The sequence below is a fragment of the Taudactylus pleione genome, unplaced genomic scaffold (genome assembly GCF_031769625.1).
Source record: "Taudactylus pleione unplaced genomic scaffold, aTauple2 ptg000324l, whole genome shotgun sequence".
NCBI lineage: Eukaryota > Metazoa > Chordata > Amphibia > Anura > Myobatrachidae > Taudactylus > Taudactylus pleione.
The window spans coordinates 1,843,866-1,988,044 of NW_028284725.1; the positions used below are offsets into that span (position 1 = coordinate 1,843,866).

At 45.7% G+C, this 144,179-nt stretch overlaps 1 protein-coding gene across 1 annotated transcript; it reads left to right on the forward strand.

Moving 5' to 3' along the window:
• The first annotated feature begins 13,613 nt into the window (after positions 1–13,613).
• Positions 13,614–119,908, forward strand: LOC148509500 (neurotrophin-4-like). The gene is made up of 2 exons (XM_088443053.1): positions 13,614–14,119; positions 114,417–119,908. The coding sequence occupies exon 2, from the start codon at positions 114,438–114,440 to the stop codon at positions 115,143–115,145; it is 708 nt and encodes a 235-aa protein (XP_088299179.1). The 5' UTR covers positions 13,614–14,119; positions 114,417–114,437; the 3' UTR covers positions 115,146–119,908.
• The last annotated feature ends 24,271 nt before the right edge of the window (positions 119,909–144,179 follow it).

Sequence of the window (144,179 nt, forward strand, 5' to 3'; positions counted from 1 at the left end):
GCGTGGTCAGAGTGGTGCATTTTAATAAAGTACCTGGGTGTTGACGGCTTGAACATATTTCACTCTTTCCCTGGTACTCTAGCCTGTCAGCACTAATAGTTTGCGACTGCTTCCTTCTCAGGCAGCGAGGTAAGGGCTTCCTACCCCAGACACAAAAGGTGTTTAACAAGTTTGTTTTATTTTTTTAGTAACTATGGCCTGATTCAGAATTAAGCGCTAAGCAGTAGCAGCTGCAGCGGTTGTCGCAGCTGTTACTACAAAATTATACCAATGCATCAGGACACCTCCTGCTGGCCTCTGTGGTCCACTGCTGCATCATTAGTTTGCTGTAGGATGTACCCCTGACCAGCTAGTTGTAGACCAGAGGGTATTGCATGGTGCAGCAACATACTGTGGTAGCCCTTTTGGGGTGCCAGTCACTCTGTGAAAGTCGCCGACTCAAGGACACAGCCATTGGATCACTTGTGTGAACATTGGCCACCTGAGTAACCCTCGGGCAGTGTGTTTTCACTCTGTCAGGATAAGTGAAGCTGCATGGTAAGACACAGACACTGGCCTTGGCACACCCAGACAATAGGGGCAACATGTCCACATTTTCTGGGACACAGGTCCTCTTAGTCTGCCCCACCTTCTGAACAATGCACACTGCAGTTCCGGTGCATGCCCTTCAACCCGCCATCGGAGGTGTATGCAAACAATCCGGTCTGCGTACAACTCTGATTTAGGTCCAATGAATAGTAGTGTAGATCAAACTTTCAATTCATTATTTTAAATATATATAGGTGATACTACAATTTACCCAGTAAGAATTACTATGGGGCCTATTCATCATGAATTATGGGACTATTACACAAGCGGAAATGCTAGGTTATGTATGTTTTAAATAACAGGCCCATTCATTATTATTCTAATATTCAGCAAACTCTGAAAACTAAAAGTTTTCAGAGATTGCTTCAGATGGCATTGTTTCCAGTAGCCCTGCTTCTTGCTATGGAAAGAGGTCCTAGTGGATCGCTCTGCTGCCTCCTTACTGTGAGAAAGTCAGCTGTGCACATGCATGACCCCAAGGCCAGCGACGAGGGGTAAGTTATACCTCTTTTATACTAAAGTCCCGGGTCTGACCCAGAATTTGGAACAAGGTCCAAAGGTATGCAGTCGGGAAGCCAGCGGACCTAATCCCGACAGCCGGCTTCCGGACTGTCATATCCCGGCAAGGGTCTAAAGACAGGCGTCGATATGCCGATGCCTGTCATTAGACATATGCCGGGAGCCCGATGCCCGGCATCCCGACCGAAGGGACGGCCGGTACACACTCTGCATTAATGTGTAAACTGATTAGACTTATTTAACACTTACTACTACAAAGTGAAATTCTGTCACCTTTCAAAACAAATAGCTTTTTGTCCATTGTAAATATTATACAACTTCTGTCCCAACTCTAATGTTGTCATTAAAATGTCTTTGACACTGTAAAAGTCCTGATTCAGATATAGAGACAAATTACATTGCAGCTGCTATCTCTGACGGATCGCAATGGCTAAATTATGCAAATGACTCATTCGCTGTACAGAGATTACAAACGCAGGCTCTCACATTTGCAGCTCGCGCACAAATCCGGGAATCATGGAACGCAGATCAGGCGGCCATTAGCCTTCTGAGTAAGTCTAAGCTGCAGCATATATAGCGGGTTTCCAGACACGCAGAGGGCTCTCTTGTTGTGAGCGAGAAAGCAGTAGATAATATATGCACGCCCATAAAACCAGGTTTAAACGGTCAAACACACCTGCATTTCTCTTGCCACCCCCCGTTACGTCCCCCAAACACTGTCTACCTGTCACTCACCTGTCACGCAGATGATGCTTCAGCGGGTGGCTGCCCAGCTAGAGAGATCTGAGTTGCAGAGGCTAACAAAAAATGGCTGCCCCCATACCAGGCGACAAGAAGATGTCCGCTGTTGACCAATGGGGAGCCAAGTTTCCTTTCCCAGGAACCCTAGAGGCTGGAGAGTGGATAAAGGGGGCGGGGCTCATCGGGGAGAGTGTCAGGGAAGAGGAACTGAATTTTTTTTTATTTTTATGGCACATAGGGAGGAGGGGAGAGACAAAAAGGGCAGAGGTGAGGATTGCTCCAGAGTGTATGACAGCCTGCTTCCAGAAACACCAGGTAAGTGGAGGGTGTGTGTCTTTCTATCTTATATCTATCCAATATATATCTATACAGTATATCCAGACGCTCCAACCCATTCCATCAGGTACAAAATGCTCTGCTCCTGGACTTCCCACCTCATTTATGATTGTAGTCCCCTGTGGTGAAACACCCTTCTCATCAATTAGCTAGTTCAACACAGGTGACTGCAATCATAAATTAAGAGGGAAGTCCAGGAGCAGCGCATTGTGTACCTGATGGAGAGGGTCATGTTGGAGGGTCTCGTATATATCATTATCTATCTATCTATCTATCTATCTATCTATCTATCTATCTATCTATCTATCTATCTATCTATTGCTGGGCACACACTAGCCAATATATTGGCCTATCAATTGATCGGCTAATATATCTGCTCGCTGTCGGCCAATGTGTACAGACGATATGTCTGTTTACCGCGTCGTTCACAGACATATTACATTGGGTGTGTTGCACAGCTGATGGACAGATATATCTGCAGACCGCCCGTACACAAACAGCGGCAGCCACCGGGAGGGGGTTGCCCCCAACCTGCCTCCCTGCCAGCGGGATCTGCAGCTGGCGGATAGACGATGGCCGTTCAGTGTGTATGAATGACCATCATCTAAAGATATATCTGCAGATCACTCGATCTCTCAGGTGTGTACCCACCTTAACTCATCTATCTATCTATCTATCTATCTATCTATCTATCTATCTATCTATCTATCCCATATCTATCTATCTATCTATTGATGCGTATCCACTAGACGATTAAAATGAGCGATTGAACGATTACGACATCGTTATTGTTCAATCACTCATTAATCGTTCATAAATGATTCATAAATCGTGCATTAAAGTGTCAAAAATGGGCAGCGATGCGCGCTCCCGCTGGTCGTTTTCGACAGCTATCATCATCGCCTATAATGACAGGTTGTGCATGTTCGGGGATGAGGGAAGGTGCCTGCACTGAATGACATATCGTTCAGTGTAGGCACATTGGGTCTGATTCAGACCCACTCGCAAGCGCTATGCGCTTGCAAGCGGGTCAATGATGGGGCTGTGCAATGCTCGTGTGCGAGCCCCGGAGCGAGTGAGAAATTCACTCTCTCTGGGGCTCGCTACAAACGGAGCGGCTGACGATGTTGATCGACAGCTCGCCCCGTTTTGTAGGCGGGGAAGGGGGGTGGCTGGACAAACGGAGGTGTTCCTGAAGGAACGCCTGCCGTTTGTGGGCGGCCCTACTGACATCACCAGTGATATCAGTAGTGAGCTTCCGGCTCTTTTAGAGCCGGAAGCTCACTGGGGCTTGCGGCAGACGAGACCCTGCCACAAGGGTCTTGTCGCAAGCCCGATGGTCGCGACCATCGCGACCATCACCTGGCCGCTCGCAAAAGCTGTGGGTGGTCACCCACAGCTTAGCAAGCGGCCAGGAGGCCGGCATAAAAAAAATACAAAGCGGCCTCCCTCATTCAGAGCAAGCGCTCACTTTTTGCGAGCGACTCTGAAAGAGGTCCATTATCCACTGCACAGGATGAAGACCGATTGCATGATTACAATGTTGTAATCGTACAGTCGTTCCACTCTTGTGTAATGGATAAGCACCATAACTATCTATCCCAGTGATTTTCAACCTTTTCAAGTCGAGACACACTACACAAGATTTTAAAATTGCAATATGCAGCGTGCGTGACCAATGAAAAAACATACACATTGGCTCCCACATAAAATATACACACACATTGGCAGGGGCTGGCTGGCAACTTTTAGCCTGGGGGGCAAATGCATGCAGGCGGCCCTGGCAGAGGAGTAGCGTGTAGCCAGGGTGCCTGAAAGAATGTGCGTGCTACGGCGCCCCCCCCCTCAGGAGAGGACACTCTTATGCAGGCCTCGAGTAGTGCCCCCAGTAGTGGTAACCCTTATGCAGTGCCCCTTAAATAGTGGCCCCAGTTGTAGTCTTCCCCCTATGCAGTACCCCCACTATTGCCCTTTATATAGAGCCCCCAGCAGTGGTCCCTCGATGCAGTGCCCCCAGTGGTAGTCCCCTCCCGCCCTATGTAGTGCCCCTAGTAGTAGTCCCCTCCCCCCTATGCAATGCCCCTAGTAGTAGTCCCCTTGTAGTAGTCCCCCTCAGTAGTAGTACCCCCCTTGTAGTGCCCCCAGTAGTAGTCCCCCCCTTGTAGTGCCCCCAGTAGTAGTAGTCCCCCCCTTGTAGTGCCCCCAGTAGTAGTAGTCCCCCCCTTGTAGTGCCCCCAGTAGTAGTCCCCCCCTTGTAGTGCCCCCAGTAGTAGTAGTCCCCCCCCTTGTAGCGCCCCCAGTAGTAGTACTCCCCCCCTTTGTAGTGCCCCCAGTAGTGGTCTCCTCCTTATAGTGCCAGACCCCCCGCAGTAGACACACATAATATAAAAAAAAAAAAACAATTACCTGACACCTGCTCCTGCTCCTGGTCCCGCCGCCGAGATCAGCTCCTCCGTTCGCCGCTTTGCATTATGGGAGTGACGCGTCACTCCCATTACCCACTGCGGGAGCCGGAAGATGTCCGGCTCTGGCAGGGGGAGCAGCAGCCGATGAGAGTCTGTCTGACTCTCATCAGCTGCTAAAGCAAACACACAGCTGCCGGCTCCGGCGGCTGTGTGTTTGTGCTGTGTAGCGCTGACCGAACTCCGTCGGGTCAGCGCTACACACGCGGTGCAGTCTGTGTCACAGTGACGCTGCGGCCCGGGGGGCACATGGCACCCTGCCCCCCGGTCCAGCCCGCCACTGCACATTGGCCTCCACAGGCATAAAACACACTACATTGGCCTCAGGGATAAAACACACTACACTACAAGTGCGCTAAGCTGACCGCCGTGGCACACAAGACAACCGCTCGTGTGCCACTGCAAAGTGGTTGAAAAACGCTGATCTATCCAGTGCTTAAAGTGGTCCTAGAGAAGTGGTGAAACTCACCCCCACCCCCGGCGCTCTTTAATAAAGTGAAAAGGGGGCGTGGTCTCAAAAGAAAGGGGCGTGGTCACACAATAGTATTTCCAATTAAAATTACGCCACACAGTAGCACAATCTTATTCATATTACACCGCACATAGGAGCTCATTCAGACCTGCTCGCTAGATGCGTTTGCTCGCACCCTGCGTATGCAAATCCAGCGCACGCCCAGCAAGGCAGGCGATCGTACCGGCAAGGCATTAGCATGCCCACTATGTCTTGGCGTGCGATCACTTAGTGTATGCAGACGCCCACCAGCCCACCTGCGCACGTTATCTCCTGGAAGTGCATGAAAACATTGGTACATCGAGCACCATGGGATACGATCGCAGCGCTTGTGGTTGACTATACCCTGTTGCAAGCACTGCGTTCACTTCAGAGTGAAATCCCACCAAGTGACGTGTACTATGACGCTGCCTTTTAATTATGCACGCCTCTGAAATGGCGTTGAAACACTCAGACACACCTGCATTCGCACCTCCACTCCCCCGATTCCAGTGGCCAGCACCTGTCACCACCCACAACTGGCTTTTCCTGTCACTCACTCTGCAGGGCAGTCTATGCGCAGCGAGCGAACGCATCCCGATCTCTCGCACTGGTTCGCGCACGTGCATTGCATGCGCAGAAAGCGAATATCGTCCAGCTACGAGCGTTCGCATAGCAAGCAGGTCTGAATCAGCTCCACAGTGCCCCTGATTCACATTACACCACATAGTAGAGTTCCTTATTCATGTTATTCATGTTATGAGACACAGCAGTGCCCCTTATACACAATGCCCATGGCAGTAGTGCCCCTATTACACATACTGCCCACAGTAGTAGTGCCCCTTATACAATGCCCACAGAAGTAGTGCCCCTTACACATAATGCCCACAGCAGAAATTCCTCCTGTAGTAGTGCCCCCTGTAGTAGTGCTCCCTGTAGTAATGCCCCCTGTGGTAGTGCCCCCTGTAGTAGTCCCACGCGCACACACAAAAACCAAAACTACTTACCTTAAACCCCGCTCCTGCGTCCGCTGCCTTCCGTTCCGCCTGGCTGCTCCTCGGAACTATGGGGGAGACGTCATGACCCCGCTCCGCCTGCCTTAACTGCCCCCACCCTTCCTGCTGCACCGACCTGGCAAACCCTCCAGGAGGGTGCTGTCCAAATGTCGGTAAGTATGACCCAAAGGCAGGAGAAGAAAATGTATTAGTGATATTATCTTATATATATATAAAATTCATTGGTCTGTTTTTTTATTTGTCTGTCCAGTTATGCATTCAGGCACGGCTGCACCGATTAGAATGAAACCAATGCGAGGTGGTCCAGTTGGATCTTGGCCAGGTTTTAGGGGGGTTAGGGTCCCAGTGGGACCTCCTGTTGGTGTACGCTGGGCAGAACTTTGACCTGGTGAGCCTGTTCTGAGACTTCTACTGGATGGATTTGGACGAGAACTACAGAGTGGTAACATTGGATGCCAGAAGACATACTAGGGGGTTGAGGTCCTGGTCGGCCCTCCCATTGGTCAGCCCTCCCGATGTTGTACGCTGGGCAGAACTTTGAACCAGGTAAGCTGGCCAGAACTTTGACCTGGGGAACCTGTTCTGGGCCTCCTACTTGATGGATTTGGACGACATCACATAATTTGGTTTAAAACTTCAGAGTGGTAACATTGGATCCCAGAAGTCAAACTAGGGGGTTGAGGTCCTGGTCGGACCTCCTGTTGGTGTACGCTGGGAATAACTTTGACCCGGGGATGCTAGGCAGAACTTTGACCTGGGGAAACTGTTCTGGGCCTTCCAATGGATGGATTTAGATGAAAACTTCAGAGAAGGGTGGCAATTGGTCTGGGATGCCTAATTGAGTGGTTGGGGTCCCGGTCGGACCTCACGGCAGAGCGTTCCGGGTAGAACTTTCACCCATGGAGCCTGTTCTGTTCCTTCCACTGGGTGGATTTGAACAACTTCACATAATAAAACTTAATAACTTAATAACTTGAAGATTTAAACCCAGGCAACGCCAGGTACTTCAGCTAGTTATTGATAGATAATTAATCAATTTTGGAAAATCTAATAAGTATGAGAGAGAATCACATAGGCTCATACTGTTCTAACCTATTTTCGTATTTATGTGGCACTAAACGTTTATGTATAAAATAACTACAGATGTGTGCTGACCCTGTGTTTTGGTTTTGGATCTGAATTTATCTATGTATTTGGTTTTGCAAAACCACCCTCAAGTGGTATGGACCTGGATTTTTTAAAAAAAAAAGTTTTTTAAAAACAGCTAAACCAGGGATATCCTAAAAATCTTCACTATGGATCAAAAACTATGTTTGCGCCATCACAGGCTATTAGATAATTAAGAGATAATGGTTTATGTATCAAGCAGTAAAAAGTGGAGAAGTGGACCAGTGGTGAAGTTGCCCATAGCAACCAATCAGCCTCCGACCTAGTATTTTATAGACTGTACTTGATAAATGCTACTTCAAAGTTGACTGGTTGCTATAGGCAACTTCTCCACGCTTTTCACTGCTTGATACATAAACCCCAGTGGCACCAGTTAGTCAGAAAGGGAAATGACTGAGCTCCTACGCATGGACAGCTTTTGACACCTAGTAATGTAAAGCTGAGGAGCTGATGCTAAACCCATTTGTCCACAGTGACAGTGATGAAAAGCCCCATGTGCTAGATGGCTGCTGCCAGACCCGGCACAGAGACTTCACGTCAGCTTTGTATGACCTCTTGCAGGTCAACCTCTAGCTGCACATGAGCAACCAACAAAAATAAACCGCTCGCCGTTCAGGGAGATGCTGTATTATATTTATCATGACCAGATCTCTCGTCTAGATGATTTTACTGGAAAGAATAGCAGGGTGTGAGGTTTATCATCACGTTATTAACCTATGGCAAACCGACCCGTCACCTGCACACAGCTGAGCCAGTTATTTTGTGGGCTTAACCGGTACTAAGCCTGTCAATTAACTATAGACATGCCTCATTGTCTCTCAGTGATGATACTAGGGGCATATTTACTAAAGTGCGGCTTTATAGAAGTGGAGATGTTGCCCATAGCAACCAATCAGATCAGTGGCGTAACTAGGGCAGGGCGAGCGGGGTTCGTGCCCTGGGCGCCGTTGGACCGGCGGAGCAGGGGGGGCGCCGCCGGCCACGGTACCGGCCCGCCCGCCCTAGATAGCCAGTGTAGCGCCGACCGCAATGAGTGCGGTCAGCGCTACACATTTGCACAGGACCGGCGCTAGGCTTCCAGCGCCGGTCCTGTGCTGCACGCCTGAGCACGTTCCCTCCCCCTGAGCACTTGCCCAATAGCGCCAGGAGGCGGGCTCGGGTATCTGTGATATATATCGTGTGTACACAGCTATATATCGTTCGTCGGCTGTACAAACGATATATCATACAATGTGTACAGCACATTAAGGGTCTCGTTCAGACCCGCTCGCGAGCGCAGGACGCTTGCAAGCGTGTCGATGTTACCCCAATGCGCATGCGCACGACGTAGGGAGCTCCATCGTGCGCATGGGCGAGACCCGGATAGCGTCAGCCAAGCTGTCGCGCCGGGTCACGCACCAAAGGGGGCGTGCTGTCGATGGTGACTGACAGCACGCCCCCTTTGGTGGGCGTGCCGGGGGCATGGCTGCCAGACAGGCGTTCCCATGGGAACGCCTACCGTCTGGATCCGGCCCCACTGACATCACTAGTGATGTCAGTGGGAGTGATTTTGGCTCTGATAGAGCCAAAATCACTCCAGGGCTTGCGGCCACGAGACCCTACTGCAGGGTCTCATCGCAAGCCCGATGGTCGCGATGGTGTTGACCATCGCGACCATCATCATGGACGCTCGCATAGTTGTGGGTTACAGACGCTCGCATAAGCTGTGGGTGGTAACCCACAGCTATGCGAGCGTCCAAAAGGCCGCTCCACATTTAAATAGGACGGCCCTGATTCAGAGCAAGCGCTCTGGTCAGAGCGTCCGGCTCTGAATCAGGGCCTAAAGTCTCCACTTTGCCAGGTTTAACCTAACATCTTATAATGCTGAAACATTATCATAGATATGCATTTGGATAAGAGTAGGATTGACACCTTTTCTGGAAATATAGCCCTACCTATCTTTCTAATAAGTGAGAAAGTGTGTGTGTGTGTGTGTCTGTCTGTCTGTCCTTTATGCACGGCCAGAGTTTTGTACCTAGCTCCACCAAAGTTGGCATTGTGGCGTAGTTTGACCAGGATTAGGGTATTGGCTATGTCTGAAGTATGCCACGGCTATGGAGGACTACATAGTGTCTGCCAAATAGGCCATGGAGTCTCTGATTTGAAATGATGGTTTAAGAAAGTTCGCTCAGGATGTCTTCCAGTGTCTAAAACTGCACTGATCTGAAGGCACAGGCTGATATGCACCAGTAGTGGCAGGCAGAGCTCCAACAGAAGAGCAGTGAGTCGGAGGATCAACTGTCACACTGCTCCTGCACTGACAGTTACTAATGTACTCCCAAGCACATGTTCATATGCCATGCTCTCCAATGTTGGTCTGCAATGTAAAAATTAAGGCTGCAGATGTACTTCAAGGTCCATTCTTCAAACTGGGCAACGCAGCTAGTATACTACTATTGCCATATAACAATGGCCTGGTGTAAATTTTATTGCTTTGTTATTTGGCAGAAAAATTCCTCATGCTCAGGAAAATTTTAATTAAATGCTAATACAAATTATCGCACCTGTCAAGTGGTTTTTTTTTGTTTGTTTGTTTCAATGACATCCCAGATTTTGGTATGTTTTTTCAATCAACGCAAAGGTGGCAGTAACTGAATTGCGGAAACAGGTTTTTTTTTTACCTAAGGCAATAAAATAAATGCATTGTTATGTTTAAAAAAAAAGGCTGTGGAGCTCATTCAGACCCGCTTGCTAGATGCTTTCGCTTGCTCCCAGCGTATGCACATCTAACGCCCAATCAGCAAGGCAGGGGATCGTACGGCAAGGCATTAGCACGCCCACTATGTCTTGGCGAGCGATCACTTTGTGTATGCAGACGCCCACCAGCCATTCATAAGACGCGCACTTGTGCATGTCATCCCCTGGAAGTGCATGAAAACATTGGTACATCGAGCACCATCGGATGTGCTCTCAGCGCTTGAGGTTGACTATACCTTGCCGCAAGCACTGCAATCACTTCAGTGTGAAATACAACCAGGTGACGTGTACTATGACGCTGCCTGTTAATTACGCACGCCTCTGAAACGGTGTTGAAACACTCAAGTAAGCCTGCGTTCGTATCTCCACTCCCCCGTTTCTAGTTGCCTGCCCCTGTTACCACCCACAAATGGCCTCTCCTGTCACTCCTTCAACTGGACTGTCTATGCTGGGCGAGCGAGCGCTTCCCGATCTTTCGCAGTGGTTCGCGCCTGCGCATTGCGATACATACGCATGCACAGATTGCTAATATCGGCCAGCTACGAGCCATCGCATCCTAGTGAGCGGGTCTGAATCAGCACCTGTGTCCTTTGCATCATTGTTCTGTTAAAAAGTAGCAGGCTGTGTACTTTGCATGTGTTTTATACACCTTTCACACACAGGGCCTGATTCAGACCCGGTCGCAAGCGCTCAGCGCTTGCAACCGGGTCGATGTTTGCCCACTGGGAATGCGCACGACGGAGCCGGCCCCGTCGTGCGCATGTGCGCGACCCGGCTAGCAAACGGGTGCTCCGTCGCTCCGGGTCTCGCACCAAAGGGGGCGAGCTGTCGATGGTGAGTGACAGCTCGCCCTGTTTGGTGGGCCCGCCCAAACGCTTGCCGTTTGAGGGCGGCCCCACTGACATCACCAGTGATGTCAGTGGGAGAGCTTCCGGCTCTGTTAGAGCCGAAAGCTCTCTGGGGCTTGCGGCCACGAGACCCTACCACAAGGGTCTCGTCGCAAGCCCGATGGTCGCGATGGTCTTGACCATCGCGACCATCAACCTGGCCGCTCGCTGTAGCTGTGGGTGGTCACCCACAGCTATGCGAGCAGCCAGGAGGCCGCTTCAAAAAAAACAAAAACGCCCTGATTCAGAGCGAGCGCTCTTTCAGAGCGTCCGGCTCTGAATCAGGCCCACAGTGCAAAAACCCGGGTTTTCATATGTGAACATGCATCAACCCAGGGTTTGTTATGCGTGAACGAAAAATAACCCGGGTCGAATTCCTGGGTCCATGACACTGCTCTGTACCAGGGTCGGGGACTGAGACCTCGGAAATACACGGGTTGATAGACCTGTGTATATCCCGGGTCGTCGGTCTGAAAGGCATATTAGATGCAGTTTTGCAATGTCTTTAAACTCACAGAAAGACCAAAAATTGCTGCATTTTGATGGTGCTTCTACAAAGGAACATAAACTGGAAATGAAATGCTAATGAGTTTTTTTCCTTACAGCGTTCCTGCTGCCATAAGGGTGTGTGCATACGTCACCTGAGCCCTGTTCTATTTGAAGGCAGCTCAAGCAGAACGTTATAAAAGGACTCAATTATCCCTGTAATGATGACAAGAACCATTCACACCGCACCGGGCAAATAAATAGGCCTCTGCAATCATAGGGGTCAAGGATTCTTTTTTTCTTTTAATTGTTTTTTTGAGCTTCATTCTGTTATGTTACACGGCTGGGCAATGAAATACGGTTCCACCAGAGGGACGAGACCCATGTGCACCCACCTAGAAATATGCATTCTGCATAAGTGTCAGTCCATTTAGAATTCGATCTATGCCGCACAGTCAGTTTGATATTTGTGTGTTTTAGGCCAACTAATATCTGATTAAATACTCTTAAAAAATAAAAAACACAGAGATTTCAGGATGTCGTGATTATTTCTGATGGTTTAATACAATAGACTAGAGCAGTCTTTCCCAAACTCTGCCATTACAGTCCAGGTTTTAGGGATATCCATGCTTGAGCCCAGGTGGTTAAATCAAATTGACTGGAGTACTAAGTAAGTCACCTGGATATCCCTAAAACCTGGACTGTAATGGCGGAGTTTGGGAACCTCTGCTATAGGTGTTATAGGAAAATTATAAAATCCAGACATCTTATACAAGGCTCATTTTACTCCACCTGTGCTATAGGCGCGAGATGTTATTTATTAACAGTTATTTATATAGCACGTACATATATTACACACCACTTTAAACAGAACTGTTCCAGTGGAGCTTACAATCTACCACATTACATTATGCCGGCTGTATCTTTTTCATTATTATTTGCATCATTATTACCTATTTAGGAGCTGTTATTTAAAAAAAAAAAAAAAGATGTATGTCAAAGGGATTTAGAAACCATTTACTTTGTATATACAGTATAGAGTTCAGCCTCATGTCACTACCCAGAATCCCTCACTGCAGTGAAAGTACGTTGTGTGATTTTTGCAGGACCACTTTTTTTTGTTAAACCACTTGACCTTTACCACCAGTGTAACATATGCATATAACATTATGTCCACGGGAAAGTAGTGCCTTTTCATTATTAACATTTAAACGATATACTAGGATAGCACAGTGGTTAGCATTACTGCCTCACAGCACTGAGGTCCTGATTTCAGCTCTCAGTCATGGCGCATCTATGTGGAGTTTGTACGCTCTCCCCATATTTGCGTGATGGGCTTCAAAAATATGCTAAAGGGTTATTTGTCTTTTTACAAAAGAAAAGAACCCTAGTGATTGTTTGTCCATGTAATACGGACATAGGACTTGATGGTTTGCGTACATCTGTGATGATGGGAGGATTATGCATGCGCAGAATGTCTACTGCCCATGTGCAGGCCTCCAGTGTCTCCAAACCACAGGCCGATCGACATACTGCTGCCAATTGGGGACAGGAGGGGGTGGTGCCGGATTGTGTTCGTGGAAATGGGGGCGTCACCCCCGTTTTCTGGGAACGCTGAAAATGCTGAATGTGTGCACTGTATGATATCTGTTAATAAATACATTATATATGTATTGTGCATCCTGAGGAAGGGACGTGTAGTCCCGAAACGTTGATGCTTCTGCATTAAATCTTCATTTTTTGTCTGCGTCTTATGAAGTTCTCTGAGTGCCGCCTCTGTGCGATGCATGTATCGGGGATGCTGTTCCCTGTAAGGAGGGCACCCGAGCAGGTATATTGGACTCCACCACTGTGAGTGCCAGATCATTTCTGCATCAGAATATATATATACACATTTTAGTATTACCTGTTTTATTATTTTTATTATTACTATTCCGGATCCATCCTTTTACTGTAACTCAAAAATAATAATAATTGCAAGGAGAGCAGCAGACATGCATTCCAGCTGACAGTAGGAGGCACTTCATGAGTCTGAGGACCTAGTTAAGTAGGCTGATCCACCCAGGTATTTTGCCTAGTGGCCTGGGTGTTATTATCAGGGTGAAATTATCTAGAAAAAAGGGGAGTGGAAGATGAGACACGTCACCAGGGGAGAAAGAGAATTTGTCTATGAGTGAAGTGTATCTCGCCTCCTGCTGGGAATCTCACGGCAGCAAGGATCAGATTATAGTACATATGATAGGAGGCAGCAGCAGCAAGCAGGGAGGTCTCTGTTACTGAGCTGGCTTCTATATGGGAGGCAGGAAGGTGCCCACTGGCCATACCACCAGCACAAGGAGCAGGAGACCCAGCTGGGGCTAATCTACTGTACCTTGCAGATTTGCAGCCTGTTCCCGCATTGCTTTTCCTTCATACTCTCCAGTGGAAGGAGCCTGCAAGAATGATTTTTCTTTCCCTGATGTGGACACAGGTTCTCTCTGCAAGTCTTGGCAGCAAAGTGTCCTGAACAGAAAGAGAAGGGTGCACACGGGCAGTTGGGTGCCCTTTTAATTGCATTTAATACTCTGCTCTTTGATTTTTTTTTATTATTTGGAGTGACAGAAAAGAGGCACAAAAAAAAAAGAGGCAGCGTTCTCCCCTGATCACATGTGTGCCTGGGAGACTGCAGAAGTTACTCACTACTGGGGGACGGTAAGTTTTTCAACTTTACTAAAACTTTTGTCCTTTTTTTTTTTTTTTCCCAGCTTGGAAGTAATGTGTTTATCAGATACATTCCTGCTGGCTGAATCTCTTTCTCCATCTGGTGTATTTATGTCACTGACATATCCCTCCATGCTTGTACTGGTGCCTAAATCAGGCATATTGGAGAAAACTGGCATTTTTGCTGCAGTCTGCTTGGTCATTGTGCTTGTGTGGACCGCTGATTATTATATTGCAGCATTTGTGTGGATTGCAAGCTCTTTCGGCAAGGGATGGTGCATACTGCTATACGTACATGGTGAACTGTTTGAAATATATCTATGGGTTACAGCTGTAGGCAGAAACAGTTCTGCAATCAAAAGTTGCCAAAGCCTTTTTTTTTTTTCTTATTTAAATGATTTTCATCTATCACTACGTTAAATATTGATTGAAAAGAAGCTGAGATTTATATATAGAGAGTCAAAATATATATAAAATATAATTTTATGGCAAATATATAAATATTTTATGACAATATATATAACCAAATAAAATGTGTGTTAATACAAAAAAAAAAGTGCAAAACTTTAGAAAAAATAAAGTCCCAGCATTACAATGATAAGGCGTATTTGGAAAGCATACACTAAACATTGGCTCTATTTTAGCACCCTGTGAAAAATAGACTGTTGAGTATCCAATGATAGAATGCAGAAAAGTAACGAGATTTATTACTTGTGAGTTGGCTGATATATATAAATTATATATATATATATATATATATATATATTTTTTTTTGCTAGTAAAAGCCAGGACAAATGTCTTGACTGTGAAATGTAATCCTGCCTATTGCCTATATGAGTTGGTGTTACTGTGTTATGTAAACAGAGTTGTAAAGAGAGGTTACATGAGGCAATGCTGTACAGGCGTGCGACGCTAACAGTGAGTGCTGCAAGACTTCCACATGCAGCAGGCCACTATAAGTGTACATCTGTATTGTACGTGTGATAAGTAAAGGCGTGAAAAATGTTGACAGCTGAATGACCGAACAGCGGCTGTTTCCCATAGGTGTTAGCCCTGATGACGACAGGCAAAACCAAAGGAAGTATGTTGTTTGCAGACACAAGGCTGAAACATGAATTTGCCAAAATGCAAAGTCTCTAAACATGCTCCATAATGGCATTTATCTGCTTCTAGAATGCGACTTGTGTGCTCATTTTGAAAACCGGAATGTACTACGGAAGTCAATGTATTTTTTTGAATTTTTTTTATTTATTGTTTTTTTGGAATGCGGAGACGGTTGTAAATGTTATTTAATGGCGTGGTTCCAGTAGCACAAAATGGCTTTTACCCACAGCAACAAATAAGGTGTTTAATATTATTACTGGCCAAATAAGTGCATTCATTCATCCGGGCGAGTTGGACATATCTGGTGGTTTGAAGAACACCAGGTTGATTAGCAATATGCAGGCCCAAGCGGTGTGGTTGGCCAGTGACCGCAGACATGCGTCAATTCTGCTCATCAGCTGACCAAAAAAATCAAATCAATGAATCTGGTTTGCTGATTGTTTTGGATATGGTGCAGAGTTTCCCAAATTCCACCATTACAGTCCAGGTTTTAAGGATATCCAAGCTTGAGTCCAGATTGTTTCATCAAATTGACCGAGGTACTAATTAAGTCACCTCTGCTCCAGCATGGCTATCCTTTAAAACCTGGACTGTAATGGCAGAGTTTAGGAACCTCTGATATAGTGCATACATTCTTTGCTTTGGGGCAGCAAAGTAGCACAGTAGTTGCCATTTACTGTTTCATACTGCTGCAGTTATGGGGGTCAATTCTAACCGGAACTATATCTGTATGACGTTTATGTTCTCCACCTGTTTGTGTGATTTCCTCAAACTTCAAAGACATATTGGTAACTTAATTGGATTCTGACCCAGTAGCTATAGTGTGTTGGGGTAGGCAGGGGCTATTGCTAATTACTAAATATTGTCTGTAAATCGATTCTTCATAAGTGTGTAATATATAAATAACTTAATACATAAATTGCAGTCTGCAATTGAACCGCCCCTTTTGCAAAAGTGTAAATGACTAGTGGCTGAATATTACATTTATTTGGTTAGTTTTTACTGCAATACGGTACTTTTCAGGAGTTGCAAACTGCATTGGGCGTCAAAGTAATATTAGGACAATACAGTCAAAAGTGAGCCAATCGCTAGGAACATTTGTCCCATGTGTGGCAGCATAGTCTGATCAAAGACAATTTTTGACTTCTATAGATGACCTGAGATTTTTATTTATTTGAACTATGTTTATTAATTGCATCTTTTTCTCTTGTAGAAGTCGGGAATGGGTTAAATCACAAGGTTTGGTTTTATGCGATAAAAGTAGCCAGGTTGTGCTGTAAGTAATTTAAAGTAATCCAGTTTAGAATTGCTTTCAGCTTTGGTTATTTCATTCATAAAACCAGGCACACAATCAGACAGGGGTGTGTGATTAGTCTGCAGCTAAAAGTCCTTTAGAGTTTCCGTGCCAGCTGTTTTGCATTTTACAATCTTGGGAGTGATCGTGCAAGTTATGAGGCAGCCTGGTTAGGGACCTGTAACTGCACAAGGACTTGGAAAGTTGACACATTTTGCAATCTTGATCCCTATAGAAGACCTTGGACTAGTGAAACACTAATATATGTGGATTCTGTTTAGCATCAATACTGTCTGCAGTCTGACTTCCATTTTAAAAACCTCATAATACCCCCGAGTGTGTTTTATAATACTTTTTCGGTGACTGAAATTTATCAACCTGTGAAAATCATTACTTCTATATTTTTAGTTTGTGTTCGGTACACGGGGGAAAACGTGGTGCTTAACGTAATATAGATCTCACAGCTTTTGATAGTTTAGGACTTGTAAGACTTCTTTTAGAGGCGAACACATGGGAGATTCTGGTACATGTCTCCTTTGTACTCGGCCATCTGTTTTAGTTTGATTTCCCCCCCCCTCGTGTTTCCATAGATCAGTTATGTTTGCCTAGTGTTCGGGTTTTTTGATGGCCCATTTACCAGTGCGGTGACTAAACCGTTTTAATGCCAGAAAGCTTTCCAGTTATTGCTGCCCACCCTCTGTTGGCTGTTTTGGTTGAGTTACAGCTACATAAACTTGACGGTACAGTTTGCGTTTTTAAATGCAATATTAAAGTAAATACTAAATGACAGTGCTAACGATCTTTGTTGATATCAAATCCCTTCAAAGCCATAACTTCCTACTCACAAATCTTTTTCCACTCGTATTGAATAAGCGTTTCCAGGCAATTTTGGCAAACACAGTTCACTTGAAAGGCAAATGATTGTAGCTGTGCTGCAAGCAAACAGTGCTTGTATTCATATTATTTGTCCTTCATCCACTAGGGGACACTGGAGGGCTCATGACAGTGGGGTATAGACCAGTGTTGGCTAACCTTGACACTCCAGCTGTTGTGGAACTATATATCCCAGCATGCCCTGCCACAGTTTTAGCATGCCCTAATAGCAAAACTGTAGGAGTGCATGCTGGGTTATGTAGTTCCATAACAGCTGGAGTGTCAATGTTAGCCAACACTGGTATAGACGGTGCTAAGTGGGAGCTGGCACTTTAAATTTTAGAAGTGTGACTAGCTCCTCCTCCTCCTCTATACTCCCCTACAAGTCCTGTCTTAGATTGTGCCCGAGAGGAGCTGGTAGTGTTACCATATTCTCCAACGGGTTTCTAGAGTTTTGTAATAGTCCTGCTGCGCTGAAACTGACAAGGAATGACAGGCAGCATCTGCCCCTGCCTGTCTGCTCCGTTGGAGTTGCCGAGAGAGACCCACTCGCAACTGCTTGCAGTTCGCCTGGGGTCCCTGACTACAAAAGAGACCACTGTCTCTGGGGGTACTGCACGCAGTGTGTAGAGAGGTCCCCTGTTAGTCTGACAGCCGCCGACAGCCAGGCAGTCTGCAAGTATACACTGGCTACCTGGATTAGCGAGGTAGCCAAGTTAAACAGCTTCACAGGCGGTCCTTTTATAGCAGCGGTGGCTCCAATTAATGGAGCCAGACGGCATATATTATACAGTAGCGGCTATGAGGGGTCTCCCTCACACAGCGCCCTTTCTACACTGATGTGAGTGCCATAGCGGGGGGGGTGGAGGGGAGCCTGACTCAGGAGTCCTGTCCCTTCCTCCCAGCGGCCCCAGCGCTTCTCTGAAGAGTGCTGGCGGCCATTACACAGAGGACACTGTATGCTGCTGATGCTGCGCTGGGACTGAGAGCCAGCCCTGTCCTGTAAGTGCACATCTCATCTTGTCTGTCCCCTCGTCAGTAGATTGCGGCACGTCAGTGGTACATCATTGATCTCCACTACCAGGTCGCGCGACCCGCTCCGGGGAAAGTGGCTTGGGAGTCTGGAGTCTGACTGGGGCGGTACACCTGTCAAACCGTAACGCAGGTGTCCTAAGGCGAGCTCAGGGAGGACAGAAACCTCCCGTGGAGCAGAAGGGCATAAGGTTTAGGCTGGTTAGGAGAGCATTTAGACAAGACAGTAACTACCTTATTCTCTATTAGTTACTTGTTTAAAGTGCCTAGCGTTTTTAGCACTGCTGGAAGCGCTTTTGGGGGCAAGTTTGATATCCCTTTTCTGCCCTTCACTCCTGCCTCTGCATATCTCAGTCTTTACCTGTTAACCCTCTCCACTACACTTTACTGTTGTTTGTGTGGGTTTTGTATGTACCATGGCTGGAAGGGGCTCTAAGGCTTCTCAGAAGTCATTTACCTGCGCAAAGTGTGCAGAAAAGTATACACAGGGGCAGTCACCTAGCCCCACATTCTGTGACAAGTGTAATCCACAGATCACAAAAGCCATGGTGCAGTCCCGTGCCACGTCATCAGGACCCTCACCACAGGTCTGAAAAAAGAGACCGTTGCCTTCAGTTCTCCAGTCGGATGACTCGGAGAAAGAGTAAATGCCGGCTCTAGGGGAGGGCTAATATACTCAGGATTCGCCTGAGGAGCTCCAAGAGGAACCTGAGCCTGTGTCCCTAGGGATAGAAGGGTTAATTTCTGCAATTCGACAAGTATTGCAGATAGAAGATGAGGAAAAAGGGCCTGCACGGCAGTCTTTCTTTTTAACAAAAAAAAGGCAGGTTACTTCTTTTCCAATTTCAGAAGAACTAGATTCTATTCTGGTTTCAGCTTGGGAACATCTGGGTACAAAATTTCAGATGTCCTGGCTGCTGTTATCATCCTATCCTTTTCCTGCAGATAGTAGAAAATCTTGTGAGACTCCTCCTACAGCAGATCTTCGTTCTCTCGTCTATCTAAAAAGACTATTCTACCGGTCCCTGGAGCCAAATCTTTGAAAGAGACATCGGACAGTAGACTGGAGAATACTCTCATGTCCATTTATACAGCTGCTGGGGTGACTTTGCATCTTGCGATTGTAAACTGCTGGACTAACAAGGCTATTGAGTTTTGGGCAAATCTGTTAGCTGATGGGATGAGAGACCAGCTCCCGGTGGAGGAACTTATGCCTCTAGCAGAACACATAGTGGAAGCTGTAGCCTACCTTGGAGAGGCGTCCAAGGATGTTTGTAATCTCACCTCCAGAGCTTCAGCTCTGGTGGTTTCAGTGCGCAGGGTGATTTGGCTTTGTCAATGGATGGCAGATGCGGAAACGAAAAAAGCTGTGGAAGCTCTTCCCTTCAAGGGAAGTGTCCTATTTGGAGTGGAACTTGATAAGTGGATTTCTCAGGCTACTGGGGGTAAAGCCACTTATCTTCCATCGGCTGCTCCGCGTCCTAGAAGGCCCTACTTGGGACCCTCGTTGCGGTCTTTTCGTTCCCTGGGTCGTTTCCGTGGTCGCTCCAGAGGAGGACCTACTACATCCCGTGGGTGCAGAGGTCGTGGCAGATTTGCAGCAACATCTGTTCAACAGGAGAGTAAGTCCACTACCAAACCTAGTGCATGACTGGCTTCCCTCTCACCTGGGGGACCCCAGGGTGGGAGCACGTCTTCGGGACTTCAGAGAAGTTTGGACGGAATCTTGTACAGACGCTTGAGTTCGGGACCTCATCAGCCAGGGATACAAACTCGATTTTCAGTTTCAACCTCCCCCTCGGTTTTTCACAACAGGTTTGCCAATTTGCAATGACAGGAGTGTCGTATTAGAACAGGCGATAGACAAACTACTGTCCGCGAGGGTTTTGGTCCAAGTTCCCAGGCATCAGACCAGACAAGGTTTGTACTCCCAGTTTGTACTCCCAGGGATTGGACTCTCCTCACCACAGATGCGAGTCTGAGAGGGTGGGGGGCAGTGATTCAGGAACACCACTTCCAAGGCCACCGGACCTCACAAAAAGCGAATCTGCTGATAATCCTGGAATTACGGGCAGCGTCCTACACTCTTCAACCAGCACATCACCTTTTGCAGAGCAGTCAGAGTCCACTCAGACAACGCCATGGCAGTGGCGTACATAAACTGACAGCGCGGCGCCCGAAGTCTGGTGACAATGAAGGAAGTAAGCTGCATCTTACTCGGGACAGTAAAGTTTGCGGTGGCGATTTCAGCAATTTTCATTCCAGGTGTCGACAATTGCGTGGCAGACTACCTCAGGCGGCTGGACGTGCACCCAGGGGAATGGGCGCTCCATCCTTAGGTGTTTCGACAGCTTGTCCAATGGTGGGGTCTTCCACAGGTCGACCTCATCAACTGCCTCTGTACTGCTCTCGGACGAGAGACTCGGAGGCAGTGGCAGTGGACGCACTGTCAACACCATGGCTGTTCTGTTTTGTCTATCTGTTCCCTCCTTTTCCTCTTCTCCTTTGGATTCTACAACGCATTAGGAGGGAGAGGTCCAAGGTTCTCTTAGTGGCTCTGGATTGGCCTCGCAGAGCTTGGTATTCCAGGAACCTCTGCCTTCTGCTGATCGACGATCCGTGGCCCCTACCTCTAAGAGAAGATCTCTTACAACAGGGCCCTTTAGTCTATCCAGACTTAAGGTGGCTACTCTAGATATCAAGGACTAGATATCACTAGGTGACAGTAATGTTATTTGTCATATTTTGTAATAACATCTGGGTGACATTAATGCTATTTGGCGGCGTAGCTATTGAAAGGGCCTGATTACGATGAAGAGGAATCCCATCCAAGGTAATCCCTACTATGCTTCTAGCCTGGAAAGAAGTTACTTCGAAACATTGCTACCGTATTTGGAAGGCTTATGTTTCATGGTGTGAAAGTGAGAGTCACCTCCTACAGTTTTTAGTCTAGCCAGACTCCTGCTTTTTCTGCAAGCAGGCTTCTCAGCCGGACTCTGCCTGGGTTCCCTGAAAGTTAAATTTTCGGCACTGTCTGTATTTTTTAGAAGAAGCTGGCCTTAATTCCGGATGTTCAGACCTTTCTGCAAGGAGTTATCTGGTAACAACCACCCTTTGTGCCTCAGACGGCCCCATGGGATCTGGTCCTTTCCTTCTTACAAATTCCTCTGTTTGAACCTTTGGAGACTGTGGAGTTTAAATACCTTTCATGGAAGGTGGTACTTCTACTCACACTGGCCTCAGCCAGACTGGTGTCGGAGCTTGGGACCCTATCCTGGCGTCCTCCATACTTTGTATTTCACTCGGATAGGGTGGAACTCCGTACGAGAATGGAATTCCTTCCAAAGGTGGTTTCGGCTTTCCACATCGATCAACCTATTGTGGTATCTGTTCTTCCACAGGATTCACCAACTTCAAGATCCTTGGACGTCGTTAGAGCTCTTCAGATCTATGTGAAATGCACTGCAGCTACGTGAAACAGACACTTTGTTAGTCTTATATGATGCTGCTCATCCTGGTTGGCCAGCCTCCAAACAGACTCTTACCCGCTGGATTCCTCTGACCATCAGTCAGACAAATGTGGCTTCCTCCAAGAAGCCTCCTTTTTCTATTACTGCGCATTCCACTCGCTCATTGGGTTCCTCATGGGCGGCTGCTTGCGGCGTTTCCATGGCGTTGCTTTGCCAGACGGCCATTTGGTCGGGCAGGCATACCTTTTTCCGTTTTTACATATTTAACATGTTTGTGGCCTCTGCAGCGCAGTATGGCCGTGCTGTTTTGCAGGGTTCTCAGCGCTCTCCTGCCTGTAATGGGAGCTCTGGGACGTCCCCACTGTCATGAAGCCACAAGTGTCCCCTAGTGGATGAAGGACAAAACAGGATTTTGGTACTTACTGATTAAATCCCTTTCTCCGATTCCACAGGGGACACTGGACGCCCACCCTGCGCTGTTCCTTCTTGCCATGGTTATAGTCATTATAAGTTATGACTGGTTGATGGTTTTTCTTGTGTACTGTTATTTCAAACTTTCTACACGTTCCATGTTATGTGTACTTGCTCACCTCCTCTTACGTTTATTTGTTCCCGCTCTCCTCGGGCACAGTTTCCTAAGACTGGGCTTGTAGAGGGGGAGGAGCTAGTCACACTTCTAACATTTAAAGTGCCAGCTCCCACTTAGCACCGTCTATACCCCACAGTCATGAAGCCTCCAGTGTCCCCTATGGAATCGGAGAAAGGGATTTATCGGCAAGTACCAAAATCCTGTTTTTTCATTCAAAAAGGTCTAAATTAGTTTGTCTTCACCGGTGGTACTCCCTAGAGTAGGACTACCATTATTGCAGAGAATTTTGCTTTCATTTTGGTCATCACATAAATGCAAAGGCTCTGTGGGTAACTTACTGTCCGTTTCCACCTTGTTAGTAAATATTGTTGGTGTCACATTTTCTCACGGCATGTGGTTTGAATTTTTACTTGATGAAAATTTCGTAAAAAAAATGTCTCACTAAATTTATCAGGTGAGTTAAGAGCAGAGGGAGAGAGAAGCTGTATTGTTAGAGATTGGAGGTGACTGAAGACCAATGTTTATCAACTGAAATATCTGGCGTTGCCCATTGAAGCTTTGTACTACACTAGAGATTTGTAGTAGCATGATACTAAGCGCATGAGACAAATCATTTAATCCGTAACCAATGGATCTCTAGGATACTAACTAGATATTACACTTTTGAACTATGTAGCTCATATCGCAGGGATCCAGGAGCATTTAGAGGGTGGGGAGCAGGTACTAATTACACAACAGCAGACTCCTCTGGCTGTGCGTAGGGGTTGGGATCTCTTACACTGGTCACGCCCCCTCTCAAGATTTGGCCCTGGCTGAGGGGCACTCTCCCCTAATGAGGCATGGCCACACATACTTACATTAGGCCACGCCCCCTGAAATTACCAGGGACCGGCAAGGCTTTCTACAGCCCTGCAGGGATCAGTTGCTTACAGGTCAAGGGGGCAAATGTATGAAACCCTACAAAGAGGTGGAAGTTGCCCATAGTTAGCTTCAAGCAACTTCTCCACTTGTCCCCATCACCGTGGTTTAATGTGTCTCTAAGGAGACTAAAAAGCAATTCAATTGTTTTAGCGCACCGATCTCCCGTCTAAAGTGATGATATTCAATTTGTCGATCGCGCCTAAAGAGGTCTGGTTTAGCCGTGTAAAACAGCTACACCCGACCAAAGTCAACATATTACTGTAGACCTTATGGAGTAGAACTTTTGACTGTTGACCGTGTGAATGTCGCCCGCATATGTAGACAACATGCCTAACTGGTGAGACCAGGGGCGGGACGCATGACGTATCACACTTGGGATGCGATGCATTCCACCGGTCTTCACATGCAAGCCGTCATTGGTAACGCCGGTATGCATGACTATCACCGCAAAGGACTGCTCTGTCGCTCTATGACTCAGAAGCCCCTCTGGCATTCTTTAGCGCATGCGCAAAAGGAAGCATGCGCCCTGGGGGGTGCTGGGAGGGATCCGATTTGGATCCCTCTAATGGCACTCTGCGGAGAGAAGGCCATAGGCTTCTATGGGTAACGCCATCAGGAAGATGGCGTTACCCACCGAGAAATGCGGTGAAACCCGCATTTTGGGGGTCTGACCGCATCTCCTCCTTCCTGCATCTCTCCCCATATGACTGGTTTGAGAATCTCGCTTAATAATAGTCTTTTGGACAATAGCTAAACTATAGTCAAAGCACTAAAATACAAATCAATATGCATACAATCCAGTTATTAGAGTCATGCGGATTTTTGGGGGTGATTCAATTCAGAACAATGTTGAATTGTCCCGGGAAGTCCGACTAGAGCCACTTAAGTTGGAGAATTTACAGTTACCTCACCTTAGGCTGGGTGTTTGGTTGTGGTAACTGGCATTCTTCGACTAAAGTGGCTGCCGCGATGCTGTTAGCACCACGCTAAGCCAGAAAACTGCATCGCGGCTGGCACTTAAGTCGGACTTAACAAGCGCTGTCAATTAATAAGCTCCGGGTACTCTTTACCAGGGCTGTTCAGCATTGCACTAAATTGCATTGCCCCCATAGTTTGATAAAACATCACAGGTATGTTTTTATTCTGCTAACGAACAAATCAATATGATACAAAACGAAAAACCTCCCGCAGAAACCTGTAACAACTTATGGCAAGATTGAAAGATGGCCGTGATATTTACGCAGTTGAGAGATTATCGCTAAACTGCGCATGCGTCTGAGATGCACAACACATGCATCAAATTCCATTACTGTCGGCACAGTGAGGATTTATCCACAACGGGTGGTTGGCAACTCAAACGCAGGTGTGCCTTGACCGTTTTTGAGGCGTGTCTCAGCCTACGACTGAGATTCCGTATCGCTTAAGTCTCTTGGTATGTAGTCGCTTCAATTTGCGAAGCCGCAGTTGGGCGTCTCTAAACAATACCTGACGGCTGCAACATTCGCATTTTTTTTGCACAGCTGTTATGTACAAATTCGCAACAGTGGTAGCATTAGCCTACAACTCGCAAACGACACGATTATCGTCCCCATTTCCCTTCATCCCCAGAACTAACGATATAGTGAGCGCACACAGGGTCTCATGCAGACCCGCTCGCGAGCGCAGGACGCTCGCAAGCGGATTGATGGTACCCAAATGTGCATGCGCACGACGGAGGGAGCTCCGTCGTGCGCATGTGCGAGACCCGGATAGCTCCGGGTCTCGCACCAAAGGGGGTGTGCTGTCGATGGTGAGTGACAGCACGCCCCCTTTGGAGTGCGTGCTGGGGGCGTGGCTGCCAGACGGAGGCGTTCCCATGGGAACGCCTACCGTCTGGGTCCGGCCCCACTGACATCACTAGTGATGTCAGTGGGAGTGATTTTGGCTCTGATAGAGCCAAAATCACTCCAGGGCTTTTGGCAGCGAGACCCTACCACAGGGTCTCGTCGCAAGCCTGATGGTTGTGATGGTCTTGACCATCGCGACCATCATCATTGACGCTCGCATAAGCTGTGGGTGGTAACCCACAGCTATGTGAGCGTCCAAAAGGCCGCTCCAAATTTAACTAGGACGGCCCTGATTCAGAGCGAGCGCTCTGGTCAGCGCGTCCGGCTCTGAATCAGGGCCACTGTGCAATCCTTCAAACGACCGAGATTGTCGACTTGTAAAATATAGTGTTGACATATCGCCTGGTTGTCCAGCTGGGCATACACTCTACACAAAATCACTAAAGATATCTCCCCATCTGCCGTTCATGTACAGCAGATCAGAAGATGCGAGTAACAACGCACGGGAGCGTGCAATAGACACATTAGATGATGGGGACGATTTGTCGCTCCAATTCGGCTCAAAATGAAAGACAAAACTTCACATTTGTTTTTCCAAAATCAGACAAACCCCATACTGCATATCTGACTCTCCATTTTGCACTTGTATTCATATGACCATATCCTTTGTTAATTGATGGTAACATTAATTTAGTTGAAGTTATTACACTTAGAAAGTGGTAGGTATATACTGTAGAGTATATGCAACAGCAAGGGGGAAAAAAAACAGTGCTGGCCACTTGCACCAAATAAACAGGACATGCATGGTGCTATAAAACCTGATTATGCATAACCCTATCCAGATGGGTGGTCAGCAGTCACGGTTTGTCTGCCTTTTTTGCTCTCCCATTGAGCGCAACAGCTGAGTTTGCAATTCCCTTTCCTATAACCTTTCCAGCTATGGCTTTCACGTTCAGAGATATATTGGGGATTCGTATCAAACCTACTAAAGAGAACAAGTAGAGAAGTTACAAATATCAACCAATCGGCTTCTAGGTCAGGGCCGGATTAAGCCTTCGGGGTGCTCATGGCACTTAAGACAGGAAGACTCTCCGCCTCTTGTAAGCACCGCACTCGCGGCTGTACCCACTGTGTGTGCGCATCCGCACCTTCATGAGGCAGCAGGAGCAGCATAGGCAGACTCCAGAGCCTCTTCTCAGACAGGACAGATTCTGCTAGTCTACAGTCTAGGCCGCCAGCAGCAGCTCTGTGCAAGAGTCTGGCTTTTGTTACACCCAAACGCCCATTAGTTTGGATGGGTTTAGCTGCTTTGCATGACAACTGCGATAAATGGCGCCCAAGCCAATTGAATTGCTCTGTAGGGTGCTCATTAATTATTGGTGCCCCCCCCCCCAAAAAAAAAGAAAAAATAGAAATGACACCTTTAGATTTTGCTGTATGGAAATCCTTTCATCCATTTTTGTATGTGCAGTCTCTACGGCATGGTTATAGAAAGCGAAGGTTGCCTAAACATGAGTGAAATAAGAATCCTGGGGTTTTTGCTGATTGGCTGTCTTGACAGCCTTGTTACTAGGCAAATTAAGTGGGTTTAGGTGGTCAGGTGGTTGTTAGCTGACCAATGCTGTGAATTCTGGGTATGCCTGTGACTAGGGGTATAAAAGAGGTCGTGTGAATGTGATCTGCCTCTTTTCTGGAGCCCACCCTCCCGCCCAAAGCTTTGCTGTTTGTATTTTGTTGTGTTTATTTTTTCCTTATTCAGGGAAGGCGCAGCATGGCGGGAGAACGCTGCATCTCAGTGGCTTTATTGTGGCGCAAGAGAGCGTTGTGAGGGCGCTGGACCTCGATGTAACATGACGAGTCTGTCCTTCTCGTTCGAGGGGATCCGAACGCTTTTGTACGGATGCGCTCGGAGTAGACTGGCCCAGGAGGGAGGCGGGACCTTCACATCGTAAGTGCGTCTTTAGGAGGAGTGTTTCAGTCGTTCCCCCGTGTGCAGGGTTGGACTGGCCCACAGGGGTACAGGGGAATCCCCCGGTGGGCCCCACTGCCTGTGAGCCCACCCCCTCTTCTAGGGATCAGGTTCAAGACTGTGCACTTGAGCTATACATTATACATATGTTACATTATAGTTTATACTGCACAGGACTATGGTGTATTTTCTTCAATGCATTGCTGTTATTAATCTGGTACATTATCATGCATGCACTAGAAGTATTCACTATATATACATTTTTAAGGAGCCCAGTCCATGCACTCTCTGTGGAGGCTGGCCACACCCCCTTAGAACCTGGCCCCACCCCTAAATATGGGCCCCCTATCACTTCATTTTCCCGGTGGGCCCTTCATGCCCCAGTCTGACACTGCCCGTGTGTGTCTCCAGCTTGAAAGCTAGAACTGAGTATGTAGCGTCTCCTGGCCACCTTGGTTAGGTGAATTAATTAATTTGGAAATAAAAGCTGTGACCTTTTATCCAAGCTGTTATGGTGTCCGTCTCTTTATTTAATAGATAAGTTAAGGATGTTTAAGGTATTTAATTAGCAATAAGCCAATGGAGATCTTATGGCGGCAAACTGATTGCAGAATGGAGTAGAGGTGAGCATCCACTAGTTTCCCATTGATGGCGAAACCAGCAGGAAAACAATAATGATTTACACCATCGACAGCCATCAGTGCAGCTGCTGCCACTGACTGGGAGGCGGGACTAAGCGGACAGGGAAAGGGGGCTGTGCGAGTTGCTGTCGGGCTTAGCACCAGAGGCTAAGCATCGGTGGCCAGGGAATAGAGATATTGTTGCGCTCTCTGTTATTATTGATGGCAAACTATCATTGGTTGTTAACCATCGATAGTCGATGGCAATCTCAAGAATGTAATGAGAAGAGAGAATGTGAGCTAGTTGGCTGTACAGAAGAGGTGGAAAAATGGAGAAGTAGTTGGAGAAAGAGGTTGGTCAATATACCAGTAGAGACAGACAGGTTGAAGAGGTGAGCTAGAAGTAGGCATGAAGTAAAGAAAATAGAGGTTGGGAGGGGATTGGATCCGGGGGTAGGTTATAAAGTGAAATGATGAGCTTAGTACACTGTGGGCCTGATGCAGACCTGGTCGCAAGCGCTGAGCGCTCGCAACCGGGTTGATGGTGGGCCAGAGCACATGCGCACGACGGAGCCGGCTCCGTCGCGCGCCTGCGAGAGACCCGGATAGCGAAGGGCACTCCGTCGCTCCGGGTCTCACAAAAAAAGGGGGCGAGCTGTCGATGTTGAGAGACAGTTCGCCCCATTTGTTGGGCGGGCCGGGGGGGTGACTGTTCAAACGGAGGCGTTCCCATGAGAACGCCAGTTTGGGGGCGACCCCACTGACATCACAAGTGATGTCAGTGGAGAGCTTTCGGCTCTGTTAGAGCCGAAAGCTCTCTGGGGCTTGCGGCAACGAGACCCTACCACAAGGGTCTCGTCGCAAGCCCGATGGTCACGATGGTCTTGACCATCGCGGCCATCATCATGGCCGCTCGCTATAGCTGTGGGTGGTCACCCACAGCTATGCAAGCGGCCAGGAGGCCGGCTCTGAATCGGCATGACGTAAGGGTGGATTTGGGAGTATAGAAGAAAGTGGGCTATGTATGTGGAATTTGTTATGAAGGAATATCTAGTCAATTGTGTAGACGTTCGACACAGGTTGCAAAATCAAGTTGAAAAAGTGGCAAATAGACAGTGGGGTTTGAAGACTGGGTGGGTATTCGAGAAGTGAAGTATGTTTGCTTGGCAAGATAAAGGGTAGTTTTATGAGATACATTAGTGGAGAAAGTTTCATAGGAGCGAGCGCTCATTAGAGTTGTAGCAGTTTTGCAGTGAGCAGGTCTGTTTGGTGTTGCGTGGTTGAAGTTTGGAGCAGTATTCAAATGTTAAGCCCCCTTACACGCCCGATAGGAGCTATTCAATTGTTGCTCCTGTCAGGCGCGTTCAGCTTCTGGCGCGCCATTTCAGCTCGCAGCCCCAGGGGGTGCGAGCTGAAATGGGTGAAAAGTGACCTGTTTGGGCGACCAAACAGCACTTTTTTCGAGATCGCGCCCAGCACTTTGGTCAGAGGTAGACGTTTTACGCGGCTAAACCCGACCACTATGGCCACAATCAGTGTGAAATGGGTATCAATTGAATAGCGCCCCGCAATCTCCTGTCACTTTAGACGGGAGATCCGGACCGCGGAAAAACAATTAAATAATGCCCTAAATGTGATGGCTGGAACTGCAGAGCCTAAGGAATCGGTATGAAATACCGCCGGCCCGGCAGTGGCAGCCCAACACTGGAACAGATCCCGGCAGTGGCAGCCCGACAGCGCTGGAAATCCCGATCGTCCCTAGGTAAGTATTAACTAACCTAACCTACCGCCCTAACCCTCCCTTAGGGTTGCCTAACCCTAACCTCCCCCCCAAGTGCCTAACTCTAATCCCCCCTCTAAGTGCCTAAACCTAACCCCCCCTTCCCTGCTGCCTAAACCTAAGTCCCCCGGGGGGTCCCTAACCCTAAAGCGGCTGTCAGCTCGCAGCGCCCAACATCCTTTCTATTGGGATGCCAGGCACCGGTCTCCCGGTGTCGGTGAAATGAGCGGCGTCTACATCTAGACGCCGGGCATTTCACCCTTGCCGGGATATGACAGTCGGGAAGCCGGCTGTTGGTAAAATGTCAGCCAGCTTCCCGATTGCATCCCGTGCCTAGTTTTCAAGTGAATGTTTTATTGTAGAAAGAGGCAGCCTAATCAAAACCGTACTGGGTAGTCATAAGAAATAGTTGATGCTTGTGCAAATGAGAAGTGGATCGGGTAGAGAGACTAATTGTATCAATGCTTGTGGATTGGGTTTCATGATGGGTACAGGAAGGAAGGGGAGGCAAAAGAAAGGAGTTTGTGGTCAGAGAGTGAGAAGGCCAAGTTGATGAAGCTAGAGAGAGAGCAGAAGCAGGTAACACCAGATAATGGAAGTGTCTATAACAATGGAGGGATACAAAGTGCCCTGGAAGAGACAGTAGAAATAAGTTCACCTGTAGTTAATACAAAAAAATAAACACAAAACTACAGTGAGATTCCAAATGCTAGTGACACACAGCTGAAATTAAGTTTCTGTGTGTTTTTCTAAGTGTTCTAAGGGGTCTATTTACTAAGCAATGTTAGGAGACAGAGTGACAAGTGATAAGGTGCCAGCCAATCAGCTCCCAACTGTCATTTTTCAAACACAGCCTGTGAGATGACAGTTAGGAGCTGATTGGCTGGCACCTTATCACTTTTCACTCTGTCTCCTAACACTGCTTAGTAAATAGACCCCACTGTAACTCTAAAGCCAGTCACATACCTAAAGACTATCTTTCCCACCAGTCAACTAGCTGGTTTTAATCAATTTGTCTGATCATTTTTGTCCATTTTCCGGTGTTTGGGAGCAAAACGGATGATTGTCATATGCTCCCCTGCATTACCAGATTTTTGTTCCAACTAGTTGTCTGGTTGGACCGATAATCTTTAGGTGTGTGGGTAGCTTTAGGCAGCGCCTGCAAGTGTGTGGCTTAACACAAAGGGCCTGACCCAGCTTACGAGTCAGAAACATGGTGCTTAATATTTACTTACTGCAGCTTCCTTCGCTCACTACCAAAGTCTCGAATAATTATATATTTTTTTTCATTTAATGAAACACAGTGCTAAAAAAAATTGGTTTTGTAAAAAAAACACAGGTACTCTTAATTACCTTTTGTGAGTTTTTCCTTAACTCTGCTATAACTGGGCATTCTCCGAATCTCTTAAGGTGGGCGATTGTGTGAGAGAATTAGCTCCCGTCTCTAAAGTGGCCGGGAGCTAATTCTGTTGTTTGCACGACCAGCCCTCCACTGGGCATGGCGATTGCATTCTCGCACCCTAATGCATGGGATTAGAGCTGGGTGCGCCCAACACTCGTAGCCAGGCCCAGAGCCCTACTTTATGCATATTTCTGCTTGCACCTCTCATGAGGGTGCTGGCAGAAAGCCGGGATAAGTGCAGACTCTGGGATTGTCACCAAAAACATTGACTAGCTCCCTGTGCTCTTTAAGTGGGAGCTACAATACAGACAACAGTGGAATACAGTATGTCTGTCCGATTGTGTTGCTGGTAATGGATCGGGCTACAATTTTTGATTTTTAATTTGCAAGTCATCGCCAACAAGCATTCATGGGATTTGTGGTCAACTAGAGACCTCTTTTAATCTGGGATGGCAAAAGACAATCTTCCAGCTACTATCTGCTGCTGGTTTATCTGTCTCCACACCTTGATTCTATGGATGGGACAAGCAAGACTTCAATCGTGTAAACTAAACTATTCGCTTTATATAATCTAATATCTTAGTTTATAATCTAACAACCAGGGCTTGTCGGGTTCGAAAAGCCTAAAGTCTATATGTACATGTAACTCTAGAGCTTCTTTATCTATAGATTGTGTTACTGAAAGACTTGTGATGATGTGCCATGTTACCTAATCTGTCTTACAACCATTTTTCTTCTTTTTGTCGGCTTTTCTCTGATTTTTTTTGCAAACATGGGTCTCACAAACTCCGACATCAAAGGACAGAAGTGCGCAAAGTGCCCTATGCTTCTGTCTTGCTGCATTAGTAAACTCTTTTACTCCTTTTACTTTTTTTTGTCGGTTGTTCTTTATTCATCCCTCGCTCCCCCCCCTCGTGTTTGAATAGCAGTAGGAAAGTTGATCTCCCTCCTGTTAGAGCGTTATTAAGTTTTCATGTGAAAGATGAAACGCCTTCTATTTTACTCTTTGGTGATAGCAGAATAGGTGACAGAGAGAGAGATAGAGGGGGGGGGGGAATCTCTATTCATCCTGCACTCCAGTTTGATGTGGATAAGCAGCCTACGGGTATAGTGCTCGGAGGGGGTAGATTTAATTCCCAAACTCTATATGACTGGGTCTGTCCTCGCACAGAGTCTCTAGATCAGTGTCTGAGGACACGTTGCTTTGGTGGCAGCATGTTTTAAAGTAACTGCAAACTAATCTATTAGAGAACAGACCGGAAACGAAAAACCCTTTACATGTGGTGGGATGCATCCTCAAGGAGACCTTCGGACCAGGGAGACGAGAGAACCCTCCTAAACCCCAAAATAGTCACCAATCAAGGTATGTCAACCTCTGTCATTGTGCTGAGCGGTGTGGCCTGTTTGTGTGTTTACCATTGTCCGGTGTGTGACGTCTACTTCCTCTAGGGATAATAGTGATGTTTAACTGGCAAACATGAAGGCATATTCCTTTGTGTGATTTCTGGGGTTATAAAAATGAACTCGTCCTGGTTAAACATCGTATGATTATTCTAGGTGTGCACCTGTTCTTTTCATTTGAGACAATGAAGACTAAACACGGATGCGCCGCCATAGAGGAGCGTGTTCGCCAGTTAAAAAAACCCCAATTAATTTATATGTAAATACTGTACTGGATAATAAAGAGCCGTCGTATTGAGTTTTACAGGTTAATGTTTTGTAGAGTTATAGTGTCAACTATGACAGTACATTTCCATTGTTAACTAGAGTCGAGTCGAGTAACTTTAATATACTGTAGGTGTGCAGATCTCTTCCGCCCTGTACGTTCGTGCTTCCTTATTGAATATCTCCGCTCATTTGTCGGAAAGACTTCTCTCCCCATCACTTGTCCTTGTGTACTTACCTAGGTATTTATCAAAGCTTGAAGAGAGATGAAATTGTGATAGTGCCAACCAATTAGCTTCTCACTTACATTTTACAGGCTGTGTTTGAAAAATGACAGTTAAGTGCTGATTGGTTGGTACTTTCTCTCTCACAGGGGTCTATTTACTAAGCCTTGGATGGAGATAAAGTGAATGGCGATAGAGTACCAGCCAATCAGCTCCTAACTGCCATGTCACAGACTGTGTTTGAAAAATGACAGGAGCTGGTTGGTTGGTACTTTATCTCCGTAGTAAATAGATCTCATATCTCTCTTTAGGCTTTGATTACTTTTTGATCGGTTACATATATTTTAATGAATGCACTTTCTTGCTGGCTTCAAAATTTTTCTGGCAACCAAACTATGCTGTTATGTCCTTTGTTTAGTATTGCAAGTTCTAGTGCTTTGTAGTATTGCAGCTTTTATTACCATTTGTACTGTATATGGGTATCTGCTGAGATATGTCCTTTTCCATTTGAGATGTAACTTATTTTAAGTTTTCATATAGGCACTAGAGGACACAACAGGTATGCAGTCTAGGTCAGTTATCTCTATAATAGCAGTTTTGCATGGTACACGGATGACATCTCTGCTGCATGTTTTGCAGATTTTATTTCTGTGATGACTTTTTTTTTTATAACCCATAGATTATTTTTTTAATATTTATCCTCTCAGATGGTAACGTCCAGTTTTTTTTTTTTTCCCGTTCAATCGAAAGCAGCTGCAATGAGAGACTGCCCGAGAGTCTTTTACAAAGGGGGGGATTGCATTACGCAGAACTAGGTGTCCCCATTTTGATTAGCCACAAATGCTCAGCAATGCCTGTTGGATAACAGAGCCTGATTCACTTGGGGATCTTGGCTGCGGGTGCTGTTTGTTCAACCTAAAGCTCTCGTCCTCGTATTGCTTTAACTGATTGCGGCTGATTTAAAGCAATGAATTGATCAGCGCCACGGCTTGTCTTCTCGGTTAGAAACACTTGATCCCCATGCAGGTTGAACTGTAAGGAATTCTATCATAGACAAAAGTGGCTGTTACCCAGCTCGTCCACACCAAAACGTAACAAAGACCTCTTCGTGATTAAAGTTGTGTCGATCCTCTTGCACGCAAATAAACTCAGAAGACCACCGAGAATAACCAGGCCTGTAGAGTTTTTTTTTGTGGGGGCTGATCTACAGTGTTGCTAAATAGTGCTGGTGTTATGCAGCTCAGAATCCTGCCCTAATTGGCTGATGGGGGATAGCAGATGGAGTTTGTGATGCAGAATCTACAAACGCTGTGTCTGGAATTGGGTATATGTTCTGGATTTGTCCTGGACAACATTGATTGTAGTTTTTCTGGTGATAGTTTTTCTGGTGATAATGCAAAACAATAGGTGAATGTAAGAGGCTTGTGGCAATGGGGGGAATTCAATTATTTTGGGGCACCTGTAGCTCCCGTCTAAAGTGATGGGAGCTACTCAATTGTTTGTGCGACCAGCCCCTCTGACACAATAGATTGTGCGTATTCTGTGTACGCCCTATATTTTATGCTCTGGGATTTAGTGAAATTGGGACGACTGTCACGTTGTATGTTACATTGTATAGTGTGTACCCAGCTTTAGATTCTACTCTAATACCTACCACCTTTGTGACTATGTTGAGTGAGTGCTGTACTACCCTTATGGGGTGGGAGCAACACCTCCTTCACGGGGTGGGTAGTCAAGTTTAGAAGGAGGAGTTGGATACCCCTTATTCTGGAAAGTATCAGCACCCGGGCGCTCTACCATTGCCGTTTGTGTCAGTTTTGGTTGAGCATGGCAGGGGTTTGCTGTGTTACAGCCGTCCTTTCTTCGCCACCATAGATTTTCTTTACTATTTATAATTCATTAATATTCCCTTAATTTAATTTAAAATAAATAAATGTTGGGCTTTATTTTAAATCGAATTAACTGTGACAGAGCCTTTACTTTAGGTAAGTTATTGTTATTTTTTTGGGGATGTACTAAGCATCGCATCCGTGATGCAATACACCCCGTCTGTCTTCGGGTACATACCGTGGTTGCTTACCGCGCTTTGTTCCTAGAATATCGCAAGGGACATCTCTCCCGATAAGAGCCGTCCTTTGTGATGGCTCCAGACAGAGGGAGCTCTGGGTTTAACACCCCAAAGTCCCTCTGGTGTCCTTCTGCGCATGCGTAGAGGGCCGCGGGGAGGGGTGATGGGATCCCTCTCAGGAGAGGCATCTCGAAGGAAGCCCATAGGCTTCTATTGGGTAACGCCACCTGAAGATTGCATTACCCATCGGGACGAATGCGCCATTTTTCGGTGCTTAGTACATATGGGGTATGTGGTAAAATCACCTAAAAACTGTATTTTCGGGGGGTTTGCCGCTTTTTCCTCTTCAGCACATTTCACCCTTCATATTGTCTGAATGTACTGTGTGGCTAACCCAGGGACACGTTCAGCCGATTAGGAGTTTCATGAAATGGTGTCTTTACCTACAACAATGTTCCATATCTTCAGTAACATCCCTTACACTCCGAGCACTGATTAATGAGAGGACACGATATTTGTGTGTAGGTACCTTATCTTATTTATCTCAGATTCCATTACAGTTCCCACGTTATCAGCAGTAGCTACGAATCAGCACTCATATAGAGCCCAGTGATATTCTTGTATATTTGTCAGTGGCACCAAAGATATATAACCCAGCACAATATTACAGCTGCCAGTGTAAAACTCTTATCATGCACAGTACTAGAACTCCTATCATATATACAGCATAGTGTTCCATAGGTACCAATCTCAAACTCCCTTATATCCTCGTAGATACAGTATATATGATGTATGTCATGTACACTCTACTCCATAGTGTATGAAAACATAACCCTAAGTCAGGGGTCTTCAACCTTTTACACCGTGTGGGCCACATTAAAAAATTAAACGAAGCCTGATTGCCAATAAGCTATACGGCACACAGTAGCACAATCTTGATTCAACCAATTCACATTACACCACATAGTCGTGTCCCTTATTCATGTATGACACACAGCAGTGCCCGGCAAATGGAGATTTGGGGCTGCCTGTGGGGAACACCCGACAGAGCTCCGCGGGCCACGGGTTAAAGACCCCTGCCCTAAAGTATCTCAAAGCCCCGTAGTGTATGTCACAGCCTCCTATAGTGACCTAGTGTCTCCATCTAATGGCGGGAAAGAGGAAGAAAAAAGTGAAGTAGGCAAAGAGTGAGCAAGCGTTCATACCCCATTCGGGTGTAATCTAGGGATGGACATCAGCTTCCGATGTTTCATAACCATCAATGTTTTCCCTTCTATGGTAGTTTTTCACCATTTGATGGCGGCTTTCCGATGGTGGCTTTCTATCTGATGTTAAAATACATCTGAATTCAGCTGTTTAACATTGGGGACGGCCGCAGGGTGCTATTGTACATGTGCAAACAGGTTTTTTTTATTGCGCATGCGCTAATCAAATGAATGTTTTGTTTTTCCATCAAGTTCTTTTGATGCAATGGTTAGTTATCATTGCATCGAAAGTATTGATGATGAAAGCCCAGCCATCATTTGATGGAAAGCTTCTGATATCCATCCCCAGTGTAATAGCGTGAGAAGCGCCAGTCCTGGGCTTTTATAGATGTCAGCGTTCTAATCATCCCTTGCGACCATCTGTGCGCATCAGCATCACACACACACGGACCCATACGGCACATCAGTGCGCACCTCATTCACTTGCTAACCCCGAGCAGGCGCCAGTCTGAATTCTGTGGGCACCTGTCGTAAGGAACTGGGGGGCTGGAGAGGTCCTCTCCTTTACAGATATATACAGTATTAATAAACAGTGTGTGTGTTTATATTGTAGCTGCCATTAACAATTGGGATTTCTCCTAGCAGAATGATCTAATCACATTGTTTAGCTGTAGCACATACAATCGGTATGCGCGGAACTCTTTTGACCTTTTGTTCGACGCAATCCCCTTCATCTGTTCAAAATATCAAAAAGCCAGCGCACTGTGAGTGGGGGCAATGCATAGTGTTAGATAGCAACTACAATCTAATAATTGTGATATTACTATACAAGGTAATAATGTGTGTGGGTTACTTTTATAGATGTTGTTTCTGGGAAGATTTTGCTCGTGCCTCCACCAGAACGCTCACACTCTACAAGGGAAGAGAGATGTTATTATTTAACACATTTGTTAGTACTGTTTTTGTTTGTTTTGGATTTTTTGGGGGGAAATGTAGAATTCCTTGAATTCTGAAGTATTAAATGCATCTATAAAGACCATGTGCAATACAAAAATATTATTACACATACTCAGTCATCACATATGGAGTGAGTGGATACGGTTATACACCACTGAGGGAATGGGTATGATATAACCCTCCTCCCCGCGGCTGTCCGCTCGCGGCGCCCGGCATCACTACGATCGTGATGCCGGGCGCAGGACTCCCGGCGTCGGGGAAATGGGGGCGTCTACATCTAGACGCCCGGCATTTCACCCATGCCGGGATAAGACAGTCGGGAAGCCAGCTGCCGGTATTTAGGCAGTCGGCTTCCCGATTGCTTCCCCCACTGAGGAGCCAAGGGACATTGGTTTGGCATGCTTGAGACTGGGTACACACACCTGGCCGACTCACAGATCCGCACACCGCGTGGCCGATTGTTAAGTGTGTATTGGCTTACTAATGTGCCTCTGGATATACCTGCACTGACCTCACAACTGGGCTGACATCTAACTTTGCCCGTCAGTGTTGGCGGACCCTGCAAGTGTACGGGCAGTCGGCAGGTCGCCCGTACACACAGCCACCTGCACCGATATATACTGTATGTACAAGATGCATCAGCTGTGCTGCAGGGACCAACCTGATACGTCTGTGAACGATATCGTTCACAGACTTATCGGGTGTACAAAAGCGCTGATGCACTCGCGATATATCATTCCTCGGCTGATTGAACGACATATTGCATAGTGTGTACCCATCATAAAACTGGTTAACCATTGACTTTAAGAAAATTCCAATGATACTCCAATCACCATTCGACATGCGGTGCGTAACCAGCCCTGCCGTCAGGGTGTGATGACATACGCCCCATGAAACCCCCTTGCGTTCACTTCACATGAGCAGGGGGGCATATAGCATTCACATTTAGGCAATGAGAAGTTTAAGTGTATGCAGAGGTTCGTCTGAAGAGGATAACATTCCGCAACAGCTTCAGACTGCAGGGGGAAATGGGTATGGGGTCTTTCCCAACAATAAGTGTTATCCCCCAAACCTATATTTATATATTTTTTACTGGCGTTAGGGGGATTAAACATCTTGTAATCTACACACAACTGCACAGCAAGCAGATATCTGGACAGAACGCATAACCATGTTACATTTACATTGTCGCACAGCTGTATAGCTTCTTATATTACATTACTTAATTATCGATTTGACACTTTTATATCTTGAGGAAATTAAGCTTTTAAGACGTCCAACAAGTGGCTCATTGTTCAAAGCATTTTATGGCTTGCGAACACTCTGGAACAGTAGCTGGGTGTGATAGCATATTATTGGAGAGCAGGACCCAGATAAAATAATTTGCAAGTTTGTTGAAAATTCTTGATGAGCAGTTTTTATAAGAAGTCTGGAACAAACCTACAATGTGATGTGTGATAAAAAAATCTAATCGCAGAAATATTTTATTTTATGATCGTGTCCTTGTGTTCAAGATACCTGTTGTACGCAACTTCCTGGCAGCTAATGTTTGCAGTAATTGGCAAGATCAAAAGTCTAACTTACAGTATTTGGGAAAGTTACAGAAATAAGCTGTTGATGAATTATGTGCAGATTTTGTACATCGTGCTCCAAAGTGTATAAGAACTCGGATATATGAACATTGTGTGTCTGAATTAGTGAAATGATAGAGACTAACGTTTAACATAATACACATCATCTTATGGGATAGGAGTATTCTTGTTGTATTACAGTCAATTCCAGTGGAGCATTGAGCATTGCAATGTAGAGATACGCTCAGTCCAGGGACGTTTTCAGGGTTTGGTCTAATCCTATTATCAATAATTACATTTGGCCGAATCCTTTTGAATGAGGCAACCAAAACCTCATCCTTATCCTTCTGTATACAGCATGAAATTACGGCATCTCTTCCAGGAGATGACCTGAAAAATGTAGGCCCCTCCTTTCATCATTTTAATATGCAAATGAAGTATTCGATTCAGTTTGTGTTTCAACTTCGAAACTTTGCCTGACCCTGAAAGTTTAATTTGGTTCAATCCTAGCTACTATCTTCATAGGGTCTATTAAGACCTTTTGCAGTTTGGCCTGGAAAAGTAAAATTTCTTATCACCTCATATCGTATGCAATAAAAAAAGTTATTCTCGCAGATTTCTGCATGCGCCAATGAAAGAACCAGCTTCTGCGCATGGGCAAGATCAAGTATCCCCACACAGACGGAGATCGTACGGATTTGATCCATTCATTGACAGGCCACATTGTCGTAGAAATGGCCGTCTCTGAGCGGTAACTAGAGCAACTCTTGCAATCGCGCGGGAGTCGTCTGTCTTGTGAGTGTGTCGTTAGCGCATAGAATGACTTCCGTGCTCGATTGCAGCGTATTGAATGATACGGGGCGTTTCTTCCAGTGTGGGGCTGGCGTAAGACCTGATACTAATTGTGGCTGCAGGCATAAGAACAGTGGGCAGGGTTTCTTACTATGCAAAGTTGGACTCTGGCATTACCACAGGAAAGTGCCAGCGAATGCCCCTCTGTTTTACTGACTGATTTTCCAACAGTAATAACCTAGGCAGAAATAACTTACTGGAATGACTGTAATTGTATTTTAACATCAATTGACTCATTCTGCCCAAGTTATTGGAAAATAAGTGGGAAAAGTGGAAGAACGGTATAGTCGCACTGCTTCAGTTTCACGGGTATGTAATTCCCCCTTTTGTTTTAATTCTTCCCATATTTACAGATTCTTAATTCTGCTCCACAATGTCAAAACCTGTAGCTTGTGTAAACTGTACATGTGCTAATTAGCCAGGACAGAGGTCAGTGCAATTTACATTATTACTTGGGCTTCAGGCGTCAATGCCTCTGTGGTAGGGATAAAAGGTTCTCCCATCGATGTGTGGGTAGATGAATATTATGACGAGTGTGATATTATCCATCTGTTGAGGTGAGATACATTACCACCATGCCGGTCTATCTGGAAACACCGTACCAGCAAGAGCCTGTCTCTGAATCCATAAACAGCCTCACACATGTCTCTTTACCTTTTGTATAATGAGGTGTGATAGTCTTAACGCTAGAAGACTCCCCTTATTTACCCCACACTGTGTGATTTGCAGCTGTGCACCAGCAGGGGGCACCTCAGGCCCTGTAGGCAGTTACAGTACACATTGCTGTATAGCTGTGAGTTCCCATGTCGGATTGTAATCCTGACAGGCAGCTGTATTTCGGTACATGGGGGAACATCTGGCAGGCAGCTGGCACAAAGCAGCCTGGGTTCTAATTTGCTATCGACTGACAGAGACAGGTTGAGTGTTGTCACAATGTAAAAACCTGCTTGACTGAGATGGAGGATAGAAGGTGATGCTGTTTTCGACAATCTTGTGCTCTCTGGAGAGCATAATACTATCATTTTACATCCTGCTTAATCCTCTTGTATGTGGCAGCCTTAGAGTGATTTATGCTATAAAGAAAGGTCAGACCCATTCTTGTAATGCCTTTCTCTTTATCAAAATGTTCAGTGCTTTACAAGGTGCGTTAGTCTCCGGACCCATTTACTTCAGAGATTGGTCTGACAGTGTTGTATATGCTATCATTTAACGCATTCCGCTATGTACCATACATTAAAAAGGACAGGTTATGGAACAGTTTCATGACTGTATAAACGCACAAGATGTAAACACGGTCTTGCGTAAAGGGCATGGATGCCTAAGGTATACTGTGTTATTGTAGTAGGTGGTATGTCATTCTTCTTAGTGATCGGGGTTGTACAATTTCTACTGAAGTAATATTATAACCTATCCTTTATTATCACATCACAAAGTTATCTTGTTTATGAGAAAATGTATGTTTAGGTATAAAATATAATTTTTTATTTTTTTTTACTTAAAACCCGTTGGTATAGGTTCTTCATGCACTGACAGTGAAGGGTTGACAAGCTGCATATACAGATGTGTCCTTACACATCTTTGATACAGACTCGCTAAAAAGACCCTCTCGTCGCTCCAGGTCTCGTGAGACTCTTCTAGCATCAGGCGTCTTTTTGGCCAAAAATGCGTCTAAATTGCAATGCGATGTGACTAGAACGCACCATTAGGCTGTGCTGGTTAATTTGATATGTGACCCTTGTATATTTGTGAGTGACTAAGTCTCTGAATCTGTATACGAAGTGCTACAATGTAATGCCCGCAGGTTTTTTTCATTTCAAGCTTTGTTGTGTTTCATATCATACCCTACCTACTTTTTCCGCTTTCTCCTGGAGAAGCCCAGAGGAGGGATGCCGGCTGACGGGAGGTGGGGGCAGTACCCGGTACTGCACGTCATATACAGTCCTTACCCCAGTGCACCTTACAATTCGTAGTCCCTACCGCATGTACAGTGAGTTTCCTCCCACAATCCAAACTCCACACAGATGGGGCCTAGGCGGGAATTGGACCCAAGTGTGCTGTGAGGCAACAATTGCGACCACTGTGCCAACTGTGCTGCCCATAAATATCAGTGAATGAAGAATAATTAAGGAAGATTATATATTGGCGTTGCATTAAATACCAATGATGACCCCCCCCCTTGCTTATCAACATACAGTAGTTAACAAGAAGTTGGGCAGGGGAAGGTTCAATGGGGGACACTCCACTGACCTTGGTGTACTCCCTTGCGGTGAAGTGAACTGCTGTAGGTGGAGTAGGCAGTGTTGGAAAAATGGAACCACAACACAAACTTTTGAGACAGACTACAAATGAATGGGTTCCTATTGCCGTACCAGTTTGTCACCCCAAACCCATAACAAAGTCTGCATTCCCCAATTCATGTCTGCCCCTCTGCATATCATAAACACGTTAGCACCAGTGTACAATCAGTAGGTGGGAGTACATACATTCTAGAGCTGCACTGAGAACATTAGAGTAACTAGGCGGGTAACCTTCTCCCGTTTCCTAGGTAATTCTTATAAAGAGAATATCTTTATTCCAATGTGCTGCCTAAGGAAGATCTCTTCATGAATGTGGTAAAGCCATGTGCTTGGCAGCACTGCTTGATTGCGTCCCATCTTGTTAGTGAGCTTGATGGGGAAGTAACATGGCACCATTAATATGTTCCATTGTGTATCAGGTATTTACATTTTAGTTTAATATTGAAATTGAGCAAGAAAACAGACCGCAATTAGTATGTTGCATTACATCCTTATTAGTCTGGATGTACAAGGCCAGTGTGTTTTGCACATTTACCAAGCTGTACAACCACTTACAAATGAGGGAAACAGCTGCAGGTTTCCAGAAATTAACGACTTTTTATTCTCTTTACATGTCGTGGTGGAAAATTGTCAGGTTGCGGCCTAGGATCGTCCGTTACTCACCTCAGTGCCGGCTTTTCCTGATCTCTAGAGCGGTCAGACACCAGGTGCGGCGGCGAGTGACGCGCTGAGGATTATGCCTGGGGTCTGCTAAGATGTCCATGTGCTCGCTCTGTGATGTGGTTTCTGCGGTTGCCATCATGGACGCAGCCATGACAGTCTATTTTCACCTGACTAACAATTTACCCAATGGTAGCATTGGTTGCTGACAGTGTCCTCCAATGGACTGCTACCTTAGGGTATATAACCGGGCTCTGGACAACAGGAAGTTGCCTGTACAACGTCGTTACTTCCGGTGTAAAGGGACGCATCCACTAGCAGACATAAACAATGACTGCGCGATTAAGACATTGCCATCGTGCAGTCGTTTCACAGTCTGGTGTTGTGCCTACAGTGAACGATCAGTCGTTCAGTGTAGGCACATCAATCATCCCCTTACATGCTCAACCTGACGTTATCGTCAGGTTGACCAGCATGTTTGGGCGATGATTGATATCAGAAATGACCAGCGGGAGCGCGCATTACTGGTCGTTTCTGACATTTACATCCCCGATGTGTGCCCGATTACTGAACGATTGCACGATTACGATGTCGTAAACATGCAATCGCTTTATTTTATAGGGTAGTGGATACGCGGCATAAGCTTGCTGTTGCAGCATTCCAGGTTCCAAGCTCCATTCTCTTTAGTGATGTGTTCAACGGTGTGTGTACGTTTTCTGAGTACAGTCTATTCAGTCATCTCCTATACTAACTCTGCGTCTAAAGATACAGCGTGTGTACTAAGTACATACGCTGTGGCTTTATACAAAGAACTGGCACATCTACTATCTCCTGTGCCAGTTCTGTGTTTGAAGCCGCAGTGGGTGTATTTAAGTACCATCTCATTACATCATCCTTCAGTGTCAGCTCTGTGTCTGAAAACCATTAAGTGTGGATTCTATACATCACTTTATTTTAAACCTTCAATATATATCCCATATGTTTCCCTGTGATAGTGTTCTATCATTTGTTCCCACTTGTGCCGGATACCTGACCAAAGGGCTGGGACCTGCTCACTGGGTGCAGCTTAAACCCAAATCCCGCTTGGAGGGGTCACTGGTGAACACCTCCCAGTAAGTTACACTCCGTGCCTTTGGTCAGGTCTCTCCAACATCCAGTACTAGTGGATGAGGAAGACACTGATCCAGGCCCCTCGCCTCCTGTTCCCTCCTCAAGCTGGATCCTTCCAACTCCGTGGCAGAGAAACACCCTAGCCCGATCGTGACAAAAATGTTCCATTCTATTTTTGCGCAGAGCCCAGTCCATTATTCCTTAATTACTTATTGCAACACCCTATCACAACCGAGTTACATCTCTACAGCAATAAGAGTAGATGCCTTCACACAATGCATAGGACTCATATTGGCTGCTCTGCTAACCGATGTTCCAAATGGTGCAAGAGATCCATCCACAGTCAGACAGATCTCTAAGGACACACATCTCTGTACAGCCTGTAAAGTTGATACTACACTACAGGTACTCCCGGGGAACTTGCTCCTTTCCCCCCCTTCACATTATTTTACTGCCATTGTCACTTACAGTCCTGTCCTCACTAACACATCACTCATCTCCTGATATACTCTGTGATGCTGGGAACCCTGCTCCTACCACTATATACCTCTGTCTGTGACTTCCTGTTGCCTCCATTCACCCTCACATCAGGGTCGGCTCCAGGTGTTGCCATGCCCTGTACGGAGATGGACTCCCTCGCCCTACCACCCTGCGCGTTTGGCTCAGCCACGTGCATCTAAAAAGGGTGTGTGGTCTATTTACCATATGCCACACCCCCGAAGTGACACTAATTGGAGGCATTCCCGTATGGCACACCTCATATTTAACGTCAGGCTGGGGACGAGCCCAGCACTCCTTCAGTAGCTGGGGTGCCCACAGCCGTCTCCCTGCATGAATGGATGCCACGCGCAAACCTCCTGACTACCGGTGGGACACTTTGGCCCGCGTGTGGAACAGCGGGGCAGTGCCCAAAAACGGGGCTCTCCCGCTGAAAATCGGGATGGTTGGGAGGGGTACGCCTCCTATGTGGCGGCGCCCCTGTTCGACTGCACTGGTCAAACATGCCTCGAGTCGGCCCTGCCTCACATCATGTCACTGACCCTGACCCTGTTTAAATTTCAAACGACCTAGTAGAGCTATAGGCTTTTTTAAAGCAACTGGCTTTTTATCAATGGAAAAATAATGAAAAGAGAGAGTTAACATTTGGATGCATAACGAGCACCACATCCAAACAGGCTCCAGATACAGGACACATTTTTGAGCTAATTTGGCTATGTCAAAGGCCATCATTACAGTCATTGTCACCTCTGAGATATTATCAGTGCAAGATGCCGTCTGATAAGAGAACACGTGTAATACGGGGTGGGGGGGAGGAGAGAGTCAGCCCAGCACCCAGCTGCAGTCACTTTTTGCATTTGGATTCTTATAGTCATGATTAAAGACACTGGGGGGGGGATAAAGTACCAACGAATCAGCTCCTGTCACATTGCTGGCTGAGTTTGAAAAATGACAGGAGCTGATTGGTTGGTACTTTATCTCTCTCCAAAGCTTAGTACATCTACCCAACTGACTTCACTTGAACATTTCCGATCTAGGAAAAAGAAGGAAAGATATATGTTGTAATTTAGTCCCAAATCAGTTGTCTCCATTGTAAAGTGCTTGAGGAGGACTTAGGAGATAAGTCCATTTGACCGACGTTGGAATATTTGCTATACAGTGTTTTCATTTCCTATCTGTAAAGAATGTTTAATATATTTCCGTTTTCCCTAGCGGTTAACAGTGCATGCCGTCTTGGGCCCATCACTCTGCATCTGATCTAGTTTTCTTCACTTATACTTCATTTGTCTTCTGCTTTGTGTCTGGATCGTCCTATTCACCTCTTAGGCTTGTCTCCTTCCCACATACCTCTGCTGCTTTGTGCCAAGATGTTTCCCTTATCATACTTTCCATGCGCACAGTTGTATCAAGTTGCCATCGTCCAAGTTCTTTTCTTCTGGTTGTAGAGCAGTTTGCAGGTTTATTATACACCTTACTTCTATTGTTCGTTAGTTTACATTTGGATGTTGGTTGTTTGATTTATTTATTTTCACTGCAATGTTTCTACTGGCCTACTATCTATATATGTATTTGATGTTGTTGTGTTGCTTTGTGCGTCTTATAAACTTTGTGCTTTGCAGTATCACCAGACAACTGATGCAGAATCCCTTTTGCCATAGAAAAAAATAATTGGAATTATAAGTCACTGCGAAGTTCTGGTCTTCATGGAATTTCCTGTAAGCGATGATTCTTGCCCTGCAGGATGCAGGTTGGAGCCTGTCCTGGTGCTAAGCTGCAAATACCATGTTACAGCACTACTGTAGGACTCCCACCCATCTTCATGTTGCCTAAAGCTAATGAAGGGTCCTATATTACTGCTCAATTAAATAGATTTGAGAGCTTTAAAGTCCCAGTCTCATTCCAGAAGAATATGATAGTGACCTCAGAGGTCACAACCTTATAATAGCTTTTCAGATGTACAGAGGTGTGTTTTTTTATTTTTTTATTTATTGAATTAATATAAGAATTGACTGATTTTTGAAGTCTCTGTGGATTATATGGGGTTATGCACAGTTAACCAATTGAATAGAAGACACTAGGATCAATTATAAGCATGGCTATGTCCACTGACATTCTTAGTGTTAGAGGCTTGGAAGGCTTGCAGTCTACTTCCACTCTACTGGTGTTCTAGACCTACTGAAGGTACAGCAGTCACTTTGTGGACTGAGCCGATATTTAGCCTATCCTGTCAATACTGAGGCCTGAGGAAGTGTGTTGATTGTACAGATGTGTCCTCCTACATCTAGCCTCCTTGAGCGCTAAACAGCCCATCTAGTAGCTCCATGCTGTGGCGTGATTTGGTAGCGCCGAAACGTCTCTTCGTTCGACTTTTTACCTTCAAATGCCTCTTGTTCGCACATAGATGCGAATAGTTAGCACGAGCAGCTTCTGCTGATTAAAATGATGCCTATGTTCTGTGAGCGACGGCGGGTGTATCTGCACGCGAAACGCTACGTTACAGTGTCAGCGGCTGTGACACTGTAGCGTAGCGTTTCGCATGTAGATGGGTGATAGCAAAATATACATACACACAGCAATCTAAATTAAAAAGGTTTATAAAATGCATTTTAAAATATATACAGAAATTGTGCTATTTTAAAACAAACCAAAACAAACAAAACAAAACAAATAAAAAAATATATATATATAAATATATATATATATATATATATATATATATTGTGAATAATTACCTTGGACAGTCAAAACTAAGAAAAAGTAATTTTAACAATGCCAGATCAATAAAATGGTTAAATAAAATGTCAGCTATATGTGACTATTAGAATACAGAGCTCCTATCATGGTAAATTTAGTGACCGGCAATAGTACATATGGCGGGACCAAACGCACCATAGCAGCCAATGGGGAGAGACAATGGAGCGAAAATACCAGGGGAATTCCTGAATGCGGAAGGACTAACATTTTTTTTTTAACAAAAAAACTTTATTAGTACATACCCTACAGGCACGAAAATAACAACAAACTCGCGGAAAGCGCTCAATAATGCGGAGAAAACCAAATAGTACTTCCTGTCCTTAGTATTTTATGATACCAGTAAATTGTATATTAGGTAATGACACCTGACAGTATAGTCATTTTGGAGGTTATTTAACATTGTAGTGAGTTGCAGTTTGGTTCCTTCTGATGAATATAGACAAGTTTCTGAGTAGAACTTAAATTTGCTGCCAAGGTGAAACCGCCAACAAGTAACTGAACTGTGACATAGGGCGGGATGTACTAACATCCTGCCAGACATCGCATCCCTACTGATCGCATATAATGTACGAACATATGCGACCAGTACAGCAAAAGACAGCTCTTCTGATCAGAGCTGTCCTTTGCGATCAGCGCTGCGCCCTGGACTTATGGGTTTATGACCCTTGAATTCATCTGCACATGCGCAGAGTGACGCCGCAGGGCATGCAGGGAGGATCCCTCATAGCAGCGCGATGCGGTAGAAACCCATAGACTTCTATAGGGTAACGCCAGCTGGCATTACCCTCCGCATCGGAGTCCCGGCAGCCACCTAATAGTACATATGGAAAATGTGGTAAATGCAGGGTTTTATCGCATTTTCCATTTAGTATATCCCAACAACAGTGTTAATTTTAGCACCCTGCACCTGCCGCAACCCATGCAGTTCCCCTTTCCTGCCTGGGGTGTCGCTGTCTGCTTTTGTGCTACTAGCACACTCAGCCGATGCAATAGACTTCTGATATACAGACCCGTGTGTGCTAGAAGACCCAGAGCATAGAGTGACACCCCAGGTAGGAAATAGGAACTGCACGAGTTATGACAGGGGGAGGGTGCTAGAAGGAAGACTAGTGACATCATCTCGTGTTACAGTAACGTACTATAATTGTGATGGCTGGTGTTTGTGTCTATGGCCCAGACTTGTAAACCACACCAACGACATCTGTGCAGGCGTTTGAATTGAGAATGTAAATATTGCTGTGGATATAACGGACACTGGCAGACAGCTATTGTACCTAATCTCCGCTGGTTTGTAGTGCCGATGAGCGTCATGTATAAGGCTTGTTGTATCCCGTGTAGGGATCTTTTGTTCTACGTAGGGATTTTTTCCTTATACAGTCCCAGAATATCTCTTCATCATATTTATGATTTTTTTACTTTTTATATCTAAAGGAGAGATGTTGGCAGATATGCATGCTTGATCTCGTATCTCGAATCCAGTTGTTGTTGTTCGCTATTTATTTCTATGTGCTTAGCACAGAAAATAAGTTTGTGCACTCTGTATGGCTGTGGGGAGATATGGGTGAGAGGTACGCGGAACTGAGAAAGTAAAAAGAACAAACGAACACTTGAATATTAAAAATAGACAGCGCCAAATTAAAAACTATAAAGTCGCACCGTCTCACAGACACTGTCTCACGGTCACCAAAACGCATGTGTCCGCATCCCTTCTGTGCCACGCATACTGGGCAACTTTTACATATGTTTTATATTTTTGGTCACTTTCTTTTACACTGGACATACCTACAAAAATACAGAGACTGATTTACCCAAATGGGACAGGAAGCAGGTAGAATATGGACTTCTTTGCTTTCCTCCTCCAGCAAGGCTGAATCAAAGTCTGAATGCCCAGGGCCTGATTAAAGGACAAATTGGCCTGGGGCTGAAAATTGATCAACGGCCTATAGTGAGATGCAGAGGAGCTGCGACCAAGTGCTGTGAGGGTGTGGCCAGTGCCATGTGGGCATGGTCAGTGCTGTGTGGGTGTGGCCATTTCCATGGGGGTGTGGCCAGTGCCGGATGGACGTGCACACCCCCTACACTATCAGCCCCAATGTCTCCCTAAAGGTGGGATGCTTGATGCATCGTATTTTGCGTGTGATGCTTTCTGCCACTCTTTGCAAGCATAACTGTGTTTATTAACGCTGTATGCTTGAAGAACAAAAACAAAGGACCGCTGACCCAGATGTCTTTCTGCGCATGCGTCAAGTGACACACCGCCGTGGGAGATTTTACAATTAGAAGACCACAGACTTCTATTGGGCAACAAACACCATCTGAAGGTGGCATTGCCCACCGCATCCAAGCCCAGGAATGTATCACATTCCGGAGCCTGGTGAATATGCTGTAAGCTGCCAAAGCTCCAAAAAACATAATTTTCGGAGGTTTGACCTCAAAACCTGCATTGCTGCATCCTGCCCAAAATATGTAAAAGTCTATAAATTGCATCATTTTGTGAGGAATTTAAAGCACAATTTCAATACCGATTATTTATGGCCGACCGGACATGGTCATACTGTCATAATGATGGGCCTATTTTTATGTGGAGGCCTGGAGCTGGAGCTCCATCCTCCCCTTTCTTCATCTGTCCCTGCTAACGTCATCCTGACATGTTGTGATTTTATCAAAGCATGCACTAAGCGAGCATAACATTATTTTATTATTTGCTACCAGGTCGCTTTTCCCATACTTCCGTGTGGGGACACCAGACCTAAAAGATTTCTCTACGGAATCTCTCATCTTAAATCTGTTCAAGCTGTAAAAACCCCATTATATCGCAGGTGAGGGATGAAACAGGGTTTTGTGTCCCAGCTTTATAAATAGAGCCTTAAGTAATAAATAGTTGTTTCTGAAGAAGTAATTTGAGATAACTGATCCAGGGCAAGGTCTGCATAGAAATGATAGCCTCGAGAACTACTGATAGCTGCCCATAATTCTAATGCAATTCATCAGTCAGTGTGAGCTCTGTAACCTGGAATAATAAAGCAGCTAGGGTTTTGTAGGAATTGTGATGCCAAATGTTAAGCAGAACACATAAAACTTTTTTGTTTTCAGCATCCACATCGCGCCTAGTATGGTGTGTGAGAGACATTTGCACAACTTGATATACGGGAGATAATAAACTGGTGCAAACTGTTATTAAGATGCACATAAAACAGTGTGTACCCAACAGCAGAATGTCTCTCAACAACTGAACCTCTGTTTCCTAATTTGTATAGTAATGCTACCTTTCAGGAAAAACACACAAACATGTTTTATGTTGAAAGCTCCAGTAAAACAAAGAGAAAAATTTATTTTCCATCTATAAAATATGTGTAGCACAGGATGCAGTTTAATTACCAGCACCCAGAATGCCGACCTGGTACTATCTTTAGCGAGACACCGAACTACCCCCGGGAGGGTTAGGTTCAGGGTGCGTAAGGCTGGAGAGACACGGGGTGGCATGAGGCTGGAGAGACACGGGGTGGTGTAATCCTGGAGAGACACGGGGTGGTGTGAGGATGGAGATTAAGATGGTGCTTGAGGTCGTAGAGAAGGGATGGGGCTCAACAGGCATTAGGGGACGAAAGTAACAACACAGAGATGAGGCTATATATGGCAAGAATAGCTAGAGACCGGGCAAATGACGGGTTACAAATACTAGTAATAATATAATTTTATACTATTGTAAAGATAAAGCTTGGTCTATTCAAACTTGCACTTCTCTTTAAAACCTGAATGAAAACATTTTTTTTTTTAAAAGGCAGAATAGATATTAAACCATTTATGTGTTTGTGTGTGAATCTATTCTGCTTGCTGGAGTTCATGACCAGTTTAATTATTAAAGTAAATACTGAAATGTAGTAAGCGAAGTACAATAAATTAAATAGGATTTGTGACAGTAATTACTGTAGGAATTATGAGCCACTTAAACCCCACACAGGGACCCACCGACTGCGCACTGTGTAGATGAAGCTAGATCTGAGTGTGGGTGTCTCCCTTTGATGCTGTAGCCATGATCTGCTTACCCAGCAGCAGCCTAAGTCGTTGGGGGCTTCATACACGTTTATTTCCAGTGATTTTTAATTGTACAAAGTGGACAAAAGGTTTCAGATGGGTGTGAATACTTTTACAGGGAGTGCTACTTAACTTCTTGAAGTACCTTCCAAGCAGTGAGGTAGCTACAACCGGAGCCTTAGGACCTGGCATTGATAGTGTCTGAAGCATATATGGTGTAATGGTTAGCATTAGTGCCTCACAGCACTGAGGTCGTGGCTTCGGTTCCCACTACGGCCCTAACTGTGTGGAGTTTGTATATTCTCCCTGTGTTTGCGTGGGTTTCCTCCGGGTGCTCCGGTTTCCTCCCACACTAAAAAAATATACTGGTAGGTTAATTGGCTCCAAACAAAATTAATCCTAGTGAGCATGTGATAGGGAATATAGATTGTAAGCTCTACTGGGGCAGGGACTGATGTGAATGGACAAATATTCTCTGTAAAGCGCTGCGGAATATGTGTTGACTGGTTATTTGCGGTTGGGGGTGGAGACGGAGTGGCTTTTGGGGACTACTGAAGCCAGAGACTGGGTTGCTGGCCTCGGCAGCTTAATTGCAGTGGACATTGTGCGCAACCTATGGGTTGCTCAGTTGTCCGATGGTCTCAATGCTGCGTCTTCCGACGCAGGTAGCGGATCTGAGAAGCCAGAAGTGGCCATCTCTTTACACAAGCCGGCTCATGCTGCATTACCATAAATTATCAGATCCAGTGCTACCGAAGACGCAGCAGCGACCTGACTACGTCCACCTCTCCACCCCAGAGAGCGGGATGTACTAAGAATCGCATCTGCCATGCGGTACAGCCCACCTGTCTACGGTTACATACAGTGCATCTGGAAAGTATTCACAGCGCTTCACTTTTTCCACATTTTGTTATGTTACAGCCTTATTCCAAAATGGAATAAATTCATTTTTGTCTTCAAAATTCTACACACAATACCCCATAATGACAACGTGTAAAAAATTTTTTTAGATTTTTGCAAATTTAATTAAAATAATAAACTAAGAAATCACATGTACATAATTATTCACAGCCTTTGCCATGAAGCTCAAAATTGAGCTCAGGTGCATCCTGTTTCCACTGATCATACTTGAGATGTTCCTACGGCTTTATTGGGGTCTACCTGTGGTAAAACAAGAGATATGGTAAGAACTTACCTTTGTTATCTCTGTTTCTACGAAGTCCATAGGGTCCACAGGGTTGACCTTGGGGTTATAGCTGGAACAGGATCCATGGGCACCACACAGTTAAGCTTTTAGCTCCCAGGATGCACTTGGGTCCTCCTCTATACCCCGCCCCCGAGCCACAGGCACCTCAGTTGGTAAGCAGCCTAGGCCGGAGGAGAATATGGAACAGAGAGAAGGAAGACTGGAACACACAAGAAACCATACTCACAGCAATAGGAGACGGAAAACCGGTGACCAGCCACACAGCCCATTTGAAGCCAGGTGCGTCAGGGCGGGCGCCCTGTGGACCCTATGGACTTCGTAGAAACAGAGATAACAAAGGTAAGTTCTTACCATATCTCTTGTTTTCTACTTCAGGGTCCATAGGGGGTCCACAGGGTTGACCTTGGGGATGTCCCAAAGCAGTTCAACTAAGGGCGGGGACGCTCCTGTGCTGAAAGGAGCACCCGGCGCCCAAAGGAAGCATCCTGAGAGGCGAAGGTGTCAAACGCATAGAACCTCAAAAACGTTTGAATAGAAGACCAGGTGGCCGCCTTACACAGCTGAACAGCAGAAGCGCCACGTCTAGCAGCCCAAGAGGGACCCACAGAACGAGTGGAATGAGCCTTAACAGAGGCTGGCACAGGTAAACCCTCTTGTGCATAAGCCTCACAAATAACGGAACGAAGCCAACGGGCTAACGTTTGTTTGTTGGCAGGCCAACCCCTCTTGTGAAAACCAAAGAGGATAAACAAGGAATCAGACTTCCTAACCGAAGCCGTCCGGTCTACATAAATTCTAAGCGCCCGGACCACATCTAAGGAAGTCTCACCAGCTGAAAGATCAGGGAACTGAAAAGCTGGCACAACAAGTTCCTGATTAATGTGGAACTTCGAGACCACTTTGGGCAAAAACTCAGGACGAGTGCGGAGCACCGCTCTGTCCTGGTGAAAAATCAGGAAAGGAGGGCGACAGGAAAGCGCCCCCAATTCAGACACCCTCCTGGCCGAAGCAATTGCCAGGAGAAAAACCGTCTTAAATGTCAGCCACTTGAGCTCCACCGCCTCAAGAGGCTCAAACGGAGGACCCTGTAGGACCTGTAGTACCACCGCCAAGTCCCAAGGAACCACAGGAGGCACAAAGGGAGGCTGGATCCTGAGAACACCCTGGAAAAAGGTGTGAACGTCTGGTAGTATTGCAATCCGCCGTTGAAACCACACGGACAAGGCGGACACATGAACCTTCAGAGATGCAAGGCGTAAGCCGAGATCCAATCCTGACTGAAGAAATTCCAAGATCCTAGAAACTCGGAACACCTGAGGATCATAATGTCTGGACTCACACCACTGAAAGTAAGTGTGCCACACTCTGTGATAAATCCGTGCTGAAGCAGGCTTGCGTGCCCTGAGCATGGTACCAATAACCGAACTGGAGAAGCCCCGAGACCTCAAGACGGCTGTCTCAAGAGCCACGCCGTCAAAGACAGCCGACCCAGATCCGGGTAAAGGCAGGGCCCCTGAGACAACAGGTCCCGACGCTGAGGAAGAAGGTACGGAGCGTCGATGGAGAGGCTCCTGAGATCGGAGTACCAAGGACGTCTGGGCCACGCCGGAGCTACCAGCACGAGCATGCCGCCGTCCTGCTTGAATTTCCGCAGAACCCGAGGAAGCAGGGATAGCGGAGGAAACAGATACGCCAGGTGAAACGTCCATTTCACCGACAGCGCGTCCACCAGACTTGCGCCTGCGTCTCTTGTCCTTGACCCGTAAACGGGCAACTTGTGATTGTGACGGGAGGCCATCAAGTCCAGCTCCGGCAGTCCCCACCTGTCCACGAGTAGCTGAAACACCTCTGGGTGAAGCGACCATTCCCCGGGATGCACGTCGTGACGGCTGAGGAAGTCCGCCTCCCAATTGAGGACTCCGGGGATGAAGACCGCCGAGATCGCCGGAATGTGACCCTCCGCCCAAGTCAGGATACGAGACACCTCCGACATCGCTGCCTGACTGCGAGTTCCGCCTTGGTGGTTGATATACGCCACCGTGGTGGCGTTGTCGGACTGCACCTGTACCGCCCTTCCGTGAAGAGCGGGGCCGGACGACTGCAGGGCCCTGTATACTGCCCGCAGTTCCAGGATGTTGATGGGGAGAAGTGCTTCTTCCGCTGACCAACGACCCTGAAGCGACAAAGAGCCGGTCACTGCCCCCCAACCCCGGAGACTGGCATCCGTCGTGAGCAGGACCCAGTCCCTCGAACAGATGAGCTGTCTGAAGCCACCAAGCCAAAGATTGCCGAACGTCCGGAGACAACACCAGCACCTGAGAGCGGATCCGGTGAGGTAACCCGTTCCATTCTGATAGAATCAGCCCCTGCAGGGGCCGGGAATGGAACTGGGCAAATTCCACCATGTCGAATGTCGACACCATGGACCCCAGAACTCTCATAGCCGAATGGACCGACAGGCGGCAACGGCTCAGGCAACTGTGTATCCGCAGCTGTAGGGAGGCGACCTTCTCCGGAGTCAGGAAGATCCTTTGCTGACGCGAATCCAGCAGGGCTCCCAAATGAACCATCCGCTGTGATGGAATCAGGGAGGACTTTTTCCAATTTATCAACCACCCGTGTGCTTGCAGGCAAGCGATCGTCAGGTGGAGATGTTGAAGCAGTACCTCCGGGGAGCTCGCCAGCAACAGGAGGTCGTCCAGATACGGCAGCAGCCGTACATTCTGGTTCCGAAGATGTGCGGCCATGACCGCCATAATCTTCGTGAACACCCTCGGTGCCGTGGAGAGACCAAAGGGTAGCGCCCGGAACTGATAGTGGTGTTGAAGGATAGCGAACCTCAGATACCGCTGGTGTGAAGATGCTATCGGAACATGGAGGTAGGCGTCCTGGATGTCCAGGGACACCATGTAATCCCCCGGTTCCATCGCCAGAATGATGGAATGTAACGTTTCCATCCTGAACTTGGGAACTCTGAGGAATTTGTTCAGAGACTTCAAGTTGAGGATAGGGCGATGAGAACCATTGGGTTTCTGCACCAGAAACAGAGACGAATAATACCCCGTCCCTCGTTGTGATAGAGGAACGGGAACAATGACCCCTGCTTTCAGCAAGGACTCTATAGCCTCCTGAACCTGTAATGCCTTGGCCTTGTCCTGAGAAGGACTTGTGCAGAAAAACTGGTGGGGTGGTCTGTGCCGAAAAGACAGGGCGTACCCCTGGGAGACCACTTCTCGAACCCAGGCATCCGTGGTGGTATTGTGCCAGCACTGGGCAAATAGAAGAAGTCGGCCTCCCACTCTGAGGTCCCCCAGAGGGAGGCCCGTCCCATCAGGCCGCAGGTTTATCTTCCTGCTTGGAAGAAGGGCGCCGAGCACTCCAGGCTTGCTTCTTTGGTTTAGAGGCAGTCTTGCTCGCAGACTGTCTCGGGAAGGACTGACCTTTCGCCTTACCCTGAACCCGAAAGGAACGAAAAGCCGAACTCCGAACCTTAGCAGGCAGTGCCGCCGAAGGGAGGAAGGCCGACTTGGATTTAGCCAGGGTGTCCACTATTTTGTCCAAGTCCGGACCAAATAGTAATTCCCCATTGAAAGGTAAGGCCTCCAGACCCTTCTTTGAATCAGAGTCCGCTCTCCAGGACCGCAACCACAAGGATCGGCGGCCAGACACCGCTGCAGCCGATACCCGCGAGGTCAGCAGACTAGCATCTAAAGACGCTTCACCAATGTAAGAAGCAGCGTCCCTCATTTGTCCCAACAACGCCCGCTGGACATCCGGAGCGTCGTCCGGGAAGGTATCTTCCAATGCATTGGCCCACCCCTCAATGGCCTTGGCCACCCAGGAGATGGCCATGGACGGTCGGGCCACCGCCCCGGAGAGGGAGTAAATAGACTTTAAGCAAGTCTCAACCTTCCTGTCCGTGGGATCCTTCAGCGAGGATATCGACGGTAATGGTAAGGTGGCGCCCCGAGTTAAACGGGTGACATGGGAATCCACCGCCGGTGGAGTTTCGCATTTTTTACAATGTGCCTCAGGGAAGGGGTAATTAGAAGCCAACCGCTTCTGAGGAAGGAATCTCTTACTGGGCGCCTGCCAAGCTACCACCATATGATCCGTCAACTGATCCGACAGGGGAAACACCGCAGAAGCCACCTTAGTTTTTTTGAAACTAGGAAACTTCGACTTAGGAACCGGTGCCTCATCCTCTATAAGAAGAATAGCTCGCACCGCCCTAACTAGTGCTCGCACATTAATGGACGACTTGGTATCCATTTCCTGGACCGAGGCGTCCGAGTCAGTGTCATTAGGGACCTCCCCCTCATCTGAGGAACCCTCTGAGTCCGATACCTGAGCAGCCCGTGTCATGAGTGGGCGTTTTGAAATCCTAGAAGGCATGTCAGTCTGCAACATTGACTGAAAAGCCGAGGAAGCGGCCGCCAAATTTTGCACGGAGTTGGAGAGCACATCCACCCATGGTGGAGGAGTCGCCATAGGGGCCTGAAAAGGTACCACAGGCTGCTGCGGCACAGGGGAAGCCTGTATATACATAGGCAACCCCGCATAGGGACCTACTGATTGAGACCCAGGAGGACTCCGCAATAACTGCGGGACACCCGGGGAATGGGGGATGGTTGGCTGGGGCACCGCCCTAGTAGGGAGAGCAGTCGGGACCGACAGACGGTCCGCAATAGACACCAACACTTGAGAAAACATCGCCCACGGTGGTTCCTGCACCAGAGAAGGTCTGGATGGGCCAGGAGCCACCTGGCATCGACTACACAGGCCATCCTGTGACAAATCCTCCCTATCTACTCCTGCAGAACAGCGTCCGCAGGAGGCCAACACCGGAGCCACTGAGCGCTCAACCTCCTCGTCTGACATGACAGAATATATTATATATCTGGCACCAGGGTAGAAGTAAAACGCACTCACCGGTGTGCTGAACAACAGCCCACAATATGGCACTGAGTAGCACACAACTGTATGTGACGGACCTCACAAATACGTGATCTATATAAGTGAGGTCAGTAGAAACGCCCCTCCCCCACACACCTGTAGGGCTTGTAGGAGAAGTAAAGGGATAGGTATAAGCTGACAGTAAGTGGAAAATAAGCACAGACAGGCAGCACTAGCAAAAGTCACATACCATGCAGAAGTAATACTCACTTCACCTTTACACTACAATCAACCTGCCCAGATTCAGTGTCTGGGAGGGCTATAGTGCTGTGTACGCTGTCCTTAATCAGGGGAGAGGTACACAGGGGGACCGGTCCGCGTGCTCCCTGAGATCTGCGCTGCCACTGGGAAAATGGCCGCTGGAGACCTCAGAGGAGGAGTGGCCGTGTAACTGCAGCTCAGCGACGCCAGACTGCATGCTGAAAGGCGCACTGAGCTGAGGGGAGGAGCCGCTGACAGGGAAGGCTTCCTCCCCTGGCTGGCCATAACCCCAGGGATGCTGGCTTCCCGCTTGCCCCTTTATCCCTGGTGGTCTAGTGGTCCCACGGGTTATGGGGGGGCCCGCCGCCACTGCCAGCAGCCTCCGGTCTGTCCCCAGGACCGGAGGCTAAAGGACTGCATTTAAGGCATTCCGCGCGCCGCCGCTAGCCAGCGACGCGCGGCTTACCTGAATCCCCGGCGACTCCGGCAGCAGTCCTGGGAGGTAGACAGAGTCCGGCTAGTATGGACTCTGCCCTCCCGCCGCGATCCCCAGATCAGTACTGGCGTCGCGGCGCCAGTCGGGGATCAGAGTGGCAGCGTGGGCGTCTGTACAGACAGCCCTTCGCTGCCGTCTGTAGTAAAAAGAGATTAAAAATAAATAAAATCTAACTTAAAATAAAAAGCTTCTGGGGGCTGCTCCTGCAGCCCCCCCGCGCGGTGACCGACTCCGGCCGGGCACCAGCTTACACTGAGGTGCCTGTGGCTCGGGGGCGGGGTATAGAGGAGGACCCAAGTGCATCCTGGGAGCTAAAAGCTTAACTGTGTGGTGCCCATGGATCCTGTTCCAGCTATAACCCCAAGGTCAACCCTGTGGACCCCCTATGGACCCTGAAGTAGAAATTCGGTTGTTTGGACATGATTTTGAAAGGCATACACCTGTCTATATAAGGTTCCACACTTGACAGTGCATGTCAGAGCACAACCCAAGCATGAAGTCCAAGGAATTATCTGTAGACCTCCGAGACAGGATTGTCTCGAGGCACAAATCTGGGGAAGGGTACAGAGAAATATCTGCTGCTTTTGAAGATCCCAATGAGCACCGTGTCCTCCATCATCCATAAATGGAAATAGTTCGGAACCACCAGGACTCTTCCTAGAGTTGGCCGGCCGTCTAAACTGAGAGATCGTGGGAGAAGGGCCCTAGTCAGGGAGGTTACCAAGAACCCGATGGTCACTCAGTCAGAGCTACAGCATTCATCTGTGGAGAGAGGAGAACCTTCCAGAAAGTCAACCATCTCTGCGGCAATCCGCCAATCAGGCCTGTATGGTTAGAGTGGCCAGACGGAAGCCACTCCTTAGTAAAAAGCATATGGCAGCCCACCTGTAGTTTTGCCAAAATGCACCTGAAGGACTGACCATGAGAAACAAAATTCTCTTCTCTGGACTGGTGAGACAAAGATTGAACTCTTTGTCGTGAATGGCAGGCATTATGTTTAGAAGAAACCAGGCACCGCTCATCACAAGGCCAATACCATCACCTACAGTGAAGCATGGTGGTGGCAGCATCATGCTGTGGGGATGTTTTTCAGCTGCAGGAACTGGGAGACTAGTCAGGATAGAGGGAAAGATGAATGCAGCAATGTATAGAGACATCCTCTCCCTATAAGAGCTGTCCTTTTTCATTGGCTCCGGTCATAGAGACTTCCGGTTTTAACACTGTGGAGTTACCCATCTGCTCGAAGCGTGCACATATGGGGAATGCGGTAGAAACCCTGAAAATGCCATTTAACTAGCACCTTCTAGTAGATAATAGCTAGAATCTGATTCGTTACTATGAGCAACAACTCCCCTTCTAATAACTCTTACTTTAGTAAATTTACCACTTAGGGGGAGATTTATCACATTTTGGAGAGATATAAAGTACCAACCAATCAGTTCCTATTACAGGCTGTGCTTGAAAAATAATAGTTAAAAGCTGATCGGTTGGTACTTTATCTCTCTCTGCTTTATCTCTCACCAAGATTTGATAAATCTCCCCGTGTATTGTATCTTGTTTCATATGCAGAGTACCAATTATCAAACTGTTTATTTGTACTTTTTTTTTTTTTTTTAAAACAGGTTTTTTTTCTATTGAAGCATCAAAGATACACAATGAATAAGTTCAAGTGTATAACAATAATATACGAGGAACAATTCAGAGTACATGACATTGTCAAATAATTGTTCACAGTACAGAAACATACATAATGTGGAGGGAATCCGGAACCGGACCAAACAACATTTATTTGTAGACTTTTTTTTTTATTAATAAATGAAAGAGATCAGTTGAGTGACCAATTCAGAGATACAAAGAGGACTCCCCAAGATAGGGAGAATGAAGAGAGAGATTGCACCCATGTGATCATTCTCCCTAATGACCCCAGGCCTTGCTGTTGCATATACTCATTTTACATCATGAGATCAGAGCAGGTGTATACAGTCCTCCCCCCTCCTCCGTCACACCCATGGACTTTGCTACTTCATTTTCCTCCAAGATCAAAGCTATCCATTGGGATATTTCCTCTCAAATCTTTCTCCTGCCTCTCTTTCTAATACTTGCCAACCCTCCCTGTCCTCCTCCTCCCTCATAACGGGTGCTGAAGTCCTTTGTCTCATCCTCTACCCACTCCACTTAGGAATCGGTATGATTTACCGCCGGACACCTGCCCGGCGGTTGGAATCCCGACAGTGGTTGCCTGATATGGGTGAAAATCCTGATCGTCCCTAAGGTAAGTATTCACTACCTAATTCCCTCCCCTAACCCTCCTTATGGGTGCCTAACCCTAACCTTCCCCCCAGTGCCTAACCCCAGTCACCCTTCTAAGTGCCTAAACCTAACCCCCCCCTTCCCCACCGCCTAAACCTAAGTCTCCCGGGGGGGGTGCCTAACCCTAAGTCCCCCGGGGGTGCCTAACCCTAGCCCTCCCTCCCCCTAGCCTAACCTACCGGGGGGGGTGCCTGACCCTAAGTCCCCCATGGGAGCCCTAAACCTAACTTTCCCCACCCCCTCCTCGCGTGGCTGTCCACGCTTGGCGCCCATCATCACTTCGATTGGGATGCCGGGCGCCGGTCTCCCAGCGTCTGTAAAATGATAGGCGTCTATATTTAGACGCCTGTCATTTAACCCTCGCCGGTATAAAGCAGTCGGGAAGCTGGCTGTCGGGATTAGGCCCGCCGGCTTCCCGACTGCAAATCCTCCACTTGCCCCCTGGACCCCATTCCGCACTCTCTCTTGATGCTTGCTCTCACCTCTTTAACCTCTCCTTCGATACGCCCTTTTCCTTATTAACTATCGCCCCATCTCTCTTTTCGCCAAACTCTTACACTTGTTCCATTCCTTGACCAGCTTCAATCTGGGTTTCTCTCTCTTTACTCCACTGAAACTGTCCTTACCAAGGTCACTAATGACCTTCTCAGTCAAATCTAAGGTTTACATTTTCCAGTCTAGTACATCTTGACCTGTCGGCTGTATTTGACACAGTTGACCACCCTCTCCTGCTTCAAGCACTCTCTTGGGTTCGATTGCCATCTCATGTCTCCCTATGTCTCTAAAGGCTCTTTCTGTCTTTACTTACAAGTCTACTTCCCCCTTTTATACCTCTTCCTGTCTGTGCTCCACCAAGGATCTGTCCTTGGTCCCCTTCTCTTCTCTCTATACACTTCCTTCCTGGATGAGCTCAGCAGTTCCTATATTCTACAGTACAATGCCAACTTTGTGTTGGTGATACTGAAATCCACCTCCCATCCACTGGTCCCGTCCCCCGCCACACTTTCTCCAACTGTGTCTCTTCCATCTCTTCCCAGATGTCCCAGCTCTATCTTAAACTCAATGGACCAAATGTAATAGGGTGAGAATTTAGCAATAAACCCACTATTACAATGGTCGAGTTGTATCTTTCAAAATGGGAAAATATCTGGATGAGAGTTTAAATCATGAGAGTTTATTGAGCCTGAAAAACATGTGAGTTTGCATGTTCTCAGACTCTATTACATTGGGCGAGCTTAAAAAGTGCATGAGTTTACTCACATTTTCTAAACTCTCACCCTATTACATTTTCGCCCAATATGTCTAAGACTGAGCTTGTTGCGCCCCCCCTTCCCACCTCTCTTACAACACTGTCCTCTCCTGTCACACAAGGCCACTGCATTTGGGTCATACTCCTCCCTCTCAGCCACCCCCCCACACACATTCATGCTCTCTCCCAATTTTGCCACTCCCATATCTGCATCATCTCTAGAATTCATCTGTTCCTCACTTATGTGGTACTAATGCTAAAGCTCTTGTTCTGCCCTTTGTTTTCTCTTTTGGACTATTATAACCTCCTACTCTCTGGTCTTCTCTCCCGACTCTCTTCTTCTAAGCTGGGTACACACTGAAGCGATAACAGCACGATATGTAGTGTCTGGCTGAATCGTTCAGTGTGTACCGCGGTTGTTAGCAATATCTTCTGGTCGGCCGTCCTGCACGGTCAAATGGACGATATCCCATGCGGCACCATGCAAGGTAATGAAGGACGGAACGACCTTCAAAGCACTTCGTTGCTCCTTTACTTTTTACATCTCTGACCTCATCTTAATCCACACTCCCCCTCGCTCTTTCTCTGAGGATAATTATAACTTTTGTGGCAAATGCAATGAGATGGGCAGTGCAGATGATGTCATCATGGCCTTGCATCTGCTGCACAATTCTGTGATTTGCACATCATCATGCATGTTGATGATGTGATTCCGGGAGGATACCCTACTCTCCCAGGAGTCCTGGAGTAGTCCTCAGAATGGAATTCCCCCCCAAAAAATTCTGGTAGAGTAGGCAAGTTTGTTCTATATAAAGTAGATGCAGTAGGCAAGTCTACAGCTGGCTAGCTGTGGTGGTATTGAGACACCACCAACCTGCTATAAGCTGGGTACACACCTGAAAGATATTTCTGCAGATGATGGATGTTCATACACACTGAACAACCATCGCTGCCATCTGTCTGGGGTTCTGGGGTCGCATCGTGCCCTCCTCCCTGGCAGCCTGTGGAGCAAGTGTACGGGCGGTCGTCTGCCTGGCCCAATATTTGAAAAACAGATGACTACAGGCTCTGAGCCTCTCGGCATCCCTTTTTTTTTCCGAAGAGATGTTTGTGCACATGCATACGCGTGTAAAACTTTACATGTGGTCCGTCTGAAGAGTTTTTGACGTTCTTTTGAAGGGAGGGTTTTATTGAGCTAAACACCGCCTGACAGGTTAATCATACACGGTGGACAGCGCACTTCCTTACTATTTGATTAAAACACATTCCACAAGTTGAGGGGAAGAAAACACTTTCTACATTTTTTTCATTTATCATCTTGTAGCTTTACGGTGATGAAATCCATACTGGCTTCTTAAAATTGTGAAAGCCATCTGCTTATTACCTATGTAATTCCATGGCACTGAAAGCTGAAACTGATTAAAAAATAAAATAAAAATATGATCCTAAAGTTATTTTGTTAAAGTTCACGTGTTCAGTGATTCCTTATTGTAACTTATTATTTATAAAACCTATAATAATAATAATTTATTAAAACATATAATAATAAACTCTTAAAAATCCTTTAATGCCCACAGTGTCTACACTGTATTTTGTAAAGTTATCATTTAGTGTTTCTGATTATTTGTAAAAGTTTTTTTTTTCAAATTTCCACGTTTATACATTTGTCGCTAAGATGTCCGTGCGGCTCATTTTCAAAGCTGCAAATTGTGTAGAAAATGCGGCTATATGTTTGTCTTTTGCTGTAGTCTTGTCTGCAACTGTGCTAATGCTAGTACTGTCTCTCCCATTGATGCACAAGTGTACCACCGAATGTGCAGTTACTGAGACGACCATTTTGAGCATCTTAACGCCACCATCGAAACTTGCACCAGCCCTATAATTGGTGCATATTTTCTGTCTCAGTATGGCCTCCAATGTGAGTGATTAAGCCTCTGTGTACGCAACACAACGTTCCCATCAGAAACTGCTGCTCCGTGCATCTTCATACTCGCTGCCCTAAAACGCCCGCTTCTTATTCGCACAAGATGTGACACACTTGCGGCTTCGGCCAAACGGTGCCTTAAACGCACACACCATGTTTTCAGATTCAAACGCATTCGCAGTTGTTTCAAAATCTGGAGAAGCTTTCATTTTAACTGAGGCATCCACCTCTGAAACACCCCCGTAGGGTCTGTGTTACTGATGAACGTAAGTTCATTTTGGCGGCATGTAAGATTGACTTGTGTAAACAGTCTTCAAACCTTGAAAGTTCCGTGGGCTTCTTCCATGAACTCTGATCTTTAGTTCTTTCTAGATTTTCAATTGGATTCAAGTCAGGTGATTGGCTGGGCCATTCTAGCAGCTTTATTTTCTTTCTCTGAAACAAATTGAGTGTCCTTGGCCGTGTGTTTGGGATCATTGTCTTGCTGAAATGTCAACCCTCGTTTTATCTTCAGCATCCTGGTAGATGGCAGCAGATTTTTATCAAGATTGTGTCTGTACATTTTTCTATTCATCCTTCCTTTAATCGCATGAAGTATGCCAGTAGCGTATGTTGAAAAACAGCTCCACACCATGATGTTCCCACCTCCAAACTTCACTGTTGGTATGATGTTTTGGGGTGATGTGCAGTGCCATTTCTCCTCCAAACATGGTGTGTATTATGGCATCCAAAGAGTTACATTTTGGTCTCATCTGGTCAGACTATATTCTCCCAGTATTTCACAGCTTGTCCAAATGTTGTGCAGCAAACTTTAAACGAGCTTCAACATGCTTTTTCTTCAGCAATGGAGTCTTTCGTGGTGAGCGTGCATACAAGCCATGGCGGTTGAGTGCATTGCTTATTGTTTTCTTTGAAACAATTGTACCTGCTAATTCCAGGTCTTTCTGAAGCTCTCCACAAGTGGTCCTTGGCTCTTGGACAACTCTTCTGATAATTCTTTTCACTCCTGTCAGAAATCTTGCGAGGAGCACCTGGTTGTGGCCGGTTTATGGTGAAATTATGTTCTTTCCACTTCCAGATTATGGCCCCAGCAGTGCTTACTGAAACATTCAGAAGTTTAGAAAACCATTGCCATCAGTATGTTTTGCAACAATAAGGTTGCGAAGGTCTTGAGAGAGTTCTTTGCTTTTACCATCATGAGATGTTTCTTGTGTGACACCTTGGTAATGAATCACCTTTTTATAGGCCATCAGTTGGGACTGAACCAGCTTATATTAATTTGCACTGACTACGGGCAGGATTGCTTTCTAATTACTGTTAGATTTCAGCTGGTGTCCTTGCTTTCCATGCCATTTTGCACCTCCCTTTCTTCATGTGTTAAATACTTTTTCCCTGAGTCATTTCACATTATTACACACAACTTAATTTATGGACATCTATGGTTTGATTTCATTGCATGTGTGGATTGCATGGGTTGTTGCTGACATTTGGTGAAAATTTCATTACAATATCCCCATTACCAATATATTTACTGAGAAAAATGTTGATGTGTGCAATACTTATTTTACCCGATATATATATATATTACACATACAGATGTATCCTCTTACATTGTTGCTCAAGTCGCGCCTTACAGGCTTCTCAGTCGCTGTATGAAAATACTGCGGGGAGGCGCAGTGAGACGTGACAGTATCCACGGCATGTATTACACAGCGTCAGACCAGCTGAGAAGAGATCTGTATCTTCATCCTACTGTACTGTGTGCAAAATGAGTAATGGGGGGGGAAATTGTACTGTGTGGTATAATGTGTAAGGGGCACTACTACTGTGTGGCATAATGTGTAAGGGGCATTACTACTATGTGGCGTAATGTGTAAGGGGCACTACTACTGTGTGGCGTAATGTGTAAGGGGCATTACTACTGTGTGTGGCGTAATGTGTAAGGGGCATTACTGTGTGGCGTAATGTGTTAGGGGCATTACTACTGTGTGGCGTAATGTGTAAGGGGCACTACTACTGTGTGGTGTAATGTGTAAGGGGCATTACTACTGTGTGGCGTAATGTGTAAGGGGCATTACTACTGTGTGGCGTAATGTGTAAGGGGCATTACTACTGTGTGGCGTAATGTGTAAGGGGCACTACTACTGTGTGGCGTAATGTGTAAGGGGCACTACTACAATTCAGTGTAACGTGTATAAGGGACACTACTATGTAGTTTAATGTGAGTAACGGGCACTAATTGTGGTGTAATGAGAATTGGGGGTACTATAGTGTGGCCATGCCCTTTCCCTACAAGACCACACCCTTTTTTTGGCCCACGCGCCTGCGGAACACACTGTCCCTGTTCACAATTGGGGCACCAAAGCTCTTTCTGGCACAGGGCACCAAAATGTCTACCTAAGATTCTGCCTCTAACAGCTGACAGTCATTCAAAATAAAATAAAAGTTCACTACAATCGGTGATATCACTACGTGTGCAATACCAGATTACAGTGGCTGCCTTGGCCTTCTGGTATGGTCAATACTTAACACATTATCCAACTGGGGTTCAATCCCAGTTAAGGACAGATGCTGGATATATTCTTTAACATCTGCAAGTTTCAGCAAAATAGCATCTCATTTTATTAAACACATTTCTTTATTTCTTTATTTTATTTTCTTTTACTCCACAATTGTAAACCATGTGGAACTATAAGGGGTAAATTTACTCAAGTGAGAGTTTTTAGAAGTGAGCTTTAGAAGAGATGTTGCCCATAGCAACCAATCAGATTCTAGCTATTATCTTCTAGAAGGTGCTAGTTAAATATTAAGTAGAATCTGATTGGTTGCTATGGGCAACATCTCTTCTAAAACTCACTTCTACAAACTCTCACTTTAGTAAATTTACCCATAAGTCTCAGCTTTAAAAGCACATCACTTTTGCAACACAGAAGGTGCAAAATGGGACTAACTGTGCGACATGTAGTACACCTGGTGGATAGCGTGAATGATCATTGTGTGTGTGCGGCTTGCTACTGCGTCATACAGTATGGGTGCAAGGAAACACTAACTGTGAGAGAGATTTTTTTTTTTTTTTTTGCTCCTACATTGAGAACCAGATGGAACTATAAATCTCAGCATGAAAAGCCAGTTAGTTTGTGTAACACTGATGATGCGACATTAGACCAACGGTGCGACATGTAGGGCACATGGTGAATAGTGTCAATGATCACTGTGTGTTTGCGGCTTGTTACTGTGTCATACGGTGCAGGATGTAGTCAGCATCCTGGTATGCGGGATGCCAACGGCCAAAATACCGGCGCAGGAATCCTGACCGCCGGCATCCCGAAGGCAAGTATCAGGGGTTAGGGGGAGGGTTAGGCACTAAGGGAGGAGGGTTAGGTTTAGGGTGCAGGGAGGGATAGGTAAGGTCTAGGCACTAAGGGGTGAGGTTAGGGTCAGGCACAGGGGAGGGGTAGGGGTATGGGTTAGTGGTTGGACACTTACCTAATGGTGTCGGGATTCTGTCTGCATTCTGACTGGCAGCATCCTGACCTCCGGGATCCCATATCCAACCCATACAGAGCATATGGGTGCAAGGAGACACTTGCTGTGAGTGAGCTTTCATGTTTTTATCTTGCTCCTAAAACCAGGTGGAACTAATAAGTCTCAGCATGAAAAGCACAATGTGGCGACATTCGGCTTAGTGATCGCGGGGACCCATTACCTTAAAAAAAAATGAGGTCCTGCTCCACTGTTTCTGGGTCCCATCACATTATGGAGGGTGAGGGCAGGCAACAGTTGAGACAATTCGGGGGGGAAATAGCAGTTAAGCTAGAGGAGGTTAAGGGCAAGCAGCAGTAGTAGTAGTAGCAGGGACACAGGTGACAGATGGCAGTAGTAGTAGCTGGGACACAGGTGACAGATGGCAGTAGTAGTACAGGGACACAGGTGACAGATGGCAGTAGTAGCAGGGACGCAGGTGACAGATGGCAGTAGTAGTAGAGGGACGCAGGTGACAGATGGCAGTAGTAGTGCAGGGACGCAGGTGACAGATGGCAGTAGTAGTGCAGGGACGCAGGTGACAGATGGCAGTAGTAGCAGGGACACAGGTGACAGATGGCAGTAGTAGCAGGGACACAGGTGACAGATGGCAGTAGTAGCAGGGACGCAGGTGACAGATGGCAGTAGTAGTACAGGGACGCAGGTGACAGATGTCAGTAGTAGTAGCAGGGACACAGGTGACAGATGGCAGTAGTAGTACAGGGACACAGGTGACAGATGGCAGTAGTAGTAGTACAGGGACACAGGTGACAGATGGCAGTAGTAGCAGGGACGCAGATGACAGATGGCAGTAGTGCAGGGACGCAGGTGACAGATGGCAGTAGTAGTGCAGGGACGCAGGTGACAGATGGCAGTAGTAGTAGCAGGGACACAGGTGAGAGATGGCAGTAGTAGCAGGGACACAGGTGACAGATGGCAGTAGTAGTACAGGGACGCAGGTGACAGATGGCAGTAGTAGCAGGGACGCAGATGACAGATGGCAGTAGTAGTACAGGGACGCAGGTGACAGATGGCAGTAGTAGTAGCAGGGACGCAGGTGACAGATGGCAGTAGTAGTAGCAGGGACGCAGGTGAGAGATGGCAGTAGTAGTAGCAGGGACACAGGTGAGAGATGGCAGTAGTAGTAGCAGGGACGCAGGTGACAGATGGCAGTAGTAGTGCAGGGACACAGGTGACAGATGGCAGTAGTAGTAGCTGGGACGCAGGTGACAGATGGCAGTAGTAATAGCTGGGACGCAGGTGGCAGTAGTAGTAGCAGGGACGCAGGTGACAGATGGCAGTAGTAGCAGGGACGCAGATGACAGATGGCAGTAGTAGTACAGGGACGCAGGTGACAGATGGCAGTAGTAGTAGCAGGGACGCAGGTGACAGATGGCAGTAGTAGTAGCAGGGACGCAGGTGAGAGATGGCAGTAGTAGCAGGGACGCAGGTGACAGATGGCAGTAGTAGTGCAGGGACGCAGGTGACAGATGGCAGTAGTAGTAGCTGGGACGCAGGTGACAGATGGCAGTAGTAGTAGCTGGGACGCAGGTGACAGGTGGCAGTAGTAGTAGCAGGGACGCAGGTGGCAGTAGTAGTAGCAGGGACGCAGGTGGCAGTAGTAGTAGCTGGGACACAGGTGACAGTAGTAGCTGGGACACAGCTGACAGATGGCAGTAGTAGCTGGGACACAGGTGACAGATGGCAGTAGTAGCAGGGACACAGGTGACAGGTGGCAGTAGTAGTACAGGGACACAGATGGCAGTAGTAGTGCAGGGACACAGGTGACAGATGGCAGTAGTAGCAGGGACACAGGTGACAGATGGCAGTAGTAGTACAGGGACACAGGTGACAGATGGCAGTAGTAGCAGGGACGCAGGTGACAGATGGCAGTAGTAGTAGCTGGGACGCAGGTGACAGATGGCAGTAGTAGTAGCTGGGACGCAGGTGACAGATGGCAGTAGTAGTAGCAGGGACACAGGTGGCAGTAGTAGTAGCTGGGACGCAGGTGACAGGTGGCAGTAGTAGTAGCAGGGACACAGGTGAGAGATGGCTAGTAGCAGGGACACAGGTGACAGATGGCAGTAGTAGCAGGGACACAGGTGACAGTAGTAGTAGCAGGGACACAGGTGGCAGTAGTAGCAGGGACACAGGTGACAGTAGTAGCTGGGACACAGCTGACAGATGGCAGTAGTAGCTGGGACACAGCTGACAGATGGCAGTAGTAGCAGGGACACAGGTGACAGGTGGCAGTAGTAGTACAGGGACACAGATGGCAGTATTAGCTGGGACACAGGTGACAGATGGCAGTAGTAGTACAGGGACACAGATGGCAGTAGTAGCAGGGACACAGGTGACAGATGGCAGTAGTAGTGCAGGGACACAGGTGACAGATGGCAGTAGTAGTGCAGGGACGCAGGTGACAGATGGCAGTAGTAGTAGCAGGGACGCAGGTGACAGATGGCAGTAGTAGCAGGGACGCAGGTGACAGATGGCAGTAGTAGCAGGGACGCAGGTGACAGATGGCAGTAGTAGCAGGGACGCAGGTGACAGATGGCAGTAGTAGCAGGGACGCAGATGACAGATGGCAGTAGTAGTACAGGGACGCAGGTGACAGATGGCAGTAGTAGTAGCAGGGACGCAGGTGAGAGATGGCAGTAGTGCAGGGACACAGGTGACAGATGGCAGTAGTAGTACAGGGACACAGGTGACAGATGGCAGTAGTAGTACAGGGACACAGGTGACAGATGGCAGTAGTAGCAGGGACGCAGGTGACAGATGGCAGTAGTAGTAGAGGGACGCAGGTGACAGATGGCAGTAGTAGTGCAGGGACGCAGGTGACAGATGGCAGTAGTAGTGCAGGGACGCAGGTGACAGATGGCAGTAGTAGTGCAGGGACGCAGGTGACAGATGGCAGTAGTAGTAGCAGGGACGCAGGTGAGAGATGGCTAGTAGCAGGGACACAGGTGACAGATGGCAGTAGTAGCAGGGACACAGGTGACAGATGGCAGTAGTAGTACAGGGACGCAGGTGACAGATGGCAGTAGTAGCAGGGACGCAGATGGCAGTAGTAGTACAGGGACGCAGGTGACAGATGGCAGTAGTAGTAGTAGCAGGGACGCAGGTGACAGATGGCAGTAGTAGTAGCAGGGACGCAGGTGAGAGATGGCAGTAGTAGCAGGGACGCAGGTGACAGATGGCAGTAGTAGTGCAGGGACGCAGGTGACAGATGGCAGTAGTAGTAGCTGGGACGCAGGTGACAGATGGCAGTAGTAGTAGCTGGGACGCAGGTGACAGGTGGCAGTAGTAGTAGCTGGGACGCAGGTGACAGGTGGCAGTAGTAGTAGCAGGGACGCAGGTGACAGGTGGCAGTAGTAGTACAGGGACGCAGGTGACAGGTGGCAGTAGTAGTAGCAGGGACGCAGGTGACAGATGGCAGTAGTAGTAGCAGGGACGCAGGTGACAGATGGCAGTAGTAGCAGGGACGCAGGTGAGAGATGGCAGTAGTAGCAGGGACGCAGGTGACAGATGGCAGTAGTAGTGCAGGGACGCAGGTGACAGATGGCAGTAGTAGTAGCTGGGACGCAGGTGACAGATGGCAGTAGTAGTAGCTGGGACGCAGGTGACAGGTGGCAGTAGTAGTAGCAGGGACGCAGGTGGCAGTAGTAGTAGCAGGGACGCAGGTGACAGTAGTAGCAGGGACACAGGTGGCAGTAGTAGTAGCAGGGACACAGGTGACAGTAGTAGTAGCAGGGACACAGGTGACAGGTGGCAGTAGTAGCTGGGACACAGGTGACAGATGGCAGTAGTAGCAGGGACACAGGTGACAGGTGGCAGTAGTAGTACAGGGACACAGATGGCAGTAGTAGTGCAGGGACACAGGTGACAGATGGCAGTAGTAGCAGGGACACAGGTGACAGATGGCAGTAGTAGTACAGGGACACAGGTGACAGATGGCAGTAGTAGCAGGGACACAGGTGACAGATGGCAGTAGTAGTGCAGGGACGCAGGTGACAGATGGCAGTAGTAGTAGCTGGGACGCAGGTGACAGATGGCAGTAGTAGTAGCAGGGACGCAGGTGACAGGTGGCAGTAGTAGTAGCAGGGACGCAGGTGGCAGTAGTAGTAGCTGGGACGCAGGTGACAGATGGCAGTAGTAGTAGCTGGGACGCAGGTGACAGGTGGCAGTAGTAGTAGCAGGGACACAGGTGAGAGATGGCTAGTAGCAGGGACACAGGTGACAGATGGCAGTAGTAGCAGGGACACAGGTGACAGTAGTAGTAGCAGGGACACAGGTGGCAGTAGTAGCAGGGACACAGGTGACAGTAGTAGCTGGGACACAGCTGACAGATGGCAGTAGTAGCTGGGACACAGCTGACAGATGGCAGTAGTAGCAGGGACACAGGTGACAGGTGGCAGTAGTAGTACAGGGACACAGATGGCAGTAGTAGCTGGGACACAGGTGACAGATGGCAGTAGTAGTACAGGGACACAGATGGCAGTAGTAGCAGGGACACAGGTGACAGATGGCAGTAGTAGTACAGGGACACAGGTGACAGATTGCAGTAGTAGTACAGGGACACAGGTGACAGATGGCAGTAGCAGGGACGCAGATGACAGATGGCAGTAGTAGTAGAGGGACGCAGGTGACAGATGGCAGTAGTGCAGGGACGCAGGTGACAGATGGCAGTAGTAGCAGGGACGCAGATGACAGATGGCAGTAGTAGTACAGGGACGCAGGTGACAGATGGCAGTAGTAGTAGCAGGGACGCAGGTGACAGATGGCAGTAGTAGTAGCAGGGACGCAGGTGAGAGATGGCAGTAGTAGCAGGGACGCAGGTGACAGATGGCAGTAGTAGTGCAGGGACGCAGGTGACAGATGGCAGTAGTAGTAGCTGGGACGCAGATGGCAGTAGTAGTAGCTGGGACGCAGGTGACAGGTGGCAGTAGTAGTAGCAGGGACGCAGGTGACAGATGGCAGTAGTAGCAGGGACGCAGGTGACAGATGGCAGTAGTAGTGCAGGGACGCAGGTGACAGATGGCAGTAGTAGTAGCAGGGACGCAGGTGAGAGATGGCAGTAGTAGTGCAGGGACGCAGGTGACAGATGGCAGTAGTAGTAGCTGGGACGCAGGTGACAGATGGCAGCAGTAGTAGCTGGGACGCAGGTGACAGGTGGCAGTAGTAGTAGCAGGGACGCAGGTGGCAGTAGTAGTAGCAGGGACACAGGTGACAGTAGTAGTAGCAGGGACACAGGTGGCAGTAGTAGTAGCAGGGACACAGGTGACAGTAGTAGTAGCAGGGACACAGGTGGCAGTAGTAGTAGCTGGGACACAGGTGGCAGTAGTAGCTGGGACACAGCTGACAGATGGCAGTAGTAGCTGGGACACAGGTGACAGATGGCAGTAGTAGCAGGGACACAGGTGACAGGTGGCAGTAGTAGTACAGGGACACAGATGGCAGTAGTAGTGCAGGGACACAGGTGACAGATGGCAGTAGTAGCAGGGACACAGGTGACAGATGGCAGTAGTAGTACAGGGACACAGGTGACAGATGGCAGTAGTAGTGCAGGGACGCAGGTGACAGATGGCAGTAGTAGTAGCTGGGACGCAGGTGACAGATGGCAGTAGTAGTAGCTGGGACGCAGGTGACAGATGGCAGTAGTAGTAGCAGGGACGCAGGTGACAGGTGGCAGTAGTAGTAGCAGGGACGCAGGTGGCAGTAGTAGTAGCTGGGACGCAGGTGACAGATGACAGTAGTAGTAGCAGGGACACAGGTGGCAGTAGTAGCAGGGACACAGGTGACAGGTGACAGTAGTAGCTGGGACACAGCTAACAGATGGCAGTAGTAGCTGGGACACAGCTGACAGATGGCAGTAGTAGCAGGGACACAGGTGACAGGTGGCAGTAGTAGTACAGGGACACAGATGGCAGTAGTAGCTGGGACACAGCTAACAGATGGCAGTAGTAGCTGGGACACAGCTGACAGATGGCAGTAGTAGCAGGGACACAGGTGACAGGTGGCAGTAGTAGTACAGGGACACAGATGGCAGTAGTAGCAGGGACACAGGTGACAGATGGCACTACTTTTACAGTCCAAGCAGAGATTGGTTGGGGTAGTAGAAGTGACATAAATGTAGTATGTGGGGGGTGTTGGTAGTAGCAGCAGCACTGACAGACATCAGCTGGTGGGGTGGTAGTAGTGGAGGTAGCAGGGAGTGGGTGAGGGTAGTAGTAGGGACACAGAAGTCCGCTCCGGTTAGTACAAGTAATAGGGTCACACAGATGGCAGGGGAGTATAATGTTATCAGTCAGTACCTGTACTACTTCTGGATGCCGGGATGCACCGTCCTTTAGGCTACATAAGCCTGTGTGGGGAAGCTGCAGGGGGTGAGTGCGCTCCTCCCTGAGCCTCACCAGATCTTCCACATCAGTAGAACGGCGTTCCCTACCCACATCCTCCCCCATGTTCTGCTGCAACTGTCGGGACTCAGCACAGCAAGAACAGCAGTCTGTCACTCTGACTCCCCGCTTTCTGTAGGCTTTGGTCAGGAGGTGGAACCAATACTCATCTCCTGCTGTTGCTTCATGTTCAGACAATGGAGCGCCGCGTGGGCTGCACACAGTCCCACACCCGGTAGAGTCTGCCCCTGGGAACCGGGTATTTGGGGTGGAGGGGAGGGGGCAGGTAGCTGGTAGAGGCAAAGAGATTGGCCGGGTACTGCTGGGGCTAGGGCTTGGTGCGCTGCGGTGCATCAGTCATGACGTCTCCCGTTAGGCCCCGTCCCCTGCATTCCGGACCCGCACATGCGCAGTCTGGATTTTCACAGAGTTGCCGTAAAACTGGGAGTAGTGGTATGATTTTCGGGGTCTGTGGGAGGCTTAATTAACAATCGGGAGCCTCCTACTGAATGCGGGAGTGTAAGCAAGCCTGAGACCTACCTGTCTTCGGGGCTCCTTCCTCTGTAGCTGAAACAAATGCCCTTACATGACTATAGCAGCACTGCCTATAATATCCATACAGAACTACTGTATACGCCAACAGCCAATGCAAAAATACAGTGCTTCCCCCATTACGCCCTGGTATATTCCTTTTAGTTACCTTCCAGAATGGATTACTGCAGTTCTAATGCAACCCTTGCTATAATGCCAGTTTGGGACGGGTATGTTAAGCTAGGATTATTGAGAAAGCAATGTATAATGTCATCCATGCATCCCAGCCTCATGGCCATAACCATGGTGTCAATGACAACAGCAGCCAGAGCTTCCAGTAAACTGGCTAGGACCTGCTACTTGCACATTGATAGGATGACCATGAACCAGTTATCACAATGGTACCTCATGCTCTTGTAGTTGCACATTTTGGGGCATATGTATCAAAGCTTGATGTGAGCTAAAATTGTGAGATACCGTGTTTCCCCGATAAGACCTACCCCGAAAATAAGCCCTACCCTTACTTTTGAAAATGGTCCAAAATAAGCCCTACTCCGAAAATAAGCCCTAACAAAATCCCCATTTTGTCTGGTCCCTGCGCTACACTAAAATGCCCCCAGCTCCGCCCCCCGCATGAAATGGATGCAGCTGTTAAAGATTTAACCGTAGCATCCAATCACAGCTGCAGCGTCTCACTCTCTCACAGTGAGCGCGTGGCAGCTGGTGTGCGTGGCAGCGTCATTTACAGCAGCGCCGCGGAGGAGAGTAGAGAAAAAGAGGGAAAAAAATGAAAATTAAGGTAAGTAAAGAACTGTATTGAATTATTGAAATTGCTGTCAATATTAATTAAAATAAGCCCTACCCCGAAAATAAGCCCTATGGAGTTTTTTTGACCAAAAAAAAAGAAATAAGACCGTGTCTTATTATCGGGGAAACACGGTATATATCACCAACCAATCAGCTTCTAACTTACATTTTGCTGGCTGTGTTTAATAAATGATAGTTTGGAGCTGATTGGTTGGTGATATATATTTTATCTCACATGAAGCTTTGATGCATATGCCCCTATAAACCGCTTTACTGCATCTTACAAATTGACCCTTGTTCCAAAGTTTGACTGTATCCAGAAAGTATTTCTGCCACTTCATCACCTTGTGAGGTTTCTGACCTATTCTGAGCTCGCTCTTGTGAGTAATTCTTTTCGGTGAAGCCCTGTTTTTTCTCAAGTAAAGCATGTTCTACGTTACAGGGAAATATTCAGACAATGTAAAAAACAGTGTTAGGTGCACAATGCAGGGTCACCAGATTTCCACCTCTCCAGAGGAAGAGATCCTTGCCTTTAAGCCGCTACACCTTTGAGAGTTGGGTTACTACAGTATATCACCCTGAGGTGCAGCAGTGTTAGATTACAGCAACACATGAAAAATGCCTGCCTATGTGATCCCTGCACAACTTGCCTATGTGGTTAAACTTGCTTTAAATACCATTATGTGCATACCGTACACATAAACAAATAGAGGTACAAAGAGGTGACCAGTGCTGTAACTAGGGTACTGCGACCAGTGCCCTGGCACAGGGCACCGCAGGGCAGGGGGTGCTGTTTGGGCCTGTCAGTTTTCCTGTTTGTTACCATTCTCACTTGTAGCTTCCTCTTTTATCCCCAGCATCTCCTGGCCTCCCCTATCACTTCCCTGGCCCTTCCCCATGAGGCCATGGCCCTTTTTCAGGTGCACTATCTTATGTTCCTATTTAAAAAATGGGGGGGGGGGGCGCCAATGCTCTCTTTGGCACTGGGCACCAAAAAGTCTAATTACGGCTCTGGAGGTGACACAGTGTTTTAAAACTGTAATTTTATTTTCTCTTAAAGAACTGCATAAAAAATCCTAATTGAACTTAATTTCCTTTAAAACTTTACTTCTCTGCCACCCCAAGTGGTAGAGAAGGAATTGTTCTTTTTCTATACAGAGAATTGTATTCCTTAGAATAATACTTTACATACTCGTACTGTATCTTAATGGTCTAATTGCACTGAAGTGGCAAAAGTCATGGGATAGCAGTATGTAAAGGTAATGGTACAGTAGCTGGCGTCACCTTATTGTGACGTCTTAGAAATGCCCAAACCTGCATCAGCTGTAACCTGACATCTCGTGAGTCAGCTTGAATATTGGCTAGGCTGCTCATGGCAAGGCGACGTGAATTATCGGAATTCGAACGCAGCATGATAGTGGGTGCCCGACGGATGGGACATATCTACGACCTGCCCATTTCCATCCAACAACGCCGGCATCAACCTTTTGAGGCGAACAAATCACTACTCTTACCTCACTGTTTATAAGTTGAGGAAATGCAATCTCTCCGGCAGTGGGGAAGCAGTGAAGCTGCAGACTCTGGATCCCTTCAGGGTTAAATCTCTATGCGCAGCATACGCATATTACTGTGGCTCTTTCCCGCTTAGGAGCAGAGTCTTCACTGTGGCTCTAAGAGATTTGCAAACTTCGTTATGTGCGATACGTAACACGGGATGTAGTCTAATAGACCGGGGGATTAAATGCCGCCGGTCTATATCCCGACACCAGAAGACCGGTAAGGGACAGAAGATAGGCGTTGAAATATCGACACCTATCTTCATCCCGACACCAGAGTGCCGAAGGACGCCGGACCAATCAAGGTGAGTCGGCCATCCCTAGCACTTAGCCGTGGGGGGAGGGGGGTTAGGTTTAGGCAAACCCGGGGGAGGGTTAGGTGCCGCTGCTGGGTTAGGTTTAGGGTGCGGGGGAGGGGGGGTAGGTTTAGGCACCTCTGTGGGGGGACTTAGGGTTATTCACCACCCCGGGAGTTTAGGGTTAGGCACCCCTAAGGGAGGGTTAGGTGACTTACCTGCCGCTGTCGGGATTTCCTCCTGTCGGGCTGGCGCTGTCACGATTTCAATCCCTTTCCCATAATACACCCACTGACCCACCAATGATAAATACGACATTTAGGGCTGTACACAGTCATGGCCGTGGCTGTGTCTTTAGCTGGAGCCGCAACTGCTATAATATGCCTGCCCCTGGTGCTGTAGCCATCGCCTGAATGCATAACCCCCAAAATGTCCCGATTTACAGGCACCGTCCAGCTGTCCCACATGCGGGCCGCAGTGTACCGTGGGTGGGGGAAGTTAGGAAGCACACTCTCACACCGCTGCTCTGTATAGTCAAGCAGCAGTGAATGGATGATTCACGTCTTCCGTATATACTTTACCGGCTCTGGAAGATGCTGGGGGGCTGTCCAGCAGCTCCTGGAGTGCTGGACAAGCCCCAAGCATGACGAAAAAACTGGGACGTGGCTCGCAGTTACAGCAGTTCCCATGAGGCTATGCTTCCTTATCGATAGGCCACGTCCCCTAAATTTAGGTCGCTCTCCGGCGTGCGCAAATGTCCCTCTTCAACAGTATGTGGGAGGTATGTGAAAGTACAAGCAGTGAAACGCCCACTTTTAGCGTCTCTGCACGCTGTAACACTGCCGGTGATTCGTGGCGCGTTACCATCAACGCACCAGCCCAGCTGATTCTGAGAACGCAGCCGCTGTCACTGAAACGGCCGCAACACTCCCATAACGCACCCATGAGACTTTTTTTTTTTACGTTCACTTCAGGCCACCTCTCAGTCACCACCCAGGAACGCCATCGCCATCGCTTTGCCGTCCCATTTCTGATGCCGTCGCTCCTGATCGCAATAGAATCTTTGTGCGTATACTCTGTAACGCATACGGCATAGGAGTTTTTTCTGTACTTTTTGCAAATGCGCGGTTGCAAATAATGGTCCTTTCAAGTGAGCGTATTATGGGAGTGTCACGTGCACCGGCGCACTGCCACAGACATAGGACGCCATACACTGACTGAAAACTGCACCTGCCATTTAGCTGGTGCAAGTCTCCATGGTGTGACCGATGGTGGCGTCTAAGGACTCACTAATCGTTACATGTACAGACTCTGAAAGTTGGCGCCTCAGTCCTTGCACGCTTGGCCGCACAGATGTACACAAGGGAAGGAGTGTGTAGCGGCATTTGCATAAAGCCGCAAGAGGGTGACCGCTAATTAACGCTTCTGCGTGCGACAATGAGTTCTACACCCGGGTATTTATTTGAAATAAATTAAATTTTTCATATTCATCAATAAGGGCATCTTGCAGCACTACCATTCTCCGCTTCAAGGTCATGATCCCAGTTTGCTTTAAATTAGGGATGTGCAGGCTCGGATAGGTTCGAGTTTGCACGTGGAGTTCGGATTTTTCCCTCCAAAAAAACGGAACTCAGAACGAGGCAAAACGTCATCTTACATGGACGAACATCATCATTCCTGGTCTTTTGTCCAGGAATGATGATGTTCGTCCATGTAAGATGACGTTTTGCCTCGTTCTGAGTTCCGTTTTTTTGGAGGGAAAAATCCGAACTCCACGTGCAAACTCGAACCTATCCGAGCCTGCACATCCCTACTTTAAATTCCTTTTCAGGTTCATGATTGTGACCATTAATACTTATGGTGGTTTAAACTAGAAAATACATTTGTGTTATATCCAATGAATATTCTGTTTTCTTAAAGTGACATTGAACTATGTAGAAACACGCAAATGAAAGTAAGGGCATATTTATCAAAGTAATTTTGTGGGGAATCCCCTAAAAATGGTTGTTTACCCACAAAAATAAAGCATCCCCAGAATGAAACGTCCTGTCGGCAGATATCAGACTGCTAATACCCCCCATTAAATGTGTAACTTAACGTAACTTATCCAAGAATAAAAAAAACAGACAACGATGTGCCAATTAAAAATTAAAAAATTAAAAATCTTAAGCTGGGTACACACTAAACAATGTGTGTACCCAGTGATGCGACCCATGTACCCCAGCGCAGACGGGCCGTCATATCGGACGGTCCGTACACGCTGGACGATGCCGGCCCCTGCCGCATAGCGCTGCATGGGATGATGGTCAGTCGCATCGCCTGATTTTACTGCATGTACAAAAGAACAGGTGATGCGGCTGACGACCCCACGTGAGCGCGCACTACACGATGTAGTGCATACACACTACACGATATGAACAATTTGTCGTTTCGATGCATCGGAATCGGCTAAATCGTTGGCAATATCGTGTAGTATGTTGGGGCCTCCAGACTATTTGTCGGTATGAAAGAACGGACAATTGGCAGCTGGCTAAATCGTCTTCCGCCACTATCCTCCAACATACTTGCAGGGCCAATTTTGCCCTTTTTAAAGGCAAGTAAAACCAGGGTCTTCAAATCATCTACCTATACATGCAAACGGAAGGACTCTGCTGTATTGGGGCTTTCTTGGAGTCTCTGTCCAGGCACCGCAACTATGATAAATGCAAGCTAAGATTTCTGGCAAACTTGCTGACTTTACATTTCTCCTCTCGGGGAGAGGAGATGCAGATGCGCACAGAATATATTCACAATCTGTGAGAGCTGCACCCCCCCCCCATGGGACACTGCCTGCAGCCTGCGGATGAAGGCGGCACCTGCCACACCTGGCAGGCTGTTTCAGCAGGCCGCCACCATTAGTGCAGGGCACATTTTGAAGCATTGAAATCGGGCAGGGGTTGGAACCCTGCTAAAATAGCCTAGCGGGAACATTATAGATCAGGCCTGGCCAACCTGTGGCTCTCCCGCTGTTGTGAAAGTACAAGACCCAGCATGCCCTGCCACTGCTTTGTTATTAGGGAATGCTGAAACTGGCATGGCATGCTGGGATGTGTAGTTTTACAACACCTGGATAGTTACAGGTTGGCCAGGCCTGCTATAGATACTGTAGTTCAGTGTAGTCCATGTTGTTTCCATTGCATTGCAAGTCCTTCAGCGCAGAGCTATGTACTGGCGGCGCGATGTCACATCGCGCCGCCAGTAGGCGCGCAGGCTGTAGTATATAAAGTTATAACGTAGAGCTTTTTTATGTGCCATAATTTGGAATAATCACTAAATTGAGAAGTCTGGTGTGAATGTTCTTATACTGTATGAGGTGGATGAAGAATTTATATTAGACGTATAAATTGAATGTGTGCCATCTATGGCCGCAGAGCTTCCATTTCCGTCTTTACCGAAGCAGCTGATAATAAGGCTATTTAGAAATTATCCTGATTATGAACTTGGTAACTATAATGCTAAAAGTCATACAAGTAGTTTCTGACCTGGATAACTTATGTGCTGCGTACATTTTTGTTTTCGGTGGCCTATCTTATATATAAAATTCATTGGTCTGTTTGTTTGTCTGTATGGTTGTCTGTCCGATTATGCATTTGGACACACCTGCACCGATTGGGAAGACCCCAACGTCAGTTGGTTCATTTGGATCCTGGCCAGGTTTTAGGGGGGGGGTTTGAGGTCCCGGTTTGACCTCACGTTGGTGTACACTGGGAGAACTTCAACGCGGGGGCGCTGGGCAGAAATTTGAACCGAGGAGCCTGTTCTGGGCCTTCCACTGGATGGATTTGGACGACATCACGTAATAAAACTTAAGTACTTGGAGATTTAAACCTGGGCAACGCCGGGTACTTCAGCTAGTAAAAAATATATAACTACCTACTGGCTTTTGAGGCAAGTGATTGTACATGTACCTGGTTATACTAACTTTAAATATAATATATAACTTTATAATAATATCTTTGACAGCCATTGTACAGAAAGGGGAATCTTAAAAAAACAAACCCTGCTATAATAAATCATGTGATCTGTAAATGCATAACAACAAAGCTGTAGATTACACTTCCCAGGAAATTAGAACTCTAGACCCCTTAAGATGTTAAGTAGAATCATCCTTATCCCCAACTAGCATTTCTTCAGGTTATACTTGCCTACTTTTGAAAAAGCATTTCAGGGAGAATGTGAAAGCAGCACCTATGAGCGCGGTGGTAAAGTGGGCGTGTGCTGCTACATCTGAGAGGCGTGTCATAAACCTGACTTACATCCACATGTAAATGAGCCCCAAAGCAGTTAGTAAGATCTTTTTGTTGCTGAAAATACACTGATACGTTCCATAAAATGCCTGTAGCCATAGGGATCACTGTGCCTAATACCCAATGCAGGGAAATTATACTAATGATCCCATATGAATGTACAGTATACATCTGTGTTTTTTTTTTTTCTATAGAACCGCTTCATAATGGGGTATGGTGCAATCAGGGAGAGTTGGCAAGTTATGCTCTAGGTGTCTCTCCTACATGCAGCTCCCGGGAGACCTATCCCCAAAGGACACCCTCGTCATCTATTCTATAGCTGCCGGACATAAATATAAGTCTGCTCTGCTTTCTTTCAAAGTTCTCCAGACACAGCTGCCTGGAGGATACATTGAGCAGGCTGCCGGGGTTAAGTTACTCAGTACTCAGACTCTGGGAATTTTATTAGTTTTATGGAGGCTTATTTCCAAAATTATTAAGCAAACTGTAATTAACATGTAAAATTAACCTGTCAATCTTTTTTTTGGGGTGTAAAAACTAGTTTTAGAAGTGGGGAGAGTGACACTGTGTATTGTGCTCAGCAGAATTCCCAGTGCTACGCTGGCCATTCCGGAACATTGATGGTGCATTATTCTTATTATTACAATCTATAGGGCCAAAGCCGTTGTTGACCAAATGGGTATAAATTTTCTTTACGCTTTTGCCCAAAATGCCTCTAAGTGGAAATACAATGCGACACGGATGCACCAGCAGACAGTGCTGATTAATGTGATAGGTGACACATGTATATCTGTGTGCACCTGAGCCTGTATATGAACCACAAGGGGACTTTGAATGAAAAAAGCTGCGGCCGCTACATTGGGGCACTTCGTATACAGATTCAGAGACACAGTCGCACACAGGTATATAAGTGTCACATAGCAAATAAATCAGTTGGTGCATTCTGGTTGCGTCGCATTGCGGTTTATATGCATTTTCGGCGAATCAAAGATGCAAAAAAGACGCCAAGCGCTTGCAGAGTCTCACGGGACATGATGCGCCGAGAATGGCTCTTTAGGACACATCTGTATGTTACGCAAACTTGCACATGTCCCTTTTTGCATTAGGCCTTATCATTTATGTTGGCTAGTAATCCTGTTCTACACTTTCTGAGCAACAGTTTCATTTTACAACTAACAAAAATAAATGACTTACTACAGACTCTTCATGTTCTCAAAGCTACTGTGGGTGACGGTGTACTTCCTTTGTTAACAGTAGTACGGGCTTACCGACATTCTGGTTGCCCCTTCAGGGAGGGGGCAGCTAGATCGGACAAGCAGGGGGGCATGGCGTGGCAGAGGAGGGCGTGGCCGGGGATACACTGCAGTGGGGAATTGCGTCTTTGGCCCCGCCCCCACTACACAATGCTGAGATTTTCGGCATTATGAAGCTGTTGACGCGATTCAGCGCAAATCGCGTCACCGCCTCCCCCCTTGCTGAAAGGGTTTTATTGTAAGAGTGGAGGGAGCTGGACGGGTCGGCGAGAGGCTTGCCTGCCTTTCCGGGAGCGGCACCTGGCCGAATCGGAAGGGTAGGCAAGTATGCAGTTGTAGTCACTATCTATCTCTCTGTTTCGTGATGTTTGGAGATTTGTAGAGCTTACTGAATGATCTGGCAGATGTTGATTGTTATACTATGTTGCGTGTTTTTATTAGGCTGGTTGCCGTCGCCAACTGCCTTTAGGAATATGCCGGTGACAAAGCATTGGGAACTCCTGCTTGTTTGGTTGATTTCGATTCCAAATGAAGTTGGCATCAATCCTGACCGTGGGGATGGGGTAATTGGCAGCAACTGGTTAAATTCCCATATCTGTGTACATGCTTTATACTAGTACAAGTTTTAAGGACCCATCATTCGGTGGGTCATCAGTTTGGAAAATGCATAGAAAACATGATGCGCATGGGTACCAGTAACTGTCTCCTCCCTCCCATTGCAACTCGCCCTCCTCTCTCTCTTTCTTCCCCTTTATAGCCCCATTAACACATTACACCAGATTGTACAGCCTCAGTAACTGACCACATTACACCAGATTGTACAGCCTCAGTAACTGACCGCATTACACCAGATTGTACAGCACCAGTAACTGACCGCAATACACCTGACTGTACAGCCCCAGTAACTGACCGCAATACACCTGACTGTACAGCCCCAGTAACTGACCGCAATACACCTGACTGTACAGCCCCAGTAACTGACCACATTACACCTGACTGTACAGCCTCAGTAACTGACCACATTACACCTGACTGTACAGCCTCAGTAACTGACCGCATTACACCTGACTGTACAGCCTCAGTAACTGACCGCATTACACCTGACTGTACAGCCTCAGTAACTGACCGCATTACACCTGACTGTACAGCCTCAGTAACTGACCGCATTACACCTGACTGTACAGCCCCAGTAACTGACCGCATTACACCTGACTGTACAGCCCCAGTAACTGACCGCATTACACCTGACTGTACAGCCCCAGTAACTGACCGCATTACACCTGACTGTACAGCCTCAGTAACTGACCGCATTACACCTGACTTTACAGCCCCAGTAACTGACCGCATTACACCTGACTGTACAGCCCCAGTAACTGACCGCATTACACCTGACTGTACAGCCCCAGTAACTGACCGCATTACACCTGACTGTACAGCCCCAGTAACTGACCGCATTACACCTGACTGTACAGCCCCAGTTACAGAATACATTAATCACAAGACACTGTGCTTTGCAGATAATGTCAGCAATCATATCAGTCCCACACACGTACACACAGGTCTGATTTGTAAGAAGCCAATTAACCTTCCAGTAAATTTTTTGGATTGAGGGAGCAAAGTGCGGCACTCACAAAAACAAAGGCATATCCTGCAGACTTCACACAGATGGGGTCCTCGTTGGAATAGATTGTAAGACTCTAGCACAGTCAGTTAGCAAAGCTAACCACTGTACCACCGTATCATCCATTAAATGTGATCTTAATGCCACTGGGTATGCCGCTTATTGGAATGATGCATAAAAGGCTTCTGTGCACACAACAGCCGTATTCAATTAGCATTGAAAAGCCGGTGACGTCATTTCGCCAGCGGAAACTTATCCCCATATTCAATTGTGGCGACTTTTCGCCGGTGCGGAAACGCAATGCAATGTACCCGGCAGAAAAGTTTCGCCTGTGAATAGCTGTTGAAATAAAGTGCAGAATTGCGATTTTGGGGTGCAAAGGTCGGGAAACCACCCTGCACCCTTGGGACAGGTCCCCAAAGGTAAAGTGCGTCAAAAATCTCTTCAAAAAATTAATAGAACACCCCCAAAATTTTATTTTTAAAAAGGGGGCGAAAAAGTACAAAGTTGAGGTACAAACTTAAAAACTAGCAAAATAGACTTTAGGGGGGTCTACAAGTATGAGGGAGTTTTTTTTTTTTTTATTGCAGGTGTTTGCTGAAGGTGCGTTTTTAAAACTTCACTTTTGCGATTTTTAACCATGCAGGCACCCATTTTCATGTACCCCAAATTTGCTGGGACTTTTCACAAAAAAAACCTGCTAAATGCTTTTCTTTTTCATTTGTGCAAAGGCGCTAATTTGCAGCTATTGAGATCATTTAAGTACCCCAAATACCTTCAGCAGGCCTATTCTGGCGTATCTATAGTGATCCCCAATGTAAGTGCATCTTTTAGGGGGGGGCATCTGGCTGATTTCCCCAAATCTGACAGCACTTTTTGCCTGTTTGCGTTTCACCGGGTGCCGTTGTCGCTGATTTCTAATTGAATACGGGGCTAGACGGGGATGTGCGCGATACTTTCTCGTATGGAAAACCAACGATGTCTGCAAATGGTCCGGCATGCGAAAACTACGGGACTTTTCGCGTCTAATTGAATATGCCCCATAGTACACAGGGGCTTATATACCCCTTGGCCAGGATGGCGCTCACCAGGGGCATCAGCTGAACAGGGGCCTCCACGACAGTGCCAACCGCAGCTAGGGGAGCCATCTCTTCCCCTCCAGGATGATTCACAGGCCCCCATCCGCCACAGACGGCCCGGCCCTGAAGAGGAGCAATAGCCAGAAGAGAATTAGGTAAGTGACTGGGTTAAAGCCGGAGGGATGTAAGGGCCTGGTGAGACACAGGGGGGCCTGGAGATACACAAGGGGGCCTGGAGAGACTCAGGGTAGCGGGGGCCTGAGGAGAGACAGGGGAGCCTTGGGAGACACAGAGGGTTGACTGGAGTAACAGGAGAGACATGGATGGGGCCTGGAGAGACCAGGGGGCTAGAAGTGACACGGGGGGCCTGGAGGGACTCGAGGTGGGGGCGCCTTGAGTGACAGGGGGGCACCTGGAGTGACTTGGGTGGGGGGGCACCTGGAGTGACTTGGGTGGGGGGGCGTCTAGAGTGACACAGGGGGGGGCACCTGGAGTGATACGGGGGGGGTGCTAGTTCCTTACTTTACCAGAGGGTGATCAGACAACTAGATACATCCCTGCGTATGCAGTGTCACTTCAAGGGAGTATTTTTCTTGTGACCACATCATTTGAATGAGGAGTCTCCCTTCTTTCAAATGTGGTTGCATCTGGGTTTGTTTGGGGAGATCTTACCATCTTACCACATGCCTGGACTTCTTACTGTTTTCTGAAGTGTAATGGTGCATACACACTGTCAGATTTGATGAATGATTGAACGATTTTTACAACGATTTGAACGATTTCATGAACAATTTCTGACAGTATTGAAATGAATGAAATCGTCAAAATCTGACTGCAAACACAGTCGATGTCAGAGATCGTTCGTCGATGCATGCCCTACATGTCAAAGATATGAACAATTGAACGATTTTTACAATCTTTATCGTTCATATCTGATAAGAAATCTGACCGTGTGTATGCACCATTAGGGGTGGGTTATTGTCTGTTGTTCACACTAATCTACAGCCAATAACTTGTAAGGGAGCAGGTAGTTTGGAAGTGCTATCCCTGTGCTTGAGATTTTTCACACCTTGTAGCAAGAGATGTGCACTGACCCCCATTTTTTTGTTTCTGATCTGAATTCATCTTCATGTTTTGGTTTTTCAAAATCACCCTCAAGTTTAAGATCTGGCTTTCAAAAAAAAACAGCTATAATCATGTAATTTATGCAATCCAAAACCCGAAATTCGGATTTAAAATCCGAATTCTGAACCGCGACTCGGATCTGTCCAGAGGATCTCAGGATATCGAAACTGCGACTTGCTTCTGTCTGGATTCAAGAAATTCGTGTGGATTCGGATTTCTGGAGAACCGAACCTCAGATCTCTACCTATGACATCATGATATGTTTCTGCAATTACATCATTACAGCTCAGACTCCACCAATTGTAATTACTGGTGGGAGCCAGGTAACTTTTATTTTTTTATTTTTTTTATTTATTTATTTACTTACGGCTCATACACACGATACAATGTGTGTTGTGAGCAAAATTTATGAAATATTTCCCTTGAACTTGCTGGAGTGCAGGACAAACGATATTGGGTGCACACACTAAACGATATCGTTAACTATATCGTTCAGTGACGTCATCCTGCCACATGTCTGAAAAGGCACTTTCTGACGATATCGTCAGATTGGCCTGCACGTTTGCACGACAGCAAACATTGTTAATGACCTGCGAGAGCGAGCATTGTTGGTCGTTTGGTGCATACACACTGGATTATAGGAATGATATATATCGTTTAACGATATCGTTATCGTTCACTTTTATCGTCGTGTAATCCCCATTACTTACTTGATGTTCTAGAGTGTTGAAGAAAATCGAGGCCTGTCTTCAGCAATTTTACTATGCATGCTAACAACCAGTTGGACTTTTTCTTAGCACTTAAGTGCTTTTTTCCCACGTAGAAAGGCTCCTCAGCGTGTTTCCTTCGTCCTCTACCTGTGCCCATATCCACAGAATTTCCACAGGAGGCGGGGGAAGTACAAATCAGTATTTTAACTAATTAAGAAAACAGGAATCTCTTGAAGATAAATAGTAGGTTTTGTTTAATTTGCTTTCAGAACGGTCACGGTTAGAGGTGAACGAGGACTCCGTATTAAAATCCCGCTTGGTGGTTGCCCTCTAATTTCATGGGGTACAAAAGACTGTGCACTTAATAATAAGATGTGACTGGATGCATTACGGCTTCTTTACATCAGGAGTTATTGTAAGCTATTATACAACCTGTCAAGCGCTGTTATTGTATTACCAGCAAACCGCAGGGTGTCTGATTCCTCCTGCCGAATATCCCAAAACCAAAATACCAGAGGAGAGAGTGTGCTTTGTTGGTAATTGTTCACTGACATTTCATCGACTCTTTCTGATAGTAATTACCGTTTTTGAAGTATATTGTCATTTGGGAAAAAAAGAAATGTTAAATAGTTGGGTATTATACTCTGATTTCCTCTTGGGGGATAAAATGCTTTCCCGTTCACTTTGTGTCTGTCTGGATTTCGAGCATGTTCTTGGCCCGTGTGAAGCAGCCTGGAGAGAGCTCTTGGAACAGACTTCTGGTTCCAGCAGTGTTTGTTTTACCTCTCTTTTGTGAGCAAGGATTATTAAATAGGATCCCGTAATATGATTACTAATTAAACATACATGTCAAAAAGAAATGACTGAGGAGCCTTCCTGCTAATTTAATTTTTATCGGATATTATTTTTATTATTATTATCATCACGAATTCTATTGTTATTGCTGTATGAACATGCTAGTTAGTATATAGTAGAATGTAGAAGGTGATATCTGCCAACAATTGCGCTACAAAGGCTGCTAAAGGGTAAATCTCCTTGGTGTTATCCTCACCAAAATTACATTAACACAAACAAAAATCCGGAGAATACCACTCTGCGCTCACCCAAGATATAGAATTTACTTATCTTCAATATGAAGTCCTGATCTTGGGACCTCAAATCCTTTTTATAATGGACACTTTATATGATAGGTGTGGGATGTATGTTCCAATGTTGATGAATATGTGGGAACATAAAACATAGAAAACAATCTAGTGCAGACGTATAAGAATTCACTTGAGTACACAATAATTCACATATAGGGGTGTATATGATCTACCCCAAATTAATACATATATAGTCCATTCAGGTATATGCTCTCCATATGTCCATATTAAAATGGAAAAAAAGGCACATTTAAAAACCAAAGAGTTTTATGTTCCCACATATTCATCAACATTGGAACATACATCCCACACCTATCATATAAAGTGTCCATTATAAAAAGGATTTGAGGTCCCAAGATCAGGACTTCATATTGAAGATAAGTAAATTCTATATCTTGGGTGAGCGCAGAGTGGTATTCTCCGGATTTTTGTTTGTAGTTAGTATATAGTGTTTATGTCTTGGTAAATCAGTCTGTAAATAAAGACTGACAAATATGCAGCAATATCCAGCAGATGACCTGATATTGAAGTATTGTGCATCATGCCCTTAGAATGATTCAACTGATGTCTGATCACAATCAGGAAGGTTGAAATGTGTGTACAATAGATTACTGCTATCCACATACTGCAGCATAGAAACACCATTCATCCTCATCAAACTGATGATGATGATGATGATGGCATTTTAGTTAAAATAAATAAGAACTTATGCCAAAGGGGAATGTGTTCAATACCCCGGCAGATGGGATTCCGGCACTCAGAATCCCAAAGGTAAGTAACTGGGTTAGGGAGAGGGTTAGAGGTTAGGCACTGGGGGGGGGGTGGGTTAGGGTGCGGGGAGGGGGAGGTTAGGTTTAGGCACCAAGAAGGGAGGGTTAGGGCAGGGGGTGGGTTAGGATACCGACCGATAGGTGTCTGTATCCTAACCCTGACGGGATGCCAGCGTCAGGACTTGGAATGCCGGCATCTCGTACCCATCCCATGCCAAAGTTAGCCTAAGCAGATATCTGCATTTACAAATAAACAAGTGGATTGGGGTCCCTCTGGTACAGTGGTTCTCTCTCATTTCTCAGCTCGGTACCGCCTGGCATCCCATTTGCGTTATCTGAATCGTGACCTTTGCAAAGCTACACATTTGTATTGAAAATAATTGCTATAAGATAAAATGTGCAGACCGGCACCGCTATATAGAAGAGCAATAAATGAGCTGTAAACAAGATTTTAAAAAGCAACAGAATAGAATAACTTCTACATATGTATTTATCAGAGTACAATTTAGGCCACCGCTGCTTTCTTATACAGGGATAGACTCTTTCATTTTGTTATCAGGGTCCTACAGTGAGGCATGTGGGGACAGATCCAATTATCACCTAGGTGTCGCACCCTGCCCCACCATCACTGATACTTTTTCAAGTACCCCTGAACATCGCAGAGAGTACCCCTGTACTAGTACTTACTCGCACCCCATGTTGAAGACCACTACTCTAGTAGATGCAGATGGTGGCACATTGCTATGACAAGCTGGTCTGGTGATACCATAACAGGAAAACCTGCAGTTTGGGGTCTCCTGTCATAATGTCAGCCAGCCCTAGCCTGTTCGGGGCCTTTTTCATTATTGGCTAATATCAGCTAATAGTGTACCAAGTACATAGAATTAGTATAGCACATGAAGACGGATGTTTAAAAAGTCACATGGTACGGGTAAGTAGCAAAGTCCATGGGGTGCGATTTGAGGACAGGTGTATGTGAGCACATCTGTGCTTGTTATAGCGACCCCTGGCAGTAGATAGCACGCATGGGTATGGTAGCACTTGTAGTGCTACAAGCATCAGCACAACAATGGCTGCCAGAGAATGCTGTCTGCAGAAGCGTATGACAGTGTAAAGTACTAGAAAAGAAGTAGATCATTACAACACACAAACACCACCGTGGGAAGATGTTGGTATACCAGTCACATTAACAGAGGCATCTAAATGCAAATGAATAGGACGATATGGGGAACAATGTTCTGTACAATTGTGAGCTTGACAGACCTGTTGATCTTTCTGTAGGGTAGTCTGAGGAGTACAGGGCTCACAGCAAAGTAAGAATGGGCATACCTTTCATGTGGTAGGTTCATGACACAGTGCAAAGCATCCATGCATGGCCCCCTTCTTACCCTGCTTCTTCCCTCATCTCACCATAGCTTGGTTCCTGTGCAATCTCCGCTTTCTGTTCAACCTTCTCGTCCCCCCCCCAAAAAAAGAACTTCCCACAATCCTCGCTCCTTCATTCCCCTCCGATCACTCCCCCATCTCCACCCCTCGCCTATAGTCCTGTGCACTGTGGAGCATTAGGTCTGTCGGCAAAACTCGCATCCATCCATGAACCATTCGTTTCCAAATCACTCAACCTCCTTGCTACTGTGGAAGCCAGGCTTACTCCTGTAAGAACTGTTGTCTTCCTTGTATGACGCTGTTTTATGCATGCCTTGTTTCCGCAGGTCCGGCGCTGCAGATAACCGTGATCTTACAAATCAACCACAATATTAATAATTATAGGACGATTTGTCCAAGCTAAAAAACCATTGTATCATGTCTGGGCTCCTAATCCTCCATACATATTTTTTCAGGAATATTGGAAAGCAGTAGCAGGCCATGACCTTCATCGCTAAGTCTGGGACTCTGACCCATGCTTGCATGGTAATCAGTACCGTAACTAGGTGTGTGCAACTGTTGCTACCCTGGTGGCACCTGTATTTTTCTTGCGGGGTGACTGTAGTGGCACCAAGCAGCCTGGAGAGCTGGCGAGCACTCTGTTCTCTGCTCCCGGTCCCTTCTTCTCTGACATCACAGTGTCATCTGGGTGGGGACAGAGCAGGATGCAGGACATCTGGCACAATACAATATGAGTGGGCAAATTTCTCACTGGCCTGGCCCCCATATAAGTTCCTGTCTCCTCTCCACATAGCATAATAGCGTGAATTTTGGGGATGCGGTCACAATTCCGATCGCTGGGATTCCGGCAATCAGAATGCTGATGCCGGCATCCCGACCGCCGGGATCCCAAAGGCAAGTACTGGGGTTAGGGGGAGGGTTAGGTTAGGCACTAAGGGATGGTTAGGTTTAGGCTGCTGGGAGGGGTAGGGCTAGGGGTAAGGAGTACTTAGCTATAGGCGTCTGCAATGTAACCGAGTCAGGATGCCGGCATCGGGATTCTCTCTGCCGGGATCCCGAGCGCGGGTTGGCAGACCGGTACTCCAAATTAGGGACTGTCCTGCCAAAAGCAGGACAGTTGGGGAGGCAGGATGCAATGTCACTGGGTGGTGTGGCAGTGGTAGCAATAGAGGCAACCTTGAATGCCTAAAAAAAACTATTTATGGAGCAAATGGCTAACAAGCCACCCACATGACTAGCATCTTGGGAACAGCAGTAGTAAAAATAAGGCTTCCCAACATCTGTGGGCTACATGCAACAGCAGACAATATTTACCCTGCATGCAAAACAAAATGTATTTGCACCCATTGTATTGCAACATGGTTGGTTCCAGATACAAAGTGCTCCCAACTCAGAATCTGCCCGATACAAGGCCATATTAACAATCGGGCAGATGGAGCTCCAGCTCCAGGCCTCCACATACAAATGGGCCCATCATCATGACGGCATGATGGTCCGTCACCAGCTGGCCACACAGTGGGTAATAATGCATTTTTTTATACTTTTATATGTTAGGGAAATACTGGGGCTCATAGTGTAAAGGTGTACACACCCACATGGAACTGGCCCCACCCACATGACACTGGCCACACCCACACAGCACTGGCCACACCTCATCTGCTTCCCATAATAGGCCCTTGAGCATTTTCAGCCACAGGCCTATGTGGCCCCCTAACCCGGCCTTGGCTCCATAGTGTGGTCAGCAGCATTCTTCCTGCCACCTCCAGGTCCATGCTAAATACAGTACATGTTAGCCTACATTACCTTCTAGTGTATGTATCCTATCTAATAAACTAACCATTTTACATTTATAGAAGTGAAATCCAAAGAACAAAGGAACAGGTATAGGCAGGAATAAGTTGGAAGGCTGTTTGCCAAATTTGTAATTGTTTGATGATGCCACAATTGATGTAAACTATTATTATGAAATTGGTCTCTGATCTAAATTAGGTCATGGCATGTTTGCTTGATGACCCTGTTGTGGCTGTGGCACATGCACATCAAAACTACACCCCAAATCTCACTGCGCGTGTGACAGGTGTGACGCTGCAGCTTGCGGCCCACTGCCGGGAGAGAAGAGGACCGGTAACTAAGGTGGTAAGTATAACAGGTCTGCAGGGGGGCGTAGAAGAGAGGGGGCAGGGGGGAACTGCTGAGGGGGCGGGGTGGCTGGGGTGACCCAACAGATGCCGTCTCTGTTTATTTACTAGCAGTTATATTAATCGTATGAGCATTTTCTATTTTTGAATTTGCCGTATAAGTAAATAAATTTACTCAAAGAAATTACCTAGTTCACTGTAAATGCCTATACTATAATACTATGAATAAACGATAAGTTCCTCTTAAAATAATCCTACATTTCTTTACATAATAATCTGATATGTGCAAACGGTACTTATAAACCCTAAACTGTGTACAAACTAATCATATAGGGTGGGATGTACTAAGGGCAGAATTCTGTAAAACCCCTGAAAATGCAATTCTCGGGGGGTTTACCGCTTTTCTAAAAAGTACTACGGCCTATGGGCTTCTTATCGGGGAGCCCCCTGAGAGCGATCGAAACGGGTCCCTCCCAGCTGCCCCCGCGGTGCGCACATCCTTCTGCGCATGCGCAAAATATGTACATCTTTGCTCTGCCTGTACTGCGGTGCGCAAATTTCCAGAGCATGTGCAGTACGAAAACCTTGAGATTTTCTCTGCTTGGTAAATAGAATAAAGTTGCGGATATTAAAGAATCCTTGAGGCAGGGGCATATCTATAATGGGTGCAGTGTGTGCGGGGCACACGGGCCCCTGGGTCCAGGGGGGCCCTGCACCACACACCCTGCACCCATAGTATTACTTACCTCTCCGGAGTCCCATGTTGGTGCGGGGGTCCGGCTCTGTAAAAACTACTGGAAAATGGCTGTCGCGACCATTTTCCCATCGTTTGCGCATGTGCAGTACAAGGAAAATGGCCGCCACGGCCATTTTCCCGGTGACCTGTGCATACTCTATAGACTCTGGCCGCACTCTAGTGCCCAGAGTCTCTAACTCCGGCACTGGCCGCGCACAGCACAGTGCGCTGCCGGCCGCCGGACAGAGAAGGAGGCCCATGTCGGAGACTGCACACGGGCCCCCTCCTCTCTAGAAAAGCCCCTTGCTTGAGGACAGTGGCAAAGTGTGGTAAGTAGGGTAAGGTAGCAAGATACCAGTTATATTGTACATAGAACAATTATTTTAAGAATATAATTGGGATTCTTTAAAGTTCTAATATTGGAACAAAATGGATTATACACTGTTAAATATGTAAAAATGATGGCATGCCTGAGATGTGAGCGCCATGCTATATTTGTGGCTTCCGTCACACTTTTCTGTACGTGAAGGAACACCTAATGTGGACAGTCCTAGGGCTCAGCGCCAGAGCAGTAGTAAAAATGTACACAATGAGTTGCAGCAAGAGGGTGGGGGATTACTCATATATCACTCCCATCATATTCCTGTCTTATACTCCGCAACTAAAAAGCCGGGTTAACCCAGGTTGCTGCTCGGTGTAAAGGGGTTAACCCGGGGCCAGTGACCCGAGATTCCAACCGGGTGCTGAGAATGATTAGATCAGTGTAAACGGGTGTCCCATGTCATCCGACCCGGGTCCCGCTGACTGCATACAGAGTGCCGCATTCCGGACACTTGGAGATGAATGTCATCTTCATGCGTCGGCTGAGGGAAGCCCCGGGTCCAGCCTGCGATGTGAATAGGTTTCAAGTCGCAGTGACTGCCTGAAACCCCTGTCCAGTGACCTGGGCTGGACCCGGGGTTGTTAGTTTGGCAAAAGCTCGATAGAGGAGAGTTACCTACAATTGTTATAGAGGCAGCCTACAGAGCCAGGCAATGAAATAGAAGTTGGCATAAAGCCACTTAAGACTTACAGTAAATCCTCAGCATCAGCTTCAAAAGGTTACGTAAAAAGAACAAAGTTTATTTTTTTATCCAGCTAAGCATATTTTAAGCATAAATATATAATCATCCTCCTGTCAGCGGGCATCCACGGCAAACATCTGTCCTTCTGCTGATACTGATTATTTCAGAACAAAGTTAAGACCTTTGACAAATATGATTACAGTGTCTGAGCGCATACCAGCTTGTACATAGGCCGTCGTCCAAGCTGGCGAGTAATGCAGATAAGTGTATTAAAGCCCTATGCAGGCAGCAGGTCAGCGGCATGTGGCCGCGCAGCGATCTGACACTCCCATCAGTTGGCCAATGGCTTTGCATGATTTAATGGACATAAAATGGAGTCCAGCACCAGCACTACTTCAGGCTTCATAAGGGAAATGTGCTTTAGGCTGGGATTATGATCGCCCGTAGAGCGACTGAATCCCATATGTAATGGTTTTTTTTTTTTTGCTATATATATAGAAGGAAGTTGTACTAACAGGCTTATCCTATTAACTGCAGATTAATTTGCAGATAACTTCAAATGGGGCTATCTGAGGAGTCTGCGAGCCATCTATAGGTTATAGCTCTCAAGATTGCCAAATAAACTTGCTATACAGTATGATGGATTTCAGGGACACTTACATTGAAGGACTGGTAGACAAGAGGGCACGGATTGAATTCGTGAATAGCATTCGTTATGCATTTCTCATTAAAGCCTATATGCACTTTGGGGCTTGTTAATCAACATGGCGCAGAAATCTGTGACCTACTGTAACCCGGAGAAGACCAGCAGATATCAGCTTCTGTGAGTTCAGTGCACGCAGTCTAATGAAAGCTTACACTTGATTAGCTGTTATTGATACTGCATTATAGTTACATGTGTACATTGTAATCCATTGTTTTTGCCTTCTCTGGGATGAGTTGTTTAAAAAGTATTTTACAGGATATTTAAAATTAGGCAAGTCCGTGATACATTGGCTGGTAACTTGAAAGTATCTATTTGTCTATTTACTGTATCTACTGAAAACTGGGTTTTAGCCATAAAAATTGCATATAGCTGCACATCCGATAAAAGCTTGTCCTGGTGATGAGTAAAAAGTCAAGTGATCGATAATGCTATTAATTTACTTCCGGGTTCAGACCTGGCCGCAAACTTTACATGTACAAAGCAAACTAGTTACAATCTGCATCAGGAAGAGCCCACTGGGTAGATGGACATAAGATTGAATATGTGTACATAAAAAGCATTACCTTTGTGCTTATTCATGAGATAAGCGCTAATATATTGGTTTTATGACAGGTTTTTTTTCTTGTGTTATACATTAAATAATAAATTGACTTCCCTCTAGGGGGATTTCAATTAGGTGCAGGCTTTACCCTGCAGCTAATTGTCACAGCTGCATGATTCAATTAGCTACAGGAACCCCGCACGCTAAGCCCCAGATGGTGGATCTGCGGTAAAATGTAGTCTGCATTGTAATGCACAGAGAAACCCATAGATTATAGTCCTTTGCGCAGAATCTATAGGTTAGCGCGCTGTTGTGCATAGGAGAGGTATCAGGAACCAAGAGGCAAAGCGATGGGCGTTCCTAGCCTGTGACTGCGGGGTGACCTGAAGTGAACGCAAAAAGATATCTGTCGGGTGGGCCTTTTAATGGAGTGCTGTGGGCGTGTCTGTCAGAGAGGTCGCTTTCTCAGACGCAGAGCCGTTGTCACAAAGGCCATGTTCGTACAAAGAAAACTGCGCTTGTCAAAGGGCAGGTGCAAGTGTTGATGGCGTGCCGCCGGTGGATTTTCCAGAACCGCCGGTGGTCTTACAGTGTACAGAGACAGTTAGAGAGATAGCATATTTATTATCTCCGATATCTGCTGCGATCTCTCCATAGTATGGGCGGGATGTACTAAAGGGAAAATGCGGTAAAAACCCTGTTTTAGGGGTTTTTACCGCATTTCCATATGTACTAAGCCCTGCCCACCTTTTTTTCAGCGCGGAGGGTAACGCCAGAAAAACCTGGTGTTACCCTATAGAAACCTATGGGCTTCTTACCGGACCCCGCACCCAACGCTTCGCCGCCGCCCCGCCGTCGCCCAGCGCCAGCCCCCACTCACCTGCTCTTCATGGTCGCCGGCCCGAATTCCTACTGGGTCGTCAGTCTCCTCCTCTTCCTAATCTTCCGGGTGTAGGGAGGAGGAGGAGGAGCCCGGAGCTTCCTGCACATGTGACCAGCAGGAAGCTCCCGGGGCTCGGAGGGGACGGGGTCCCACAGAGAACCCATCACCAGGCGTCGGCTGCTTCGCAAAGGGCAGCTCTTATCGCAACAGCTGTCCTTTGTGATACTAATCGCATATGTTAGTACATATGCGATTAGTAAGGTTGCGGTGACTGGCAGAATGGTCACCGCAATCTTAGTACATCCCGCCCTCTAACTGGGGGATACTTAATGTTTGCGGGTACCTACTGTATATGGCTGTTTATGGGAAATATCCCGCAAGTATTTAACGCTAAATCGGCCCCATAGAGAGAGATATTATACTGTCAGACTGCTGCTAACATGACTGAAACCTAATCTGTGCTCTTCCCTTGTTTTGTTTTTAGTCATGATCGTAGATCATTTAAACTATCTCATGCGTTATGACTCTGTGTATTGCTTCAACTGTGTACAAATCACTTAATTATCTTTAAATCATAGCTGTCATCTTTTGTTTTTCTTTCCTGTACTACAAACATGTTTCTCTGACAGGGGAAGTGTAGCGCCTGTCATACCCGTGTCTGCTCCGCTCCCAGAGCCTGCGTTACCACCAGACTGGGAAATCTGGAACCAGCTGCTAAAGGAATCCTGTCACACATACATTTGTTCCTAAATAGAATTAACCCTGACCATTGCAGAGAGCAATGAGTTGCCCTGCACCACCCTATTATAATGAGGTGTTAGTTGATGATGTCACAGAGGAGGCGTGGTTAGAGATTGCAAAAGCATTGGTATTTTTTCCCTCTGCATCAAACTGACACATGAACATGCCTGAAACACAGGATGACACTTAAAACACTCCAACAGTAAAAGGTCATACTGCTAACATTTTAATTATATATCGTTGGGACTGCACTAGGTCTATAATCCTGTGTAGGTATTTTTTACTAAATGACGTAAATCAGAGGTTTTTAAACTCCGCCATTACAGTCCAGGTTTTAAGGATACCCAAACTTGAGTCCATGGGCTCGATTCAATGCAATGCGATTTGAATGGTGCCGGGAAGGAGCTCCTGGAGCTATTCAATTCAGCGTGCTGTTGCCGCCGGGACTTCATACCCATTCCATCCCGGGATGTAGTTATGTTGCGGCTGCCGATCTCATTACCGGCATCCGAATCCCGACAAGGAATTTAAGATGGGCGTTGAAATCCCGACGCCGGAATGCCGAAGGATGCCGGACTGAACGAGGAAAGTCCGGGCGCCCTTACCGATCGCTGCGGGGGGGAGGGTTAGCTTTGGGGAGCGTAGCGGGGTTAGGTTTTGGTGGGGAGGGTTAGGGTTAGGCACCCCCCCTCGGGAGTGTTAGGTTTAGGGTGCAGTGTGGGGGGGGGGGGGTTAGGCACACCCGAGGGGCGGTTAGGATTAGGCATCACGGAGGGGGAGGGGTAGGGATAGGGTACTTACCTGCCCTGTCGGGTCTTCATACCCATTCTGTTAATCCGGACTAAGGATTTCTTCTCGCATTCCTCCTGGGGTGCGTGCAGAAATACAACAAAACTACAAGTGCGATGCTGTTTTCTGCCCTTAGCGATATGGAAACTGCATTGCATCGGGCTGTTTAGTTGGAGATTGATGGTTATTGCGACTAAACACCATATTTAAGGCGCGAGGGGTGTGAGAACCGGCATTCTCTGACAAAATAGCGCGCTGAATTGAATAGCATCGGGAACTCCTCCCTGGTGCTATTCAATTTGCTTTTAATTGAATCGTGCCCCATATGGTTAAATCGAATTGACTGAGGTAATAATTAAGTCACCTGTGCACAAGCTTGGATATCCTTAAAACATAGACTGTAATGGTGGAGTTTGGGAACGTCTGATTTAAATAAATAAGTATATAGCTGCATCAGGGGAAGAAAATCTATGGACTTGCAGATGCTGTGAGACTACCGGTCCCAGCAAGCCCTATCTGCTGCTATTCAGCGGCGGAAGACCATGTGACCAGTCCACCCCTGGGAGGTCAGCTGACGATGTGGTGACACCTGTGTCATGTGACCTCGGCACCTGCAAGGTGACTCCTGTGTGTCTGTGAATGAGTTAAATAGCATCTGCCACCGAATGAGTGAGAAGAATAAAGACATCTCCCATTGTCTAACACTTGCCTGTGATCTTTCAACAGATTTTGTTTCAACATTGTAAGGAACTTTTAATGCAGCGTAGATGAAAAGAACATTTCTGTTTGCTGAGTACACTGTTGGAAGGATTTACAATGGTGATAACAAGTGAATAAGAGAGATGTGTAAACCGAGCTAAGAATCATTCAGTGCTGGAAGCCTTTCTCCTGTAACATGTTTTTATGCAGAAAACTTGCATTTAAGCTCTGTGTTATCAGTGATATACACATGTGTTGGGTTACTATTGAATTGCACAGTGCAATTCATGGATATAGAAATAAAAAAAAAACATGATACATTTTACTCGCATCCAGGAGGTCATTAAAGAACGCCCAGGCTTCCCCAATATGTAAGCACAAGTGTATGTACTGGGCAGTGGAAACGCAGCAACACAATATAACATGTGGATACAAGGTTATTAATAGCAAGGGTCTTTATTTATTAGATCTGGTTACATGCGTTGTACTATTATTATTAATAATATTATTATCCTTTTATTTATATGGCGCCACAAGGGCTCCCCAGCACCTTACAAAGTACAGAAACAACATGCACATAACAAGAAAAAAGGTGACACAGTATACAGAACATGGACAAGGTATATAAACATTGCTGCATCAGCAGTTGTAATAACCAAATGTGCAGCAAGGCGGCAGAACCCGGAGATGGTGGTATAAGTGAGGGAAGAGGGCCCTGCTTGTGAAAGCTTGCAATCAACGTGTCTTCTCATACACAATGAGTTATAAAACTCATTGTGTATGCTAAAAGGTGCTCCAGCCAATCAGCTCCCAACTGTCACTTTTCAAACAGATGACAGTTAGGAGCTGATTGGCTGGAGCGCCAGTATCATATGCAATGTGTTTTAAACCTCATTGCGTGTGATTAAAATTTGTTGATAAATGAGCTCCTAAATGTAGTATAAAGTGTTATGGGTCTGAGATTGCAACCCATTTAAATCAATGTCCGCACACCCTTTCACAATTTTCACATGTTACGCTTTCTTTTGCGTTTTAACGCTCCTTGTTCCATTCCATACAATTAACAAAAGAAAAGCTCCAATATCAATTTAATGATATCCAGTAACATCCTGAATGCAAGTGAAAAAGCTGGTTAACAATGGCATGTCTGGTGTTTGATACACCTTATCACTAGCACTACAAATCAAATGCCAGCAAGTATAAGCCCTAATGCTAATACTCTGCATATTTGACCAAATGGTAGTTTTGCCCAATCACAGGTCAGAAGGGTTATGACCGAGCTAGATGGGACATACAGATTTTTAAAAGGCGTAATGGTGTGTGTGCTTTGCTTGTACATAGTCCACTGTGCATAATTGTTCTACTTGGGAGACGAAATACGAAGTCTTCTGGAAGCCGGCCCAGGTGGGTGCTGCACAGGAAAATTGCCGATACAGAAATCTGAATTGAGAAGGGTATAAAAGTGGTCAAATCTGCACAGGGCGAGAGTGCCTTAGAAGCAAAAGGGGTTCATTGGCAGTTAATTGGTGAATTTTTATTTCTGTATTGATGTGAATGTTGTTACCCTTTTTTTCTTGTAACACCTGTGATTCCCAACCTCGGTCTTCAAGGCACACTAACAGTCCTGGTTTTAGTGATATCCATGATGGTGCACAGATGGTTAAATCAAAATAACTGAGGCACTAATTAAGTCACTTGTGCTCAAGTATGGCTATCCCTAAAACCTGGACTGTTAGTGTGCCTTGAGGACCGTGGTTGGGAACCCCTGTGTTGCACACTATTGCTGTCTACATAGAGCTGTTGCAAATTTTCAGATTTTGGACATATTGCATGATGGCATGAATAGCAAAAGTGTTTTATGCGTGTATGTGGGAAAAAAAAATCACATTTTGCAGATGTATATTTAAATGTATTTCTAGGAGTCTTTGTACATATTTCAAATACAGTATATAATATGTATATATATTTTTCATATAAACAACCTGTTCTGTATTGAAAATTACAATACAGAACAGGTTGTTTATATGAAAAATATATATACATATATAAAATAGTTAAAAATAGTTCAAATACATAAGCGAGAGTCTTTGTCCGTAAATGCACGGCCAGCCGACCACTCAGTGAGCAGAGGCATTAGTGAAACAATTGGTCACGGACAATTACCGTCTCCTGATAGCTTATCCAAAACAAACTAGAATAATGTTGTGTCACTGGCATAGGAACCATAGACTAACATTAGTCATTATGAGTGAGTATTGTCATTTACGTATAGACAAAACCTTTAGGGCACTAGTACGACGTGCTTTATGCCCATTTTGCAGGTGAAATATTTTGTACTAGACTATAATAAGAAACACTATACTAAAACTACTTTACCATATACAACTCATATCCATAGGTTTAAAGGCGGTGTCATAAACATAATCAGATGGGGTATGATTCCTGAATTACCATTTGAAAATTACCAGTCTTGGGTGCTCCTCACAGTCAATGTGGAAGGAGGCCCTTTACGGACGCCAGACACGCATTTTCTCCTTTAGTACCTCCTGGCGCATATGTTAAATTGTTGGATATTCCTGCTCCAAACCCTTTTTTAGGAACGTAGCATCGATTCTTTATTTGGTTTTGATTTAAACAAACACTTGACTGGGATCCCAACACCTTATTGTACTAAATCGTAAGCTGGGTGCACACCATGCTATAGTGTGACCCAGCGACTGTGCGATGTAGTGCAACTATACATTGCATGATGTACACACTGCAAAATCCGTTGTAAGACGGTGCAATGTGTCGTTACATGCATGCAACAGCATTGCGTCGTTCCTTGCATCGTAGATACATGTTATTGCCTTTTTGGCATAAGAAGGTTGTCGTGCATGAACCTGTGTTTTCCATGCAAAAGTTTGCAGCATTCTATCGCTTTCAAAAATGTTTTGATTTTTCTTCCTGTACAACTCCTCTGTGGTGTTATGTAAATGTATAGCTCTCAATGAAGGCTTCCATGATATGTGGAAAGGGAAAACAATAGCATGGGTAACAAAATATTTGAGTATAAAAAAAAATGCGCTAGCAGCTGAAATATCAACTTATTGTGTTTGGATGTTAAACGCATTTTGCCACTGTGTATGGCTTTTTATGTTGGCAAATGTCAAGTTATAAAGTTTCTGAGAGTGTCTTATATCCTGATAAAGTATTCTCGGCTAATAGATTTTGGGCCTGATTCAGCAAAGATTGTGGCTGCAATCGCGCACGCAGTTCTGCTGCGAATAATAAATGCAATCGCAAAGAACTCGCACGGACGAGCAGACGCCCACTTCCCCTCTTGCACATCTGTAATACCTTGCAATCCAGCTAAAACATCGGTAACATCGAAGTACAACGCACATTTAAGGCAGGTCTGACCTTATTAAATTGCTAACTTTCCTGCACGCAGTGAGAGCTCAACCTGCGTTCGCCATCGCAGTGGCTAATTTATGCACACCCCTGCAACGGCCTTCCAACGCACTGGCACGCCTGCGTTTCTCCGACCACCCCCCCCGTCCCCTCCCCCAAATGGTACTTCCTGTCAATCACTCTGTTATGGGTCTGCGTACTCACTGTGATTGCAGTTCCGATCGCAGTGAGGCATTTGCGCACTGGGATTCATGTGCTATATGCAACAATTGACAGTCTGCGTAAGCTTTAGCAGTTGCAATCCTTGCTGAATCAGGCCCTTTGTTCTATATATACAAGTGTGTGTACAGTGTGTGTGTGTGATATATATGTGTATGTATGAAACAAAAAAAACAACATAGTGCATTAAATATATTTATTATTTAGAACACATAAGTGCACTTAAGCAGCGTACCACAGAATAAATGAAAATGTTCTCCTCGATCTCAAACTTTAGTGATTTCTTTTGAAGTTCTTTCAGTCTCCAGAACAGGAAGTTTCAATTAGATAACTCTCTGGGCAAAGATGGATGGCATTCCTAACAAATTGTTGGTAAATGTACCTCAAAGTGCACAAGAATGTACAATAATGCACTACCGTTACACAATCATTTATTCCTTATTACACAGTTTGAAATGTCTGTACATAGATGTAATAATTTATAGTTTATCTGGGATCCTGGGATAAACATGGAAAAGCACCACGGTACACGAGGAAACAACACAAATTAGTCAGCACAGGTATCCAGCATATAAGGTGTCTCCAGTAGAGCAATCCCATTACGTTTCATCATCCAAGTGGGCTTCCTCTGGGTAAAACGCGTCGGTCCTGCGCATGCACAGGATTCTCTGGCATGATGCCAGAGCCTACTGCGCCACGAGAGAGGAGGGGAACCCGCACAAAGACTGCACACTGGCCCCTTCCTCTTTTAAACTGGCCTTGATTCCAGGACACAGGTACTTCCAGGTGTCTGAGGGACCCCCCTTTCTATCATCTTAAGCCTGGACATATGCTTCATAGGGTTTCATTTGGTCCCAGGAATACCATAATAACACACTTGTAGAACACTCCTAAATACACCTCATCAGGCATTTCAACTGCCTCCTCTATCCTCTGTGGACATTTAGGGGTACATTTACTAAAGTGAGGGTTTACAGAATTGAAGATGTTGGCCATAGCAACCAATCAGATTCTAGCTATTATCTTCTAGAAGGTACTAGTTAAATAAGTGGAATCTGATTGGTTTTGTTAAAGTCAGGATGCCATATTGTTCACTAAAGGAACCATCTTGTGATATTTATAATGACAAGTATTCAAATTACTTAGAATTACATAATCCTATCTTTGCACAGCTTCATAAACAAGTGTGATTTATTCAAATGCTGGAACATTTTAGAAACGTGTAACTATAGATTTACCCTTGTAAGTAACACAGCTTTTATTAGACAAATAGCATTTATCTATATTTATGCCCAAATAGAGCAACATGATTGGCTAAGCAATAAGCTACAGATGAGCTGAGCACTGTAAGGTGATTGGTTATGCCAGGGCTAATAACGCCCTCAGAGAAAGCGAAACTTGCATAGAAGCGAGATTGTTATAAAAATCACTGTTTGGAGAAATGGAGTTGGAGACCTCTTTATACGCACAACTTCCTGCAGGTGGGTTTATTTCTCACCAGTAGCTACTGCAAGACAATAGGATTTGGGAGTCACTATCCAAGCTCTGCTGGAGCGCGGATGAGGGTCCACAGATTTCAGTTTCTTTGGGCAATACCTCCACTTCTATAAATCGCACGTTAGTAAATATACCCCTTAGTATGACTTCCACTCAGTCCTGCTGACTTTGGTCACGTTTTGTAAAATGCCTTCCTTCCCCCGTACTTTTCTTTTGATGATCCAATGTTTCCAGGGATTGACAAAGGTAAACTGTTTAAACAATATAAACCCTACTGGCTTCATCCTGCACACATGCTTCAAGTTAATGATTGATGTATTATAATAAAAATTTAAAATAAAAGCAAGCCAGCGGTGTAATAATAACTGTAATTGCATCAAGATCCTTACTTCCTGCTGGCCCGTGCTCTCCGCAGATCTCCAAAATATCAAGAGTTAACCTATACTTTGCCAAAACCAGATTTACAGGGCTTGGACTGTTAATAGGAGTTCAAGGCCGTAATTTCATGGGTTTTGTTTCCTTTACTGCGTCCCCTTGGTGATTGCGGCTGCAAATAAAATCTTATAAGCAGCCTAGTGATCTGGATACGTGCAGCAGCCTTTCCCTTCCTGACGTTGGTCTCAAGATGGCAGCCTTTCAAAATAGAGACCTTGCTTAGGAGTATTCCCTGCAGGGTAGAGCACACTGCTCCATCAGTAAATGTGGGTTGCCATGGCGCTGCTGATGTGGTATCCTCGCCTTCTTCACTAGGCATGATACTGTAAGGGAATGTAATCCTTTATCATGAAGGCACATGCATGAATGGATGTGTGTAAAACATTCTAGGTTAGTGTTGGATTCAGGTATCTGCAAGGAATCAGCCAGTGAATGAGCATATTAGGTTTATTAATGCGTTTAAAACAAGTAAATAAGCATTAAGCTTCCCAGCCAATCATAGTAAGTTTCTCATTTTGTTTTATTAAAGTTAAGTCACGTTGTTCTTTAGCTGGTCTTGTGCACTCAATCACTGGTAATTCCCTGCACCTCTCCTGTTTTTGTAGTTGTACAATTCAAACTAACTTCAGTCTTTAAACCAAAAATGTATTTAAAAGTAGATGAGGATGGTTCATGCAGGGGCACTGACTCGGGGGTTAGTGTGTAGCGTTCCCCCTAGCCACCCCTTCACCATTGGGCACAGCCACAGATTACTACAGAAGCCCAGGAGTACAGGTAAGGTTAGGGTTAGGCCGTTGTGAAGGGGGGGGTTAGAGTTAGGGAATAGGGGTAGTATACTCGCCCAAACCGCCGCTCCATCAGATGCCTGTGCCGGAAGCCACACAGGAGCCGCTGCAGCTGTAGGGAACAGGTAAGTGACCAAAGGGCCACCAGGGACATTAGGTCAACATTCTATAATGTTGAAATGTCATCCGCATAGATATGATGAATGCCGACCTAGTCACTGTCAATATGCTAAGCATGACAACTTGCTACTTTACCACCATGTCGACATTCTCATGTTGACCTGATGCAAGTCAAAATAACTATCGACCTACCATACCACACCCAGTCGCCCTTGGTTGTTTTGTAGATTTATTAGTTACCTGGTTCCTGGGACTAATTTAGTCCTGATATAAAGTGGGTCTTTGAGGACACAGCAACAGGTCAACATGGTTCACAGGAGAAAATAACACTCGCTCGGCCACCTAATAACACAACGCCATATATCTTATACTGTATGTGGTGTTTGCACCTTTCACATGGAGATGTGCGCATACGCTCGTGTTTTGCTTCTAAATCATCGTGTTTTGGTAAAAAACATGTAAAAAACACCCTTAAGTGTCTTGGTTTGGTTTTGGATAGCTTTAAAAATTGATAAAAACAGCTAAAATCATGTACCATGGACCTGTTTTTGTTCCTATAATGTTATTGAGGTTAATAATACTAATTTCCAGACATTCCAGTTAATTGAGACCCTCACAGCAACTGAAATCACAAGGTGGGCGGGACTAATGCAATCCAAAATACGCTAGAACCGGTTTTTAGATCAGAGCTCCTAACATGGCGAGAAGACTTGAGTCGGGACTCCGTTCTACTCAGAACCCCAAAGTTCGGCTGTTTTCGGTTTTCAGCATAACCGAACTGCTCATCTCTACTTTTACATTAATATTTGGGAATGATACTATATTTTGATGTAGTCGTTAGTGTCTAACGACTACTATCCTTGCGCTGGGTTCACCCACCTAGGTTGCTGGAAGTCTAAATGGTCAGTTACCAGCTGACCCAAAAAGGAGCACACTTGCAGTTGAAAACATATATGAACATGGATAAACATATACACTGGTGTACACATATATACATTCACATATAAATAGGACTGCGCCACGGCGGTAAGTAAATCAAAGTGATTGCGTGAATATATATTCATTGACTGATAACAACTTGATGTAACAAGGCTTCTCTCAGTAAAAGAATAATAGGATTAATTTAATATCATATACACTCCAATTGTTAAATATATGAAATGAAATCAGAATTATTGCTGGTACCACTTGTGGTTCAGTGTGTATTAGTGGAATGATAATCCTTATTGGGCCAAGAAACCTTTGATCCTTAAAATGTTGACAGTCTCTCATAAAAGGTGTAACAAAGTTTCCATCTGCTCATCGGCCGAGGTAGCCAAACAGTATTGTTCTCTTACCCGTATGTATACTTGTAAATCAGCATAGTCTGTTGTGTGGTGGGCTGAGATAGTCTGTGTGTACTTCTCACTGGGTATCTTGAGCTGGCTATGCACCATATGCTCCGTGCTCCCCTAGGCTGTGCGTCTTCTGGCAGTGTGAAAAACCCTGGGTTACGATGTAGGTAACGGCCGCTACAGAATGAATATCAACATAGTTACCAGGTCCACTGATCCAGGTGGTTAAAGATCCCCTTTATCAATATGTTTCGCTCCAGACCTGGACCAAGGTCTTGAGAAAGCTCCAGGTCTGGAGCGAAACATGTTGATATAAGGGCTCTTTAACCACTTGTGTGAGTCCGAGTCCTTCTGCTCAGTCACCGATTTGTGCCACCGATCTGCCCAATTACAAGGACACCCGTCACCCGTGCAGAGCACAGTGTACCTGGATCAGTGGACCAGGTAACTAAGTTGATATTCATTCTGTACTGGCAGTTACCTAAATCCTAACCCGGGATTTACCACACTGCCAGAAGACGCACAGCCTAGGGGAGCACGGAGCATATGGTACATAGCCAGCTCAAAATAACCAGTGAGGAGTACACACAGACTATCTCAGCCCACCACACAACAGGCTCAGCTGATTTACAAGTATACATACGGGTAAGAGAACAATACTGTTTGGCTACCTCGGCCGATGAGCAGATTGGAAACTTTGTTACACCTTTTATAAGAGACTGCCAACATTTTAAGGATCAAAGGTTTCTTGGCCCAATAAGGATGATCATTCCACTAATACACACTGAACCACAAGTGGTACCAGCAATAATTCTTATCTCATTGCATATATTTAACAATTGGAGTGTATTGTTTTTTTTTGTGTTTTTTATGTCTAATATGTTGATATTAAATCTATTATTCTTTGATAACAACTTGATGTAACACGGCTTTCTCAATAAGTCAACTAATATATATTCACGCAATCACTTTGATTTACCTACTCACCGCCGTGGCGCAGTCCTATTAATATGTGCATGTTAATATGTGTACACGAGTGTATATGTTTTTCCATGTTCATATATGTTTTCAAATGTGAGAATGCTGCTAAATTAACTTTTTTTTATATTGGTTCAAACTGTATTTTAGTTGTGTATGAATGGAAGGAAACGAGTATTGATAAAGTCTATTATATACTTTATAAAAGTATAAACTTTCTACATCGTTTACATATTTTCTGCACTTTGTTTTCCAATTTATTGTAATAAAAAGTGACTCGGAACAAAGAGGTGATAAGACCAAGGGTAGTAGCTACCATCGCACAATATATGCAGAGCATCTAAGCTGCAAGCCACCTGAGTATTAATAGCAATATAATTAATTTGCACGTGACCATGATACTTTGCAGCAACTGAACATTCTGTGCCGACAACACAGGAACATATGCTAGAGGTTACATTATGAAAAAACAAGTAAATGGTTAACTGTCACAGAAAGAGCTGTACTGTATACATAACAACCAAGGACCGAGCCATGATGGGTACGACAGCTCACTTGCACTCAGTTTACCATGCCAGTAAAAACAGCTGGAGGCCCAGCTAGAGGAGAAGCCTGTCCCCAGGGGGAGCCAATCCATGTCAGCACGCCAACGAGGCAGCAGCTGGCTGGCATGGCCCTTATCGGGAATATCTGCGCTAGAATAGAGCCGGGCGGGTTCCGATCTGCTCTTCAGTCCCCGTGTGAGGATTAACCTGAGCCTGGGGTGGAATTACAGAAGTCTATTTGATCTGTGCCGGAGGAGCGTGCTCAGGTTCTTGGCCAGGGACCAAGCTGGTGTGGATGAAAAGCAATGCGATCTCTTACAAGTCTGTCTGTGTGCAAGTGTGTATCGGTTTCTTAATATCACAGGAGGGAGGATAATTTGAAACATACATACTGTTTTCACCAGGTCTCCTGTACTTCAGAGATGTTCAGATCAAAGCCACATCCTAAACATCCATACATCAACTACTCGCACGCTTCTCTGTGGTGTAGCATTAATATGTCAGGGATCTTCTATATTGTTTTACCCAGTCCATGTCTTGCCCACATTGACCAGTACAATGACCAGAGCTTCCCAGGTGTCTTCAGATGACTCCAGCTTGTTGAAGACCAGGCACAGGAAACTGGTCACTGTGACACTGTGCTGGCAACCTACACGTGAAAAACAATTGCAAAACTGCTATTTATAGATTCGTCTGTTTCTCATATTTGTGATCCTACACTGTTTATGTTGCCGTTTGTCTTCAACAAGAACTGATCCCAAGATAACTGTTGTAATTCTCTTCAGCACATTTTTTGTGCAAGATTAAAGAAAATTCCCCCCCCCCCCCCCCAAAAGACAATGAAAATATAAATATATATTTTCTACTCTACGGTAGTACTTATTTGAGGTAATGTGGGTTATTTTGATTGCTGTGTATAAATGAGAATAATGTGGCTGGATGGCCCCATTTTTCGTTCTGCCGACGCTGGGGGTTGAGGAATCTGGGAAATCCAACATGTTGGAAACCTTTTGATTCACCGATCCTGACCAAAAGATTATTGGGATCGTTGAGTCGGGGGATTTTTAACGTTCTGTTTTTCCCTGATCTGCCGACGGATCGCTGATCATCGATGGCAGCTGACCGGGCAATGGAGCCATAGATGTATGGCTTGCACAGCCCCTAGCAACTAATCAAACATTTGTTGTCATTGCCAACCTCTTGGTAAATTGCGCTAAACTGATCCGAACTAATTTTGTTGTTACTACCCATTTACCCTTTGTTAGGGTTTACTAACCTCACTAGAGACTTATAGCAAATTGCTTCTTCCCAGCTCACTATCTACACATGGCTTTTCATATAATTTTCGTTCATCTGTTCGGAGACCTTTTTCTATTCATTCACTGAATGTGGTTTTGATCTATACAGTACATACAAAAAAATATATATATATTTGAATGCATTTCTTTTAGCTTGCATATTGTTCTAAATGAATTGCTCATATGAATTTATATAGATTATACATTGTTTGCTGATTTAGAACTGGCAGTAAGATTTTTCCGAAAGCGGACATTCTATTTACACTAAGGGGTTACAGTACATTTATCGTTCCGATAATGAAGCTCCTACTTCCCTATTTATCGAGGCAATACATATCAGCAATATTGTTTCTTGTTCTAACAGATTAGCCTCCAGAGTTGGGGATAGAGAACTCTCCGTCCTGGCGATCTCAGTTAGTCCTGTAGTGCATCAGACTAGTGTTGATGCGCTACGCAAGTCTCCTGGGTGACCCCAATGCACATGCAAGTTCTCACATGACCCTAAGATCTCATTGCCGACCAACCATGCATGCGTGAGGTCGCCCAGAGCTGGCAATGGGATTTTTAGGTAACAAGTGCCCCATAACTGCATATAGTTGTGCCGTTAGTTACACAAGCAGAAGGCACTGCTGATCAGCCATTTAATGTATTTTAGACAAGTGGTAATAATAACCCCTTTTTGGAGAAAATTACTAAAGAAAAAGGTGATCACTATGATCTTATAACACTTTTGTGGAAACGTATAACTGCTGTGATGGTCTATTTTAAACAGATGCGATATGTAATGTGCTAGAATATGTAGCTGCTTTAGCATACATTGCTGCAAATAGACACCTGTACTTGTGAATTAAATTCTGTGCCTTGGGATGTTGGACAGAAGTTCCCACAAATATGGCATCTTCCAGTGATCAACAAAACTGTTCCGGCAGTCACAGAAAGGCGACATGATAGACGTTGTCTTAAGTAATACTTTGTAGATGTTTATTCTATTCTAAACGCACCTATAATGTTCTGACGGTATACAATCGGGAAACCGGCTGCCTTAATACCGACAGCCAGCTTCCCGATTGTCATATCCCGGTGAGGGTGAAATGCCGGGCATCTATATCTAGACGCCTGTCATTTCCCAGACGCCGGGAGACAGGCGCCCGGCATCCCGATCGAAGGGATGCCGAGCGCCGCGAGCGGACAGCCGTGAGGGAGGGAGGGTTAGGCTTAGGGCACCCAGGGGGGACTTAGGGTTAAGCACCCCCCCTGGGAGGGTTAGGCTAGGGGGAGGGAGGGTTAGGCACCCCTGGGGTGGACTTAGGGTTAGGCACCCCCCCGGGGGACTTAGGTTTAGGCAGTGGGGAAGAGGGGGTTTAGGGTTAGGCACTTAGAGGGGGGATTAGGGTTAGGCACTTGGGGGGGAGGTTAGGGTTAGGCACCCCTAAGGAGGGATAGGTTAGTTTATACTTACCTTTGTGATGATCGGGATTTCCAGCGCTGTCGGGCTTCTGCTGCCGGGAACTCTGCTTTTGTCGGCCAGGCGCTGCTGAGTGTTGCGGCTGTCACAGTGCCCATCCTTCTGGATACACTAAGATAATTAATTCTCATGATTAGAGATCTTCTTAAATTTAGTTTTAGAGACTGGGCCATTCTAGATTGAAATATAACTTTGGTCTGATTTATATAAGTAACTAGAGCCTGTACAATACAATATATGGTCTCCCGGAACAGCTTGTCTAATTGTGTCCGGTTATGGTGATTTTTTTTTCTTAATTTTCCTGATGTGTAGCCTAAAAGCCTTAGGGGTCTATTTATTAAGCAGTGTTAGGAGACGGAGTGAAAAGTGATAAGGAAGTGATAAGGTGCCAGCCAATCAGCTCCCAACTGTCATTTTTCAAACACAGCCTGTGAGATGACAGTTGGGAGCTGATTGGCTGGCACCTTATCACTTTTCACTCTGTCTCCTAACACCGCTTAGTAAATAGACCTCTTAAGCAGTTATTTGATTGGTTGTTTCAGATTATTTGTTTGCTTTCAGAATATGAAACGATTTATCACGTGGAAACCTTTTGCCCTTTAGGACCCCATTCATTTTTGCCCTAACCATTGCCTTGCTATCCAATTCGCCACGGGTTGTGGCGGTGGGGACCCAAACTACCGAGACAGTTAATATCGCTCCAGTGCGGGGACAGCCACTCCAGAAAGCAGCTATCCCGTGCACCATATCACTAGCATTTTCACCACTAATTACTAGAAGCAAAAGTATAATAATAATGTCAGATCAGGAATTCCCACACGACTGCTAGTGTATATAGCTTTATATATGGTGAATTGGAAAAATGGATATCTGTCTAGTGCTTTGTACATACTTCAGAGCATAATGCAAGTAGTACAGTGTTGAAGTAACCCATAGCAGAACTCTGATTTGCTTTCACTGATCTGCACCAGACCGATGGATGATCTGCATAATTGCACCGTATCAAAAAGGGCTTTATCAAATAAGCATAATGATGATTCCACAAATTCTCATTGGTTGCTTACCTAGAGAATGTTCCGAGTCAGTTGCAGTGTATGATTGTATCTCCCCTGTGTATAGCCAAAGGTGCATAGCTTGAAAAAAAAATTACTACTTGGCATGTGGCCATTCAGGGAGTTTATCTGAGATCCTCCCTTCCCACTCTCAGCTTTTCCCATCTGTGTTTTGGGATTAACAGGCTTACACATCTGTACTAAGGAGCCCCATTGCATGTTGAGAGTAGACCCTGCAGCTCCAGTCAAGTACAGATTTGACTTAGTTTGTTACTTTACACAACAATTATGTCAGAAGAAAAAAGCTGAAGAACATGTCGTCCGTCCCCCCCCTCCCTGAGAGGTTCAGCTCCTGTGAATGTTGATGGCAGAACTCTCTAAATGCAGGATTTCTTTTCCAAACCATTAGAAAATTGTTTGTATTACAATTTCACAATTAGCAATCTCCATTTTACACAGGTCAACGCCTCGGATGAGACCGGCGTCTACAGATAAGCCTCTTACTTCCCTGCACTCCCATAATTATCGGGTTGCTCATGAATTTTGGGGAGCACTCCCAGACTCCCGAAAGAGTACACCAGCCTCCTGGATCTCTCATACAGAATAATATCACTTATTGCACAGAAATCCAAGAATGAGGCCAGTTTTTGCCATGTCCATAGAGACCCGGCAATACACAGAATTAAGTGGAGTGTTCTAACGTGCAGCAAAAACAAAGCATGCTGGGAACTGAGATAAAAAATAAAAAAAAAAGCCTTAAACTGCGCTTCAGAAGCAAGTGTGACAGACCAATAAATGTTTAATTACTGTGTTACATGGCGGGATTAATAACCATAATAAAATCCATTCTTTAGCAGCGCCGATGCATTATAAAGGTTAGATATGCTTTTTCCTACATATCGAAGTTTAGGTGATTATAGGGTCTATTTACTAAGCCTTGGATGGAGATAAAGTGAATGGAGATAAGGTACCAGCCAATCAGCTCCTAACTGCCATGTCACAGGCTGTGTTTGAAAAATGACAGGAGCTAGTTGGTTGGCACCTTATCACTGTTCACTTTATCTCCTTCCAAGACTTAGTAGTTAGACCCTTATTCTACCGAGAGAGCTTTCACATGACCTTAAACTATAAATCTGTTACTAAGCGTACACTTCTCTAGCCATACCTCTTTGGGGAATTCTTGATGTATGTCGGCCCTGCCGCATCCCGCTGCATGGGGTTATCAGTCGCGTTGTCAGATTGGACTGCATGTAGGGCCGGCCTGACGATTCAACTGAAGACCACATAGGAGCGCGCATGGGCCGACACAGTGCGTACACATTAGCCGATTTTAACGATTTGACGTTCCAAAGCGTCGGAATCTGGCAAATCGTTAAAAAAATCGTCTAGTGTTTACGGGGCTTAAGGTTTGTTTATAGTAGAGATAATCATTCAACAGTTACAGTATAAATGGCGGCAAGTACAAAGTATCGCATCCATGATGCTGTACTTCCCATCTCTTATCGGGTACATACCGCAAAGGACAGCTCTCCCGATAAGAGCCATCCTTTGTGATGCCCCCGGATAGATGGACTTCCGGGTTTAACACCCAGAAGTCCCTCTGGCGTCCTTCTGTGCATGCGCAGAAGGCCGCAGACCTTGGGGGGAGATGGGAGGGATCTGATTGGATTCCTCTCAGGGGGAGCATCCCAAAAAGAAACCCATAGTCTTCTATTGGGTGATGGCGTTACATACCGGGACTAAGCACCGGAATGCATCACATTGTATATATGGAAAATGCTGTAAAACCCCTGAAAATTGCCGATAACGGATTGCTTTAAGTTTCTGTTATGAGACACTTGCAGACTGACCACAGCTTCTATGCACATAACAGTACTCTAAAGGTGGGTACAAACTAGGACGATGGATCGGGCGCCCGGCCGTTCCGCCATCCTGTCTGACGATTGGTAAGTGCATACACACTTGCCAATCATCGGCACGTTGTGTCGTGCCTGATGTCACAGCTGGGCGGGCTTTTACATGTGACCACCCAGTCATCGGCGTCCTCTTCAGAAAGTGTACACACAGCACGATGAGCCGATATGTCTGCAGATATATTGGCCATTGGCTGTGCTGCACAGCCGACGTGATATGTCTGTGAACGATGCCGTTTACAGACATATCGCCTGTACACACTGGATGACGCCCACGCGGTATGTCGGCCATTCAGTTGAATGTCCGATATGTTGGCCGGTGTGTACTCAGCATTAAACCATGTGTGTTCTTTATTTTTCTCCATTGAGTTTTAAGTATTTGTGCATATTGTCACTGATTCATAGACCTGGAAATATGGGGCTTATGTGTGTAGAGTTTGTATGTGCTCCTCGTGTTTCCCTGGGTTTCCTCCAGGTACTCTAGTCTCTTCCCACTCTTTAAAAACATACTGGTTACGTTAATTGGCTTTGGATGAATTAAGCCCTAGTTGGTGTGCGTCTGCTCATGTTGTATGCAATATAGAGTGTAACCTCCACTGCGGCAGTGGACTATACAAGTAAAAGTTTATGTTGAATTCAGCAACATGTCAGTGAAATCTCATATAGCCAGCCATTCTGTGGTCTGAAGTACCACGTTACTTTCTGTGGGTATCTTACTCAGCATTCCATTGTATTTGCAGTCATCAGTGGCTCGTGAAATGGAAGTAAATGCCGGTCTTGTAGGTAATTTAACCCTTTGGGATGGCAGCAAAAGCATATAGCTGTTTTACTATGTCCAGGGTATAGTTCTAGCCACGACAACATTAACCCAGAACGTGATCCACAGGGATGGTGCCACCTTTATACAACCTTTCAAATAAATTTTTAATGCCGAATTATTAAGAGGTCATTTTGATTGTAAACGAGATAAATTTTCACCCAGGTAGCTGCGGACTGATGCGCCCACATCTGAGAGCGCGCATTTCCTAAATCTTTATTGCATGCATCCAGCTGGCTGTGTGATGTCACACCACAGATCTATGAGAACATTGCAAAGGAACGTGGCCACTCACGTAAAGGAGTAACAGCCTTGTCCTAAATGGGGAAATGCAGAGGAGGCGGCTGTGGAAGTTATATAATTAGATACCTCTGATTTTAAGAATAATGACCTTCTGTTTTAGATTTGTACTTTTTATTGCTCGTTTTGTTGGGTGCGTGCCTTGTGCTCAGTCCTGCTTTGCATTTATGTGGAGTATATTGTGCGAATCTGCAGTTTGGAATAAAGACTAATTAATTTGTTTCTTCTCTTTGCAGTTGTTTGAGGTGGATTAAGTAATGCTCCTCCGCCTTTATGTCATGGTGATCTCATACCTTTGTGCCATCAGCGCCGCCCCCTTCCAAAACCAGAGCACTGACCGAGATTATGGCCCCGACAATTCCAACTACACCTCAGACCATCCACAGGAACCCCATAATTTCACTGAGGGACTACATGATGGGATCTTCCCAGACTTGGCAACCACTTACCCCGACATGTCTGGCAAAGAATGGAACCTTTATTCCCCGAGAGTGGCCCTCTCTAGTCAGGAGCCTTCAGGACCCCCACTTTTGTTTTTGGCCGAGGAGGTAGTTGCGCATTCAGAACCGGCCAATAGGACTTCTCGGGTGAAACGGGCACAGGGGTCGGAGTCCATCAGCCCCTCTCGGAGGGGAGATCTTTCTGTATGTGATAGCATGAACGTCTGGGTTACTGACAAGCGCTCAGCTGTGGATGTTCGGGGTAAGACCGTTACCATCATGTCTGAAATTCAGACGCTCACAGGACCTCTGAAGCAGTACTTTTTTGAAACCAAATGTAACCCTGCCGGTGGCACCACTAATGGTTGCCGAGGGGTGGATAAAAGACAATGGATATCAGAATGTAAACCAAAACAATCCTATGTCCGGGCACTGACCATGGATGACAAGCAGGTTGGATGGCGCTGGATCCGGATTGATACGGCTTGTGTCTGCACCCTGTTGAGCAGAAGCGGAAGGACGTAAAATTGGGGAAGGCAGAGGGTGAACCTCTCCGTGGTTTACTGTGGTTAGGGAAAACGAATGGAGCTCCTGTTGTTTTCCTTTAAGCTGTTTACAATACGGCACAACGGCCTGCATTACACATTCCTTGAATCGCGCCACAAGAGCCATGAAGCAACAGCTGCCATCAGGAGTGGTTTTAACTTTACCATGTCGGGAAGGAGCAAGAAAACTGGATACAAACAGGAACGCTGCTGACCTCGGCGCACCCGGGACAAAAGCGCCACCTCTCCGTGCTCTCTACATTTTAGTGCCTTTTCACTTTGAATTTGCACATTGAAGTGAACAGAAAAACGGAGTTTTGTTACCAGCAGTTAATACAGTATCAGAAGAGGCACCGTGGATTATCGCCTATGTGTTCCCTATACCGATAGAGTGGCTGATTCTGATTTTGGGAGCAAAGCAAAAAAAGCAAGTAACGTTGTATCTGGAACAGACCATGTTGTGCTGCAAGGGGTGCAAATACATTTATTATATTTAATAGGGTAAATATTGGCTGTGTTTGCATGTAGCCTCAATTACTGGACAGCTTTATTTTTACACTACAATTTAGATGTAATATGAACTTGTTCAAACTCGTGTCTACATCTCTCTGAACATTGTATATCTCCCCCACCTGCAGTCAGAGCCGGATTAAGCCCCCCCCTTCCTGGCCAAAGCACACTGCTGCACTGTGCAGTCCCGTGCAAGCCGAAGGACGAATGGGAGTGGGTCGGGTGACAAGTGGGGGCGGTACTGACAAGAGGGGGAGGGACGAATGAGTGGTGACGGGCCCTCCTGTCTAAAGTGCCCCGGGCCCCCCAAAGGTATAATCCAGCCCTGCCTGCAGTTCAACATGGTATTGGCCAGGTGTAAAGGTACTTTCTCATTTTTGCTTTGCTCCCAACACTGACACAGCCCCATAATCTGAAAATCAGCCTCGCACATCTTTGCTATGGACAAAGTAGGACCATGTAGACATTTTAAATGAGACCTGTTTGCATTAGATTCTTATTGTGTAGAACGGAAACTGCTGCAGGATGTGTGTGTTTATTTTCCCTGTCCCCAGGTACTAAGCGGTTTACATTGTAAGCTATTATAAAGTTGTTATTCTATTTGTAAATTTTATATATCTATAAATATATATATATGTGTGTATATATATTGAGAAATATAACTTATTGTAATTTTTCTTTTTATGAACCGCATGTGACAACCCCCACCCCATTATTGCTTCCCGCCCATCAAAGCTGCTTTCTATCCAATATTTATTACCTCCTTACTCACTACCATTCCCCCCTCCTCCTATTTGTCACGGTACTGTAAGGTTCTGTACATCACTGTGTACAGGTTTCCTGCAGTAATGGTTAGTAACAGGCTTGGGGTAACTGTTTATCCATAAATGGGATTATTATACAAAATGGAACCTTTACACTCCTATGTTGGATATCCTATACTTGGACTCCTGTTATTGGAGAAATAACCACACAGATTCTATTAAGTGTATTTTTTGGTATTTCGCCCCTTTGTGTGTATCAAGTAGGTCCTTCTTATGTTATCACTGTTGCCTACTGGGAAGATGTTTCATTGCTGAGGCAGAGGTCTATCAGAGTGTGGTCAAATTTCTACGGCAATGCCCCCAATCTACCAAAAGCTTCGCTATGCGCATCCCCCCCATGAAGACAAATCGCCAAACAGTACATCTCCTAATCACAGATATCATTGAGCGCAGAGCAGGGGCTCTCTATTAGAGGGTGATTTTACATATTTGCCATGGGAATCCCCAAAATATAATCTTGCTGGTTTCTGACAGTCAAGATTACCCCAAAAAAACAGTGAGATTAATTTCTATTTATTTCAATGGACAATAAGCATTTCAATAGGTTTTGAGAGCCTTTAGATATTTGCTGCTGGTTGAAATGAATGGGAAAATTATCTGTGCAGTAAATAAACAGATTAAAAAGAATTAAAAGATGAAATACTGTGGGATTACCAGTCCCGGCATATCATGGAAGACAGTGAATGGGGTAAAATGGAAATTCCTCTAGTATTTTGTTGCAGTCCTATGGCTGGAGATCAAGATCTGCTCAACCAATCCTGTACACATTGTTTGTGATTGGCAATGTTTTTCCCAATAATTTCTATTGACAATGCATTTTAATGGGCTTTCTGCTCCCATGGAAATGTACTACCCATCCTAATAAACGTTATTTTGCTGAACAGTGTAAAATCTCCAAAAATCACCTGATTTTAAAAAGACTTTTAATAGAATTTAGAGTTTAGGGAATTATCAATTTATCTATAGTGTTTTTATGTTATGATTAAAATCACCAATGGATGGATCTACCCCTAGCAGTTTACCCTTACATGCCTATTCTCCTGGAATGTCCAAGAGACTCCCGAATCTCAGGTGGTTCTCCCATATGCCCAGAAAAGTGGGCATGTCTCATAGCCTTGCCCCCCACCTTACAATGGCCGTAATCAACAAGTGGTGGGACCACAACACAACATCACACAGCCCCATCAGCTTAACTGCTCCATATGCCCCCACATCACCAACCTGGCTGCCCCCTGCTAGATAAGTCAGCAACTATGAGTTTACCTTAGAAAGAAAAAAATGGCAACAGTGATGCCTGCAGACTCTTGAAGGTGCTGCACTATGGTATAAATGTGTACATAACTTGAATATTTCAGCTCTGTACAATCAGATTAACCTTATTTTTGTCAGCAGGAAGATTCCAAAAATAGTTTCCTGTAAATGCCTACGGGAGAACATGTATGACCGCTCTGGTCTTTGGTTGTCACTGCAGATTTATTAAAACATAATTGCTTCTGTGCAGATTCTGTATCACTTATTGTTGCATTATATCATCATTTGACAGAATTCAAAAGCTACACTTGTCGTATGATTCGCAGTATATGAATTACTCAGAGCAGAGAGCTGACAGCCCTCCTTGTATACCACCAGAGCCAAATTAAGATCCGATGGGGCCAGGGGTTGACCGACCCCATAAGCAGTGAACCAGTGCAATGCGCTGTCCCCTATACTTACATACACTCACACTCTTTCTCTCTCTTCCCCACCCCCCCCAATATCACTCTCTGTTCAGGGTCCTCCCAACTCACTCACTGTTCCGAGAACCTTCTTCCTGTGTCCTCCGAGGCAAGAGAGCTGCTGAATTGTTGCCAGTAAGTTGACAGCAGAGAGCATGTGTACCTACTGGTTCTAGGAAGGAGCCCGGGTTGGCTAATGGATGATCCAGTTATGGATTCCACTAGTAAAGTAGATGTGTGCTGAATTTATCAACAGTCCAGCCATATTGTAGCTTGCTGTCCCCATGTGTAATTTGTAGTTTACATATACCGAATACCAAAGCACTATTAGGGCCACCATCAGAGATTTCCGGCCCCAGGCTGGTGGGGCAACCATATTTGGACATGCCCTTGTGTGAATACCACAACACTCTGTTGCGGCAGAGCAACTAGTGGCGGAATTACAGTACAGTAAATACGCCACTAATTCATACATTGAAAGCCACAAGCTCAGTATTTGAATTAGTCTGACTATATCCCATGGCACTTCCTTTAATTATGCAACACCACAAATCAGACCTGCCTTTCAATACCATAATTACCTCTAAAATAAAAAATAGCTTTGAAATTGGAGCCGAAGTTTACTGTTTTATATATATATATATATATATATATATATAGGTTTTGCTGAAGAGTGGTGAAACCTGTGGCTTATTACATATTGTAATAAATACAGCTCACTGTATCCTCTGTAAGCCTTTACCTATAACCATTAATTCCCAAAAGCGGACCAAGAGTTGGCACCTTTGAAGCTTAGCATCCTTAGCCCTAGTCTGTGTGGACTCCACCAACCAGAACCCTCGAAACATGAAATTAGACAGAAGAAACTAACCTACAGGTCCATCCAATCTGCCGTTTCTCTGTGTGTTGTGTTTGGGTTTTTTTTTCAGGTGGTGGGTTGGAGGTAACACCTATAGGTAAGGTGTCCTACACCAGCTGTCACAGGGCCCTTAATGCATTATTGTGATACCAATGTGGACCCATTAAGCTGTGTAACTGTGTATGTAATTATGTAGCATAGCTGTCTCTATTGTTTATTAGCATAAAACATGGAACAAACTAACTAAAACATCAAATATTTATAAATTCAAATATAAGACATCATACAGTAAACACCTAAAGAAGAATTTGGGATTTACATAGCAATACGTTTTATACATTTTCCCCACCTGGTATTTTTTACATTGACCTGATAGCAAATCTATCATTGCCGTCTCACCTAATGCTCGGTTGTCATCTTTATACGCAATGCAAATTCCAATAACTGATTGATGCAAAGATACATAACTTTACATCATTCATTCAGACCATGTGATTTAAATTGGACAGCAGCGCTATGCGTCTTGTGGCTGACGGGTGATTTTCCATAGACCTGTAAAAAAAAAACATTTCCTTACATGTCTCCTAATAAATCAGTCGTTCTTACAACTGCAGAATAGCCGTTTATAAACTGCACGTTATTTGTGACCCCGCTCTTATGGACTTTGGTAAAAAATACATGGGAAATAATTAATTTGGTAAATGTCCTTCATAGCGAACCCAAAGTGGTATTAATCCTGAATGTATGCTGTTAACAGACACGTAACTTATTTGTGTTACTATTTTCTATGACAAATAGTCTGATATGTTTCTTTGTTGTTTTATGAAACTACTTTGAAATGGAAACAAAACAAATAAAACACTTTTTATTTCCTATATTTTCTTATTTCTCTTTTTACTCTTATTTGCTGGTGACCAACAGAAGAGGAAAAATACCATGATGGAACCTCCGGAAAAGCGGAGCTCAAAGGCGTTCAATTTGGATCGACAGCGTTTACAGTTCATTATAAGTTAGACTGTGGGTGATTCAATTCAGTGCTACTTTGAATAGCGCCAGGAATGAGCTCCCGGAGCTATTCTATTGGCCTCACTGTCAACCCCAACTAGAGGATTTCTGCTCTCCCCTTCCTGAGGTGGGGGCAGAAATCTGATTAAACTAGTGATTTCTAATGCCGCGATGCTGGTTTCGGGCTTAGGTGCTGGTCGCAATGCTGTTAATGCACGCACTAAGTCAGAGAATGCAGGTTACCGCGACTAACACCCGGCATTAGGTACCGTAACCTCATCTCCCGCCTTACAGTAAGTGCAGTGCGCTATGTGGACAATTTGAATAGCTCTGGGAACTCATTCCCGCCGCTATTGAACATCGCACTGAGTTGAATCTCCCCCACTGTTTCTATTGTCCACACAAATAGATGTATAAATGGTTATATTTAGTTTAGATAATGATATCACATCAAAAAGGAGAAGAACAATGTGAGACTATTTAGGTGCACACAAAGACACTCAAAATTAATTACTAAAATAATAAAACTTAACCTTTATTTCATGTATGAAACACATGTATTTGTATTTTGCTGTTTCTTTTAAATAAAAACAGAACAAGAAGTGCTAATAGTATGAAAAAGTGTTTTAAAATCAATGAGATCGTTTCACTGAGTCACAGTGGGATAATAATCTTGGCTCTTATATTTCATTCATATGATAACTTATTGATGCATACAGTTGTGTACGTATAATTCTGTGTATTCACCTATCAAGTGAAAATATATTAGTTGTTATAACATGCTATTGTTTAATTAATAACAACACAATAAGTATCTTTCAAAACACGAAATAATCTATTTATGGTTAGAAAGAGCAACTGCAACAATGTAAGCACCACAGTTTATATATATTATAACAAATTGTTGGTACATTTATGCAGCGTGTCCACATATCTGTTTACAATTATCTGGAATTCCTATTTTAGGGACTCATTTATGTGTTGATAAAGGACATATTTCAAAACCTTTGTAGGTATAATTCTTTATATTTCTTATAATTTTTCTATCCGTTCCACAACACTTATTAATGTGCCCCACGTGTTTAGTCTCACATAATTTGTTTTAATGTTTGCACACAGATGTAATTGATATGTCGTGCACTACTACTGTAAGAAAAAATATAGGAATTCTTATATTAATATATTTATTCTTGACATGAACACACTGACTCCATATAGATATTAATAATGTGACACATATGATTATGTATATATCATAAAGTAATAATTCATTTTCTGTATTATCTAAGCATATACGCTTATGTGCATGCTAGATGTGCATACAAATAAATATTATAGTTCATATGTGTCACTAGTCAGCCGTCTGAAGTTTCTCCAACCACGCGCTAGTGTACGCGCCGTGGTAGTCAGACGCGCTGACACCATGGACTGTTAGAGTGGTATAAGCCGCGGCCTCGTTATTGCATGTCAGCCGTATGGGATACTCTGACCACTCGCTAGCATAGACGCCGGGATTTTCAGGCGCACTAACACTGTGGACCACCCGGACTGTGACTCAGTGGTCTGAACTGACTACAGCCAATACGTATTTCGCCGGATGTCCGGCTTCCTCAGGGCAAGCCGAGCAAGTCCCTTGATGTGATTTAAATACTCTGTGCTTGGATACCGTTGTTAGGGGGTGTGTCTATGGATCTTTTTTTCTTCCTCAATAAAAGATTCTCCCTTATTATATTAGTTTCATTACTATATGATTGTTATAAATTCCCAAAGATTAGTGGATATTGTTTTAGATTTTTTATAAAGAATAAAATAATCCAATTTATTACACTTTCCCCAGAAAAATCCATTAGGTTTACCTATCTTCACTTCTAATATTTTCAATATTCCAGTATTTGATGGATATTTTAAATTAAAAAAAATATATACAGTATATCTTTCTGAAAATAATCCCAGTTTGAGAGCTATTTCTGGTCTATTATGAGAGCCATATGAGTGTATTTACTAAAGTGAGAGTTTTTAGAAGTGGAGATGTTGCCCATAGCAACCAATCAGATTCTAGCTATTATCTTCTTTAAAGTGCTAGATAAATATTAAGCAGAATATGATTTGTTGCTATGAGCAACATCTCCACTTCTAATAAACCAAACTTTTGTAATGTTATAGGTGACTTCTCTACTGTAGGTAACAAAGATCAGCATTACATTGCCCATTTCTTAGGCAAGTCCTTAAAAGTGTCTGGAATAGCTGGAATGATTCAATATACTGTAATTGTGTAATACCACCGAGTGTCAGTGACAGGCTCATCATCTTTATTTATAGACGCGTGGTAACAGCAAAGCGGGAGCTATTATTAGCAGCAGGAAGATGTGTATCGCATTTCTGCGTAGTGGGTAAAGCAGCTGCTGCAGCACCTCTTTGCTGGTTATGCTGGAAGTGTCCTCTTACTTTGGATCAGGACTGGCGCGAGCGGGCAGAGCCCTGAAGCAGGATGCTGGGCTGAATGCAGGACAGTCGGGAGACAGATTAGAGTGTTAGCTCTAATCTGTTGGACACAGGAAGAGAGAAGGTGGACGCTAATGCCGGTGCGACTGCAACTTTTTCCGCAGCGCTACTGCAGCTTTATGCTAATGCCGCAGCTGATGGAGTTCGTACAGAAACGTCCCTCTGGCTGCGGCGCTAATCAGCTGCTTTACGTAAAAAAAATAACCTACATAGGTCGCTCCATGGAACATAGCACCTGCGTCTGACAGTCAATCTGCTCCTAACTGCCATGTCATAGGCTGTGATTGCAAAATGACAGTTAGGAGCTGATCAGTCTGGACTCCTCTCTGCCCTGGCCCACTTTTAAATCTCCCACTCAGAGTAACCGCTCTGCTGGCATAACCCTGTGTGGGTTCAAAAGGGGCAACAAATCTGATTAGCATCTAAGACCAGGACGGCCGGAAAATTCGATTTGACTATGACTGGATCTGACCAAGTATCATCCATTTTCCAAACGTGATAACTGATCTGCTAAAGTGCTGCTCAAAACTACACATAGTAAGCAGTAAGCAAGTCTACTATACGTACTGTATTATACTATAATGTAATTATTATGTTTTCTACAGTGTCATAATAAGGCATGTTACAAAACATCAAACGTGCATTGCCAGCACATCATTGTGTAATCTTCTTGGACTTAAACGATGTTAAAGCTGGAACAGAGTTGTGTAATATTTTAACGATCTTACCATGCTAGAATGTTAATAAAGTAAATGCTAATTAATACAGAACAAGAAACAGGATAAAGTACAATATCTTGTATTCTTTAAAATACAAGATGGGGGGGATCAAAGGGGTGTAATATTCAAGTATGTTTTTAACAATATGGTGTAGCAAATATATTCCTTATTAGGTGATAGCCAATTGCTTAATCTTGTTTTTAGTGCTTTTCCAACTAGAACCTAATCTCACAACTTTGGACCTAATGGACGCAGTGTTTACATGGGGGCGGTGCCGAGATTAAAGGCATTGTGAAACAGGAGGCGGGTCTACGATGATGCGATTTAGCGCGAATCGCGTCACTGGCCCCTCCCTCTGCCGGGGTTTATACAGCCGGCTTGCTGGGGCTGGGAGACTTGCCTGTCTGTCCGTGGGGACGGGAGCGGCATCCGAATTTTGGGAGGCTCCTGGCCAAATCGGGAGGGTAGGCGAGTATGCTGTAACTGCCAGGTCCGTACGCAGTAGACGTGGCTCCAGCATCTCAATTCCGTCAGTCATTCTATGAGACCATAGGGTTACTCAGAAGTCCAATAATCGACTGATCTGCAAATATGTTCCGTCTTTGTACGCAGACTCTTGGATTTGCTAATATCGCTGGTGAGCCTCAATACAAATCTCTGTAGATGCGACATTTACATATTTGTGCACAGCGGCTGCGTACAATTTCGCAGATGCGGCAGCATTCGCATCTATCTCTGAATTAGGGCCATAGCTCCTACCAATGCCGAAAACCTAAAAACATTTGCATATATTTTACTGGGAAATCAAAGGTATATTTTAACATAAAAAAAGGTATCCTGGTAGCGTAAAACAGAAAGTGCCCCCAGGCCGGTGACACCTTTTTTTTTTCTAACTTCAACAGATTGTTTAATCGTAAACCGTTTAATAGCATTTGCAAAATGGTGCCAGAATCTTTTAAGCAGAAAGTAAATACGTAAACAACATTTTATAGGGCGCAGAATGCACAGTGCTTCTTAGAAGTTGCAGACATTCCGGAAAGTATTTTGAATGAGTTATGGAGCAAGAAAGACGGACCTGTACGTTTTTGTTTTGTTCTTGGAACAGTTGAATGTCTACATATTTTATATCTACTAGCAAAAGATTTATTTTAATTTTTTTTTTTTTAAATATACTTTCTCTGTTTCTATTATTCCTGTGGCTTTTGCTATGGAGTTTGCTGTCATTGTTTCTGTCGGTATGTGTGGCCATTTGCCCGCTGGTGTGTGCACCTGGGGGTCTTTAATGTTTCTGGTATTTTCACTTATTTTTTTTTACTAGTGAATTTTACAACCAGTTTAACACTTTTTAGAATAGTCTGGTCTGTTACTGCCCAGACTGCTCCTGCTCATAAAATTAAGGCTGCAAAAAGTGTCAAAAATTAACAAAAAAAATTGATAACATTGGGGCTGTTGCAGAGTTGAACACAAGGCGCCCGCAATTGCTCCTGCGTTGCGTTCATGGAACTAAAAATACCTATTTTTGCCAGTGTAGACTTGTCATTATTATCAGTGGGACCAACCCAAACTTATGCAAAAGATGCAGCTTCCGCCCAACTCTGCACAGCCCGTGGTTGCGTCACCACTCCTTCCCTGAACCTTGGTTACGTGAAAACCAGCGTATGTATTGAGAGGGGGCCTGTGTGCAGTCTCCATCCAGGGCCCCCTCCTCTCTCTCTGGCGGCCCACAGCGCACTGAGCACAGCACCGCAGCTATAGACTCTGGACACTAGTCTGTGCCCAGAGTCTACTGCGCATGTGTAGGTCACCGGTAAAATGATGCGGCAGCCATTTTCATGGTGACTTACCTACTGCGCATGCACAAAACGCCAGGAACATGGCCGCGGTGGCCATTTTCCAGGAGAGGTAAGTATTAAAAATATGGGTGTGTGGTGTGGGCCCCCCTGGTCACGGGCCCATGTGCCCCACACACCCTGCACCCATTATAGATACGCCCCTGGTGAGAACTCCCCCATTAAGGGTCCAGTTACGCCTACTCAGCGGCAAAAGGAAATGTGGACTGAAATGCGTACAACTGTGCATGGCCCAAAGAAGTGTACAACCAGTTCCAGACCATACAGAACGCATAAAAACAGAAGTTACGCTTCGCAAATGTGCATATGTCCCAGACTGCATCAGTCCAATAATGGCTATCTTAACTCGAGGCTTTCAAACGCCCATGTCCGTGTAAAATGTACCCCGGGCCCTAATGCAGTTTTTGAGCCGTAACCTTTCCTATGTTCAAGCATCTGTCCATATCTGCATCAGTTGTAACCTGACATCTCGTGACTCCGTTTGAACACCAAGTAGGTTGCTTATGGCAAGGCGACGTGAATTATCGGAGTTCGAATGGGGCATGATAGATGGTGCCTGACGGATGGGACATTCCATTTCCAAAGTAGTGCTGACAATCAACATTCCTCGATCTAAGATGTGTGTTCTGGGAATACCTCACGGAAGGCATTACCACCCACTGTGGACATCGCAGTGGCCGACCACGGATGCTTAATGATCGTGACCACCAGTGTATGGCCAGAATTTTCCGTGGTAACAGACAAGCGACACTGGCTCAAATCCCATCCACATCCAGAAGGTTAGTGCAGAATTATTTCGTTTCTATGGGATATGGGAGCACAGTGCCCCTGTTAACACTACGACAGCAAACACAGCACCTCACTTGGGCTTGTGATGTCACTAATTGGACCCTGGAGGACTGGCAACATGTGGCGTGGTCATATGAGTTGCAGTTGTTTCAGGCTGATGGTAGGGTTTGGGTGTGGCACAGACCCCATGAGGCCACGGACCTCAGTTGTCAACAGGGTACCATGCAGGCTGGTGGTGGTTCCATAATGGTGTGTTCACGTGGTATGGGTTGGGTCCACTGGTCCGCGTGAACACTTCAATGATTGGTAGCCGCTACGTTGCATTGCTTGATAACTAAATGCACCCCTACAACAATGGAATTGGTTCGAGAAGCATTCTGGAGAGTTCAGACGAATGGTGTGGCCACCATGTTTGCCCGCTGCAGTATATAAAGGGGGGCTTCCTTCAGTGGGTGCTGCAGCTGCTGTGTCACTTGTCCTGTCACTTAACTGTGGCTGCTACTGTGTTGTTGGCTTGTCCATCAGGCTAGGGCTGCAGTCCATAAAGGGGTGCAGTGTTGTCCACGGCGGGTGCTCACCCCCAGTGTAAAAAAAATAAAAGTGCTTTTATTTTTCTCTTTTTTTGGTGTGTGTGTGCATTAGCAACTTAGCTGCGCTATTATTGTTTACTGCCTCAGTTTATCGTCTACGTTGTTGTGACTCTGCGGGTTTTCTGTCCGCACTCGGCAGGGGTGCTTTGTTGTCAATAAAAAAGGGGTGCTGTCTGTGTTGTTCATAAAGGGGCTGATGCCTCATTCAGGCGTGCTCTTTCCCAGTGTAAAAATAATATTGTTCGGTGACACTGCCATAGAGACCGCAGTGTAAGTTTGTTGATATGGAGGACGATATAATGAGAGGCGAGCAGGAACCACATACTAGTCTTGCAGCTGCTGCCAACAGTCCTGATGACAATGCAAGGCTGTCAACGTCATCTACGAAGGCCGATGCCCAAGGGCTTAAGTCAGGGCATTTAAAATCAAACAAGCAATGTTTTACAGTGTTAAAGAAAAAAATTAAAAGCTTAGTTAGCTGCAGAGAAAAAAAAAGCCAATATGCCATTTACTACACAAAGTGGCAAGGAAAGGATAAGGCCTTGGACTTTATTTATGACTGGTGGTCTGCATCTTATGATGATGTAAGCCCTCCCTGGAGAAGTGTCAAAAAAATTGAAATCGCTAAGACACATGAGCCAACTGTGTACTCAGAAAAGTCACAGATCCCCGAGTAAAGTCCAAGTGTGTCCGCAGTTACCATGTGTGAGCCTGACCTTACTAATACTGTACTTGAAGAGGATCATCCTTCCACCATTTGTGTGACCTCTGCAAATGTGGGGATGAGCAGCACAAGTTAACATGCTGACGCAGAAATTGAGGATGCTTCTGTGGAATTGCAACAGGAGGATGAGGATATTTCTGTAGTTAGCGCTAACAAGGATGATTAGGATGTTGATGCCAAGGATGATGATTGTGTAAATCAGGTAACAGTTGTTACCCATGGTATGAAAAAGTCCTTTGTCATGCCGGGACAAAAGACAAAAAAATCCACTTCTCATGTGTGGAATTATTTCCACCCAAGTCCGGACAACAGTTGTTAAGCCATCTGTAACATTTGCCAAGCAACAGTGAGTAGAGGTAAGGACCTTAACCATCTAGGAACTTCCTCCCTGTTACGTCACTTTCAGCGCATTCATCAAATTCCAAAATGTTTGCAAAATTCAGAAACTTTGGCTAAAAACGCAACAATCAGTCCAGCGTCACCTAGCTGCTCCCTTCTCTCTGTTAGATCCAAGTGCCTGCAATCTCCATCACCAACACCTGCAACATCAACATCCTCAATCGTGATCAGAAATAGTCCTGCTGCATCCAATTTCATAAGCATGACTGACTCCTCTCCTATCAGTGATTCCTCAGAAGGATCCTTGAGTGCTACGCCTGTAGCTGCTGCTGCTGGGGGTGGATCTTCATCCCAGAAAGGGACAAAGAAGATTACTACTAGTAGTAATTTAAAAAAACAATTGACGATTAAACAATCCTTTGAGGAAGTAGGAAGTAAGTATAACAGCTGTCACCCAGTTGCACAGCGGATCACTGACGCCATGACGGCTTTGCTAGTATTAATGGTGAAATAATAGAAAGTGAGGATGATAGTGTGGAGGAAGTGCAAAAGGGGGATGAGGGGACAATTTGTGTCCTATCTGATGCCAATGAGAATGTTGATGATGAGGATGTTGTTTGCGTAAATCAGCCACCAGTGGCAGCAGTTCTTGCTAATGATAAAAAGAAAGCCAGAAAAGCAACATCTTGGGTGTGGAATTATTTGAATCTAAATTCTGACAACAGTTGTGAAGGCATCTGTTCCATTTGTAAAGCCAAAGTTAGCAGAGGAAGGGACGTTAACCATCTAGGCACCTCATCCCTGTTACATCATTTGCAGGGAGTTCATGCAATTGGTTAACAAAATTTATAATAATTTGCAAATTAATAACGATCAGTTATTAGCTCCAGTATCAGCTATCAGCACATGCAATCTCCACCACCCACACCCTCATCATCAACCTCCTCCTCAATAATTGAAGGTAGTCCTTGCAAAAAATGTTTTGTGGGGGCCCAAACAAACCAAGGAGTTCAGTCACTAAAGTGTCAGTCCTAGTGGCTAAAGTGCTTGGTTTGTTAAACTGTGCATGTCCTTTTTAATATCCCACATAAGAGTGTGTTGGAGGGCCCAAGGACAATTCCACCTGGCACCTCTTTTCTTTACATTTGGCACAATTTGGGGCATTGCCGACTGACATTATTATCGTTTATTAAACTGCCATCCTGTCTGCCACTGCTGTGTGGCAATTTTTCATACATGTCCTATATTTTTTTAAACGGCCGTGCGTTTGTGCTGCTGCTCTGCCAGTTACTTTAGCCAGCCAGCTCACTGCAGCCTTTGGCCTATATTGGTGAAACATAGTGAAATCAATATTGTGAAGTGGTTAAAATGCCTGGAAATGCCTGAAAATAATTGTTAAGGTTGATACTATAGGAACAAAAACAGGCCCAAATTATGTGGTTTTAGCTGTTTTAATCATTTTTTGGAAATAAATACAGATCCAAAACCAAAACAAGCAAAGGTGGTTTTGTAAAACCAAATCCAGATCCAAAACCTTGAAAGAGATAAAGATCCAAAACCAAAAGACAGGGGTCGGTGCACATCCCTATTATAAAGGCAACATTATCTATACTAAGTGCGTATCCACCATGCGATTAAACAGGCCTATTGAACGATAACGACATCGTTATCATTGAATCGCTTATTAATCATCCGCATATCGGGCAGTTTTAAGTCAAAAACGACCAGCAATGCGCGTGCCCGCTGGTCGTTTTTGACATCTATCATCGCCCGAACATGCTGGTCAACCTGACGAAAACGTCAGCTTGAGCATGTACGGGGATGATTGAGGTGCCTACCCTGAACGTTCACTGTAGGTACATCACAGACAATGTTGTAATCATGAACTTGTTTCTGTGTCTCTTAGTGGATACGCACCTTAACACTGCGGTATTCAAAGCTAAGCCCTAATACTGGTGATTATACACATGCAGGTTTGGATTGGCCATTAAAAACTTTATAATACCTAATGTTGGACACCAAGTTTACATAGAAAGTGACAGTTGCTACCTGACATAATAAAATGTCCATATCTGTTTCAATAATAATTGTGTAACTATAGAATAAGATTCAATAGTGAGCCAATGAATCTGCCATTACTGGAGGTATCTGCAGCCCGTTGTAGAGTGAAAGTAAACCCAGGTTTTTGTAAAAGTTGCTATTTGTGCAAAAAAAAATGATTATATAAATTCAACTATGTAGTAAAATGACAAGAATAAGTACAATATTTCATTATCCGTCACCAGTGCATAATAATTCACAGTCACAAACACATACTGGAGCTGATTCTGAGTTTGGGGCAAAGCACAAAAAGCAGCAAGTTACTGTATCTGGAATAAACCATGTTGCACTGCAAGGGGTGCAAATACTTCTTTTGTTGTGTGTTTGCATGCAGGGTACAATACTGGCTGCTTTTGCATGTAGCCCACAAACGCTAGTTATTTTAACTGCAATTTAAATTGGAGTTTGAGCACATTAATAGGGCTGGTTCAAGGCCCATTTGAGTTGCGCGGCCACACAGAGGCGCCACCTTATATGGGGCGCAGTGCAACCATTGATCTTCTAGCCTGGTTAAACTTCTGAACCAGGCCGTGGCTGGTCTGGGCTCATCTTCTGGCTCAGACGCGGCTTGGTCCATGACCCATCTTTGATGCGGCCGTGTGATGTCATGTAGGTCACACAAGCTGTGCAGGACACTGAGGGCGAAGGGGAGGTGGAAGGCACACAGTACAGGCAGTCAGTTGCTGTCCCCTGCAGCATACTTGCCTACTCTGCAGGAACAACCGGGAGGCTCCCGAAAGTCCTGTGGCACTCCCGGCCACCAGGAAAAGCAGGCAAGGGTCCCGGCCGGCCACCTACCCCCTGCAACACACACCCGCGCGTCATCATGGCACTGTTCCCTGCGTCACAATCTCGGCATTGTGTTGTAAGGGCAATGACACCAGCCACGCCCTTCATGCCACACGCCCCGTCCCCACTATGCCGGTCAATGTCAGCAACCCTTCTCTGCTGGATGTTCCCGTCATCAAGGGGATGTTTTAAGCAGCTGCACCTGTAGCCTTCATAAGAAGCTCGGCTCCCTGAATTTTTAGATCAGTGAGTGAGACAGCCAGGCAGGAAGCAGCCCTGTCACAATCTCTGGCGCTGCTTGTGTCTTCAACTCATTTAAAGTATGTTTATAAAGGCCCCAATTCATACTTGCCGACAATCAGCTTCAGCCTTCCGGGAGGGAGCCGATTGTTGGCTATTAGCAGGGGGCGGGGCCGGCCATTGGGGGCGGCCATTTGGAGGCACACTGGGGGCGGGGACGCACGATCGCGTCATCGTAACTCCGCCCCCTCTTCACAATGCTGTTATTTTCAGCATTGTGAAGCAGGGGGCGGGGCCACGTTGACGCGATTCTGCGCGAATCGCGTCACCTGGCCCCCTGCTGCGGGGGTTTCCGTTTTTTTCAGGGGGGAGGTCGGGAGGGTCGCAAGCTTCCGGGAGGCTTGCCTGCCTTTCCGGGGGGCCGGGAGCGGCACCCGAAAATCGGGAGGGTAGGCAAGCCTGCCCCAATTCACAGTGAGATTCAAAGTTGGTAAGATCAGTTGTACGATTTCCCTTGAAATTCTTCATAAGATATGGTCAAATGGTGTACGAGTGATCATTAAGATCATTGGATAAGATGCATAGAAGTGTATCACATCGTACACGATCAGTTGAGATCTCTCTGCAAAACCATCTGATCTGCGATCCAACTAGACGACGGCGGGGACGCGCATCTGGGTCGCAGAATTCAAAATACAACTATTTTCAAACAATTGGTCTGTCCAACCTGTACAAACTGCCAAAATTGTGTTAAAATTCGTCCCGTGTATGGCCAGCTTAAGTCTTCTGTGGGAGTTTGCTTTTTTGATATGTGCTGCCTCTGATTACTGACCTGTAGCCGCCAGGCAGTAGGACCTATCGACTCTCCATGGAGGTGCGACCTCTGACCTGCACCTTTGCATAGAGGCAACAGAGACCCATTTATACACTATGGGCCTGATTCAGAGCCGTTCGCTATTTGTGGTCGTTCGTTCAAAAACAAGGGGTGGCTATTCAAATGATCCGTTCGCAAATTGCAGTCTGTTCCCACCTCTAAGTCTGAACGAGCGAGCAAAACATACGCTCGTTTTTTTGTTAAAAACGCCCCCTGGCCGCACGCACCATACGTCATGTCCGCTATTTATTAGATTAATCGAGTACATCGTACAGCGTATGAACTGCTCGCTATTCTTGTGGTTGGTGTTTTCAACCGCTATTTTGCGAGCAGTTCTGAGTTAAAAAAAACCAAGTGACGTGGTCAATGACGCTGCTGTATTAAATATGCACTCCCTTAAAACGCCCGTTTTGACCTTTAAGCACGCCTGCGTTCGGATCTCCACTCCCCGTTTTCAAGCACCTTCCCCTGTTACCACCCACATACGCCTCATTCTGTCACTCAAAATAGCAGGCCCTCGCTATATTGCGTACCAACGATTTTCGGCCGCACTGACTGGTTCGCGCATGCGTACTAAAAACCGTACGCATGCGCAGATGTGCGAACATCGCTCGGAACGAGCGTACTGCCGCTAGCGAGTGGCTCTGAATGAGGGCCAATATCACCACCGCTGTGTGCATATGAGTAAACCCCGTTGCCACCACTGTGTATAAGCTCTTACAGTGTGCATACACCTGGCACACCACAACGCCCAGCATAACCCTGCCTGATGCCACTGGCTGCAACTGGGAAACCTTTACCTGCTTTTAACCATGCGTTATTTGTCCCTGTTTTCTACCTGTTTAAGGAACCACCCTCTAGTTAAGACATCTGCTGCACGGACTAACCTCCATTTGCTGACCACTGCCACCCTACGAGCGCAGACCCTTCAACATGACTCGTTCCATAAGGTACACAATGTTCTGCTCCTGGACTTCCTTCATAATGTATGATTGCAGCCACCTGTGGTGAAACGCCTGTCTCATCTATTACCTAGTTCAACACAGGTGACTGCAATCATACATTAGGTGGGAAGTCCAGGAGCGGAGCGAGTGTAGTGTCTGACAATTATTTATTTTCCAATGGGGGCCAATGTGTGTTGCTTTTTACTGTGGGGCCCAGTGTTTGTGTTTTATTTATCTGTAGGGGGGCAATGTGTGATTTTTTTTTCTTCCTGTGGGGGGGGGGGCATATTTATTTTGAATGATATTTTCATTATGTACATAGTTGGGTTGGTGGCATGCGCTCCAAAAATTCTTGCCCAGGGTGCTAGCAGACCTGGGGCCGGCCCTGTCCATTAATCTGCAACATATTACAGCATTCCTTCCACAGGGTACATGGATAATAATGTGTCCTTCATTAGGTTTTACCCAGTGCATTCCGTTATTTCCAAAAGTTTAAATTTAAGGAAGAAACTTGATTCCAACCGTACGGTGCCCATCTGGGACACACTTAACCCCTTCGTGACAAGACATGGATTGCACCTCGGTGTCCCAAATATTTTCAGATTGCAGCTGTTTAGCAAATAATGTTTTTATTTGTATTTGGACCAGCTTTTGCAGCATTAGAATAAACATATATTTATTGTGTTGGCATTACAAAAAACAGTCAATAATTGCAAAAAATATGTTTCCCTAATTGCTTCAACATATCCTTTTCTGTGACTATCGCCAACACCGGAAACGGTAAAAAATATCATTGTTTGCCATATATGTGTAGCATAACATGGGTCTTATTCGGGGTGGGATGCAACAACATTGTCTGAAGCAGTGGAGCAATGTTTTCCTTATGTGCCTGAGTTGCACCGAGCATGCGTTTTGATTACAGTACGGACTTGGACGCACGGCAGCAGAAATGTACCTGGATGGTGACTGGGAGGTAATGGGGTGGTGCCTAAAAAGACATACAGAAATGTTACAGCGGGTTGGGTACGGGAGGCCGGCGCTCAGTATACCGATGATGGCATCCCGACTGGGTTACAATGCCAACACCTACCGGCAGGGGCGTATTAAGAGAGGAGAGAGCCCATGTGCAGTCTCCATCCAGGGCCGCCTCCTCTCTCTCCAGCGGCCGGCAATGCACAGAGCGCAGCGCTGCAGCAGTAAACTCTGGGCACTAGTCTGTGCTGCACATGCTTCTGCGCCATTTTTCCAGCGATTTCCCTACTGTTCATGCACAAAACTCCGGGACAATGGCCGCGGCGGACATTTTCCAGGTGATTTTTAATGCACTGCTACCACCGATGTGGGACTCCGGAGAGGTAAGTATTAAAAATATGGCACACCCTGCACCCATTTTAGATCCGCCCCAGACTATCTGTAAGTAGGCTAACCCTACCCATACTTGCCTACCCTCCCGATTCGGCCGGGAGCCTCCACAAAATCAGGTGCCGATCCCGGCCCCCCGGAAAGGCAGCCAAGCCCCCCCGAACCCTCCGCAATTACCTGTGAAACCCCCGCAGGGGGAGAGGGGCGGTGACGCAATTCACACTGAATCGCGTAATTTTGGCCCCACACCCTGCTTCACAATGTCTAATATCGGCATTGTGTAGCGGTCGTGGGGCACCGCCCACCCCCTTGTGCCAGCCATGCCCCCCTGCAGATCTGGCTGCTTCCTCCCAGAAGGGGCAGCCAGAAAGTCGGCAACCATGACCCTACCCCTAAGCCCATACTTGCCAACTCTCCCTGAAAAGTCTACCAATCTCCCTGATTGCACCTTACCCCCATTATGAAGCTGTAAACCATCTATCGGATGAGGTGTGTCATGCGTGCAAAACACTTACCCTTAAAATAAAGACACTGAGACGTAGATTTGGAAGATAACTTGATGGCGATTTATTGGAGCAATAATAATTTATTTATTATTTATTTAATTAAGGATATATGGTGGCAAAGAAAGGACGGCCAGAAATCAGCCAAATCTGCAATGCCCACACACAAACAACAGGCATAGCAGGTGTATATCGCCCAGGGTGCACGACCATAACTATAAAAACCCCTATAAGCAACAAAAAGGATCACTCACCTTCTACCTTGACTACCCACCCGTTTGGGTGATCATACTGCCCCTCGTTAGGTTGGTACAGCCAACTACCAGTCAACGAAGGGAGTGCACCTCAACTAAATAATTGCACCCGGACCGGTGAGCTGCCGTTCTTTCCCACCTCCGCAAGGTTCTGCTCATAGAACCACCGCACCGACATCATACAAAAAATACCCCAATAAAACCTATTCCCTAAATAGATCCTCGACAAACAAGACAAACCCTCCTCCATTAAATGGACCTTGCCATGCCTATACAGATAACAAACAAAATTGAATTCCCACATGAGGACCCACACGGCCATCGTTGGTCACCACAGATTTAGCTACTGCAGAATTGTGAGGTTCAAATGAAAGACCAAATGAGTCTACACGAGGGCCAGGCTGACATCAGTCTCAAGAAATCATTGATGATATCGAATCGCAACTTCAAAGTGGACTCCAACAGTCTAGGACAAAAAGAATGCCACCTTTTCATATCTCTAAAGCCTATCCAACGGACCCTAGCAGAAACCGCATAGACTGGTGCTTAATCTGAAGCCATAAACCTAGAAGCCCATAAAATATACGAGTGGCCTATTACCCAAATGTGCCGTACATCAAAGCGCAACCCCAAAAGTGGAGGAAAAGCAATAAATACAATAAAAAACATTAGTAAATGTGGGCAAACAATAAGTTTAAGATAAATTATGGTAAATTAGTAAGATCTGATAGTAAATTAGTAAGGATCTGCCAAAAAATAAAAATGTGCTATTAATTACTCACTTTGCTAATTAAAGTGGCTAAGACAAACAAAAAAAAAGACACGAAGGGAAAGAATGGGTGGGGGGAAATTGGGAAAAAACATGTGAACTCAGCAAGAGGTAAAATAAAAACTTGCGAGGTATAGACTAGAGCCGAATTAATTGAAAATAGCTGAATTAGTCCGTCAGTTCAAGTAAAAATTGTGAAATCCCTCAAGACTCCCATTGCCAGCAATGGAGAGTACCTAATCCCGAGTAGGATGGACAGGGTAACAGACAAGACAAGACAGTAGGCAAAAATTGAACAGTGGACGATACACATGACCATAAACATAACAATGTCATACTGCGACATAACTTTATACATGTGCCACTTTAACGACCGGGTCTAATGTAACTTATTGTAGCTGGCCAATTTCCAACATCCCAGGGACTTAACTTCTGACGCCGAGAAACCTGCAGCTGCCGCTGAGGTTGCAGTGCTGAATCTAAAAGATTGAGTTCCAAAGTCCTAAGGCGAGAGGCCTAAGCATGACAAACTGCTTCAAAAACCAACCAAACCGTCACTTCATAAGAGGAGTCCTGTCCATATGCATGAGCCATGAACCAGGAACCACTGGCCGCAATAATGCGTTATGCGTAGCTAGGGCCACATGGCAAATCCGTTCGTCCATAGACAGACCCAACGAGATCCACCTACCCTTACTAGTCTGGTCAGTCTTTGAACGCCGTATTCTATAGAGAACAGACCTCTCACCTACAAGGACATCCGAGCGGAGCATGGTGGCATCAACCCTTTTGGAAGATGCCACCAGCAAACCCGCAAGGCACCGTGAAATTTCCCAGAAAATGCCACTTAAATCATAACCGACTCATACGCAGAAAAAGCCACCCCTTGTCTTCCCTTAATATGATGTTACAGCGCAAACATGTCAAAACCAACTGCGCTAGAAAGCACAAAACTAGCAGGGAAGCAGCACATTGCCGATTGATCGCGTGCACCACGCCCAGGTTGTCACACCTGATCACAATGCTGCGATTTCCCAACCGTTCCCCCCAGAATTCCAAGGAAACTATTATGGGAGAGAGTTCGAGAAGGAGCAAATCCTGAGTCAAACCCTTCCCCACCCCTTCCTCCGGCCGACACAGCAGGCGCCATCGAGGTAGCACCCGAAACCCGTGGCGCCTGCTGCATCGGTAAACAGCTGCAGTTGAAAATGGTCAGCGGCTGGAGACATCCACCACCAAATGCCATTAAAATCAGACCCAGACAGGTTCCGCTTAATCTCTGAGGATAAATGTAGCAAATGTCTCGGCTTAGTGACTCCAGCCGTGGCCCTTTCCAACTTACGCGAAAAAACTCTGCCCATTGGTATAACCTTACAGGCAAAGTTTAAAAGGCCCCAGAGGGATTGCGCCTGACACAGGATAATTTTACTGGAAGCCATACACTCCGCTATGGCATTGCGCAACTTGTCCATCTTATCGTGAGGAAGGCGACAAGAACCCGCAGAGGTGTCAATCTCTATACCAAGGAATGACAAGCAAGAGGAAGGGCCCTCAGTTCTATCTGCAGCAACGGGAACTCCAAAATGAAAAAACTGTGCTTGCAATGAAAACAAAAGATAACTGCATCTGTCTGAACCGGAAGGGCCAACACACAGAAAGTCATCAAGATAGTGGGCTATCCCATGACCACCGCAAGAAAATTCCACGCACCAGTGTAGGAAGGTGCTAAATCGCTCTAAAACAGCACAGGACACAGAACACCCCATAGGCAAACATTTGTCTATGTAATATCCATTGTCCAGACGAAAACCCATAAATCGGAATGACTCCGGGTGCAAAGGAAGTAGACGAAATGCTGACTCAACATCTATCTTAGCCATCAGTGTGCCCGGACCGTAACACCTAATCACGTCCACAGCATCGTCAAATGACTGGTATACCACCGAGGCAACCTCAACGGATATGGCATCATTTACAGACGAGCCTGGTGGATGAGACAGATGTTGAATGAGCCTGTATTTTCCGGGAATTTTCTTGGGAACCACACCCACCGGGTAAACAACAAGATCCTTAATGGGGGGGGGTTCAGCAAAAGGCCCAGCCATGCGCCCAACGCCAACCTCACTGGCAACTTTTCCTTTACAATGTGAGGCAACTCAAACGCAGACGTTAAATTTCTAGGTGAACCTGTGTCTACAGCCCTGCCAATTGGTAAACTAAAACCAAAACTGAAACCATCCAACAAAAATTCTGCATCCTGCAAATCCGGGTACCAACTCAACCATTTTGCCATCGCCTCGACATGGACAGGGGATGGAGCCTTACTTAGCACCGGTGACTTTTGCTGGTTGTGCAGGCTGCTGCTGGACACCCAGCTTGAAACACTTGGAAACTGGGTGGTTGCCGCCACATCACAAGCAGAGGTTACAAAAACGAAATTTTCGCCCCTGCGTACAGAAAGCATAAATAAACGCAAAACATTTGCCCCCAGACGCCTGCTGTGAGCTCGGGCAAACCGTACTAGACGCGAAGGCTGCGTGACCTCTTGCCACACCTCCACGTCCTTCCACCCTAGGTCCATTACCTGCCTGCCATCTTGCTTGCGACAAAATTCTCTTCATCATAAGTGCGCCAAGCCATGTCCCTGGATGACAGCTGCATGCTGTTAATTAACTGCAAATACCTGATGACGTTCAGGTGCTCCAGGGCCAGCCCTAGCCAATTTGGTTCCCTAGGCAAGATTTTGTCTGGTGCCCCCTAAAGATAATCCACCACCAATCTTAAAGTGGGTACACACCTGACGGATATATCTGCAGATTATGGTTGTTCATACACACTGAACAACCATCATCTGTGGCCCTGCGACCCCCTCCCCGCCGGCCACTGCAGCAAGTGTAAGGGCAATCGGCTGAACGCCCATACACACAGCAATGGCTGTGCTGCACAGCTGGCGCGATATGTCTGTGAACAATGTTGTTCACGGACATATTGTGTGTATGGGATATGTTCAGCATCTCAGCGTTTGACAGAGACATATATATATATATATATATATATATATATATACACACATACATGTACATTCATCTATATAATATATACATAGAAAGAAAATAGGGGGCACTGGAGGTCTTAGATGCAATACATTTTAATCCAACGTTTCAGGGCGTATACAGCCTTTTTGTCAAGGATACATAGAAGCAAAAATGTTAAAAGGTCTTCCCTATAATAAAGACACCCGGTGAATGTGTGCTGTCAGGGAGGGAGCGCGCGACTGCACGCTGCAGAGGGAGTCTCCCTCTGATGACGTGATGCACTGTCGGCTCTGCTGGTTGTCAAAGCAACCAGACGCTGCGTGTGAGCTGGCCGCTGTGAAGAGTGAGCAGAAAGGGAGAGTAAAATACCAGCATCCACATGACATAAAATAAAACAGCTTGGGAGCAAGTAGGAGTCAAAGAAAATATAAATTATTATAATAATAAGTACATTGGAGAATGCAATAAGAACCTAATGTAATCAAACTAGAAAAGTCACTAGGATTTGTACATTATATTATAGAGTGTTCCAGCAAATTTTATCATTCAATACAGATGGTATGGTAGTGTTCAGTCTCACTATCCACTTTGCTTCCATTCTAAGCAGACGGTTTGCCCTGTCTCCTCCTCTCTGATTGGGGGGTACATGATCTATTATTTGATGACGAAAAGTGGTTAGACTTTCCTTTTTCGGCAAAGTGGCGAGCCACAGGTTGGTCACTACTTTTGCCAGCTATTGCTGATCTTATGGCAGTTCTGTGCAATGCCATTCTTTCTCTCATACTTCTTATAGCTTTTCCCACATAGTATAGCCCACAAGGACACACTATGATATACATTATGTTTGTGGAAGTGCAGGTCAGGATGTGATTGATATTAAAGCGCTTATTATTATTATGTGGATGTTTGAATTCCCCGCCAGTTAACATGTTGCGGCAGGTGGTAATTTGCAAACATTTGTAGCAGCCATTTTATTTTTGTTAAGAAAGAAGTTGGTCCTTGTTCTTTCTTTTTAAATGCACTAATGTCTGTGTGCACAATCCGGTCTCTGATATTACGTCCTCTTAAGAAGCAAGTCATGGGTTTGACATCTCAAAAGCATGTAGATTCACTGTCTGTGGCTACTATAGGCCAGAGGGCATTGCTGGCCCTTTGTAACACTGGGCTGGATGTGGAGTAATACGGTTTCCAGGTTATTCTTGATCCTTTCACTTTAGAGGTTGGTTGTAATAGTGACATTGTGTTCATACCTTTGACTTCTCTCTTTTGTTGTTCCAATTGTTTAGGATCATAGCCTCTGTTTTTGAATTTATAGATAATTTGATCCAGGGCTTCATCCAATTTTGTGGGGTCACTTGTAATCATAGCCACCCGTAGCATTTGTGATCTGGGGAGCCCACGTTTTAATGACACTGGGTGATGGCTTGATGCTAGTAGTAAACTATTTTTATCTGTTTGTGTTGAATAAACTGAGGTGATGATACTTCCTCTATTAATCGTGACCTGTACATCCACATAGTTAAGTGTTGTTGTGCTGGATTGGAAAGTTAATTTGATAGGTGAAGACCTCCCATTGATCTTTGTCATCAACATATGGAAACATTCTTCTCCCCCCATCCAGAACATAAATAAGTCATCTATATATCGACAAAAATAGATGATGTATTTCGAAATCTCCGGATCCTCAAAAAACATCTGTTGTTCTTCTTGCAGCATGAAAATGTTGGCATACGTGGGTGCCACGTTGCTACCCATAGCACATCCGTAGCCCTGTAGGAAGAATTTGCCATCATATAGAAAATAGTTCCATGTTAATGTGAGCTCCAAAAGACACAACAATAGGTCTAAATCCAGTTCTTGTGAGTTTTCTGCAGTTAGTAGATCTCTAGCAGCCCTCAATCCCTGTGCATGCGGGATAACCGTGTACAGGTTACAGACATCCATTACGCAAATCAGAGTATTATTAGGTACTTCTTTAATTTGTTCCAAATGTTTGAGGAACGTGGTTGTGTCTTTGAGGACCGTCTGTTGTTTTGTAAGAAGAGGTTGCAAGAGGTTATCTAATAATTGAGACACTGGCTGGTATAAAGAATTTCTGGCAGAAATGATTGAGCGGCCCGGCGGTTGCTGGAGACTCTTATGGATTTTAGGTACTAAGTACATTATCAGTACTACAGGATGATCTTGTGTTAAGGTCGCTCTTAATTTATTTGAAATTTTGTCTTACTGTTCAGCCAGTAGTAGCAACTCATCCAGCTCTTTTTTGTACTCTGCAGTCGGATCTCTTTGTAACTGTTGATATACTTGTTGATCAGCCAGATGTCGTTCTGCTTCTTTTTGATAATCTGACCGATTTTGGACCACGATAGCCCCACCTTTATCTGCAAGGCGGAATATTATGTCCCTATAATTGCTTAGTTGGTAAAGCGCTTGATTTTCATCCTTGGTAAGAGTGTAGTGAATTCTAGGATTAGCCATTTTATACCTAGTTACTGAGTCGTTCAAAAGTCTTGTATGTTTTTATGGCAGAGTTGTGGGACTGTGGGTCAAATCTGGACACCGATCTCTGTTGCAGAAATTTAGAACATTTTATAGAGTCCATGTTGTTAGATTTGTTCTGAAAAAAATCCCGTAATCTAAATTTACGTGAGAAGTGGTGTAAATCTAGTTGCCACTGGAATTCATCATGGGGGTTTGTTGGTACAAACGAGAGTCCTTTATTTAGGACTCTCATTTCAGTGTCACTAAATGTTTTGGAGGATAGATTATATACTAAGGTGTCTTCCTGCCTCCGCGTCCTTTTCGATCCTCTGGTATTGGCCCCCCCGGCAGATGGGAGTCCTGTCGGTTCTTTTATGGCCATAGTTGGTGCCTCTAAAGGGACTAAGGGCTCTATTTACTGCAATCCGCATTTATAATGCAGATTGTAGTGTGATATTACCGACTAAATTCGCATTGTGAATTCAGGCAATATCACAGGGATTTACTACAAATCCCTTGCAGGAACAGAGCTTGCGAGAAAGCTCTGTCCCTGCGAATCACCTCCACACACTAGTCACGGTATTTTCGAAAAAATAAAAATACCGTGACCAGTGCCCCGATCGTCGCTGCTACCCCCACCGGTGCTAAGCCCCGCCCCCATTGTTAAGCCCCGCCCCCTGTGATCTTGGACCCCCCATCCCCCCCTTCTACCTTAATAACTCTTACCTGCATGATCCGGGCTCCGGTGATGTCTTCCATGTCCTCCGGTCAGCTGATCTCCCATACTGCACTGGGACCCGATCACCTGATGACCGGGCCTCAGTGCAGGTTGGGAGACATCACTGGAGCCCCGAACACCAGTCCCTGGAGTCAGGTAAGTTAAAATAAAATTTGTACTATTTTTGCAGTGATCAGCTTGCGGTCTGTTTAGACCACACAACTGATCACTGGGGCCGGCTCCAGGCTCTGCCTTTTAGAGCAGAGTAGCAGTCTGGTAACCGGGGGGAGACCCTGGATAACGCCACCTCCAGGTGGCGTTGTTATCACAGGGTTTCCCCCGATATTTTTTTACAATTTATTTTTAGTAACTTTGGTCGGATCACATTTCCCATTACAATTATGGGAAATGCGATCTGATTACAGAATAAGTGATACTTAGGGGTTGGAGTAGAATTTTACGAATTCTACTCCAATTGCCCTTTAGTAACTGTAGGTGAAACTAAAATAATGTGAAAAGGGTGTGAAAACATCTTTTCACTTTATTTTAGTAAAAATAATGTTAATAAATAGAGCCCTAACTGACTTGGTCCTTCTGAGTCTGGTGCTGCAAAGTCACTATCACTGTTAGATGTTCCTGGGTCACCTGAGGTATTTTCTCTTCTTTTTCTCCAACTTTGTTTTGATCTAAAGAATGGTTGTCTCCTTCTTGTTTTCGTCTTAATCTGTTTTAACAATTTGATGTTTATTTTGTTTAAATTTAATTTAATAAGGTCCCTTCGATAATTCTCGCATTGTTTTTTCAATTTCTGATGGAGCTCTTGTGTGACTTCTTGCTCAAGCGTTTGCTTATTGGAAATTTCAAAACCAGCTATTTGATCTCTAATGATTCTTAACTCTCTTCCTGCCTCCTCGATTACGAGGAGCATCAAGTCCATGCCACATTTGATTAGTATTCCCACCCATCTGCGGCAAAATTCATGGTTAAAGCGGCCGATTGTCGGTGTGTTTCTAACCCTGAAGCCTCTCGGTATACGTTTTTCCCGGTAATATTCTTAGAGTGAGATACCATGCAACTGGAAATCTATTACCCTCTTTTTCATTCTAAACAGTTGTTTAAATACATCCTAATTGTTACTGGATTCATCTCCTAATGTGAGTGGTTCCATAAAGAGAATTCCTTCTGCTTCATCTACTGTGAAGCTGTATGATTCTCCATGTACTTTGGTGATCCCTGTGAATCCTGATGTGCCCTGTGAGGTGATGGCTGAGCCATGTTGATCCATGTCTTCACAGACTATATTAGGCAGTAGTCTGCTAGATGGAAAGGTCCTACAGGGCTACGGATGTGCTATGGGTAGCAACGTGGCACCCATGTATGCCAACATTTTCATGCCGCAAGAAGAACAGCAGATGTTTTTTGAGGATCCGGAGATTTCGAAATACATCATCTAATTTTGTCGATATATAGATGACCTATTTATGTTCTGGACAGGGGGTAGAAGAACGTTTCCATACGTTGATGACAAAGATCAATGGGAGGTCTTCACCTATCAAATTAACTTTCCAATCCAGCACAACAACACTTAACTATGTGGATGTACAGGTCACGATTAATAGAGGAAGTATCATCACCTCAGTTTATTCAAAACAAACAGATAAAAATAGTTTACTACTAGCATCAAGCCATCACCCAGTGTCATTAAAACGTGGGCTCCCCAGATCACAAATGCTACGGGTGGCTATGATTACAAGTGACCCCACAAAATTGGATGAAGCCCTGGATCAAATTATCTACAAATTCAAAAACAGAGGCTATGATCCTAAACAATTGGAACAACAAAAGAGAGAAGTCAAAGGCATGAACACAATGTCATTATTACAACCAACCTCTAAAGTGAAAGGATCAAGAATAACCTGGAAACCGCATTACTCCACATCCAGCCCAGTGTTACAAAGGGCCAGCAATGCCCTCTGGCCTATAGTAGCCACAGACAGTGAATCTACATGCTTTTGAGATGTCAAACCCATGACTTGTTCTTAAATGGACGTAATATCAGAGACCGGATTGTGCACACAGACATTAGTGTATTTAAAAAGAAAGAACAAGGACCAACCTCTTTCTTAACAAAAACAAATGGCTGCTACAAATGTTTGCAATGTACCACCTGCCGCAACATGTTAACTGGCGGGGAATTCAAACATCCACATAATAATAAGCGCTTTAATATCAATCACATCCTGACCTGCACTTCCACAGACATTGGCCCTCATTCAGAGCCGTTCGCTATTTGCGGTCGTTCGTTCAAAAACAAGGGGTGGCTATTCAAATGATCAGTTCGCAAACTGCAGTCTGTTCACACCTCTAAGTCTGAACGAGCGAGCAAAACATACGCTCGTTTATTTGATAAAAACGCCCCCTGGCCGCTCGCACCATACGTCATGTCCGCTATTTATTAGATTAATCGAGTACATCGTACAGCGTATGAACTGCTCGCTATTCTTGTGGTTGGTTTTTTC

Coding starts and splice junctions, on each gene's coding strand:
- LOC148509500 (XM_088443053.1), top strand. CDS start 114,438: ATGCTCCTCCGCCTTTATGTCATGGTGATCTCATACCTTTGTGCCATC.